At 37.2% G+C, this 144,179-nt stretch overlaps 6 protein-coding genes and 1 long non-coding RNA gene across 9 annotated transcripts; 4 read left to right on the top strand and 3 right to left on the bottom strand.

The window, feature by feature from the left end:
• Positions 1-48,573: 48,573 nt before the first annotated feature.
• LOC116714927 (shootin-1) lies at positions 48,574-62,872 on the bottom strand. Of its 3 annotated transcripts, none has more exons than XM_032555745.1 (8): positions 62,385-62,872; positions 61,562-61,716; positions 60,449-60,663; positions 57,740-57,827; positions 56,405-56,517; positions 54,386-54,538; positions 54,207-54,294; positions 48,574-49,119 (listed from the first exon to the last, which is right to left on the bottom strand). In XM_032555745.1, the coding sequence occupies exons 1-8, from the start codon at positions 62,473-62,475 to the stop codon at positions 49,081-49,083; spliced, it is 942 nt and encodes a 313-aa protein (XP_032411636.1). In that variant the 5' UTR covers positions 62,476-62,872; the 3' UTR covers positions 48,574-49,080. The 3 variants fall into 3 exon arrangements, with proteins under 3 accessions (XP_032411636.1, XP_032411635.1, XP_032411637.1); XM_032555744.1 differs by having other exon boundaries at positions 61,562-61,719; positions 62,385-62,871; XM_032555746.1 differs by having other exon boundaries at positions 60,449-60,651; positions 61,562-61,719; positions 62,385-62,865.
• Positions 62,873-88,576: 25,704 nt separating this feature from the next.
• LOC116714631 (leptin receptor overlapping transcript-like 1) lies at positions 88,577-95,402 on the bottom strand. The gene is made up of 4 exons (XM_032555299.1): positions 95,291-95,402; positions 94,754-94,829; positions 92,867-93,053; positions 88,577-91,758 (listed from the first exon to the last, which is right to left on the bottom strand). The coding sequence occupies exons 1-4, from the start codon at positions 95,304-95,306 to the stop codon at positions 91,642-91,644; spliced, it is 396 nt and encodes a 131-aa protein (XP_032411190.1). The 5' UTR covers positions 95,307-95,402; the 3' UTR covers positions 88,577-91,641.
• A 1,312-nt stretch (positions 95,403-96,714) lies between these two features.
• srp72 (signal recognition particle 72) lies at positions 96,715-107,846 on the top strand. Its single transcript, XM_032555347.1, has 19 exons — positions 96,715-96,855; positions 97,551-97,671; positions 98,465-98,585; positions 98,869-99,012; positions 99,926-100,037; positions 100,143-100,174; positions 101,209-101,333; positions 102,239-102,296; positions 102,378-102,509; positions 102,600-102,728; positions 103,327-103,399; positions 103,554-103,618; positions 103,733-103,828; positions 104,599-104,702; positions 104,791-104,868; positions 105,978-106,115; positions 106,192-106,229; positions 106,316-106,475; positions 106,936-107,846. The coding sequence occupies exons 1-19, from the start codon at positions 96,756-96,758 to the stop codon at positions 107,114-107,116; spliced, it is 2,007 nt and encodes a 668-aa protein (XP_032411238.1). The 5' UTR covers positions 96,715-96,755; the 3' UTR covers positions 107,117-107,846.
• A 1,033-nt stretch (positions 107,847-108,879) lies between these two features.
• LOC116714850 (snRNA-activating protein complex subunit 1-like) lies at positions 108,880-110,560 on the top strand. Its single transcript, XM_032555608.1, has one exon. It carries the CDS (start codon positions 109,015-109,017, stop codon positions 110,083-110,085), a length of 1,071 nt encoding a protein of 356 aa, XP_032411499.1. The 5' UTR covers positions 108,880-109,014; the 3' UTR covers positions 110,086-110,560.
• Positions 110,561-110,710: 150 nt separating this feature from the next.
• Positions 110,711-116,203, top strand: arl9 (ADP-ribosylation factor-like 9). Its single transcript, XM_032555609.1, has 4 exons — positions 110,711-111,108; positions 112,786-112,963; positions 114,160-114,335; positions 115,370-116,203. The coding sequence occupies exons 1-4, from the start codon at positions 110,884-110,886 to the stop codon at positions 115,544-115,546; spliced, it is 756 nt and encodes a 251-aa protein (XP_032411500.1). The 5' UTR covers positions 110,711-110,883; the 3' UTR covers positions 115,547-116,203.
• Positions 116,204-119,965: 3,762 nt separating this feature from the next.
• On the top strand, positions 119,966-125,251 carry LOC116714503 (uncharacterized). Its single transcript, XR_004338068.1, has 4 exons — positions 119,966-120,429; positions 123,433-123,574; positions 123,722-123,856; positions 124,166-125,251. It is a non-coding gene; the product is annotated as an uncharacterized LOC116714503 (long non-coding RNA).
• A 4,292-nt stretch (positions 125,252-129,543) lies between these two features.
• hopx (HOP homeobox) lies at positions 129,544-139,214 on the bottom strand. The gene is made up of 2 exons (XM_032555115.1): positions 138,897-139,214; positions 129,544-130,299 (listed from the first exon to the last, which is right to left on the bottom strand). Exons 1-2 carry the CDS (start codon positions 139,041-139,043, stop codon positions 130,222-130,224), a joined length of 225 nt encoding a protein of 74 aa, XP_032411006.1. The 5' UTR covers positions 139,044-139,214; the 3' UTR covers positions 129,544-130,221.
• Positions 139,215-144,179: the final 4,965 nt, after the last annotated feature.

A 144,179-nucleotide genomic window follows, 5' to 3' on the forward strand; every position in this document is an offset into this window, starting at 1 on the left:
AAATGGTTGTGTGTCAGAATTAGCACGTCGCAGCGTCCTGTTGGCGGCTTGGTGTGTTCGGGGAAATGTCAGAACATTAAGGGCCTCTGGGCAAAATCCTCAGCACGTCTGCAGGTACGCCATCGCTGTCCAAGTGCAGGTACGTGTGACTCAGAACGGCGATGAATCAAACTACCCAAAGGAGGATGTGTGACAATATGCTCAGTGATGAAAGCCAGAGAGTGAATGGTTCTGTGAGGGGAAGCAGAACAGCAACGAAATATATTACATGATTACATTGAGGTGAAGGAGACTGTTACAGTTAGAACTCTACTTCAGTTTTCTTGTCCAACAAACTTACTGCTAAAATATCACAGAACATTCCAACCAGATCCAGTGTTAGAATATTTCATAAATCAATATCTATATGAATAGTATCAACAGAAAGTGCATACATCAATAATAAAGTACAAATACAAGGAAAACTATATAGTATTGTATGTATTTGCACTCGCCTGAAACTAGATATAACTGCACAGCAGAGGCATGCAAAACATGTTCATTACATTTTAAAGATTTTAGAGCTTTTTTGGGGCTTCTTGTCACTTTACATTCAAATATGCTGCTGCTGGCCAACCTCCTCAATTCAGTGTTTACACTCGCATGTAAAAATGGCTGCAAACACATGCACAATTATACAACCGCCCATCTTTGAAAAGCAGAAGTAGAGGCTCCTGCACAACTAACAAGAATGCAGCAAGTGGTTTCTGGATGGAAAGTCACCACCAAACACTTATCTTTCCAGCTACCGATGTACAGTGCTCTGCTGTGGTTGCTGGGTAACAGGCCAGGGTTTGCTGGGGTTGCTACATGAGGAGCAGAGCCTACTGATTTGCGACGTTAGATTCCAAAGGTTTTAGAAATGGCTCATTTTCCAGACCCAAAGACCATTAACTTGTTGCCAAAAATATGGCAGAGTGTTTTAAGCACTTGGGATGGTTTTAATAGCAGTAAACCCAAATGGAAGTATAAAAACTTCCAATATGTGAATTTTGCATCTCGGTAAGCCCGGTAATCCTCACTTCGTAGCAAGGGATGGTTGTTTACAGCGCAGGCAATTTCTGGTATGCTTCATAGCTTCGAACTGGTTCATTACATACATCACAGCCAAACATTAGCGATTGGGTAAAATGTTAAACTTCATCAGAGTCCCCAACTCCAGCAAGTGATTGTTTCTCAATAGCCGAAAGTCCATACTGTCCGGATGAAGCAAAGCACAGAACAATGAGCTGGTTTTTACCTGGTTAAGATTACATCAAAGTCTTGCCAGTAGCAGCAGCTACATCATATTATAAGAGTAAACACCATCATTCTATGCTCTAAAACCTTCCTCCATCTTGTGAGTTCCACATATTCAGACAAGAATCTTAGGATTAAACTAGAGCAAATAAAATTACCATTTGTATCAACTAAGTTTTGTCAATCATAGTCATAAAACCATCAACACTGCAGTGTGTCATCTGTTGGAGACGATTCAATGAAGTTAGAACCATTTATGTCAAACTGTTAGCAGTGAAGGTAAATCCCCTGTAAAGTCATCCATGCATGTGGTTCAGTTTTAGATCTCCCAACAGTCTGTATGATTACAGAGCCAAAACATAAATGTCCTCTCGCAGACTGGAACCAGAATTTTATTTCTGAAAGGCAAAGCTGATGTCATCCAACAAGGATGCCAATTTCATCCAGTTCATCACTGGAGAATATAGCGGTCCTATTGGACTCACAAATCTTCTTGGTTTTTAGAACCTTTAAAAATTCAATTTTTGCTGTTAATTTAGATTTTTGAAAAATGTATCTTAATTGCTTGTATAATTTATTTCTTTCATATGCATAAATAAATAAATATCAGTTCTCCCCTTTAGACAAGCAGTGAGGTTTACTCTTCAGTAAAGCTGGAAGTGGATTAAATCACTTCAAGGGGGGCGTGCCGTGGTGACGTAGCGGTTAGCGCGACCCGTATTTGGAGGCCTTGAGTCCTCGACGCGGCCATCGCGGGTTCGACTCCCGGACCCGACGACATTTGCCGCATGTCTTCCCCCCTCTCCTGCCCTGTTTCCTGTCAGCCCACTATCATATAAGGGACACTAGAGCCCACAAAAAGACACCCTGGAGGGGTAAAAAAAAAGAAGACTAAAATATTTTCATTACACATAAATGTTAGCAATAGAAAGGGTGTTATTTTTATCTCATTATGAGGTAAAATCCTGACCATATCATCTCGAGGATGAAAATGTAATTTATTGATTATGTATTTATTATATTAAACATCTATTTAAAAAAATACATTTTTAAACCAATTAATGCATTGCCTTTAATGAGGCAATGCATCATTAAAGGTTCAGTGTATACGAGTCTCTGACATTCAACTCATTTCAGTTGACCACAGCTTTCTATTAATCTATACTTAGTAGTTCCACAATACTTCCTGTACAATTCCTTCCAGAAACATGTATAGTTCTATGTATTTTATTGGATTTTAAGTAAAAGACCAACACAAAGTAGTGCATAATTGTGATTCAGAGGAAACATGATTCATCTATGTCCGTTTATCCCAGCAGGGTCGTCTGGGGTTGGTGCCTGTCTCCAGCAGCCATTGAATGAGCCTGGACTGGTCTCCAGTCCATTACATGGCAACATGGAGACACACAGCCATTAAAACACCAATAAAAAAAATCCTAGATTTGTTTCACAGCCTTAATGTCAATGGGAAAAGTACTAGTTTAACTGGCAGATTCATTCACTTATAACAAGTGAGATAAACTGCCAGTAGAGCTAGTTTTTTTATCAATGTTAAGGAATAATTTACCTAAAACAAGCTCCTATATCTTTTAAAAGTTATTTGTAAGTTAATTGTGTTTTATTTCAAGTGTACTAAGATATTTTTGCACCAGAAACTAGACAAAAAACACTTGGTAAGATTTTGTGTTTTTGCATTGTATTCAACTTGTCTGTTCCGAACAAGATCATCAAAACAGCATGGGGTTGCTAAAAAAACACATTTTACAGTGTTTTTAAGTGGTAAGTGGGGATTAAGTGGTAAGGTTGGAGACAAGATTGTTTATATTTAATCTTATCCAAGCAGCACTTTTTTCACGTTTGCTTTTCCGCTCATTGGTTGTAGTAAACTGAAGATGGTTCCCACCTGAGCTACAAATCTCTGCTGCTCCTCAAGAGTTGCCATGGTTGATTCTCTGATCAATAATCTACTTGGCTACAGTCTGTCAGCTTAGGTGGAGAGCCATGTCTTTAAAGGGAACCTTTTGTGTAATGTTCATATTTGGTGCATCCATTTAAGTTTCTACTACTTCTAAAAAACAATCCAAGTGCTTAAAAAAACACTCAACCATTTTTTGGCAATAAGTTTATGTTTTTGGTGTCTGGAAAATGAGCTGTTTCAAAAACCTTCGGAATGTAACATCACAAATCAGCAGGCACTGCCCGTCACCTAGCAACCCCAGTAAAGAAGTCCAAGCCCAGCCCATCACGATAGCAACCCTAACCAAGCCCAGTCCTGTTACCTAGCAACCCATGGGAAGCTCCAGGCTATTTAATTTTTTTTCAAATGTTTTTTTTTTTTGTACATGTGAGAGTCAGGGGGCTCATCCTCAGGTCAGTCTGTGTGAACCGTGACGCAGCAGGACGGAAACGTCGGTGCAGACGTTTCGGGTTTTCTTCCGGAAGTCGGCGCTAACCCGCTCAGAGACAAGAGAACTACAGCAGCAGTTTTTTACTCCGTCTCCTCTTCCTTTTCCATCTGTGTTTCACAAACATAGTCATGGGAGAGGAGCCGTTCTTTATATCTGATTCCTTTTAATCCAAATAAGCAGCAGCTTATTTGGATTAATAAGCTGCTCCTTATTCCTGCTAAAGTGACAGAGATCCCTAAACAGCTCATCCCGAAAGGAGCTTAAAATAAATAAAACTTATCAGACTAAAATCTCATAATTTAAGAATGATTTTGTGCAAAGTTTGTAAAGAACATGTTTTGTACAGCATATAGACCTGTCCTGTTAAAGGTAGCATAAAGTCACTTTCAAGGATCTTTCAAATTCAGTTGATGGCTTGAGCAGAGATCTGTTAGATGTTTAAAGATTGGAATATTGTTTTACAACCGTAGTGGTGTCAGGGAACGAGGTGCTTTAGGGATATTTTTGTGTGCAGTCTCCAGGCAAAATATCCTCTGCTCAGGATATTCTGTTTCCTGGTTTAAGTCCCTCGACCATAAATCTAAGCGAAACTGTGATTTTGGTTGGACAGTAAACAATCATATTTTGATTGGTAGGCAGTGTCACCGCTCCAGGATGTGCTAGGTTAAAATATTTTACGTGGGAGACTGAGAAAATATCGTTTTGTCATCTCATTTGATGATCGATTTCTGACATAAAAGGTCGGATTATCTACTGGCTTACCCACTAGCGATGAGAGTAATTTTCAAGGGTTCAACTGGGAACTTGAAAGTCAAACATCTCAAAAACTGACTCCACTACAAAATTTGATTCACTTAACCACTGAAAACAAATACTTTCTTCGTGCCTGATGTTCTTTTACAAAGATTTTATGAGAGGTTCTACTCTCACGGGTTTAAATCACACATATCTGCAGCTAGGCCGAATCTTGACAACATACAGCAGTTTAAGTGTTGAAAGGTATTATACAAAGTCCTGCAGCAGTGAAGGGGGATTGAATGGATAAGAGAACAGGACCAAACATGTGCTGGCTCGCACATATGAGGTCCAGAGTGTGCAGAACCTCCTCCAGCACCGAGCTGACACAGACAGAGCTCTCCGGTCAGGAGCTCGCAGAGAGCAATAAATTGAACACAAACGGAACCAACTCAAAGGGGAAACTATTCATCCCAGCTCTATAACTCTTCCTGTTCCTTCCCCCCTATTATATTTTATGTCTGAGCTTTTTTTTGCACTGATTGCAATACCAGGCACTATAGAGTCCTTGGAAGAACAAAGCGCCATAGCTGGAAGCAGACTTGGCTCTGAAGACGTAGCGTTCAGGGGTATTGACAGAACCGAAAGCACACAGATTAATACCAACAAATTGTTTCAGTGTCATCTTATAGGCATGATTGTTGAGTGCACATTTTGAATAAGTCTGTGCTTGGGTTAGTAAGACTAGGTTCATCCTACAAGATCTTTCCAGCATGCATCGTGGGAACAGAAAGCTCGGCTGGAAAAGTAATTACTATCGATTTGCAGGAGCATTCACTGAGCAAGCAGCAGCAGTTTGAGCTGCAGCAGCATTTCACCAGCATGAGTGTTTGAGCTGCAGCAGCATTTCACCAGCATACGTGCTCTCCCAGAGGGGCACAGCCAGTTAACAGTTGGACAGAATGCAGTTTTAAGATGCATTTTGCTTGAATCATCAGAGGAAAATATGACTTGAACAAAATGCTCCAACCTTATTGGATACATTTTTGCAGGAGTCTTCAAATGAGGAGACTGCTGATATACCCCTGGGGTAGTAACATGGTGATTTAAAGAAGAAACCAACCATTTTCTGATTTTCTTTTTTAGTTTTTGAGCACACGGTCCTGTCTCAGCAGAGTTTGGAGAGTTGACACTTGACAATAAGACCAGTGCTAGGTTCGGCTGTGTGTGTAAGTGTATTAATGACCACAGACCAGAAAATAAGTTTAAACTGCCGGCTTATTATTTGTTGAAAATGAAAGAAACAACAATATTACAAACAGTTGGCGTACAATGACACAAAATTCAATCAAAAATAGTTTCCCTGTTTCCTTCAGAATATTTTATTTATTCCGTTTGAAATTTAAACCTAATGTTAGGTATTAAAAGATACTATTTATTTAAACCTAGATTTAAAACTAAATAAAAGGGGTGTGCCGTGGTGGCGTAGCGGTTAGAGCGACCCGTATTTGGAGGCCTTGAGTCCTCGACGCGGCCGTCGCGGGTTCGACTCCCGGACCCGACGATATTTGCCGCATGTCTTCCCCCTTCTCCTTCCCTGTTTCCTGTCAGCCTACTGTGATATAAGGGACACTAGAGCCCACAAAAAGACCCCCTGAAGGGGTAAAAAAATAAATAAATAAATAAATAAAACATCATAACATGAAATACAGCATTTATAATGTCTGTAATTATTATTTTTATATTTGTAACTATTTTAAGACCTATTTATTCTCTATTTATTTATTTATTTATTTCCTATTTATGCATTTTAAAGCTATTTTTATGAAAAGGCTTAGTGAGGGCTATGTAAACCTGGGTTACACAATGTTTTGCCTGTTTAATTGTTACTTTATCCACACACATAAAGATATCCCAGTACATCATGTCCATTACAAATGAAAAATGCACTTTTTAAGAATTAGTCAAATAATTTAATTATTTAGTTATAGAAGTTATAGTTATAGAAAGTTGTTAGGTGTACTTTGCCTTTATGTTTTAACAGATCAATAACTTCAAAGGTTTTTGAAATGCAATAAAGTTTGATCAGTTTTGGTTCTAGGTTGTTTTCTTTTTTGGCCATATAAGAATTTGTTTATTTCAAAAAACTAAAACTTAAACACTTTTTTGCATCACAAGAGTCACATGATCAACAACAAGATGTTGCCACTAGTGCAAATCACAAAGAGGAAGGTGACAGGAAGTAACTCGGATAATGACGCAGCATGTTTCTTTAATGACCTATCATGTGAACAAAGTTATTCACGTGTGATTTTAATTGCTTTTCTTATTTAATGGAAACACCACAATTGCAAAATTGTGTCTTTTTGACGTTTTGAATATTGACAAAGTTTTGCGCACATTTGTGGAAACGCAGCTACTATTCCTGATCGTGTCCCTGAACTTTTTTCTCCCTCCTGACCATCACCTCTCCTGACCATTGGGCCTTTCTCATTGTGGGCAGCTCAACACTATCTTGCATCATCCTCTTTTAATCTGTGTTAATAATAAACTCGCTTCTCTGTGAACAGTATCACTGGAGTAACAACATCTTCAACTTTGTCACAGTTGGGATGTTCAACTTGCCATTGATCTCAAGCTTTTCAAAAGCGATTTTGGATTAAGAAAAGCAGGCATTAAGCTTCAGGAGTAATCTTAGCATGCATTCAGTTCTGTTTAATCTGCTTTAATTGAACTCAAGTTTGTTTGCCAACAAAGTCCAGTTCGTTTGGGGAGGCAGTCAAAATCTGATGAAGACCAAAAAAGCTACCTCTGGTTCAAACCTATTTTGGTTCGGTTACAGTGAACTCCGGTGCGGTTGCATATACTGTCCCTTACTGCCTACTGTCCCTTGCCCTAGCCAAGGGACAGTAGGCTCCAAGAGCAGGACAGAGCATGGAATTCTGGGTAAATACAACCAAAACAAACAGACAAGTCTAGCGCTAGCAGTCTTTCGCAAAAGTCAAGAGACATCCAACTGTGACACCTTGATTACTCACTAATATTATGCACACATTATATTCACCACCCAGCTGTGGCGTCTCTTTGAAAGTTTGCGGCAGTGGAGAGAGAGAGAGACATCTGACAGCTTGTCCGGAATCATCTGAAAGCTCGTCTGGCACGTCCGGAACCTTCTCTTTGGATCAGGAGTCTCCAAAACCCTGGTGCCGTAAGTGGGGGGAAAAAAAGCTTATTTTGCTGCTACAGATTGCTGAATTTTGTATGCCGCCGAGCACAGTGTTTGTTGCGCCACTTTTCAGCGTTTGAAACTTAGTTGTGGATTGTCTGGAAAATGCGGAATGGATTCTTGTTTTTGCTGGATTGGAATATTTTTGTTTGGAACTGAAGTGAAGTAAACAAATATATATATTATTGTATAAAATATTTTTGTCTGTGTGTGTAAATACAGTTTACTGTTTGGGGGGGAAACTGTGGTTGTTGGGTTTGTTTAATTCAATGTTGAGGGTGACAAGCACTTTGTTTTACATCCTTTGTGCGAGTTTTGGGGTCACGGGTAAACAAATATAAGCCTCTTATATGACACTAGAGGGAAACCTTGACTGCACATAAGTCACACTGCAACCACAAAAATCTGACACTACACTATTTTTGTTTACATTTTGTGAAAAAAGAAGTCTTCTTCAGAGGTTTTTGTGTTGTTTCCTTCAGTGGTTCTTGGTGTTCCCCTCCAACAGAGGCAAGGAGGGGAACAGGTTTTTCAAAGGATTTGAAAAACTCTTTTACAGTGCAGTGTAAAATAACTGCAGCAGCTGAAAATGTAACAAATGTTGCAATTTTGGTCCCAATCCAACAGGTGTGAAAATACCCTTAAATTCAACCTTGTTGAAAATATATGAACTATTTCTTAAACTCAAGGCTGTGACAAAATAAATAGTTTTTTATATATAATAGAGTGATAAAGTGTCCGTCCAGAATTATGTCAGAAGTTTCCTGATGTGTATCAAATTATGTCCCAGTCTGACCATTCCTTCAGTGAGATTAACATGTTGCTTAACTGTTGTTTCATGACAGACTTAAAGAGGGGAACCTCAGTTCCACAAACAGTATTCCCACTTATCATGTGTAGGGATTTTCAAAAGTAAGATTTTGATGAACTGCAGCTATAATTGAGCATTTAGCCTGAACACATCCGCTTTATAAAATGTTTCCAGTGCCAAAGAAGCTGTTGGCTTTACCAGAACTTCTGTGGTGACTTGAGTTGGGTTGGGACTCTGAAGATTAGACCTTCAAAGTGTTGTGGGTCAGGATAGTCAAGGTCATGGCCTTTGCTGAGGTCTGCTTTAGGATTGTGGCCTTCCGTTTATGGGCTCAGCCATCTTTACTTCTCTTTGGAGTTAATGCTCTGTTTGTAATTCATTAAACCTCTGCATTCCTCTGCAACCCTCACTGTCGTCTTCTTTTAAACAGAGTTCATGGACGCTATCGGTATGCCAGGCTATGAATGAATCATGGAAATTGGTGTAATTAACTCCTAGCCAGATTCTCTTCATGTTTACAACTTTTAAGGCCATGTTTTTCTTTACTGAATCAATCCAGTGGAAAGGGAGAGGAAGCGGCAATATGGCTTCCATCAAACCAGAGAATAAATTATTCTTAATTACTTACAGAGAGCAGTAATGGTTCAGGGTTATCAGAAGGAGTGAGAGCAAGATGAATGTACATCTCAATCAAAATGCAGGCAGATTTTAAAGATGACCTGTTATTCTTCGTTAACCAGGATAGGGTTATGGATGTTAAAAAACATATTACAATTTTTGCACAAAATGACTCATAGATAATGAGATTTTAGTCTGATCAGTTCTGCATATTTTCAGCTTGTTTCAGAATGAGAAAGGAGCTCTATTAAATTAGCTTAATAGAAATTAAAAAAAAAGAAAAAACTCAAGTTTTTTAATAAAAAGGTTTTCTTTGGCCATATCAGAATTGGTATACTTTGCAAAACTGCAAAGGAAACACTTTATTTTGCCTCTTGTCACTTTAGATCCAAATAAGCTTCTGTTGGCCATGCCACTCAACTCAACGTTTACACTCACAGATGAAAATGACTTTAAATTATACAACCGTCTTTGAACATTACACAAACATCTTTTCTGCATGTTGTCAACAACCGAACTCTTGTCTTTTCGAGCAGCCATTTGGGTTTGCAGCAGTTTGGTTAGCAGGAGAACCAGCTCCACTTGGGTTGCTAGGTGATGGGCTGGGCTTTGCTGGTGTTGCTAGGTAACCGGCTGAATCTCCCTGGGGTTGCCAGGTGACGGGCAGTTCCTGTTGATTTGTGACGTTACATTCTGGAGGTTTTCCAAACTGGTCAAGCATCAAAAAATATTAACTTATTGACAAAAAATGCCTGGTGCTCTTGTTTTTGTTTTGTTTTTTAATTTTTAAGGAGCAGTAGAAAGCCAAATGCAAGTAGTAAAACTAGTAGATTGCATCTCTTCCAAAATTGTAATTACAGTAAAAGTGGAAATCTCTCATCCGACCTGAAGTAGATTAGATTCTGCGCTTCTTCCAGCCGTTTGTGGGACCTTAATTTTCAAATGAAAAGCAAAATTTGCATTTATCTGAAAGGAGGAAGCAGGTCACTGGGGAACAGCGATAAATCATTGGAAAACATACGGCGACATCATCCTCCCACCACTTCCTTTTGTCTTCTTCGTCTTTATCCATCAGTGGCAACATCCGGTTGTTGATCACAATTTGAGTGATGTGAAAAAAGTGTTTCCTTTGCATTTTTGCAAAAGACAACAATTTTCATTTAGCCGAAAAATAACCTCATCTTAAACTTTTAATCTAAAAACATGACTTTTCGTAATTTACATGTTTCCATTAAGCAAATTTATTTTTGGAATTTCAAATTGTGTAATTATATGGTCAATGGAAAAACAGCTACTGATCCTGCTTGTGCAACTTTTTCTATCACATTTTTCCTTCCACTTAACTTTCTTTTAAAAGGATGGATACAGCACTCAGTGAATACACCTTCCTCTTTAGCATGGGCCTTTTGTGACTTGGGTACTTTTTGTCTAAATACAGCATCTTTTGTTTTTTATATTATGCAATCTTCAAATTTTCTTAAACTGCATTGTTACTGCATTATCATCAAAATTAACAGAAATAGGCTGCCAAATGTTGTTGTGAGGGTCCAAACTCCAGCAATGATAGGAAACTTTTACTTCTACTGTATGTAAAATAAAGTAAATACACCAAAATCCCTGAAATACTCTTTTAAAGTTGTCAATTTAAGTAAAAATAATGAAAAATATTATCTAAAAAATCTAAACTATTTATGAATAGAGTGCCATAAGTGCAATAGCAAAAACAATTCTAGCAAAGTACACTATGCTCAAACTAAATTCACACAAAATAAACATTTGAACAACACAGCAAAATGTTTACAGAAAAGGGTTTTTAAAAACAGAAATGATTTTTCAGAAAACAAAATCTCAACCACATCAATCATACATAAGCTACCACAAAAACAGCAGCAAACCAACATCACCAGCCCAAAAATGTGATTTCTGTGGTTTTCCTGTGTTTTTGGACATCAAATTCAGTAAACTCTGTTTGACTTCTGCTTCTTCTGCTGCAGGCCTCAACAAACAAACACGGAGAAATCTAAAGTTTTAACCACAGTCGGGCGTTGATTAGAAAATGAACTCTGAATAACAGTGGAAATGTCCAGTAAAAACACAAAGCTCTCCCGTTCCTGGACAGCAGTTTGTGAAAATTCAGATCCGTGCTTACATTGAACAATTAGAGAGCATTTCTGCCAGAGAGAGAATTTCATGGTCTGATCCAAGTCACTGATTATTCCACATTCAGTGTCTGAAAGTCAGTTGTTTTTATAGAGTAATATTCTCCGAAGCTTGATATTTGCATGACATTGTTTTTGAAAGAGGCATAATTCAGCAATATCACATTTATCAGCTTGACGAAGCGGCAGCGGCTTGGTCATTTATCCATTCAGCGGTGGAACAAACCAAAAAACATGATATATGTTTGAATGGAGACCAAATGGAGCCACATTCCACAAGATGAGATCTATTATTTCAGCTATGTGTTGATGTGCTCAGATAATTGGACATGGAATACTGTGTTTTTCATCCAAACGGTAACCTGAGCCGTATTCCTGACAGACGAGGGGCTCCAATAGCAGGCTGGACTGTCTCACTCCACTGCTGCGTGGCACTGGAGGTGTCGGCACGTAATTGAATTTTCATTGCCTACTTGCCGTGTAATGGCAAGGCATCCTTTCTGGACTCGAAACTTGCCAATTCTGCAGAAAGTGGAGTTCTGGCCGCGACGGTTGGTGCCGCTCCAGGTTTCATGTTTATGTTTGGTCCCGGTGAGTTGAACTGTACCTGCAGCAGGGCGGCCATGTCGAAACAAATCACACAATTTGTTTTTCCACTTCTGTGAATATATACCTCCACATTTTTTGCCTTCTTTGACCTGTTACAACATCAGAATAAAGCATAATTCAATATAATTTGAAATTTTACATGGTTTTATGAGAAAGCTTTATTTATTTATTCACCAAAAGGAAAAACCTGAGAACCTCACACTGAAATGATCCAACTAACATTATTTATTTTACTTTTATTGTATTATGTTCTAATACATGATATACATCAAAGTTCTCTGATAATCTTTAAGCTATCTGAACGTGATCTGAAACCAGAAATTTATATGCAATTTCCAAAAAAAAAATACACATCACAATCAGATAGTAAATCAGACTAAACCCTTGCTAAATGCAAGAATAATGAGAAAACAGATTTGTTTTTTAAATTTGAAGTTTACATGCAGTAACATTGTTACACCTTTAAAAAATTTAGAGAAGCTCAAGTTATAATATGACTTTATAAGCTTCTGATCGGTTATTTCACAACAAAATTGTTATTTTAACTTTACAATGTGGGAAAATGTTTTCTTCCACTTGGCATCTTTATATCTTTAACCTGTTTGGCAATTTGTTTAAAGAAATTGACTGAAGGAGAATCAGCTGACTGATAAACGCCTTCTTACATAAAACAAATGTGCAAATATGTCAAGGAAACTACCGCGAGAAACTTGTAAGATTCCCAAAACATTTAAACCCAGCATTGAGTTTAAAAAGCAATCCTAGTATGGACATTTTTGTGCATATTTTACTTAGAGGAATATTTAAAAAAATTCTGAAATCTCAATGTTTTGCCATTTAGTAAATAAAAATAACAAGCAATAAGTAATCATCAAATGCTTTTTATTGAATTTTATCTAATAGTCATCATTTTCTTAATTATTTTGTGCTACTTTGTGTTGCTCTACCACATAAAATCCTAATAAAATGCAATAAAATGTGTTAGTTCAGCGAGTATAAATAGTTTTTTTTATTAAAACTAAATATACCATTGTGGAACTAGAAATAAAATAAATAGATGTGACAGTGCAACATATATTATAGAGTTAAAAGATCCTCAAAAATAATCAGTCATCTTAAATTTAACTGGTTTTTTTTTTGCAAAAGAAGGAGCATCGTTGTGTGCTGTAGCAGATTTACAACCTGAACTTTATGTATTTTAGAAAACCATACAGAAGACTAGTGATTATTTAAAGTTCTTGAGTATTGAAAGAAAACGTTTAAGTTTTAAGAGTTTACTTTATGTCAGCAAGAAGTGGAAATCAGGTGGGAAAATATCTGAGTGCTGAACTTGGGCCTGCATGAGTCTTTTACAAATTAATTTCACATTCAGAGGCTCAGCCAATACAAACTATCACAATATGCTGTAGGTGCCGGGATGTATGATGAGCTCATATTTTAGCTTGATCCCCAGAAACGGGATAATTGCTGCGCTCAACGTGACAGTTGAGGGACTGCAGTGGAGACGAGGCTCTTTGAATTACTCAATCATGGCTGAGATGTCCTGGCTGTGGACCCGGCTGCAAATAAATGCCAGATCACACGCTGCTGGACCTGGCTCTATGTGTGATTAGCTCTGGCGTTTAAAAAAGGCACTTTGGCTCTCAGAGGAGTCTGAAAACACATTTTTCTGAGTAGAGCATGTCTGCATGCCACACATGTGGATCTGAGATATGCGACACTCGTGACCTGATCTGTACTACTGAGTTTAGAATATCATAAAACAGTTACAATTCCTCTCCATACTTCTTAGTTGGCAGATAAAACGAACTGCAAAAACAAAATGGTCCAAAGGGGGCTTCATGTGACAGAACGTCTACTCATATCTCCAAATGGTAATGGGTTTAGTGAAAACATTTATAATCTAATTATGGATATCTCTAAAAGATTTTACTTGGACTTCAGAGAATATTTCAGTGGGATGTTAATGGTTTTATTCTTCAGCTTTCTTTAATATTTATGGACAGAATGTTTTAGGTTTGATGCCTCACACAAAACAAGTCAGAATACCGTTTAGTAAAAACAAAGGTTAAGTGTTATTCAAATATAAAGTTGGTTTATTTGGAGGTATCTAGTTATATCAACAGAAACAAAAGTTTGGCCAATTCAGATACAAAGGTGTGAAAAAAGTCTTATCATCTTGCCAGTCGTTCAAAGCAAAAATAGTTGTTTACTTTCAGTCCCACTTATTGCACTACTTATGAGAAACATTAACTACAATTATGTGTTGCTATTGTTATGTTTATGAGTGCCTGCCACACTATGGAGGACACTGACGCCACCCAGCTGATAGACAATAACAGGTTTCCCATGGCTTTAAATAAACGGCAGCCTCTTAAAACCTTGAGGGTGTCCTTTTCCAACAGAAGCCAGCTTTCATTTTGACCAAATTTATTTTTTCAGGTTCCCTGCATGTGAAAATGTTACACAGTATTCATTATTCCTGAATGAAACTGTGAATTTGCCCCCTAAATGCTCCCCAAATTATCCAAATATTTGTCCAGCGTGTTAGTAATCCTTTCATATATGCTGTAATGAGCCTCTCTGTGTAGACTGATTACGTATCTCTGGCTACTTCAAATGTGGTGCAAATGTTTGGCAATACATCAGTTCAAACTGTGAGAAATAATTAGCAAACGTTGGGATTCAAAGGCAGCAAGTCATATACATGGACACCATTATAAACGCTCACTGATGGTGATGTCAGTGTTATTGTGTCCATGTGTGAATGAGGTCATGAGGTAATACTTTACAGCTTACTTCATGTTTTTTGTTATACATATGCCCTTTTCACTGTGATGTTCCTTAAAATCCAGTGCAACAAATTGCACCTAATCAGAAAAGAGTACATTGTGTACTTAACATGAACACAGCTGCTTAAGATGAGGACAAAAGCCTGGGGGTAAAGCTTTGCAGAAGCTAACGAAAATGTAGGCTATAAAACAATATCCTAAGACTATAACACCATTCACTGCATCAGTAAACTCATAGAAGAAGGTTCAAAGGTCATATGTGGAAAAAAAAAGTCTAAAGAAGACACTCCCTTAAACCTGCACAAGCTAAATTATTTTATTCTATTTTTTTTGTCTCAGTTTTGATTTTATTGTTTTATGAGTTCAATAGTGTTGCTAATGTTTATTGTTTACTTTGAAAATGTCCTATATAACCTGCTATGTTATCATTGTATTGAAGAATTTGTTCTTAACAACTCACCTGGTTAAATAATACTGCACAGTGGTGGGAGCGTCATGCTGTGGGGAGCTAAAAATCCTGGGAGAAAACCTGTTAAAAGCTGGAGAAGAGTTCAGACTGAAGCAGAGATTTACCTTTGAAAATTAAAATTACCCAAACTTGAGAGCTGGAGACAAAATGGAATGGCTTAGGCTGAATCATGTTTATTAGTTAGAATGACCTAGTCAAAGTCCAGACCTAAGTAGAACTAGAAAGTGTAGCCAGATTTAATCTGAAATCTCACAAGGTGTGCAAAGCTGCTATTTACCAATCAGATATCTTCAGTAATCAATTAGTTTCTTTGGATTTTAGTGCTGAATATATTTCACAGTATTTACAGAACAATTAAAAAAAATGATCAACCTTTTTTGCTTCCATTTCAGTTCCACTTCTCTGTTGATTCATAAATCCCAATAAAACACAATGATGTTAAAATATTAACATCGATGAGACTGTTTTAAAGCGTTAAAATGCCAGTAGTTGAAAAAAACTGACACTCTGCTAAAGCTCATTTATTTACATTTTTACTTCCCATCCCACATTTAGCATCACTTCCTGTCTGAAACTACAGAAACCTAAAAGGTTGGCAGTTACTCAAAATTAAATTCTGATTAATAAGCAAACTTAAATAGAATCATATACTTCAAACTCATCAGATTTAAGTTATATTTTACTATAATCTAAGCTTACATATGCCATCTCTATACTTTTACAAGAGACAGAACATGTCCATAAAAACATGATAACATATCTCCAGCTGCATCTCATCAGAACCCCTCCTTGTTGGGATTTCTTTCTTTATTTTACAGAGAGAGATGAATATTGTGTCTGTTGGGGTTTAGCGGCACCTTAGTCACGAAGCAAACACAAGCATGAAGGCATCCTGCGGCCTGACAGCCCTGAATCTTTCCAGTTCTCTAAAGTTTACTGTACACACATTTCGTCTCAGTTTACATTTCATGGATGCGTGTTCAGCGTTTGGCTGCAGTTCTTCCGTAACGTAAGCGGGAAGAACATCGCTGCCTCACTAAAAGCCTCTCCAACTTGTCAGCAGATTAATTGGCTGTTTCTGAAAATGAAACAAAAGACCACAGTTTGAGCTTACAATATGAAATATGTTTTTAAATTAATTTATTATTTCAGTTATTTACCAAATGTATTTATTATTTAGGAGTATTTAAAGGACAAATTCAGAAATGTGACTGAACACTGTCTAATCTAAAAGATATATTTGATGCTAAATGTGTTGAAACTGCAGTTTGAACATCTATTCATGTAAAATGAGTGAATATAGCTAATTGTAACATATAAAATATGTAAATGTGATGAAGAAATAAAACAATAAATGTTAGCAACCCATATAATTCACTGTAAAATATTTCAAAATGATTTAACTTGAAAATGAAGATTCACCTGCTGCCTTTAAAAATGCAAGTCAAGTCAACAGAAAAAATTGTTTTGGTTTTAACTCAGAACTTAAAGTTCATAAAGTTAACTTAAGTAAAAAACTTCTGTTTTTCTGATACATCATTAATTTTGAAACGTCAGTTGTTATAACTTAATATTGTAATTTAAACCAAATGGTAATTTTAAATTATGAAAGAAAACGGTCCTTAGCTAGTGGAACAAGCCCGCATATCTGTACTATTTTTATCCACATTATCGAGTTAATGTAAGTGCTTTAATTTAGTTTATTACAGGCTTTGATACTGATGTTTTATATACTGTAAAGTGTTAAAGGAGTAAACTATAATTTGTCGGTTAACTCAAGCATAATTAGTGATGCAGATTTAAATATGTAATTTAGGTTTGTGTTGATTTGAATATTATATATTTAAGTATTGAAAGTTAGTTTTTACTTGTTTACAGTTTAACCGCATAAATATCAAGACCAACGACCAACTTCTGTTCTTTTTAACACTTTGTGTACAGAGGATTTCATGATCGACTCAGTGACTGAAAGTTGGAGGACCTATAACTCCAAAACAAGCCAAATCATCAATCAATCAAATTTATTTGTACACCACATTTCAGCAACAAGCCAGTTCAAAGTCATCATACATCATAAAAGCAGCATACAATCAACAAAACAAGTAAATACTACATTTTGATGAGTGCCATGTTTCATTTATTATGAATAAATTTGTAAGTTTATTATTCATTAATCATGATTTCTTCACTCCTGCTTTACTATGCATTAGGATTTTTCTACTTGCGTCCAATAAAGCCTAACATGCAGCTGTTGAGTGTTTTTGTGATTTCTGTTTGAATTCAAACATCAGCTTGTAAAAAGATTGGTAACTTGAATGTTTTCTGCTTGTGAATAATTTTTAGAATAATGGACTTTAATTACTTTCTCTGAGTCATTGCTGATGTTTGTCCAGCTTGGGTTTTTGCTACCAATCTGCCAAAAAAACATTTTTTGGTTTGTGGTTACATTGAAAATTATCAGTTAATGTAATAAATTTGCTCTGCAGCTACATTTGTTCTTGTTATGGGAGCCTTTCTATTTTGGAACCATACTTGTTTAATAAATAATGACATTGTGGTTTTTTGAACATTCAAGGTTAAGTTGAATCGTTATAGACCCTGTTGAAGGCCAAATCAATTTTGTTGTGTCCTTATATGTAGAACCTTATAATAATAGATGGTGTATTTTCTTTTAGCCTTGGCTGGAAATATTGACTTAAGCCTTGCCTTAAGTCAGCCTAAGGCACTAAAGAGTGAGGGAGAGCAGAGCAGATTAATCGAAGCAAATCTTCAGTTGTATTAGAGGATATACAACGCTGGAAACATTTCCAAAACGTTTGATTAAAAAAACAGATTTTCACTTTCAGAATGGAGGCATGTGTATCCGAGATCCACCCTCGCTCGGCTCATCACATCTTCCTCATATGGGACAAATTGAGTTGTGACCACAACGCTATGCTCCAGTCCTGAATCAAGGCTTCAGGTCTCCTTTCACGCTCTCCTGAGGCCACACAGCAAGCAGGGCAAGCGCTGACTCAGCGGATTCCCTCTCCGCAGCGCTCGGGTCGGATGTAAATCTCCCCAAGGTTGGAGGTCAAGTGTTTTCATCATCTGTGTGGCTATTATTTTCCGCGTCATTATCAGCTGCTTAATATCTCCGCTCCGACAGGAAACGGGGCGTAGATGCAAGTGAGGGGGAGAGACGTGGCTGTAGCATGGCTGGGTGCCCCGCAGCTGTAGTTTGACTCTTTTTTTCACCCTCAGAGGACTTCATGCAATCTAGTTCACATCCATCCTGTTAGTCCTAAACCAGAGAAAACAGCTGCAATTCATCCTCATAACCGCTGTTGGCAAGAACAGCATCGTAGGGCCCAATAGCACAACCTCCATGCTCTATTACAGCAGCTGTTATTGATGCTCTTATTGTCGGTTTAATAGATCCTGAACTTCAATTCCCACCAAAATCACACCATTTTTACCTAACAGAAGATCCAGAAAATATCCTCAGTATAATTCAGTCCAAGTGTTGCGAATCACAGCTGATAAAAAGCTGCAAAGTCAGGACACCACCAGTTTTTATTTATTAGTGAACAAGCAAGGATCAATGTTTATCTTAAGAAATCACTGGTGGATTTGTGTAGATAAAATATGAAATCCTGATTAACTTTATATTAATCATTATGTTATGACATTATTAACAGGGAAGATAGAAATATTTTGACAGAGATGATCAGTCTTATGCGGGGTGGCGTTTGTAAAATCAGTCAAAAATTTACAGAAATAATTTGTGTTATTTAGTCTGTCACAAGAAAAAAACACATGGTTCATCTATCAAAAGTCATGTTCACCTCATAATTCATTCATTTATAAAAGTCAGTTCAAACTAAATATTTAATTGGCAAGCAAAATAAACTAAATATTTACACCACCAAGCTATATATTTAGTTTGGAGCTAAATAAACTAAATATTAGCAATACTAGTAAGCTAAGTATTGCTGAGCTAAATACTTAATTTAGAGGTAAATAATTAGCCTTAAGCTAAATATTTACTTCACTAACTAAATATTTACTTATTTAGCTTGCTAATAAAATGTTTAGTTTAAAGCTAAATATTTAGATTCCTAACTAAATGTTTGTCTTATTGCTAAATATTTAGCTTGTATACTAAAACCTTAGCTTGGCGCTAAATATCTAACTTTTAAACTAAATATTTAGTTTTGAGCTAAATATATACTGTAGTTAGATTGAAACTGAGGCATTTATAAATAAAAATATGACTTTGAAAAATGAACACCCAGTTTTTTTTTTACTGTTATCAAAAGCTAAATAACCCAAAAAATTGCTGTTAACTTTTGACCGTTAACAAACGCCGACAGCTCACGGTCCTGATGCGGCGAAGAGCACAAAATCTGTTTCTGATCCATATTTTTTTAAAATAAGACAGTAAATTAAAAAGGGCTATTATTATTATTTCCAGAAAATGCAGGTTCAGTCATTGCGTTGAACAAGGAGGATACAGGTAAAATGATAAATGAGTGTCAGAACCGTCATTTGCAATTAGGGTGGGAATCTTTCTCCAGTTATCATCATTTAGAGGAGCAGAAGAGCACTAATATAATGAAAAAAGAGCAAAGTTTTTTGAAATCCATGCTTCACAAAAACATTTTTTCCCACCAGAAACAGTGAATCATGTGAGTGAGGAAAAACTTCAACAACTTTTTTTCAGTTAAAAAGAAATGTAATGCAATTGCCAAGTTCTGTGGGGTTAAAGAAAGAGCAAGCAAGAGGAGGACGGAATCATAGTAATGGTGATTTAATAAAAAGGCAACATAAACTCACACAAACTGGATGCATCACAGAGGAGAAAGCAAAATACTCTGCATACGTTTGAAGATATTCAACATCACTTTCCCTGAGGTGCTCCAAAGATGTGTTTCAAATAACGGTCAGGGTCTGCGCTTAAGTCACTGCTGGCAAAAAGCTAAAACCTATTAATCTGGTTTATGATATTTAATAACACACTTTCAGAAACATTTTTCCAAAGTGTATGAATTATGCTCTATAATGACACCTTTCTTTTGTAAAGTGGAAGCCAATAAAAATTTGGAAATGAGCTTGGGAAAGGAGGGAACAGAGCAGACTGTTCAGGTACGGTACAAGGTCTTCACAAGTCATCTGCACCTCTATGACTCTGTGGAGAATATTTCCTGCCAAATTATATTTCAGTATAGTCAGGCATCTTTAGATTGGCAACCAGGACATCATCGCAAAATCATCACCACTTACAGTGAAACAAAACCTCTAATTGAGAGTGATTGATGGTGAAGTTTCACCTGCCAATGTGATGTTTTCATATTTATATAGCATTAATAATGGCTATGTTATGGTATTAGTTATCCTTCTACTGAGTAAATGCAACCATTAAGTCTTTATTGAGGTATTATTGTTATTTCTTTTGAATGCACATTGTGGTTGACTGAAGAGACACAGAGAACTTGTAAAAATCAACAAACCAAAAGGTCAGTTTCCGAACTAGAAACACTGTTAACGATGGAAATGAGGGAAAAACAAGACCAAACAAGCTCTTAAAATATTTAGTTTAAAAAGTACTGAGGTGACCTATGAGGTTTAGGGTTGGGCCATAAGTTTATTGATTAGTAAAACTTTTGGCTTTTGAAGTTTTAATTTTGGCGTAAAAATCTGGGTTTCCATAGTTCAGAGAAATGTCAGCATGCGAATTTTTTCTGACAAACGTGTTTTACAACTTCTGTTTATTCAGACTTCAAGTCAACTTTACTATTCATTTTTAGGGCCAGACGTTTTTTAATTATGAGAACAAAGTCCTAATGTTACAAAAGTAAAGTAGTAATTTTATGAGAACTCCAACAGGATCTTAATAAAAAATGAAGATGAGGAATGTTGAGCATCTTGTGGTATAACTTTTACAGTTTATAATTCATCTTTTAACACATCAGCCTCAAATTATATCAACAACAGGACATTAAAACAACAACAGCGTCTATTTCAAAGAAAGAACAACACAAACTGAACTGGACACATCAGATCCTGATATCTTTTTTAAAACAATGTTTAAAGATGCTTTTCTGGTAAAATTAAGTTTTTATTCTTTAAGTATTATGATTATGTTCTCATAATTAAATAAAATGTTACGGAACCGGGCTCTAATACGCCATCGTACAACTCACAACTGACAAAATACATTTTATTGCCTAAAAAGCAATAAAATATAATTCCTTTAGTTTCCACTTGATCATTTGTAGCAAAGGACTCATCTGCAGAACATATTTACACACAAAGAAGATTTTTTGTGTCTTAAATGCAAAATGTAGAAATTTCTGTCCAATGTTTTCTTAATTACTGCTCTGAGGTTGGTCTTTCAGCCAATAGCCTTTTTAGAGGCTATTGGCCATTAATCAATTACTAAATTAATTGATTATTATTTCAAGAATTGATTAATCACAATTAATTGTTTCAGCTTGTTTTGTAACAATGATTGAATTATGGAAATAACTTTAAATTTGGCTACACAATCTTATTAAATGTATTCTATACTTCTGTATAGAAATTGTTTTGTTGTGTTGAGATAAAAATTGTTGTGAATGAACCAAACTGAAGTATATCTTCTTTCTTTGTCACCAATAAGTTTCACACACATGCACTGAGATGTAGCTAATAAAAAGTTGTTTTTGTTTTTGTTAAGGACTTGATCATTTTTGTCTGCGGTCAAAGAAGAGGACAGGCCACTGCAGATATGTAGTTACCTGAAAATATCTTTTTACTTGAAAACCTCATTTTGTTTGCAAAAATTACAACCCAGAGTTAAATGTTTTGAAAAGAAGAAAATGATTTTATGTCAGTGGCGACTTCTTAGAGACAGAAATTTGACTCTGGAGGTCGAAAGGCCACCAGAGATTTGAACGCAGTGGTTTAGAAAGCTTGACCCTTTTGTCTTGTTTAAGGAAGATGATAATCTGCCGCTGTTGTTTTTCACCTGTGGGGCCAATATACACGGTTTCTTGTTTCCCAGAAATAATCAAAACCACGCTGATCTAATTATCATGATGTCGGCTTACAGCTGATTCCTAGATAAACTATCACCCAAATACTTCGCTCACTGCAGACCTGTTTTTCTTTGCCAATCAATTTCCGAGGCAGCAGTTTGGGATTACCTCCGAGGCTGATCCAAACCTCCTGTGACAGGCTGCGAATGCTGTGCGTGTCTTGATTATTTTCCCTTCCTTCTGGATATTTAGATCTGTTTATTGATTTTGAGGCTGATTCCCCTTTAGAGTAGGATCTGGTTTTGTCTGCTTTGTCTGGCCAAGCTTTGACACCGGCTAGACTCGGGACTGCGCTGCGGCCTTGAACATACAAACGTCGTTGGTCAGCATGAGGCGGCACACAGCTGCCAATCCCATCGTTGTGGTCATTCCAGCTTCTTTCTGTTTAACTTTTTCCTCTCCAAATGGATTGAGGAATACAGGAAAACCCTTCGTGCTTCAGAGGTATTGCAAAACTCAGATTTTTCCAACCACAAGGTCCAGTTTAACCAAACAGATGCAAATGAAGGAGCTGCGTCATAAGAGAGGAAAGAAACGACTGTGGGTGATTTAATAGAAAAAAGGAATCCATTTATTTTGGTCTGCAGAGTAAAAATAGCTTTGTAGATTTGGGATAAATGGCTATTTATTGGGAGACATTAGTGAAAAACCTCAGCACAGGGGATTTCTGCCTTTTTAAAGCTAATAGTCAGTATTTTTTTACATTTTTATGAATGTTCTGCCTCATTGGAAGTGACTTTTTGGACACAGGACTGTACTTCAGTGCTTCAAAGCTGATCTGTGTGGAATTAGAGTAATAGCTCATATTTTCCTTCATTAAGTTTTCTTTTCTTTCTGTGATGCATTCACTGTCTTGTTATGGATATGTAACCAGCGGCGGCTGTTTGGAGAGAAACACAAGTGTAAAAGTTGATGGAAACCATGACCAGATCTGAAAATGGTCTCAGTGGGATCTGCTTGTAAAGGAAGATTTCTACAGCTATTTAAAATAAAACAGTCTTATATGGCTTTGTTCTTTGGCGCTGGAAGAACTTAGGTGTCAATAGTCAATAATTATTGTTTTGGTTGTTGAATTGTTTCCACACTGCCACATTGAATTATTTACTTGCACATTTCTGTAAACTTATTGCATTTGCTTACTCTCGTAAATGTATTTCTATTTTTAGGGTTGATTTCCCAAAGCTAAGAATACATTTGACGACATAATCACTTGATTCTATCAATTTCTTTATGGTACTAAGGAAACGTAACTTTTTGTACCCATTTTTATTTTATTGGTTCAATAACAAACTAAAACTACAAGACTTTTATTAAATGAATTTAATATTCTGTGATCCGTAAATGATTGTATTTACAAACATTGAAAGAGAAGCATACACATTTATCTGGGTTGGTAGTTTTTTGGTCTAGACGAATATTTTAGCAACAAGAAAAAGAAGTTGCTCTTTCTTCTGGTGTGTTTGTTGTATTAATCAGTGGGCAGTAAAACCTAATTCTGCTTATGAGCAAATGTTTATGCTTCTGTTTACTACAAAAGAAAGCGGAATGCATAAAACTGCAATAAATGAGAAATAAATTTTGTTGTACCACTAACTTTGTAACATGGAAGAAAATGTATTCTAATGGATGAATTAGACTGACTTGAAATGAAAACCAAATGTCCAATAAAAGCGAATTTATCTAGAATATCTAGAAATCCATCAGAATTTCATTCAATAATAAACTTGTTTGAATGTTGACTTGGTTACAAAGATGCAGATGTTTTTTCCTGCAGTTAAATGCATTGCTACCTAACATATTATGGAATAACATGGAATCTTACAAAGATTTTATGCATGTTATCTTTTAACTAGAGAACATACATTCATTGAAGTTACAGTGCATAATGTAGCAATCCTTCAGAGGTGCAGTGAAAGATGAATTCCTTTAAACACCTACATCTCACCGTAACGGAAACATTTAGCTCTGGTTATGAATGTGCTAATAGTGGTCGGAACAAGAGTTGGAATTACATCCACTTACAAGTATTTTCTGTCTTTTTTCATTCAGTCTATTCATTCATAGCCTGAACAAGAACACCAATTATCAGAGTGTGAAAATCCTCTGTAACCAAAATTTAATTTGAGCATCTATTAGAAAAGTTATTTACAAAACAGAAAACAGATTAGTGAGCAATCGGTGCCTACAGTTTTTATTTTTTAAATCAAACTTGTTGAAAGCTGGGGCTTTTTTTAATGTTCTCTTCGTTATGGCCTTTACTGCATGACTTCTTTATGGTTTGGAAGCTTTTACGCAGCAATTTAGTCAATAACAGTTGTGGAATTCATCTGCTTTCTTGTTCAGTTCCAGAGGTTATAAAATGTTTGGAAAGTTTTCTGCTGGTTTCACACATTGTCTCTGATGGAAACTGTTAAAGAGGGAAGAAAACGGCCACCCTGGATGAATTCTTCCTCTCTTTCTCCTGAATACATACCATAGCTTGCTTTATCCTGCATATAGCTTTGACACTTTCTCCCAGAAAAACAGTAGAGGTTATGTTCACCACAGCAATTACACTCACCAGCAGGTTTACAGCACAGCTGAGTAAGTCCCTGGGTTAGATACTGAGCTGCTTTTCTCATTAGGACGTTCTGGCTCTGTTCATTTCATTGTTTCATGACTTCGGCTTTTGCCCAGAGAATGTTCTGTAAGTAGTTTTGCATTTGTATCACCTACGTTTTTAATTGCACACCTTTGCAGAAACATTAAATATGTTAAATAGGTTAAGGTTTTTGCTAAAGCCTTGTCCATTTTTATTCAGTTTGAGCTAAAGTAGATGAATACACTTAGAATATAAGAACGCTTTCATAAGGGTTCCTTAATGTAACATGAAGGATCTAAAACATTATGTTGAAGAAATAATAATTGGTGTTGCAATGTTTTTGTATACGTATTGTATGTTTTCTTAGTATTTGGTAGAATTTATTTTTAAACTGAATACTTTGTTTACATTTTTTGTGCATCCATTTGCAAGTTTCTCACAGTAGTTTGCTGGAATCAGGAATTCACGCGACTGTAGCTACCTGACTTTGGTTTTAAAAATAAAAGATCTGGATGCAACTTGAACTTCGCTGAACATTTTAAAAACCTCTCAGCACCAGTTTCTGTTTATTTGAATCACCAAAAATGGAGACTTTGCCAAAAAAGACTGGTTTCATCATGCTAAGTCTCTAAAAGCTTCTTTCTTCATTTGATGGATGTGGAGCCATGAAGTTGAACAACCAGCAGAAAATAAGCTGTTGTGTGTAAAGTAGACTTCCCAAGCTGCATTTTCTTTAAAATATTTTGGCTGTGCTCTACAAAAACGTGGATAATTTGGAGTATTGTTTCACAGGAAAATCTGTTTAAATGCAAGCCTATTTTTCAGATTTATATTTTGAAAACTGATGATCATTTCCACTTCTTAGCAGCACATAAAAATGTGCTTTGCTACCACATAAAATACCAATAAAATATAACTTAAGATTATGACTGAAAACTACTCTGAAAATGATTAGATACAAATACTTTTATCAGGTCTTACTGCAGCTTCATTTCTTATAGTTTGGCTTTTTTATTTGCCAAAAATCTTACTGCCTTTTTCAGTATCTCTTTCCAATGTGAGTACACGGATATTTTCTCAGAAGATTTATTGATAAACTCTAACAACCTGCCTTTAAAAAATTTGTATATTGGTGTTTTAACTTTTCCTGCTGATCAGAAGATGGATGATGATCACAAACTCTTGTGTTGATTTTTTTTTAAAGCTATTTTTGGCTTTAGTGGCCTTTATTTGAAAGTGCTAGGACAGGAAAGTAGGTAATGAGAGAAAGGGAAAACATGCAGCAAAGGTCACAAGGCCGGGAATCAAACCTGTGACATCCACGGTAAGGACTAACTCCTGTGCTTAACCCCTGCACCATCACAGCACCCCAACTCTTGTGTTGATTTATAACTTGCGCTTTCTTTGTATTCATGCATCCTGCAGTGCAAACAGACTAGAAAATTAAAACTTGCTGTGTGTCAGCCAGTTTCCCATGAAAAATAAGTCACCAATTTGTGGTAAACAATCAAAAAATAGAGGGAAGTAAAATGCATTTCTGTTTATTTCAAAATGTCACATTATGTATAACATCCAGCTGAACTTCCCTGATTCCTCCCGTAACCCTATATCTGCTTTTGCATGTGTTCCCATATTTAAACGTACACATCCCACACACTTTCTGGCTCAGTCTTTAAAAGTTTGCATTTCAGCTCCTTTGTTGCAAAAAACTGTCTTCTGAAATTTGGAAGGCGATCTTTTTAAATATTTCTTCTGGTTCTGTGTTACTTTACAACTTTGGAACAATGTGCTCTATAGATCATTGTAAGTTGTTTTGGAGAAAAGAGGCTAAAAAAGTGACTGTGTTATAATACATCACTTAGGAGTCATGCTTATTGTCCATTATCATCTCACATGTTTTTACTTAGAAAACAAATATTAATCTTTTTCCTTTATTTATTTTTTTGTTGAGGTTTGACTTAATTACTTATTCAAAATTAGCAGATTTTATGCATTTCCTGTTAAAATACATGGGAGAAAAACCAGGTGAGGCAATGATGAGCGCTGTCACACACACTGATTGATGCAGGTGAGAATATACATGTTTGATTACTCCTGCGCTACTTATGTAGACATCCTGCTTAATACATTTAATGAATGTGTTTGACATATTTAGTCTTTCTGACCCTCCAAAAATGCGTGGTGAAAATACACAGGCTAAGGCAGAAAGTACTGTGAGATGTTTGTTTTTTTATCTTGCTATCGTATTGAACAGTATGGAACTGATTGACATAATTAAAGGCTTTTAAAACAATAAGTTTTAAAAACTTCAGTTTATGTCAAAATTGAAACATAAGTGTGCGATGCGGAAAACACAGAATTTAACAAAAACAAAATGGAATCGAGGACACAATGCAGAGTTTCACAGAATTTGCTGATGTAGCGATCAGGAAAAGCTAAATATTGGTTTCTGTAGTATTATGGCCACTACAGCTCCCGTACCTGTTGTTACCCGGTTAGGCAGCTAGCTGAACCAAAGCAGTAAATTTGGACCTCTTCGGCTATGCTATTAATCTCTTAAACTGTTTTCATTCACCCCATAATTATCCATTTTTTGGTTTAGTGAATGTGGTTAGAATGGAAGAAGTGAAATTCAGAAAAATAAAAGTTGAAAAGTGGAAGTTGGAGGGAAAGAAAATAAAACCAAATTTGGAGAATATGAAATGGATTGCAAAGGGTCCCCACAAGCTTTTATTTTCTGTTTTATATATTTGTACATGAATGAGTCGTGAACTTTTACACATATCACTGCTTTATACCTGCAACATGTTGACTTCAACTTTTCTAGCCGATTTATGTAGATCAAACTTTTGTCCTGTAAAAGGAAAATAAAAATGATCTCATGACTTTCCAGCTACTTATTTACCTTGACCTTGACATCCAAAAAGCTCTTCAAGCAGCTTCTGGTTGAAATACAGATCTAAGATTCCCTTTTCCTGGTGAAATAATCAGCATGGGGCGCACTAGTGAACCTCTCAGAGCAGATTAAAAACCGGTTTTGGACGAGTTCATTGTAGAGGTCACATCATAAGTTAGGCAGGCAGCCATGTTTCATCAAAGCAGCGTCCTCTACCCCTCACCAGTGTGCAGCATGAACTGGCATCTGTTCAAGCCTCTCCTTTTGCCCCACAGGCTCAGTTGTGACGGTCATTTGGTTCTCGGGTAACGATGCACATGACTATGTTTGGTGTGCCTCAAATAGCAACACATGCCCCCCAGACAGAGGAACAACTGGAGATTAGAGATGGCTAAAGAGATTGGGGAAATTACATTCTGTCCACATGGTTTTGCAATCTGATTTCCATTCATGTTTTCCCAGCAAAATATGTTTTTGAAGAGTTTTGGAAAGAGTTCAAAAATGGGGCATTTAGACGTTAGGGCTGAAACTGGATTCCCCTGCATTTAGCTTCATCGATCTGCCCTCTATCTTTGTCTCTACTGAAGAAAAACATTGCCACAGCATGATACTGCGACCGCCATGTTTTATCACTTAGATAAATGATAGATTTCTTCTATTTGACACTTTTAAATGTTCCAGATTATCAAAGAAATGTTAACATTAAAACAATATAACCTGATTAAATATGAAATCCTACAATGGAGTTGTACTAGTGTAACAATCCTCATTTACTGCCGTTATAAGACCATTGTGTTGGATTTTCAGAAACTTACAAATTTATTCAAGTAAATTTTTGTGACTTCATTCTTACAACTTTCTTCTTGTATTATTATGACGTTATTAATACTACAATATTCTCATAATATTATGAGTTTATTTTCATATTATTTTGACTTTATTCTTATAACATCATGATTTTATTCTTATGATGTTGCAATTTTATTTTCATGTGACTTACAAAACTAATATTATGATTCTTGTAATATTATAATTTTATTATTGTAATACTATGACTTTATTCTGGTAATATCTCTTCATTCCTGTATACATTTATTATCATAATATTATTACTTTATTCTCATATTATTTGACACTATTCTCATACTATTATGATTTTATTCTCCTGTGACTGTGTTCTTGATAAGTTTATTCACACACTATACAAACTTTTTCTCACAATATTAGGACTTTTTTCGTATATTTTTTTTTTCTCATCTTGGGCCTAGCACTCCGTTCTAAAATCCAGTTATCAAATAATGATTAAATTTATTAATGCTAAAAAGGAATCCAAAATATGTGTCACATGTTTTGAGCAATGGGAACGTTTGACTTCTTCTCTGGTTGATATTCTCTTTATTCAATGCTCCACAACTTTTCCCCGACCTGTTCATGAGTCTCCTACTTCATAATGTTAGTTTTAAACTCTGCGTATGTCTATGTCTGTTGTGTTTAAATGCAACCTGCTGCCCCCCATTAGATGAAAAACTGAAGAATAGAGATGGCTGAAGAGATTTGGGAAATTACCTTCTCTGCACCCGGCTTTGTAATCTGATTTCAGTTCATGTTTTCTCAACAAAAATTTCCTTGAAGAGTTTTGGGCAGAGTCCAACTGTACCACAGTTAGACATGAATTTCTTCTCTTGTACATTTCTCTCAGGAATTTAAGATAAAGAAAAGGTTTTAATGTTTGCATCTTGATGTTTTGTGTAACCCAACAAGCATCAAAGTGGAACCATTTGCGACAATTATGGGTAAACTGGTTTCCAAAACTACAGAAAAGAGGACAAAATCCTTTGATCTATTCTGTAAAAACCAACGTCATGCATGGTAAAGCTCAACCTCCAGATTTCCAGCTGCCACCTTCACACCCAGAAGCCTCTTCTTCTGTTTTCCAGCCAGGCGTTTTCCAACTTGTCTGGGGAACAGGAGTCAATTGCCACTAGTTGACACCAATCCATGAGGGTTAATCGACAATGGAAACACCTGGAGGAAAAATATCTACTTTTAAAAGTTGAGCCCATGTCGGATTAATGAAAAGGGAGGAAAAAAGCAGCGAGCGTGACACCAAAAATGTCTTGGCCTGCAGATGAATAGATATTCCTTCTCTCAGGGCTGTTTTTCTTCGAGGCGCTTGCGGTCCTGAAGTGCTTTGGACCAGAGCTTGAAGGCAATTTAATGGATACACAGCAACCGTGCTAAAAAATATTAAAATATGTTCCTTATGCTTGGAAATTCATGCTCCAGCCGTCAGCGGCCGATGACTTGCCTGCGGCAGGGATACATGGATTGACGTTTTCTGGCCACGGTGAAGGCGCGACTGCGTCCAAGCACTTGCAGTCGCTTAGGAACATCTTGTAGCCAGGAAACATTTCAACAGATTTATTATCATGTAGCCATGCTTGCTGCCTGGTTCTGAAAATGTTCTTCATTCCTGCTTTAACGTTTTGTGTCAAGCGTTACCACACTGAAGATTCATCTTATGGAATAAATTTACAGCCCGATTACAAAGCAAAGACACACACAGAGAATGTTGTTTACAAGATAGTTGGATGCTCAGATCTTCATCCAGGCCACTTATGGATAAATAAAATCTAAACATGCATCCTGGAGCTTATGATATGTAGCATTTAGCATTTTCTCTTCTTTTAGTCACCCAGAACTATGACGGAGTATTAGCACCACGCTAGAAAAATCTAAAACATAAAATTATAAATAGATAAAGTTGTAATAATACGATTTTCTTCTTATATTATTTGGACTTTATTCTAGTAATATTACAGCTTTGTTCTCATATTATTTTGAATTTATTCTCATATTATTTTGAATTTATTCTCATAATGCTATGACTTTAATTCTCTTATTATTATGACTTTTTTCACGTATTATTTCGACTTTATTCTTGTACGACTTCTCATAATATAATGACTTTATTCTCATATTATTCCCACTTCTTGTAAAACTTCTCCTAATATAATTACTATATTGTCATAATACTATTACTTTTATTCTCTTATTATTTCAACTTTATTCTCGTATGACTTCTCATAATATAATGACTTTATTCTCAAAACATTATGACTATATTCTCAGAATATTTCCACTTTTATCCTTGTATGACTTCTTGTAATATAATTACTTTATTGTCATAATGCTATGAATTTTATCTTGAAATATTACGATTTTATTCTCATATTATTTCAACTTTTTTCTTGTATTCTTTCAAGTTGTACATTTTTATTCTCATATTATGACTATTCTGGTAATATTATGACTTTATTCTTATTTTTTTTTTAGTATAGGCCTACTCTGTCATACAAACCAGCACTAAATGACTCATAGCTACCATATAATTATGATGAAGCATCATGAGAGTGTTTGGATATGAACTGTAATAGATGCTGTCCAGCACCGTGCAGATCTTTCTTACCATAACAATTCTTCATATATTCGTTTCTCGGTTGCTGTAATCGGGTTTACTCACAGCTGCTTGTTTGGACAGCCTTGCATCAACTGTTTTCACAGCATCTCCGCTTCCCTGAACTCCTCTGCTGTCCTGCTTTTCTTTTCCTGTGCTCTGTTCATCCAGCTGCAGTAGCTTGTGGGTCATTTATCATATTTTTGTGCCAATAATAAAAGATAAGTTCAGCATATTTAGAGGCTTCAGTGTTTAAAGTTGAAAAAAAACAACTGAAGACAGTTGCATTCTGAACTGCCAGCAGCACTTTCGCTCATTTCGTCACTTCGTTGTGTTTTAATGGGATTTTATGTGTTAAGTAGTGCACACTTTTGAAGAGGAAAGAAGAGGATACAGGGTTTAGGATGAATTTTTATTAAATCCTGCTGAGTCTAGAGCCACTCTCTGCTGGGGTTACAGCTTTCAGGCTTAGTCTCAATTAGCTTTGCACATCTAGCAACTTAAAGTTTTCTTATTCTGCAGAGATGAACGCACGAAAACTTAATTTCAATTAATTTAAAACGTCTCCCTGACCAGTCTACTGTGTCTCTGAATCTTTCTGAAGCTGTTTGTTCACTAATGTTCTCTAAAAAACTCTGAAGTATTCACAGAATATCTTTATACTTTATTTTACTAAATGCATGACTTAAAGAAATAAAAAGAAATCTCCTCCATGGGCTGCCACCTTATCGTGGTGGAGGGGTTTGAGTGTCCCAATGATCCTAGGAGCTATGCTGTCTGGGGCTTCATGCCCCTGGTAGGGTCACCCAAGGCAGACAGGTCCTAGGTGAGGGACCAGACAAAGAGCAGCCCAAAGACCCCAATGATGAAGGAAAACTTTGGACTTGGTGTTCCCTCGCCCGGACGCGGGTCACCGGGGCCCCACTCTGGAGCCAGGCCTGGAGGGGGGGCACGATGGCGAGCGTCTGGTGGCCGGGCTTTTACCCATGGAGCCCGGCCGGGCTCAGCCCGAAGAGGAAACATGGGCCCCCCCTCCCATGGGCCCACCACCCGTGGGAGGGGCCAAAGGGGTCGGGTGCAGTGTGGGATGGGTGGCAGCAGAGGGAGGGGACCCTGGCGGTCCGATCCTCGGTTGCAGAAACTGGCTCTTGGGACGTGGAATGTCACCTCTCTGGTGGGGAAGGAGCCGGAGCTAGTGCGTGAGGTCGAGAGGTTCCGGCTAGAAATAGTCGGTCTCACCTCGACGCACGGCTCTGGTTCTGGAACCAGTCTCCTTGAGAGGGGCTGGACATACTTCCACTCTGGAGTTGCCCAGGGTGAGAGGCGTCGGGCAGGAGTGGGCATACTTGTTGCTCCCCATCTCGGCGCCTGTACGTTGGGGTTTACCCCGGTGAACGAGAGGGTAGCATCCCTCCGCCTACGGGTGGGGGGACGGGTTCTGACTGTCGTTTGTGCTTACGGGCCGAACGACAGTTCAGATTACCCACCCTTTTTGGAGTCCTTAGAGGGGGTACTGGAGAGTGCTCCTCCTGGGGACTCCCTTGTTCTGCTGGGGGACTTCAACGCTCACGTGGGCAATGACAGTGAGACCTGGAGGGGCGTGGTTGGGAGGAACGGCCCGCCCGACCTGAACTCGAGCGGTGTTCTGTTGCTGGACTTCTGTGCTCGCCATGGATTGTCCATAACGAACACCATGTTCAAGCATAAGGGTGTCCATATGTGCACTTGGCACCAGGACACCCTAGGCCGCAGTTCGATGATCGACTTTGTCATCGTTTCATCGGATCTGCGGCCGTATGTCTTGGACACTCGGGTGAAGAGAGGTGCGGAGCTGTCCACTGACCACTACCTGGTGGTGAGTTGGCTCCGGTGGTGGGGGCGAAAGCCGGTCAGACCTGGCAGGCCCAAACGTGTTGTGAGGGTCTGCTGGGAACGTCTGGCGGAATCCCCTGTGAGACGGAGCTTTAACTCCCATCTCCGGCAAAACTTCGAACACGTCCCGGGGGAGGTGGGGGACATGGAGTCTGAGTGGACCGTGTTCCGTGCCTCCATTGTCGAGGCGGCCGATCGGAGCTGTGGCCGCAAGGTTGTCGGTGCCTGTCGCGGCGGCAACCCTCGAACCCGCTGGTGGACACCTTCGGTGAGGGATGCCGTCAGGCTGAAGAAGGAGTCCTATCGGGCCTTTTTGGCCTGTGGGACTCCGGAAGCAGCTGATGGGTACCGGCGGGCGAAGCGGCATGCGGCTCGGGCGGTTGCTGAGGCAAAAACCCGGGCGTGGGAGGAGTTTGGAGAGGCCATGGAGAAAGACTTCCGTACGGCTTCGAGGCGATTCTGGTCCACCATCCGGCGTCTCAGGGGGGGGAAGCGGTGCAGCACCAACACTGTTTATAGTGGGGATGGTGTGCTGCTGACCTCTACTCGGGACGTTGTGGGCCGGTGGGCAGAGTACTTCGAAGACCTCCTCAATCCCACCAACATGCCTTCCACTGAGGAAGCGGAGCCTGGGGACTCTGGGTTGGGCTCTCCAATCTCTGGGGACGAGGTCGCCGAGGTGGTTAAAAAGCTCCTCGGTGGCAGGGCCCCGGGGGTGGATGAGATCCGCCCGGAGTTCCTTAAGGCTCTGGATGTTGTAGGGTTGTGTTGGTTGACGCGACTCTGCAATGTCGCATGGACATCGGGGGCAGTTCCCCTGGATTGGCAGACTGGGGTGGTGGTCCCCCTGTTCAAAAAGGGGGACCGGAGGGTGTGCTCCAATTATAGAGGGGTCACACTCTTAAGCCTCCCTGGCAAGGTCTATTCAGGGGTCCTGGAGAGGAGGGTCCGTCGGATAGTCGAACCTCGGATTCAGGAAGAGCAGTGTGGTTTTCGTCCTGGTCGTGGAACGCTGGACCAGCTCTACACCCTCGGCAGGGTCCTGGAGGGTGCATGGGAGTTCGCCCAACCAGTCTACATGTGTTTTGTGGACCTGGAGAAGGCGTTCGACCGTGTCCCTCGGGGAGCCCTGTGGGGGGTTCTCCGGGAGTATGGGGTACCGGGCCCTTTGATACGGGCTGTCAGGTCCCTGTATGACCGGTGTCAGAGTCTGGTCCGCATTGCCGGCAGTAAGTCGGGCTCGTTTCCGGTGAGAGTTGGACTCCGCCAGGGCTGCCCTTTGTCACCGATTCTGTTCATCACTTTCATGGACAGAATTTCTAGGCGCAGCCAAGGTGTTGAGGGGATCCGATTTGGTGGCCTTAGGATCTCATCTCTGCTTTTTGCAGACGATGTGGTCCTTTTGGCTTCATCAGATCGTGATCTGCAGCTCTCGCTGGAGCGGTTCGCAGCCGAGTGTGACGCGGCCGGGATGAGGATCAGTGCCTCCAAATCCGAGGCCATGGTCTTGAGCCGGAAAAGGGTAGAGTGCCTTCTCCGGGTCAGGGGGGGTGTCCTGCCCCAAGTGGAGGAGTTTAAGTATCTCGGGATCTTGTTCACGAATGGGGGAAGAAGGGAGCGGGAGATCGACAGGCGGATTGGCGCAGCGTCTGCTGTCAAGCGGGCGCTGTACCGGTCCGTCGTGGTGAAGAGAGAGCTGAGCCAAAAAGCGAAGCTCTCGATTTACCGGTCGATCTACGTTCCCACCCTCATCTATGGTCATGAGCTTTGGGTCATGACCGAAAGAACGAGATCGCGGATACAAGCGGCCGAAATGGGTTTTCTCCGTAGGGTGGCTGGGCTCTCCCTTAGAGATAGGGTGAGAAGCTCAGTCATCCGGGAGGGACTCAGAGTAGAGCCGCTGCTCCTTCACATCGAGAGGAGCCAGTTGAGGTGGCTCGGGCATCTGGTCAGGATGCCTCCTAGACGCCTCCCTGGTGAGGTGTTCCGGGCACGTCCCACCGGGAGGAGGCCCCGGGGAAGACCCAGGACACGCTGGAGGGACTATGTCTCTCGGCTGGCCTGGGAACGCCTCGGGATTCCCCCGGAGGAGCTAGAAGAAGTGGCTGGGGAGAGGGAAGTCTGGGCCTCCCTTCTGAAGCTGCTACCCCCGCGACCCGACCTCGGATAAGCGGAAGAAGATGGATGGATGGATGGATGGATAAAGAAATAATTGTGTTGGATTTTGTTAAGGGGTTATCAAAGTTATAGGAGTTTAATCCAAATGCACACCACACTTTTCAGATTTTTATTTGTAAATGATTCAGAAAATCATACTTCACTGCTGCATACTAGTTTTTGTTGGAGCATCATATTAAATTTGCAATGAAAACCATTTAAATCTATAGTGCGAGGTGGAAAAGGTTTTTCCAATGACATCTAATGGAGAAATGTGTCAGTAAATATCACAAAAAGGACCAAAACCTGGATTATTACCTGGAATCAATATGTTTCAGGTCTATGATGAAGAGTTTCTGCTCTGCTGACAAAGAAAAGAATATTTTAATTTTCCAAATCCTTTTTGTCCCTCTCAGCTCATGCAAATCACTGCTGCTGAAACAATGACATGATTTTTCTCAATTTTATGGCCTTTATCTCATCTCACTCGCCATTTCTCCCACTTATTGCGAGCCTGCTGTGTTTCTGACAGTCGTGACATGGAGAACACAGGTCAGACCTGCCATTCAGCCCTTGGTGGAATTATGTTTACTCTGGTCAGCTCTTGCCAATTTGTGATTCACTGAAAGGAGGTTAAATGGGCAGCTAGGAGAAAGTCTTGCATCTGCCTCGTCTCATGTCACTCTTGTTTTTTTTCCGGGTCCTTCGTTCTTTTGTACTGCGGTTGCCATTCGTTTTGGAACGCCTCGGGATCTTCTTTTCCATTCCCAAGCAGCTGGAGCGAGTTACTGGCTGCTTGGCGATCGGTCCAGCAGGAGAAAAGAAGCAGATGGTTCAATTCCCATGTCACCCTGTCTGCTTGGCAGAGATGTCAGGGAGCAAGTGGAAAAGGATTTACTCACACACAATGAAAATATATTGTATATACATGCACATGCAAATGCACTCACAACTGGGATCCAGTGCACACACAGTCACTCATATAAACGCAGAGAGCTTCAACACAGATTTTTTCCATTTACATTGGAGGCCTTCAGATGACGCTCCTGTCCAGAAACACTTAATCTGAGTACAGCAGGAAAACAAGCTTCAGCGCAGCAACCCAAAATAAGGAATGAAGAAAACATTAGCCAGTGGGTCCTTGCAAAGGAACGTCTAGAGATGCACCAATCTATGTTTTTCACTTCCGATACCTATACCGATATCTTTAATGTTGGACGATACAGAAAAACAGTGCTGAATTGACTTAAAACGTTTCTGCTTTTAACCACACTCTGCAAAAATACAAAGTTTTACCAAGTCATTTTGGTCTAGTTTCTAGTGTACAAGTCTTAGTACACTTGAAATAAGACAAACCTACAAGTAACTTTTAAGTGAGATATATGCACTACTAAGGGCGACTGTGGCTCTATGGTAGTCGTCTTGCGATCGGAAGGTTGTAGGTTCAATTCCAGCTTCCTCCTGCCACATGTCGATGTGCCTCTGGGCAAGGCACTTAACCCCAAATTGCCTACTGGTCTGCGTATCGGTGTATAAATGTGTTTGTGAGTGCGACTGGGTGAATGTGACTCTAGTGTAAAGCACTTTGAGTGGTCAAAAATGACTGGAAAAGCGCTATATAAGTTCAGTCCATTTACTATTGGTGAAAAGTTTTTTTTCACTTGTAACAAGAAGTTTTTCTCATGTTACAAGTGAAATAACTTGCCAGTGTACTTCAGTGCAGACACACAAATGTATTAAATTACAAATGTATTTGATAACTCTGCACAAGTACAGCACACATAAATACAAGGGCTTCACAAGCTTGGTCAAACATGTAAAAACAACTTTAATTTGTTCAGTCATTGCAATCAGCCAATATAAAATAAATAATAAAGAACAATGGGCTGACTACCTTGGTCAAACGTCAAAAATAAACTGCAACAACCCTTCTCTCAAGTGGTTCAGAAAGTGCAATTAGGAATTCTAAATAACAAAGCATGACACTGCTTTACAGCACAAAGCATAGAATTAGACTGAATAAATCTTTCATTACCCAGAATGCTCGGTGCTATAGACAGCTTCGTGCTTTTGGAGTAGCATATGTGGATTTTTATGGGGAACTCCAAATTATTCGCAGAAAATTTGCATATTTTCAGATTTTTCATAGTACATATATCAAATAATCAAAAGAAAATTTAGCTTGGTAAGCTGAAATGCGACACTACACTGAAGGGAAATAAACTTACAATGGATGCAATTGTAGGATCATGCGTGTTTTAATCAGGCAGACCACAGGTTTTCACAAGTAGTTCAAACTTTAAGCTGGTATTGTTGCAAGACTCGCAATATGAGAAATTTTCACAGAACAAGAAAAGAACTGATTGGCTGCTTTTTGTGATACTTAAAGTTTGAATTGAAATTAGACCTACCTCATTTAAAATGAACATCTTTTGCATTTTTTTAAACATCTGTATAAAAAGTTTATGTTCACACTTTTTTTGTTCCCTGTAAAACTAATAAATCTGTTATATTTTTAAAAGATTTGTTGATGATAAATAGAGAAACAACAAGAATAATTACAGAAACAATAATGACAATAATAACATAAATATTATATTCAGTGCAATTAGCCTGCATCTTACTTAACGGGGGATGGTAAATAATTTGGCCCAAAAAAGGTTTAGAAACACTGATTTAGTCCATTAAAATAACAGAGAAGGGCTACTATTCTGCTGTTTTTACACTTGCTTAAAAATTTACTCCAGTTGTTTAATTGATCAATTTTCCGCTTGCATCAACATTTTCAGTGCCTCAGTGTTTTTAGTAATCTCTATTTTAGTCATTTAATTGTTTCAACCTTCATCCATTGTGGTAAATCCCATTTCAATTTTATTTTTCAAACCACAAAGATGTTTTGTGGCTGTAAAGTGTATTTAACACATATTTTCCCAGCCAGCTTGCATTATTATTTGCTGAAAGTCGTAAGGTTTGGCTGCTTTCCTGCGCTGCGTGACTTGGTCATCATGCTCCTAATCATGGAGGCCCCTGCTACTGTTGGCGTGGGTGTGTGTGTGTGTGTGTGTGTGTGGGTGTGTGTGTGCGCGCGCTAACAGAGGACACATGGTAGTGGGAGGTAGCCATAGTATGAACACCCTGCTGACAGCTGCAGACAGGTGGGAAACTTTACAATAACATTACATTCTACTGTAGTTCAAGAAAGAGGTGTGTAAGATGGGAAGAGTGTGTTCCTGTTGCTTGTGCATTTATAAGTTCAGTGTATCACAGCTGGAATACCATGTCGGTACAGATAATTATGTTTTCATAAAACAAACATAGTTGTGTGTTTTTGATTTTTTTGATGTACTCTCTGTTCTTTATTTTTGGCTAATAAATGCTTGTTTTGTTTCCTTTGTAGGCTGTGGTCAAATTTTTGTTGCTTAGCTTTTCATTTTGTTTCCCAGTGTTTTGCTACCTGGATTAAATTTTTTGATTAATCCTTTGACCTTTAACTGCATTTTGTTTAGTGTTGTTTTGTTTCTGGAACCCTGCTTTCCAAGCACTTCTTGTCTGATTTATTTGCTAAAGTAAAGTTTTTAAATCTTCCTGCTTGGCCGGCTCTGGAAATGCTAATACCAGAGCTCAGTTTGTTTAGGAAAGACGGCGATCAAAGTTACGTCACAGCTGAGTTGTGACTGAAAACAGTAGGATCTGCTAATAGTTGTGCAGGCAGCTAACTGCTATTAGCAATACAAGCTAATAATTACTGTATGTTTTTTCTTTTAATTTTATTTCAGTTTTTAAGTCTTCTGGTTGTTATTCTAATTTCAGTTGGTATTTTTTATAATGTTATTCACGCATCAAAAACATACCTGGATTGTTGCTTTGATTCTTTTATGCATTTTTATGTTTGAGAAATCCTTTAATCTCCATGGCAACCGTTCAACCTGGGTGGACCTAGCCCCGCCTTCGAGGCAAAGCTCCTCCTCTGAGCTGCATTTTACAAGTTTCCGAGCTTCCACCTCCCTGCGACTCCCCCTCTCAGCTCCTTCAGACTAGCCAGCAGCAATTAGCAAACACCTGGTGGAACTGCTCATCTGCTGAGTCGCTATAGTAGCTTCTTCTCAGTACATCACTGGTAAAAAAGATTATTAAAGGGTTAAAAGAGGAGCGATGTGATGATGGCTTAAAGAGACAGAGACCCAATGTCAAGGTGTTAAATTACAAAGTAAAATTTAATTTAATTCATATTTTACATATATTCATATATATGTTTAATAATTCCCCTTTAATGTCACTTCCAGTAGGAAGAAACCAAAAAAAGATTATACACTAAACCTAAATATGCCAGATGCATTGCATTTAACCTCTAAACTTCAAATTCTTGCAAATGTTACACTTTACATGGTGCTTAACTTCAGGATGCATTATGTAACTCTTTAATCCCAAACTGGTCAATCAGTGACACATTATTTGCTCCCTGCTGCTGTAAAATCTTCACCTGTCCACTTTCATCCAAGAAGGCTGCCTGTGTATTTACTGCAGCACTGAACCAAGAAACTTCCCCTGCAAAACAGCTCAATCAAACCCCAATGATTCACATCTGAACTGAAGTGAAAACTGAAAAGTATCTCTGAGAAGTGGCTTTTTTTGCTAACTCTGAATCTGCTCAGCAAATGTGAGAGGGACGCATGCAACCCTCCACTGTCGCTCACTGGGGTTTTTATGGCGAGATAAAAGAAAAACCAAGGAGGTTATCTTCCATTCAGCTGACATTCCAAGTCAGACGATGGTGTTGACTGCAGCCCACTAATTGAAGACACATTTGAAAGACGTACCACTGCGTGCCAAATGGGCTTTCACCGACCGCCAATCCTGGTGCAAGAGAGACCTCCAGTGGCAGGGTGCTCTTCAGGAATACAGGCAGGAAAGAGAAATAAAAGACACACGACTTAGCGGAAATGTTAGATTTGGACATTTTTCAGCCTAAACCTGAAAGTTTCAGGTTTATCATGCTAGCAAATCTGAAAGTTTCAAATAATTTTGGAGGATTGCAGAGTTATTGCATGTGTATATAAAGTTTTTTAGTAAATATTAGGAAAAAATTAAAGCACAAATTAACTTCCTTGGTTCAGTGAGGTTTAACTCTGAGACTATTAAACGTGGATTCACCTGGTGACATGATCACATATAGGCAGTTGCAGTTTAGCTGCTGCTTTAAAGATTAAACGGGGGAAAACTGAAGAAAGGTACTAATGATGTCTAACAAAAACCTCAGAGATTCTTCCTGGGATCTTTTGTGGCCTGTCTTCTCTTGCCTTTCAAGTTACCAAATAAAAAGCTGGATGCCTGACACAGAGGAAGTTAACATTAAAAAAAGAAGCAGAGATGGAAAATGGAGGAAAAAAAGCCTTGGCACAGAAAAGGCATTTCAGGTCTGAGAGAAAATAGATTGCAGCTGCTGCAGACAAAACCTGAAGAGGAAATGTTTACAACCCTGTGCACCCTGCATAGCTCAGCTGGTGCCAGCAGCACGACCTGAAATCTTATTGGTTCTAAATTTAGGGAAAATATAATTTTGACCATGACAAGTGCAATCAGAAACAAAGGCGGCTGTCATGATATCGGATCTGAATCTCCTCTGTCAATGTGAGAGGAATAGTCAGGAAATGTACTTTTAAGTAGCTAAAAAGGGACTGAGACCTGAGGAACTTGGTTCTGGAGAAACTTTAAAAATGCGCTGGAGCCTCAAAATTACAGACATTTGATATATTTATATACTTTTTTACCAACATCTTTTGAAACACTTTTCCGGGTCCTTGCAGAAGACGACAAACACTGAAATGACTTTTCTGATGAGAAATGTCATATTTTGGTGAGAGGGAAACATTGAGTTATGTTTTTCTAATTTTATATTTGTCTGTTTTAATTCACCAAATATCTGGAAGAAAATGAATATAAATAGGAAAAGTTGAAAGGATCTGGACTCGCTACGTCTGCTGTCAGAGAAGTTATAGATTTATATTGAAAAAAAGATATTTTGAATTGAAACTCAAACTGGATGTTAAATTGTTGCCTTCAACATTGCATGAATAACAGGTTTTCACAGAAATCTGAAACTGTTGCGGTTCCTCCGGGTTTGCACCTAATGGGAATCCTTCAATCGTCACCTGGACTGAAAAGCTGAACTTTTATCCTTGTTTTTATAATTTATGATATGGTTGAAAGAAGAAAAAAACTAATCTCAAAGACTCCTTTTAAAAGCTGAAACCAAATTATAGCTTTCACCCTCATCCGTCAGGTTAGCTATTTCTCAAAATTTAGCATGAAAACTGGCAAAGCTGAGTATGTAAAAAAAGGGAAATGTCCGCCTTGATGTCACTCAACATAGCCGTCCAGTGTAAACACTGAAGGTGGGAAGAATATTGCTCAGTGTAAAACACATCTGTCTTTCAGGCTGTTGGTATCAGGCTTCACACAGCAGTAAAAACAGGCTGTTTTCAGATGCACAAACGACCTGGGCTCTGCGCTTCACCTGTACGCTCGACGGTCCGAGCGGCTTCAGCAGCCGTCTGGGACTCATCCCTCCTACCACACACCATGAATCACCCCTCAGTGACCCCCGCGGGTTGTAAAATAAGCTGCCACCACATGCCAGGCAGGGGTCAGCCATGTGTCCGCGTCTTGCCTCCGTCAGGACTCAAATACACACTTGTTTGCATTTCTGAACCACTGTCAGACCAGTTTCCTTCCAGCTGAACCGCATCTTTTGCAGTGCCTGTCAAAATTATTCACACTCCTTGAACTTCTCTACATTTTTTCACCACAAAGTTTAATGTATTTCTTTTAGGATTTTAAGTGATACGGCAATACAAAGCAGTGCAAAACAGTATGATGGAAAGAAAATGGTTCTCAAATAATTTTAAAGGTGACCAATAATTCTTCCTTGAACAGGATAGGATAGGTTTATGTTCTAAATAAAACATGTTCATTACACTTTTTGCAGAAAATCAGACTTAAATATTTGCGTATATTGAGTTTCTTTCAGAATTAGCTGCTTTAGGGCCTCTTGTTACTTTAAATCCAAATAAGTTGCTGCTAGTCACACCCCTTAGCTCATTAGCAACATTTAAACTGATATGTAAAAATGGCTGTAGACAGATGTGCAATTATACAACCGTATAAAATCTTTGAATAGCAAAAGTGTAGTTTCCTGAACAACCAACAAGAATGCAGCAAATGGTTTTGGAATGGTAACCACTTGTCTTTTCCATCTGCCATTGTTCAGCATATAAAGCAGTAAAATTAACTGGCCAAATGTCCTGGAGCTCAGCTCTTCACATATTAAACATAAATCTTTATTGTCACTATAGAAAGAGCAAAGAGGAGATATTAAACCAGCAGCAAAAAAAATTGCAACTTTTTGAAAAAGGTGCCTCAAAATCAGTACTTTTAGGCCATAACAATAACAAAAAACCATTACAACATCCAGGAGGGAATGCTAGATGCTTTAAAAGAGTTGAGATATGATGGAGAAATTTAGGGAATGCCTTTACAAGGCCCTAAACCACATGAAGCTAAACCCAAGTCCAAAACCATAAAAGTCTCTTGAGGAGTCAAACGGAGGCTGGAGCTGCAGTTGTTATGAGTCTGCTGAGAGATACTACAAATAAGAAGCAAATATATCTACAAATTAGATATAGTTTGGAGTTTGACATGTTTTTATCATGATTATTTGTTAATAATGCTGGTAAGCTACTGATTAATTATTTAAAATCTGTCTTTGTTTAATGAACAAAGACTTAGTGAGTAAAAAATTGTGATTATTTTTCCAAAAAAAGACAGGAATATTTGTTTCCTTTCTAGCAAAATAAAACCGAATGAGAAATGATGTAAGATTTTAAAACAGCACTGTTAGAAACAACATAGAGAAATAGAAACACATTGCTTCAAAATATTTCTTATAATTTATTCAACAACTTTTCTCTGCAGCTGCCTTTTGCTTTGTTGATTATTTTTTATGCACATTACAAAACTGACTTTCACACTTCATATTAGAAACTTTGACTTTTACCCTTAGTTTGTGTTAAATAAATTTATATTTAAGAAACTCATTCATGGTGTGTGTGTGTGTGGGTGTGTAGCTGGGTTACATTAGCAACACCCAGTATAAAAACTCACTCCTATAATCCCTTTATGGTTTCAGTGAGGGAATTTCTACTCCCCATCCCAGTCACAATATTTTCAGTCATACACATGATTTCATTCAACAGTAATTGATGGCCACACCTAATAGCTTTATTTCTTGGAATTTTATTCTCCTACATATTTAACTAGGAAGGTCACAATGAGATATACAGTATATGATTTTTTTTTTCTTTCCAGTGAGTTTATTGAGTCAAGATGAGGACATGGATGCAGCTGGGAGAAAATTTTGATATTTGTTTTTAGTACATAAATCTGGTAAAATCTGCAATACATGATGAAGAATAAGCATTGCTGGTTTCTAACTGATGAAAACCATAAAACTTCTCAAAAAACAATTAAATCTGGCTTGATAGATGAGTCCTTGCCAAACAACAATAAAAAGCTAAAATTTGCTTCTTTTTTTCAGAATATTCTGGGCTAAAATGTGCATGTGGATAAAATGTAAACTAATCTCCACGAGATTACATCCAGTTTTATGTTCAATCAATCAATCAAATTTTATTTGTATAGCACATTTCAGCAGCAAGGCATTTCAAAGTGCTTTACATCATTACAAACACAGAAACACAATGCAACATAGAATCAACAATCAAAACATGACATTAAGTCAAGTTTCATCAATAAATTTGTAATTGATTACATTTCAAATACAATCCTAAACAGGTGGGTTTTTAGTCGAGATTTAAAAGAAGTCAGTGTTTCAGCTGTTTTACAGTTTTCTGGAAGTTTGTTCCAAATTTGTGGTGCATAGATCCTGAAAGCTGCTTCTCCTCGTTTGGTTCTGGTTCTGGGGATGCAGAGCAGACCAGAACCGTAAGACCTGAGAGGTCTGGAAGGTTGATACAACAACAGCAGATCTTTAATGTATTGTGGTGCTAAGCCGTTCAGTGATTTATAAACTAACAACAGTATTTTAAAGTCTATTCTTTGAGCTACAGGGAGCCAGTGGAGGGACTTTAAAACTGGTGTTATGTGCTGTTGTGAGGATGTTTGCAGGTTTTTTTTTTAGTGTCCACAGTTCAGAACCACTTCCTTCTAAACTTCAACACCTAACTCTTGTGTTTACTCACGACACTGTTAAACATTTGTACACCGATCCAAACAGTCTCAAAGGGAAAACTGAATCCTGTCCTGCTGTTTTCCAAAAGCATTTAACCAAGTAGTTTACCTTTTTGAGTAGCAAAGATTAAAGAAAATGATAAATCTGAATCAAACAGATGTACACAGAAATGACATGAAATAAGCACGTTTTAACTGAGCTGGATTGGTGTTTCATCTCTGTGAACATTTTGTCTGTTGATTCAAACTCCAAGCAAACAGCTTTTGTAAAGAGAGGAGAAGATTTTTTTTTCTAAATGTTCACACAAATGTTTCATAAACAGTTTTTATTTGCAGTAAGTGAAACCTTGACAAACTCATTTGGTGCTCTTACAGTTGGTATACAGTAATATCTGGAGTGCCTAAGCTGGCACCACATAATCCATGTTTATACAAGCAAGTGCACAGATGTGTCTGCTAGTCTCCACTTTAACAAGTCTCACTTTTTAATGGGTATATCCTGGTGTTAAATGTCGGTAACGTGTTTTCCCTGGCTGTGACGAAGCCGGGACATAAACATGCTATTCTGGCTGTACCTATAATCGTTCTATTAATAAAACCTATAACGTCTGAGTCTCGTTCTGCGGCAGAAGGGTGAAAGAGTATTTACTGTGTGCAAACACACACCGTTTCCAGCCACCATACGTTGTTAATCTCCCACTACACCTCAGACCTTCACAGCCCATTTGGGTCAGACTGTTTTAGCGCTTCGCAGTCAGAGGGCACGCTGCTGCCGGTGCCACCGGTGTCCCCTGTGGTCCGGGGCGCCACCACATATCCGGGGACACACCTTTCTGACCAGACGAGCTGTAAAGTCTGCCAACCATGAGCACCAATGTGCAGACTCCTGTTTTCTTTTCATCAGTGCTATCAAGCCCTCTAAAGCACATGTGTCAAACTCAAGGCCCGCGGGCCACATGTGGCCCGCTACGTCATTTTATGTGGCCCTCTCCCCCCACCACCGTTTTACATCCCCATTGATTGACTTAAAATAGGTTTTGAGCACGAATTGACTACAAACTACATCTCCCATAATGCCTTCCGATTGTTACCAGCCAACATTACGGCTTCTCGCCACTAGAGTGCAGCAGAGTCACCTCAAGCTGATTATTAATTTTCCCAGCGAGTAAAACTGAAACATCGACAAGCTAACAAGCTAAAGAGCGAAGTTCCGTGATGTTTCAATCGAGGACTTTTACCGTCTACTGCCCCCTGATTTGATGCCACAGCTTCGACTCCATGCAGCTCGTGTTTTGTCCATGTTTGGAAGCACCTATCTGTGCGAACAGATGTTTTCAATAATGAATTTAAACAAGACCAAGCACAGATCGCGCATTACTGACGAAAACCTACACGCCGTTTTGCGGATTGCCACAGAATAGAACTAAAACCAGACATCGACGAACTGACCAGGGGAAAACGGTGCCTGACATCCGGCCAGAAAACATTGGTAAGCACGAACAAACTAAATTTAAATAGAATGAATGTAAAACCAAAACTCAGTATACTGGAATATGCATATAGTTTATTGATTTTGCTTGTGTTTTGTTTTGTGTTTATTTACAGAACACAACGCAATGAGGATGTGTGTGAGTTGGTGACAGGGTGAAGAGGGATCAGCGTTGTGTTCAAGGACAGGCAACATCACCTCATTGTTTTGTTCTTATGTGAAATACATGTTCGTTGTGTAATAAATAACGAAAAAGTTTTGTGAATGAAGTTGAGAGTTAATATCAAAACTTGTTTTTATTCTTTGTCTGCTTATCTTTAACGCAGACAAAGAATAATTTTCCCAGCGACAAGCTAACAAGCTAAAGAGCGAAGTTTAGCTGAGCAGTTTAAAAATACTGAGCATATTTTTAAACTGCTCAGTTTAAAAATATTGTAATTTTTAAACTGAGCAGTAATTTTACATCCATGCAAACTCAAATGTAATATTTAAAACTTGAATACATAAAATCAGTTATTTAACAATATGAGGTGTTGTTTAATTTATTTTTAACATTGTATTTTCAGACATTTATGCTAGGGTTGCCCAAGTCTAGTTTTCCAGACCTATCACTCTGCAACTTTAGATGCGTTCCTTCTCTAACACACCTGGATCATTGACTCATTCATATGCCTCTACAGAACTTAGTTGCTGCTAATGAGGGAAGTCAACTTTTTGTCCGGGGTATGTTTTAGCAGGGACGCATCTAAAAGTTGCAGTCTGGAGGACTGCACTTGGGCAGTCCTGATTTTATACCGTCAATGTGGCCCGTTGAGGGTGGCCAATATGCTGAAGTGGCGCTTGGTGAAATTGAGTTTGACACCCCTGCTCTAAAGCATGCTGATGTTGATTTTTAGGGATATTTATGCTCCTGATGATGCACAATATGCTGCCAGATGTTGACAGTTACAGTAACTGCGATTCCATTAGCCATAAAATAGCGCAAATTGAAATTATGAAAAATAAATTTGCTCAATGGAAACACACCAATTTTGAAAAAAAACTCACGTTTTTTGATGAAATGTTGTTGCTGTTGCTTGAGATGGTTTTTCAGTCGTATCCTAATGGATGGATTTGGCAAAACTGCAATGGAAACACTTTTTGCGGCAAACAAGTCATGTGATCAACAACCGGATGTTGCTACTGGCGAAAACAACAGAATAAGACAGGAAGTGGTATGAGGACGATGGTTAGTTTTGGGGGGGTTTCGGATAACGTGCAGCTCACAACATCCCACAGTTCATAAAAAGTTGTGTGTCATTGGAAAGCTCTTCGGTAAAATCTCGACTACAATTTTCCCAAAACGTCGCATACATAGCCACTCCCACGTATTAGGGACTTGTTGCTCCAATGCCTGAATAAGACACAAACGTCTCTTCTGATGGCTGATAGACGAATATATCTCATGATGTGATTTTCATTTAATTTTTTATTTGACAAGTTTGACACCATTATAATATAAACATTTGCACACATTTGTTATGGAAACTTCTGATGACATTGAAAAAATTTTTTGCATATGTGGTGTTTCCATTAGATAAGGAATGAAATTAAAGTCGCATGTGAATGAGTCTGTCCACACAACAAGTCATTAAAAATAATGCTGCGCCTTGATCCTCTTACCATTTCCTGTCATCTTCTTCTTCATGGTTTGCGCCAGTGGAAACATCCAGTTGTGGATCATGTGACCCGTGTGATCAGATTTCGTGCCAAAACCTTTTATCAAAAAAACTCTTTTCAAAATTGACATGTTTCCATTAAGCAAATTTATTTTTGAAAATGTCAAATTATTATTTGATCAATGGAAAAGCAGCTAGTGACAGCTTTCTTTTTGAAAGAGAAAGTAGAAAAGGTTATTTTGTGTCCAAAGTCAGAGGTCTTGCTTAATGGAAATATCCAATGTGATGTTTAATATGGCCGATATTTGTGCTAAATGTAGCGTAGCAAGATTCCAAAAATTTGCAAATACAGAAGTTTCATTTCGCTCAATCTATTTTGATTGTGGTAATAAAATCAGTAAGTCTTAAAAATCTTCATAGAAACAGAAAACAATGTGAACTGTTTCTTCCAGACAGATTATATTTTCTTTATAATCCAGGTTTCAAAACGTCTTTCATATTTGACCTTCTCCACAGTATTTATTATTAAAAACTGTCTTACAGCCTTTATTACGCTAAAAGTTGTGAAATAAAATATATTTGATGGAGAATTAGGATACCAAAATAGATAGTCGGCTTTGTTTGCATAAATAGATTAGCTTTATTAATAGTAAATTAGTTTCTATTGGTATCTTCAGATTATTTTTTTCTCTAAGTTCTTGGGTAATGTATGATTAGATTGACCCCTGAGATTTTTAATATATAGCAAATTATAGATTAATGGGGAAAGAAAAGATATTTAGATTGTTGGCTCAACTATTTAAATATAAAGTAGACAATTATGCATTCACCTTTCTCAAAAACAGCAAAAAATAAATATTTGTTTAATTTGAGCTTCAATGATCTTAATTTTGTCAACCTCAGATGATGTTTTAGTTCATATTTATACAAAAATGTCAAAAATCAACCAACATTAAAGGAACCCTGCACATGTGAAGGACTTGATGACTTCCTCTGTGATGAATCAGACAATTTTTTTTTTTCTTGCACGGTTTTATTGTTCCTTTTTAACAACATGTGTGCATCAGATGGTTCACACATGAGCCGCTGCTGATCCGAACCAAATTACTTTACAGATTTTCTGATAATTGCTCACAAGAGAAAGCCGAGTGACAAGGAAACACAAAACCCATTGATGGCGCTTTGGTGCGGTAAAAAAAACGTGTTTGTTTGTGTCCTCTGTGCGCCAGCTGAGGATTTACGAGCCAAACAACAAAAGAAAACATTCTCAGGTGCTCCTATTAGCAGTGTTGATTACAAGGTCTTGAAAAATGGACAATTACTGGAAAAATGTGACCAGACAAATTTAAGCACATGTGATGCACATATGGGACAGCAGTAAGAAAATAAAGGGGGAGGGGGCCGGAGCTTAATCAATGGGTTTTAGTGAACAATACTAGAAGGAAAACAATGCAGATTTGGTTTCTTTAAAACAAAGACGGGAAGGCAATCCACAAACATCCAGTAGTTAAAACGACTGAGTTGAGGAAGGAGGGAGAAGATGGGATGGCGTTAGTCTTCAAGGAGGTTCCTGGTATCTGCTGATAGGACTCCCCGCCTACAGGCAGAAAAATAAACTCTGAGTTAGGATGAGAGCAGAAGAGGTTCCTCCACAGATAAAAGTCCTCCAGGAAAAATGTTTGGGCTAGATAAATCCAATAAATGATGTATGTAGTGTCAGTGTTTAAACTGTAAATTAAGACTAATTTAATTTGTTTTAATCTGGTGTTTAAAGTGATATCTCAGAAAAACAACATAGATGTAGATAAATGGAAGTGAAAGTGGTTGACATGAATGTTTTGGCTCATATGAACTGGTGATGCAACAGAAGTTCCCAATAAATAACTATTATTTAAGAAAACTGATTAATTGTGGGTAGGCCTGTCGCGATAAACGGTAAATCGATTAATCGTTCGATAAATTAAAACTATCGACGTCATTTTAATTATCGGCATTGTCGTCTCTTCCGGCCTTTTTCTCTTTCTGTTGATGACACCGAATGAAAAGAGGCTCAACTCCAGTGCTCTCCACTAACCCCTTCCCTTCCTCATTTTACTTAGTGTAAAGCCCAGCGCACACAAGCTGTCGCCGATTGCCGGCCCATTTTCAAAACCTGACAGACCACACATTACCCGACAGAAATCCTAGGTATAACGGTTCGATCATGCCGTGTGGTGTCCAACAATGGGCACAAAATAATGGCTACAAGTTCAGTGAACTAATTTTAAAACCAAGCATTAATCAATGCTGTACTACAATCTACCTGCAATGCATGTGGCTAGTGTCAGTCCTGCCTGAATGAAAATCATTAGAACCTATTTACGTCACCTTAACGAAGAACAGCTGAAAAGTTACCGGGTTTATCAACTGCGGTAGCAATTTCGCTCCAACTCCTCCCCTTGTCATTTCTATATTCTTTGCATGTTGAATAAACATTAATGTTGTTTCCACATATCATCTCCAATGTCCGCTTCGTGTTGCGTCGTGTCAGCTGTTTGGGATTCCCCGACGTAATTTCCCCTCAGAAAGCGCAGAGGAGAATCCCCACTTTCTGATTGGCTACCTGTCACATTTAACAGGCTGCGTTAAAGCTCCCAGTCGGGAAAACCCCTGATTTGGGGCCACGACAATCTACCGTAACAAACCACACAATCTTAGAAAGATCAACGTTCTAAGATTGTCTTAAGGGGAAAAATAGGAGCAAAAAATCGTGTAGTGTGAACTATTGCATCAGGTAGTCGATGTGCCCATCTTCTCTATTTAAATCTAATTATTACTGAAGGGCAAAATAATATACAGACTTCATAATCTGCACTCTTTTGGTTGAATGCAGTATTTATTTCCACTTTGGCTTTATGTTGTTTAGTTTTTTTTTTCCAAGTGAGTTTTTTGTTAATGGAGACTGAGAATCCATTTTATTTTTGTTTTTGGTTGTTTTGTTCATTTTGTTTATCAGTTCCAGTGTTTAGTGTTCTTTTGAAAATAAAGTGTATCTATCTTTGGCAAGAAATCGCATGGATTATTATGTCATTTCCATTAAATCAGTGTAAAAAGGTCTTCAAACAATATTATCGTTTATCGCAATAATTTTTGAGACAATTAATCGCTGAGCAAAATTTGCTATCGTGACAGGCCTAATTGTGGGTAATCCATTGAAAGCACCCCATAAAATTCACATTAAACAACAACGGCTTTCAAAATATTCTACATTTTGTCACATAACTACAAACTACAATGTATTTTATGGGGATTTTATGAGACCATCAATGTTATGCATAATTATGTAGAAGTAAGATGATACATTGTTTTCATTTTTCACTAATACAAATCTGGACAGTGTGGCATGCATTGTAGTCTCCTGATTCATTTGGCTGCAAACAGATGCACAATTATGCAATCGTATATTTTTGAAAAGCAGGAGTAGAGCCTCCTGCACAGGCAGCAACTGGTTTCTGGATGGTAAATCAACAACAAAAAAACTTCTCTTGTCCAGAAACCATTGTACAGCAGTAAAACAAGCTGGTCAAATGTGCTGGAGCTCAGCTTTGGTTGCTAGGCGATGGGCTGGGCTTCGCTTGGGTTGCTAGGTAACGGGGCTGGGCTCAGGTGAGGTTGCTAGGTAACGGGGCAGGGACGTAACAACTCTAGACACCAGAAAACATGAATGTATTGGCAAAAAATGGTTGGGTGTGTTTTTAAGTACCTGGGCTGCTTTTAGATGCAGTAAAAACCCAAATTGAAATGTAAAAATGTCCAAAATTTTCATTTTGCATAATAGGTCCCCTTTAAGGCTCTTCTAAAGGAGGAAGGGGGTCTGCAAATGAGTATGTGCTTTCAAAGAAAATGTCCCTACTGCACCTCTTAACCATAAAATATATATTTTAGGCTAAGTCTGAGGCTGTTCTTAGAAAAATGATTCGGTCTAATGACTTGGGTCTCGTCCTAATCCTAAAAACGTATCCAAACAGCTCTGTTAATACTTAAAACAAATCTATCTGCCTGACAATTCTCAGACACAGTTGAGCTCCATGCATGCCAGACCAGGACTTATTGTGACAGCAGACCTCAAAGATGGCATTGCACAATCTGGCACTGGTAACCAAAACCATCAGGGCTCACATAACTGTCACAGTCGGAGTCAGCAAAATTCTTTAGCCTGGTTGGAGTTTTTAAAAATATTCACTTTCAGGAGCCAAAGAAGTGTGATTGCATGTGGAGGACATCTTATGGAAAAGCACCAGGGGGTAATTCAAACATGACCCCAACAAGTTCAGTTTAATATAAAGCAGCAAATGTCTGAAAGGGGCTTCTGTCATGTCCAGACAATGTGAATCTGTGGTTTCCATAAATCATGTCGGAGCTGGTAATGTGTTTTATCGAGGCTGTTTCCTCCGTGTTTTTGACAGTCACTGCTCCTCCGGAGAAATTTCCGCCCTCGTTCAACTCTGCAGGAATTGAAAGGGGGGAAAAACAGTCTGCATCATCTGCTCTCAATCAGAATAATTATCCTAAGAAATGCAATGCAGAGCCTGAGCGAAGTGAGGGGAATGAAGCACAGAGGCTCTTGGCGAGCGCCTCCTCCAGTCATTATTAGTCATTTCTTTGCTGCTTTGGAAGCGGACTGGGAGGAGGCCCAGCGCATCCAGCAGACAGGCAGAGAAAAAGCACGAGACTCCGATGCTAAGAGAAGATCAGCCGTCTCTGACGTCTCTGGAAGCCATGAGCATTAGCATTATGTTCAGAATCGCAGGGTTTCTCTTATTCAGGATTTGGTAAAACACTGAAGAAATCATACAACCAAGAATAAAGTCATAGTATTATGGGAATAAACTAGTATAAGAATAAAGTAAATTCATGATGAAGTCGCAACATTATGAGGATAAACTCATATGACAATAAAGTGATAATATTACCAGAATAAAGTCGAAATAGTTAGAGAATAAGGTATAGTTTTACAAGAATATGCTTGCATGAGAACAGTTGTATATACAGGATAAAGTTGTATTATTATAAGAACATAGTTATAGTGGCACTAGAAAAAACTTGTTTGAGAATAACGTGTCGCGTTTTGTTATTTTGTTAATATTACTGTATTCTGGTAATATGTTTATTCTCTTATTATGACTTCATTCTTGATATATTGACTTTATTCCGTTATTATCATGACTTTATTCTCATATTATTGTAACTTTATTCCTCATTATTTTGTCTTTATTTAATTTCCTTTTGGATCACTACAGTATTTTTAAATTGGATTTTTGTAGGACTTTATTCTCGTATGATTTTATTTGTGTAAATTTTATGACTTTATTCTGTAATACGCCGTCATAAGGAAGATTTGAAGGCTTTTCCCAGAGTTGTCAGAAAACTCCTTTGAATATCAAACCCTGCAGGAGGATGAAGTGTTGAGATCCTGTCAGGATTTGTGAAAACTTCCTGCAAGAGTTTCTTGGACTTTATTTTTTCCGGCTTAATTGCAAAACAGCTTTTAAACTGAACCCTCAAATATTTTACAATGAACAAAAGACAAATAAAAAACTGAAACAATTATGGGCCTCTGTTGCTCATTAAGTTTTCATTTTAAGAGCATTTTGGCAGAAATACAAGTCCACTTGGGACTGGAAATCACCCTGAGTGAAAAATGATGTTCTGAATTTCTGGTTCAACCCTGAAACTTTAACCAGTCTGAAAGATCTGGAACGATTAGACTGGCCTGTTTTATAAGGACGAATAGCTGCTGAACGTTCTCCATAAACTATAAACATTGATAGTTGGAAATTAGGTGGAAATATGGTGTGTTTTAGTTTGTCTTTACATACAGGTCATCCAAGTTCTGTTTGCTCACATTTAGAATAATTAAAACGTCTATCAGAATGAACTCACTATTTTGATGGTCTTAGCTGTGCGAGTTGAGTTTATTGATTTGATTTAAATCATCATTATTCTAATTAGGTCCAGATATGACAAACTACCGTCAGTTCAAATTTAAATGAGGTCATAGGCTGATTTTTTATTTAAATTGAATTCAAACATGACAGCAACTGTTAACCAGAAATTAAGGAACCAAGTTGAAGCAACCACAGAAAAAAGGCTAATACTCAATTTATTACTTGATTATTACTCAATTTATTTACAGATACAATATGCTTTAGCTGTTTTATAAGCTCACAAAATGACTCAAATAAGTAAATTAGCTTCAACTTGTGTCTCTGTTAAGATAACCTTTAAGCTATAAAGAAAACATGTAATCTTTTCTAACGGTTTGTGATAAAAATAAACTAGTAAAATAAATATTATATTATGAATACTTCAGCTTTATTGCATTTGTTTCAGTGGTAAATATTACTTATTCCGTTTTATCAGTGAACTTCACTGGCTGTAACAGAGAGAAGAAAGGCACAACATTGTCTTTATAAACTGTTGTCAACTATTTCTTCCTCAAATTCTGCCTATTTGAAGATGATTTTACTCTAACTCTTAAAAAAGCCATCAAACTGCAGCAGAGTTCGGTTTTGTGTCATTTAAGAAAAATTGTTTTGCTTATGAAAAGATTAAAAATCTCTCCCAGAAAAATAACAGCACGTTAATCAAACAAGATCAGTCCCTGAAATGATATAAAGATACAGTGTATGATCTTCAGATTACCTGTGCAATGAGCTCCTCATACAACATGTTTGAGTTTTCCACCTGCGAACCCAGATCTGTCACCGTGTCTGCATCCAATGATGTTACACTGCATACAAAAACTGATTTTAGATGTGGCTAAAGGGAAAAAAATAATTGCATTTTTTTATTTACAGCTTAGTGGATTCATATCCACCCACCTGCCATGCCTCTCTGCTTCCTCTAGAGGGCGCAGAAGACTCTGTGTTGAACTGACGTCATGTGAGCTCTTCTTCTGTTCCCCAACCTTCTTCTCCAAAGTGCTGACCTGATGCAGCAGAGTTTGTCTCTCCTCCATCAGACAGTCTTTGAATCTGTGGAAGACAAAAAAAAAAATCCACCTATCTTTGGTCACTGACCAGATTAACTACTTTTACAATACTTTACAGAAAGTTAAAGGTCACTTTTCGCGAATGCATAGATAACTTTTTTTTTCTTTCCATGTAGATTTGCTTTTGGTGAAACAAGCAGTGACGTGCGGTCAGGGACGGCAGATGAGGCACCTGTAATCCTGATAAGTAAAAATAAGACCATGCAAAGTAATATAGATGCTAGCAATGATGAGAGTCCACTTGAATTGTCTATACCTACATTGTTTTTATTATTGGTAATTTCAACATTTTTATGGCCAAAATCACTGAATTTATGCACTGGCTGCTGAAATACAAGAAGGCCAGGTTGAAGCATTTATTGCATGTCCATTGCTGTCTGTCTTTAAACCGCCAAGGTACTTGTTTAATTACACATTTTCTACATATGTTGACGTTACACAGTCTGTTTGATATATTTAATAAATATGAACGACTTATTTAGTCTTTCTGATCGGCTATAAATGTGCAGTGAAATGCGCGGCTGAGACAGAAAGTACCATGCCTCCCTGATAGGGGGCAGTGTAGATACAACAAGTGCTCTTCTTCAATGCATTGAAAAGAATGAAAACAGTCGGGGATGAAAAATACAGACGGAGCAAAACCATTCTGGGTCGTCGCTCTCTTTGGCTGCCAGATTTTTGAAAATTAGAGGAAAATGAGAAACAACAGAATGACAGAGATATTTGTAGAGAAGGATGGGTGCATGAACATCATATGACATAAAGGTAAGATCACACACAATATTAAATTTTAATCAGAAAAGTGAGAAATCTGCCAAGGGAAACATTGAAATAAATTTTTAAAATGTGACCTTGTTAAATATTCTTTTATCTTTTCTTGCTGATATAATTAGTTATGGTTAAAATATAGCTTCTATATTACATTTTGGATTTGTACATCCGACTTTGGTGAAGTCTGTGCCTCACCAGTCATGCACTTCACCGTACATCACTGGAAACATGTCACTTAAAGGAGTACCAGTAAAGTAGGAGATTATAAATCAATTCATAATAAAGCCCAATCCTTCAGATTTTATCTGGAATTTTCTACAAAATTCTAGAAAAATGTTTTGTAAGTTCTGCAAAGTTCTATGTACCAGGAAAGATTTGAGAAGCAAAATTTGAAAGGGCGCTTTAAGGTTCTGTTCAGTCCCATGAAAGTTCTAGCATTCTTGTTTTTCTGCAACTTGCAATAAACCAAAGATTGTACCACATCACAGAAATTTATGTAAGCTCTTAATATTTATAAAAAATGTTTGACAAATTACATGTAAAGCTTTATCTTTATTTCACATATTCCAATTTTTTAACTGTGCCTTTAAAGCGCATGAACTCGCCTTTGTTTCCCTCCAGCTCCTTCATTGTTGTGGTTTACTCTCTCCACTGTCATTAATTTTGTTTACAGGCAGCAGGTTTCTGCTTTTATTAGCCAGGAGAGTGCTGCCCAACTCCCAGCTCAGAGGAATGGATTTATTTTCAGAGGTTTGGGAAAGTTAAGAAGGAACACAGTGAAATTAATAACAATCTGAAGGAAATAGAAGGATTTAGTCAGTAATGCTTCTCTAAATCTGCACATTGTTAGCATGTGTTTTTTCAGCATAATGTGTTGTCAAGACCTCTAGTCTTTAAACAAACTAAAGCATGTGTTTGCCCAACAGTTTTTTCTTACTTTAGATACAAATAATATAACATTTGTGAACTGATATTGGAAATAATCATGCTTTTGGCAGCAACCTTACATAAAATAATATGAGAATCGCAGGATTTAATTGTGTTGCCATGTTTGTTTTATTCATGTAAACAATCCCACCTTTTGACACAACGCATCCAGTACTTCTGTTGCTGACAGAGCCACTCGAACTGCTCTGCCGTCTCCTGCAACTTACTCAGGCTCCCTTTATTCTCCTGCTGCAGTTCCTTCACCTTTAAAATACATTTTAAATAAATAAATGAGATCATTTTTATTTCCCCCTGATACCAGGATGTGATCAAAACAATAAACTCAGGAAGCAGTGACTATTGCAAACTGCAAATATAGATTAGAATAACGACTTGTTATGCAGAAAGATGAGTGAGAGCGGCAGAGTCTGACATAATCTTCAATTCCCAGGGCTTTTGCAATATTTCCCTGGCTTGATCCCCTGCTAATAAATGATCTCATTAAGTTTTCACTGACTCTGCGGTCTGCTCCGCTGTTCTCCTGGCCATCTGCAGATGTCTCAAAGGAAAGTTAATTACATAACCGGATTGTTTGCTGCTTGATGGACTGGTTAAAGCCGAGGCCAACACGGGGGCCGGTCTTTGAAGCTCACAGTAAATAACAAAAACCATAAATCTTCATGCTTCACAAATATACAGATGCACTAAAGCAAACCCAACACCAGTAAAGTCTGGTAAGTTGACTTTTTTTTTTTTAAATATATGTCTGTGGTATAAATTTGAGTCCTGAGTATACAGGTTTCATTATAATTACTTCCTCCATAAAACAGTCTAAATTAACTGAAATATTGTTATTCTGCTAATTGCTGATTGTTTCATGTTGAATAACGTGTCCCTGTTCTGACATCTGCTGGGCAAGAATGGCATTGCAACTCCCACATTGATAATCCAAGATTTTCTTTTCATAAAACGTGGCTTTAAATATACAGTAAACTATTGAAACTCAATGCACTGCAAAAATACAAAATCTTAGTTTAGTTTAGTGTTTAGTTTCTAGAGAGAATATCAGTGCACTTGAAGACAAAACTAACTTACAAGTAACTTTTAAGATACATCAGGTGGTTTTAAGTTAATAATTCCTTAGTATTAATTTTGAAAAGTATTTGTTCCATTGACAGATTATTTCACTTATAACATGGGGAAAATCTTGTTATAAGTGAAATATCTGGCAGTGGGCCTAGTTCAGTTTTAAGAAATTATTAACTTTGTGTCACTTGTAAGCTAGTTTAGTCTTATTTCAAGTGTACTAAAATATCTGCACTAGAAATTAGATTAAAAATACTTGGTAGGGTTTCATGTTTTTGCAGTGTGTAAAGACTCATAGTCTTCCTCTAAGAATCATTTCTTTAGATTTTGTTTCCAAAGATAAAGACTTTTTTGGGGGGAAAACCTCACTGTTTAGAAAGACATACAGAAAGGATCTCACCTCCTCCAGATGAGTTTTGCGGAGGTCCTTCAGCTCTTCTGTCAGACCGTCGTTGGTTTTCTGCAGCTCCTTCAGCTGCACCAGCTTACTGCTCATAGCAACCACAAAACACAGATACATTTGTTTTTCAGCTATGGTACCGAAGCTTCTTGTTTTCAGTTAAATACAATGAAAAAATAAATTAAATTTAACATACACAATGCTAATGTTCAATTGCTAGGAGCTAGCAGAATTTGATGAAACATAGAAACAGTATTAAGTGAACTGAAGTTTATTAACAGTTGCAGGTTTTTATTACTATTTCATTTGAAGTCAATAAAAATCAATAAGAAAGGTGACAACAGAGAGTGTAAGAAGTCCAAAATGTTTTTCTTAGGGCTGGACAATACGTCTGCAAAACGTATTAGAATAAAATCGTTTCATAGCAGTCGACGTTGATAATTATTTATTTGTTTTTTGTTTTAAATATCTGAAATACTGGTGGCGTAACCTCTTCTGATTTATCCAGAGTTTTCACTCCACGCCATTGGTTTTTTTTTTAGTTTTTAAGCAGATATGAGGCAGTGGTGAACCTTTAAATTGCTACATGTTACTCAAAAGGTTGTTGCTAGGTAACCAGAGTGAGTGAGTTAGTTGATTCCACCAACCTTAGTTAGCTAGCCGTGAAAGGTTGAGCAGCTAAAGCCTGTCCTCTGCCTACATCTCCCAGAATGCTGTGCGGTTCTTGATCAGTGTTCATTGAAATAATTGAATATTGTATGAAATGTATTATCTTTGGATATCGATCACATATCTACTGTGACTTACTGTATGTAGTTATTGATTTATTTTCTAATCCTAGTTTTCTGAAGGTTTTTTTAAACCTGCAGTCTGGTTTTCGACTTGAATAAAGATGATCCAACCAAATCAGATAAAAGAACAAAACCACTGTGATCAGAAAGCAGTTCTTCAACTTTAAGTTAGGTGCTGTTGGATCCCCTATAGAGAAGAAAACAAAGAATTGAACATTTGTATCAAAACATGTGGTCTCTCCATTCCTGTTGGATATCATTACCAATCACATCAAAGGCATTTGAAAACCAGGGATGAACAGTTTGTTCTCAGAATTACGAATAAATGCTGAAAAGCTGCTGAATAAACTCTTACAGGAGCAGCATTAGAGTTCAACATGAGGCAGCAAAGAAGGCGTAAGCAAAGCAGCCTGAGGTTGAACTAAAAAAAAACTAAAAAAAACCTGAGGTCAAACTAAAGCCTCAACATCTTGACATCAAACAAGGTTTTTAATTAATGTTTGTTGTGTTTTTAATCAGATTACTTCTACATGAAATTCTTGACCAGAACTTCCTGGCAGGAGAGATACTGCACTGTATAGAGATACTGAGATACTGATTTCTGGTTAAATAAAATAAAAAAGGTAAGAAAGACAAGTCAGAAACTGCAAAGAGTTGCAAACACATTTCTGACAGTGTCTGAATGCCTATGACACCCACAGTCTGGGAATAACACGCTCCAGCTAGGGATTTAAGAATCACAATGCATCATTAAAAGCAAAAATAAATCTAAACATTAAACCTTTTGCAGATGATAGTGTCTCTTTCATCTGTATTCCCAAAAATATCATGCTATGAAAAAAATGTGACACAAATCAAACTGCAGGATTTAATTAGACAAAGCAAATGACAGCCATTTTATCTGACAATTTTACATTTTATAGTTTGTTTTAATTCATTTGAAAATTAAAGAGTGTTTTAAAGCCTGTAGTTTTTTAGGGTAGCTGATTTACAGCTTGATTCAGCTTTAGTTTTCACTAAATGGATGCGTTTTTCTCCAGCTGTTTGATCTTGTTTAGTTAAAACAGCTGGAGAGACACACAGGAATGTGCTGGAATCAAACTGTGAAAATTCAATATTTGGATGAACAGTAACGAAATGATGAAGTACTGGAGAATATATAAAAGAGAGCCAAATTTACTTTTCTAAAAACAAAATAGCAGCTTTATCTTCTCTTAGCTCTCCTGTAATAAACTCTGGTGTAAAAGTGATTATAGAGCAGATTAAAAGTGATTAAGGGTGTTTTCATCATCCCTGTTAGTACAGAAGTACTAACTGGGGACGTTTGAACCAGCTGCTGTGGTTCACTTTGACACTGCACTGTCAAACCAACCAAATTCTTTGAAAAACCTGTTCATCTCCTCGCCTGTGGCGGCACTGCACCAATAACCTCTGAAGGAAACAACACAAAAACGTCAGAAGAAGACTTGAGCGTAACTTCTTTCTTTGCAAAATGTAAACAAAAATGGAGTAGTGTCAGATTTTAGAGATTGTAGGATTTCTCTTTTGTCTTTGGCAGAAGACCACGAGTCATTACTCTCGATTTAGTTGTATTTACCCAGAATGCCCTGCGCTGTGTCCACTTCCTGCTTTTGGAGAGGTCTCCGGCCTGCTTGGTGTTCACATATGCATTTGAACTGCACCAGATTTCACTGTAACCGAACACAGACCTCGGTTTTTAGGCTGACCAAAGTTTGCTTTTTTGGTCCGCATCAGAGTTTGATTGTGCATTGACACTCCCCCAAACAAACTGGTATTTCTAGACAAACAAACCAGAGTTCGGTTAAAACAGACTAAACAAGGCTGGTGTGAATGCACCCTAAGCTTACCTGTGCTTACAACCAAATTTCAGAAGCAAACGGAGCTGAAATGCATCTACCTGCGCAGCTCTGCATGCAGTCTGTCTGACAGCGCTGCTCGACGCTGGGCCTCAGCATGCAGCTCCTCCACCAGGCCCTCCAGCTGCACCTCGGAGCTTTGCAGACACACCAACTCTAAGTTGACCTGCTGCAGCAGCTCCACGTCCCGACGACTCTCCTCTGCCTGCAGGACCATCCGTTGCTGCAGGACGTCCACCAAGATCTGCAGGAGACACTGAAGGACATGAGTAACACTCATTCCTGCAGCGTATTCAGCAGATTTAATTGAGATTCAGTGGAGACTTTGAGATTTCACTAAAATATCATCACAACTAATTAAACAAGTGGCATAGAAGAGCCTTAAAGTCTAACTGAATGGGACAAGCCTCAACATGATGTAGAGTTTGTTTAGAATGTTATAGTCACACTTTTCAAGGTACAAGATTTTGTTTTTTCTGCATGACTTCTTCACAAGAATCTTCTATGTATTTAGTGCAAACTTTGATGCTTGGTAGAATGTTACGGATATTTGAAATAATGAGACCAAAACTGTAAGATTTTACTGCATTAACATCCTAATCTACTGTGATAAAATGAAATAAAAATTTTATAAAATTCAAAGAAAGATTTATGCTTAAACAGTGAGAAAATTTCTTTATAAGGAACTTTTAATTAACGTTGTTGCTAATTTCATTGAAAAAAAAAGCTGATTTCTTCAGTTTCATCTTTTTTTGTCATACTTATATGTTTTAGATCATAAGATTAACTTTAATATTAGACACAGATAACCTAATTAAACTCAAAATGAAGTTTTCAGATGATCTGTTCACATATTCAAGAAAAAACAGCAACCTGGGTCTGTAATTTTTTACCAGAGATGCCAACAAGTGTGAAGGAGACTAAATATCTCTACAAATACAGGTAGAGTGAATGAATATTTTCTTCAATTAATAAGTTTTTCTTAAAGTTCATCTAGACTTTTATTGTAACTTGATCACAAGTTTGGGCTTCGATAAGAGCAAAGACCCCCCAAACAAACTTAAAAATCAGGGCAATATTTGGTATGAAGGTTTAAAATGAATGCTGCATCATCTGATAATGATTCTCCATCATGGAGAACTTCATGAGTCCACCTGCTGCTGACGGATCCTGCAGATGAGCCGGTCCTGGTTTATCCTGAGCTCAAGGTTCAGCTGCTCCTGCTGCAGGAGACGAGAGGTCACAGCTTCCAGTTCATTCTGCAGCTTCCTCTCCTTCTCTCTGGACACCAGAAATTCTCTTTCCAGCACTGCTGCAGCCAAAGAAAGACAACACCACAGTCAGTTTAACACAGCGAAAGATTCTGCAAGTAAGCAACTTTATTGTTCTTAAAAAGTAGCTCAAGACAAGACAAGGCAAGTTTGTTGCTTTTCAAGGCATTTTACAAAGAGACTGACATTTTATTATGATGAAATGTGAGATGTAGACGTAAATGTGAAAAAATAAGATGCTTGATTCAGTGTAATCCACAGTCGCCACATGCTTATTGAGGAAGAGGAATTTCCTGAAAAGTTAGCAACAAAAAATTTAAAACTGTTTTGTAATTTGTTTTAAACTTCTTAATTTGTGTTGTCGGATTGTAGTGTGTTGCAAATTTCTGAAAATGGGATCTGGATCTCAGTGGGGGGTTTACCTGCTTAAATAAAGGGGGGAAAAACAGCTTTTCAGCTATATATGTTTTAAAAATCTACAAGTGCTTTTCCACAAATATTAAGGAATTATTGAGTTAAAATAAGCTCCTATTGCTGAAAAGTTACTTGTAAGTTTGTGTGCTTCATTTCAAGTGTACTAAGATATTTGTAATAGAACTTCGACTAAAGATACGTGGTAAGATTTTGTATTTTTCCAGTCTACACTTTACATCCTGTAAACTAAGTAGGCAGTTTTCATCTGAAAGTCTTGACCTGCATGACTTACCCTTGTCATGAGCCAGGCGGGTGCATTTGGCGGTCAGGTACTGGATCTGACTGTAGTCCTCGTCCCTCTGGGCTCTGAAAAACCTCTTCATTGCTTGTCTGTCCGTTCCCGACTGCTCCAGATCTAAAACTCTCCCATCCTGATCCTTTCGGGTTGCGAGATGTGGGTGTGCCGCGTGGTCAGGAAGGACACGGTGTGCACATTTCCAGCAATGTTTAACTCACTCACAGGTCTTAAAAGAAGCTCGTACCTGCAGTGGGCGGGTTGCTGCAAACGCTGTGTTTTGTCTCCGTTAATGCTTGAATCATGAGAAAGCCACACCGTCACTTGTTTCAATCCTACAATTATAGACGTGATTTGATGCTACATGCAAATCTGTGGAGAAACTGTTGCCCCGGGCAGAGAAAGGGCTGAAAGAGTCGGGCAAGTTGTGTCTAGCAGCAGGTTTGAAAGCTGCAGCCTCAGGTCAGAGCTTCATGATATGGGATTTAACAAAAAAAAACTAAACATACACTGAAAAAAGATTAAAAATGTATTACAGGTAAACATTTGCAGCTTCCTGCAAATGTCGAGATTTGTTTCTTTTTTCACCATTTTAGCAGCAGATGTTTTGCTATAATTCAAGCCCTGATGTAAATATTTCATACCTTACTGCCACTAAAATATGTCTCTGTGACGTGAATCCTTGTTATCTGCAGTCGGGGAGAACATTTCTAGGAATGGTTTAACCTTCTGGCACTTATTCACTTCAACACCGGGTCATTATAGTGAGAAAATGTGGAGATTTTGGATTTTTCTGAGAAAACACAGAGAAAATCCTCATCAGTCCATTGAAAATAAGTTTTAAAAAAATAATGATATTTATAATGATAAATGTTTTATTTTTCTATACTTTTTTGTAGTCTGTGGACAAAAAATAAGTTTTTATTCAAGATTAATGGTCGTCATTTGAGGTTATTGTGGATTGCAGGCAGGCTGAATACTGAATCGCATAGAAAAGTATTTTTCTCAGTAATTAAGAGAAACTCATAAATCATAGTTAAATTCTTAAAGTGGTTATTTATGTTCATTTTGATGATTTATGGCTTAAAGATAAGAAAAACATAACATTTAAATTCCCTGAAAAATTTAATATAATATAAAAACAATAAATAAAACCTGTAGTAAAGTAATAACTGCATGCATAATTATTTAAAGGTGTATTATTTTTTATAAAACACATAATTTCGAGGGGCAAAATCTTGAGTCACAGAAAATATGAATAAAACAAATACTGAAATAATACATGATTTTAACATATAAAGATCACATATTACATACACTTTTTACATACATGTGTTTAAGAGGTTATGGACATTGTTTATTTTTTATTTATTAGAACATTTTAACATGAAATCTATAAATATTTATTAGACAACTTATTTATTTGCTGGAATGTGATGCTTTTGGTCCCTACATTTCTTAATTTTCTTTTGTGAAGTTCACAAACTTTGCAATATCTTTCTATTTATTGATAAAGCTGCATAACTGTGAATCTCTGCGTATAGGCTGTAGCATAAAACATTGTGAAACTAAATTTACCAGCACAAAAAGTTCATTATTTCAATTTACATGAGTAGTTAGGTTTTGGATTTGCAGTCATAATTTAGTTTTGGTTTGATGAAGTTTAACAAATTTATGAAATCACAATAACTTAAAATTTAAAGTGTCTGGAAAGGATGAAATATGTTGATTTAAGACACTGACTGCCTGATGTAATTCCTACTTCCTGCCGGTAGAGGGAGACAAAACTCATTCAATGAGAAACTTAACTTCATTGGGGCCTGCCATGCAAAGCAATGGCAGGAACCTATTACTCTACACCCAACAAGCGTCTCTTTATTATTGGGGCCTGCCCATAGCAATGCATAAGGAGAGCAGTACTGACTTGCGAAGCAAGTCAGTACTGCTCTCCATGCATTGCATGGCAGGCACCTATTATTCTACACCCAATAGAATGTCTCTTTATTGGGGCCTGCCCATAGCAATGCATAAGGAGAGCAGTACTGACTTGCGAAGCAAGTCAGTACTGCCTCCATGCATTGCATGGCAGGCACCTATTATTCTACACCCAATAGAATGTCTCTTTATTTATTTATTGGGGCCTGCCCATAGCAATGCATAAGGAGAGCAGTACTGACTTGCGAAGCAAGTCAGTACTGCCTCCATGCATTGCATGGCAGGCACCTATTATTCTACACTCGATAGAATGTCTCTTTATTGGGGCCTGCCCATAGCAATGCATAAGGAGAGCAGTACTGACTTGCGAAGCAAGTCAGTACTGCCTCCATGCATTGCATGGCAGGCACCTATTATTCTACACCCAATAGAATGTCTCTTTATTGGGGCCTGCCATGCAAAGCAATGGCAGGAACCTATTACTCTACACCCAACAAGCGTCTCTTTATTATAATTCTTTATTTTTCTTCCGTCACCGTTAATGCGGCTCATACCGCTGGGTGCACACCTACAAATGAGGTATCAAAACGTGCAGAAAATTCACGCCATTGGAGCTATTATTTTTGGTGGGATTTGGGGTTAACGTGGCGACATAATTCGCAAAAAACTACGAAAAAAACCCCATTATAAGTCAATGGGAAAAATCCTGGAAATACCCTATTTTTGAGGATTTTCTGTGTCATCACAAATTCACCTAGAAATGCCATTCAAATTTCATTTTGTAGATACGTCTGTGATCTCTTCGAAAGTGAAGACGGCTCGTCGATACCAGTTACGGTTTGTCCACAATTTGCCTCTAAGCGACCCAAAGTTTCTCATTTTTCCGAAAATTACAGTGCTTCTCTCGCTGATTAGAGTGAGAGATGAAGACAACTTTTTCAACCCAAATCATTTTTGAAATCGCCATCACGCCCACAAATATCGCACGATTAGTATCAAAATCGGTCCTGACATTGATACGCCTGTCTGCTCCGGTAAAATGTTTTCGAAATTTATCTAGACCGTACGGTTTTCTGTCACGGTGCTTCAGAGCAAAGTCATGCGACAGGATTTTCTGAGGCTGTCTGAGGCTCTCTCCCATGTATTTGAATAGAATTTCAGATCTGGGCACAACATTTCTTTCTCTCATCGCTGTAAATGTTCTGAGTGAGGTACAGATATGAATCTCGGGACTATCGCAGAAGACACATAGGCCTGTCATACGCTCCAAACGCTTTTCGAATATGTATTACGGTTCCCGAACAGGAAGGATTTGTTTCCAATGCTTCTTTTCAGTAAAATGTGTTTGCTCAAACACACAATTGTGTGTTTGACAGCTCAGAGCTCAGAGCTCACACCCTGCTGAGACCATTATTTGCCATAGCAACGGATCTCAAGAGGCTATTGGCTGCTGGTTTGGACTACAGATACGCATCATTGTAGTTCTATCTATAGTGGAACCCTCAGTTGAAACAGATCAGGACTGAACTGGCCTTTAGAACTATTTGCTGCTATGGGCTGTATATAACTGATTTAACTCAGGAACTGTTACACATGGTATTAGTTTGGAACTTTAAAATTAAGCATAATAATAATTTCAAAATAAAAGCCTTGCATATTTTTACATCAGGTAATTGCTGTTTTTGGCTTTATTTGACTTTTTCATCCAAAGCACTGTTACACATGGTATTAGTTTGGCCCTTTGAAATGAAGCTTAACAAAAATTTCAAAATAAAAGCTTTGAATATTTTTACATCATGTAATTGCTCTTTTTGGCTTTATATGACTTTTTCATCCAAAGCACTGTTACACATGGGATTAGTTCGGAACTTTAAAATGGAGCATAATAATAATTTCAAAATAAAAGCCTTGAATATTTTTACATCAGGTAATTGCGCTTTTTGGCTTTATGTGACTTTTTTATCCAAAGCACTGTTACACAATGGAATAGTTTGGCCCTCTGAAATGAAGCATGCTGAAAATTTCAAAATAAAAGCCTTGAATATTTTTACGTCATGTAATTGCTCTTTTTGGCCGTATATGACTTTTTCATCCAAAGCACTGTTACACATGGGATTTGTTAGGAACTTTAAAATGGAGCATAATAATAATTTCAAAATAAAAGCCTTGAATATTTTTACGTCATGTAATTGCTCTTTTTGGCCGTATATGACTTTTTCATCCAAAGCACTGTTACACATGGGATTAGTTCGGAACTTTAAAATGGAGCATAATAATAATTTCAAAATAAAAGCCTTGCATATTTTTACATCAGGTAATTGCGCTTTTTGGCTTTATGTGACTTTTTTATCCAAAGCACTGTTACACATGGGATTCGTTCAGAACTTTAAAATGGAGCATACTGAAAATTTCAAAATAAAAGCCTTGAGAATTCTTACATGAGATTATTGCTGTTTTGAGCACTATATAACTGATTTTATCCAATGACTGTTATTCATGGGATTAGGTTGGCCCTTTGAAATGAAGTTTAACAAAACTTCCAAAATAAAAGCCTTGACAAAAATTTTAAATCGTACCGAATGGTGCACGTCCGCCTCGCTTAACGTTCTTGCGGTTCTCCGCGTGCCACTGATTACGTCGCGGCGTCCTTTGGCGTCGACGCCGATTTGTGGCGCGACGACGCCGGGCCCAAGCCCGACGGGCGCGCCTTGGCAGGCCCCGGCTAAATTTCTTCAGAAATTTTGTTTTTCTAGGTTTCTTTATTTTTCTTCCGTCACCGTTAATGCGGCTCATACCGCTGGGTGCACACCTACAAATGAGGTATCAAAACGTGCAGAAAATTCACGCCATTGGAGCTATTACTTCTGGTGGGATTTGGGCTTAACGTGGCGACATAATTCGCAAAAAACTGCGAAAAAAAACCCATTATAAGTCAATGGGAAAAATCCTGGAAATACCCTATTTTTGAGGATTTTCTGTGTCGTCACAAATTCACCTAGAAATGCCATTCAAATTTCATTTTGTAGATACTTCTGTGATCTCTTCGAAAGTGAAGACGGCTCGTCGATACCAGTTACGGTTTGTCCACAATTTGTCTCTAAGCGACCCAAAGTTTCTCATTTTTCCTAAAGTTAGAGTGCGTCTCTGGCTGCTTAGAGTGAGAGATGAAGACAACTTTTTCAACCCAAATCATTTTTGAAATCGCCATCACGCCCACAAATATCGCACGATTAGTATCAAAATCGGTCCTGACATTGATACGCCTGTCTGCTCCGGTAAAATGTTTTCGAAATTTATCTAGACCGTACGGTTTTCTGTCACGGTGCTTCAGAGCAAAGTCATGCGACAGGATTTTCTGAGGCTCTCAGGCTGTTTCACTAACACTTCACACCTTGGTGTGAAACTTATTTAACATAGCAACGGATCTCAAGAGGCTATTGGCTGCTGATTTGGACTACAAATACGCATCATTGTAGTTCTATCTATCCTCAGTTGAAACAGATCAGGACTGAGAACTGGCCTTTACAACTACCTGCTGCTATGGGCTGTATATAACTGATTTAACTCAGTAACTGTTACACATGGGATTAGTTTGGAACTTTAAAATTAAGCATATTGAAAATTTCAAAATAAAAGCCGAAATGAAGCATACTGAAAATTTCAAAATAAAAGCCTTGAATATTTTTACATCATGTAATTGCTGTTTTTGGCTTTGTATGACTTTTTCATCCAAAGCACTGTTACACATGGGATTAGTTTTGAACTTTAAAATGAAGCTTAACAAAAATTTCACAATAAAAGCCTTGAATATTTTTACATCATGTAATTGCTCTTTTTGGCTTTATTTGACTTTTTCATCCAAAGCACTGTTACACATGGTATTAGTTTGGCCCTTTGAAATGAAGCTTAACAAAAATTTCAAAATAAAAGCCTTGAATATTTTTACATCAGAAAATTGCTCTTTTGAGCTTTATATAACTGATTTAACCCAGCAATTGTTACACATGGGATTAGTGTGGCAATTTAAAATTAAGCTTGATGAAAATTTCAAAATAAAAGCCTTGAATATTTTTACATCAGGTAATTGCTGTTTTTGGCTTTATTTCACTTTTTCATCCAAAGCACTGTTACACATGGGATTAGTTTGGCCCTTTGAAATGAAGCTTAACAAAAATTTCAAAATAATAGCCTTGAATATTTTTACATCATGTAATTGCTCTTTTTGGCTTTATTTGACTTTTTCATCCAAAGCACTGTTACACATGGGATTAGTTTGGCTCTTTGAAATGAAGCATACTGAAAATTTCAAAATAAAAGCCTTGAATATTTTTACATCAACTACTTGCGTTTTCAGCATTATATAACTGATTTAACCCAATGACTATTACACATGGGATTAAAATAGACTGTTTTGCATGAGCAGCAGATAGATCCTCTATTGCACATGTGTCAAACTCAAGGCCCGCGGGCCACATGTGGCCGGCTACGTCATTTTATGTGGCCCTCTCCCCCCTACCACCGTTTTACAGCCCCATTGATTGACTTAAAATAGGTTTTGAGCACGAATTGACTGCAAACTACATATCCCATAATGCCTTCCGATTCTTACCAACCAACATTACGGCTTCTCGCCACTAGAGTGCAGCAGAGTCACCTCAAGCTGATTATTAATTTTCCCAGCGAATAAAACTGAAACATCGACAAGCTAACAAGCTAAAGAGCGAAGTTTAGCTGAGCAGTTTAAAAATACTGAGCATATTTTTAAACTGCTCAGTTTAAAAATACTGTAATTTTTAAACTGAGCAGTAATTTTACATCCATGCAAACTCAAATGTAATATTTAAAACTTGAATACATAAAATCAGTTATTTAACAATATGAGGTGTTGTTTAAAAATAAAAAAGATAGCAATTTCTTTTTATTGCAGAGACATTAGATTCTTAAATTTATGGTATTCTTTAAATGTTGTAATTTTGGTTCATTGTAAACTTTACCTGTAAAAAGTTTGTAGAAATCTTTAACATAAGGTCAATATATATTTTTAAACTGTGATATGTTTTGTGTGTGTGCATTATTGAAAATTTATATTTGTGACAATCATTAGGTAAATGCTAATGAACTGCCTTCCTGCAGTTTATGAGCATTGAACTGTTACTAAACAGTTCAATGCAAGGTTCATTAGCGTTAGCATTTTAGCTGCAATAAGCTATTAGCTATTTATTTTACTTTTTAGCAATGTTTAGTATACTGAATGGAGTAAATCAATTACAGAAAATATCCTAGTGATTTCCCACATACTGATGAAAGCAATGACGCTAACATTAGCGTTTCTGCTGATTTTAGCTGATATACTTACTTTATAATACTGAATGGTGCACGTCCGCCTCACTTAACGTTCTTGCGATTCTCCGCGTGCCACTGATTACGTTGCGGCGTTCTTTAGCGTCGACGCCGATTTGTGGCGTGACGACGCCGGGCCCATGCCCGACGGGCGCGCCTCGGCAGGCCCCGGCTAAATTTCTTCCAAAATTTTCTAGTTTATAGCTTTATTTTTCTTCCATCACCGTTAATGCGGCTCGTACCGCTGCGAGCCCACCCACAAAAGTGGTATCAAAACGTGCGGCTCGGTGCCGAGAAGGGAGCTATTATTTTTATAAGGAATCGGACTTACGATGGCGACGTAAAAAGCGTCAAACGAGCCAAATTTCCAACTGCCGAAACGCAGAGCCTAACTGACACCAACTGCCGCTTTTTTAGAGTGAGAAATGAAGAGAATTTTTGACCCCAAATTAATTTTGAGATCGCCCTCACGCCCACAAATATCGCCCAATTGGTATCAAACTCGGTCATGACATCAATACGAATGCCTGCTCCGGTAAAATGTTTTCGAAATTTCTCTAGGGCTTACGGTTTTCTGTCAAGGTGCTTCAGAGCGAAATCATGCGCCAGGATAACTGACGCTCTCCCAGATTCACTTCCATGTATTTCTGAAAAATTTCTGAGCTCTGCATGCACCATTTTTGTCTCATCACTGCAATTACTGTGAGTGAGCTACAAATATGAATCGCGGTACTATGGGAGACGACAAATAGCTCTTTCATATGCTTCAAACGGTTTTACAATACGTCTCTCGGTTCCTGAACGGCAAGGAGTTGTTCAGGCTGCTTTTTCCATATAAACCAATGGGGTGTCTCACAAAGATAGAAATCTTTGTCCACCTCTCTGTGTCACACACACATGACAGTTAGCAGAGGATTGATAACCATAGCAACGGAACACAGGAGGGGATTGGCTGCTGGTTAGGACTACAAATACGCATCACTGTAGTTCTAATCAATACTCAGTTAAAACAGAGGGCTGAGCTGCCATTTAGAGCAATTGGCTGTTTTGGCCAGTAAATAACGGATTTAACCCAAACACTGTTAGACATTTTAATTAGTGTGATCATTTAATATGAAGCTTATGTATTTTTTCAAAATAAAAGTCTCAATATTCCCCTCAGGTTAATGCACCGCCGTAGGCGGTGCAATAATATTAGCATGCATTATATTTTTCTCTCAGGTTAGGGAACTGCCTTGCGCAGCAAGGCAGTTCATTAGCATTAGCCTTTTACCTTAAATAAGCTATTAGCTATTTTCTTACTTATTAGCCATGTTTAATATACTGAGTGCAATAAGTCAATTACAGACAACATTCTAATGATATCCCACATGCTATTGACAGCATTTAGAGAAAGATATGTTCAGCCTGCTTTGATCAGAAAAACTAACTGCTTCAAACAGTTAGAATTCTGTCTCTCCCTCTCTGTCTCACTCACATGACAGCTGATCTGCTCTTTAGAACTACAATGACTGAAGGTTAGAACTACAACATGGCTGACACTGAGTGCCTACAAAAGAGGTCTGAGCTGAATGTCAGAACTACAACATGGTGGAACTGTCAGTTACTACAGAGGAGGACTGAGCTGGCCTTTAGAACTACTTGTGTTTTGGGCTTTTTATAACTGATTTTATCCAACCATTGTTACACATGGGATTAGTTTAGCTCTTTGAAATGAAGCATACTGAAAATTTCAAAATAAAAGCCTTGAATATTTTTACATCAGATAATTGCTCTTTTTGGCTTTATGTGACTTTTTTATCCAAAGCACTGTTACACATGGGATTAGTGTGGCAATTTAAAATGAAGCTTACTGAAAATTTCAAAATAAAAGCCTTGAATATTTTTACATCATGTAGTTGCTCTTTTTGGCTTTATTTGACTTTTTCATCCAAAGCACTGTTATACATGGGATTAGTTTAGCTCTTTGAAATGAAGCATACTGAAAATTTCAAAATAAAAGCCTTGAATATTTTTACATCAGATAATTGCTCTTTTTGGCTTTATGTGACTTTTTTATCCAAAGCACTATTACACATGGGATTAGTGTGGCAATTTAAAATGAAGCTTACTGAAAATTTCAAAATAAAAGCCTTGAATATTTTTACATCATGTAGTTGCTCTTTTTGGCTTTATTTGACTTTTTCATCCAAAGCACTGTTACACATGATATTAGTTTAGCTCTTTGAAATGAAGCATACTGAAAATTTCAAAATAAAAGCCTTGAATATTTTTACATCAGATAATTGCTCGTTTTGGCTTTATGTGACTTTTTTATCCAAAGCACTGTTACACATGGGATTAGTGTGGCAATTTAAAATTAAGCTTAACAAAAATTTCAAAATAAAAGCCTTGACAATTTTTACATCAGATGATTGCTCTTTTGAGCATTATATAACTGATTTAACCCAGCAATTGTTACACATGGGAATAGTTTGGCACTTTGAAATGAAGCTTAACAAAAATTTCAAAATAAAAGCCTTGAGAAATTTTACATTACGTAATTGCTCTTGAGCATTATATAACTGATTTAACCCAATGACTATTAGACATGGGACTGGTTTGGACCTTTGAAATTAAGCTTAACAAAAATTTCAAAATAAAAGCCTCAACATGCCCCTGAGGTTAGTGCACCGCCGCAGGCGGTGCAATAATATTATTCTGCATTATCTTTTTCTCTGAGGTTAGGGAACTGCCTTGCGCAGCAAGGCAGTTCATTAGCATTAGCATTTTAGCTTATATAAGCTATTAGCTATTTATTTGACTTATTAGCCATGTTTAGTATACTGAATGGAGTAATACCATTATAGAAAACATCCTAGTGATGTCCCACATGCTAGTGACAGCAATCACGCTAACATTAGCATTTTTGCTAATTTTAGCTGATACACTTACTTTATCCTACTGAATGGTGCAAGTCCATGTTAGTAAACATTCTTGTCAATCTTCACATGCTATTGATTACGTTGCAGCTTTCTTTAGCATCGATGCTAATTTCTAGCATCAGAACGCTGGGTCCAAACCGACGGGCACACTTTGGCAGGCCCCGGTTAAATTTCTTCAGGAATTTTCTAGTTTATATCTTTATTTATTTATTTTTCTTCCATCACCGTTAATGCGGCTCGTACCGCTGCGTGCACCCCCACAAAAGTGGTATCAAAACGTGCGGCTCGGTGCCGAGAAGGGAGCTATTATTTTTATAAGGAATCGGACTTACGATGGCGACGTAAAAAGCGTCAAACGAGCCAAATTTCCAACTGCCGAAACGCAGAGCCTAACTGACACCAACTGCCGCTTTTTTAGAGTGAGAAATGAAGAGAATTTTTGACCCCAAAATAATTTTGAAATCGCCGTCACGCCCACAAATATCGCACGATTGGTATCAAACTCGGTCCTGACATTGATACGCATGCCTGCTCCGGTAAAATGTTTTCGAAATTTCTCTAGGGCTTACGGTTTTCTGTCACGGTGCTTCAGAGCAAAGTCATGCGACAGGATTTTCTGTCGCTCTCTCAGGCTCTCTCCCATGTATTTTCATATATTTCTCAAAAATTTCAGATCTGGGCACACCATTTCTTTCTCTTATCGCTGTTAATACTGTGAGTGACGTAGAGATATGAATCGCGGGACTATCGGAGACGACAAATAGCCCTCTCATACGCTTCAAACGCTTTTCGAATATGTATTACGGTTCCCGAACGGGAAGGAGTTGTTTCCAATGCTTTTTTTAGTTCAAACTGGCTGGCTCAAACAGAGAATTGTCTCCCCCTGCATGTCTCACTCACAGCTGACAGTTGGCAGAGAGAATTATTTACCATAGCAACGGAACTCAGGAGGCTATTGGCTGCTGGTTAGGACTACAAATACGCATCACTGTAGTTCTAACTATAGTGGAAGACTAGGAGGACTGAACTGGCCTTTACAACTACTTGCTGCTATGGGCTGTATTTAACTGATTTAACTCAGTCACCGTTACACATGGGATTAGTTTGGAACATTAAAATGAAGCATACTGAAAATTTCAAAATAAAAGCCTTGAATATTTTTACATCATGTAATTGCTCTTTTTGGCTTTATGTGACTTTTTTATCCAAAGCACTGATACACATGGGATTAGTTTGGCCTTTTGAAATGAAGCATAAAGAAAATTTCAAAATAAAAGCCTTGAATATTTTTACATCATGTAATTGCTCTTTTTGGCTTTATGTGACTTTTTTATCCAAAGCACTGATACACATGGGATTAGTTTGGCCTTTTGAAATGAAGCATAAAGAAAATTTCAAAATAAAAGCCTTGAATATTTTTACATCAACTACTTGTGTTTTGAGCATTATATAACTGATTTAACCCAATGACTATTACACATGGGATTAGTTTGGACCTTTGAAATTAAGCTTAACAAAAATTTCAAAATAAAAGCCTCAACATGCCCCTGAGGTTTGTGCACCGCCGCAGGCGGTGCAGTAATATTATTCTGCATTATCTTTTTCTCCCAGGTTTTGCTGCGCAAGGCAGTTCATTAGCATTAGCATTTTAGCTTAAATAAGCTATTAGCTATTTATTTGACTTATTAGCCATGTTTAGTATACTGAATGGAGTAAGTCCATTATAGAGAACATCCTAGTGATGTCCCACATGCTAGTGACAGCAATGATGCTAACATTAGCATTTTTGCTAATTTTAGCTGATACACTTACTTTATCATACTGAACAGTGCAAGTACATGTTAGTCAACATTCTTGTCATTGTCCTCATATGATTGCGGCTTTTTTTAGCATTGATGCTAATTTCTAGCATCAGAACGCTGGGTCCAAACCGACGGGCACACTTTGGCAGGCCCCGGTTAAATTTCTTCAGGAATTTTCTAGTTTCTTTATATCTTTATTTATTTTTCTTCCATCACCGTTAATGCGGCTCGTACCGCTGCGTGCACCCCCACAAAAGTGGTATCAAAACGTGCGGCTCGGTGCCGAGAAGGGAGCTATTATTTTTATAAGGAATCGGACTTACGATGGCGACGTAAAAAGCGTCAAACGAGCCAAATTTCCAACTGCCGAAACGCAGAGCCTAACTGACACCAACTGCCGCTTTTTTAGAGTGAGAAATGAAGAGAATTTTTGACCCCAAATTAATTTTGAAATCGCCCTCACGCCCACAAATATCGCCCAATTGGTATCAAACTCGGTCATGACATCGATACGCATGCCTGCTCCGGTAAAATGTTTTCGAAATTTCTCTAGGGCTTACGGTTTTCTGTCAAGGTGCTTCAGAGCGAAATCATGCGCCAGGATAACTGACGCTCTCCCAGGTTCACTTCCATGTATTTCTGAAAAATTTCTGAGCTCTGCATACACCATTTTTGTCTCATCACTGCAATTACTGTGAGTGAGCTACAAATATGAATCGCGGTACTATGGGAGACGACAAATAGTCCTCTCATATGCTTCAAACGGTTTTCCAATACGTCTCTCGGTTCCTGAACGGCAAGGAGTTGTTCGGACTGCTTTTTCCATATAAACCAATGGGGTGTCTCACAAAGATAGAAATCTTTTTCCACCTCTCTGTGTCACACACACATGACAGTTAGCAGAGGATTGATAACCATAGCAACGGAACACAGGAGGGGATTGGCTGCTGGTTAGGACTACAAATACGCATCACTGTAGTTCTAATCAATACTCAGTTAAAACAGAGGGCTGAGCTGCCATTTAGAGCTACAGGCTGTTTTGGCCAGTAAATAACGGATTTAACCCAAACACTGTTAGACATTTTAATTAGTGTGATCATTTAATATGAAGCTTATGTATTTTTTCAAAATAAAAGCCTCAATATCCCCCTCAGGTTAATGCACCGCCTATGGCTAAATAAGCTAATAGCTTATTTAACTTAAATAAGCTATTAGCTATTTTCTTACTTATTAGCCATGTTTAATATACTGAGTGGAGTAAGTCAATTACAGACAACATTCTAATGATATCCCACATGCTATTGACAGCATTTAGAGAAAGATATGTTCAGCCTGCTTTGATCAGAAAAACTAACTGCTTCAATCAGTTACAATTCTGTCTCTCCCTCTCTGTCTCACTCACATGACAGCTGAACTGCTCTTTAGAACTACAATGACTGAAGGTTAGAACTACAACATGGCGGACACTGAGTGCCTACAAAAGAGGTCTGAGCTGAATGTCAGAACTACAAACATGGTGGAACTGTCAGTTACTACAGAGGAGGACTGAGCTGGCCTTTAGAACTACTTGTGTTTTGGGCTTTTTATAACTGATTTTACCCAACCATTGTTACACATGGAATTAGTGTGGCAATTTAAAATTAAGCTTAATAAAAATTTCAAAATAAAAGCCTTGAATATTTTTACATCATGTAGTTGCTCTTTTTGGCTTTATTTGACTTTTTCATCCAAAGCACTGTTACACATGATATTAGTTTAGCTCTTTGAAATGAAGCATACTGAAAATTTCAAAATAAAAGCCTTGAATATTTTTACATCAGATAATTGCTCTTTTTGGCTTTATGGGACTTTTTTATCCAAAGCACTGTTACACATGGGATTAGTGTGGCAATTTAAAATTAAGCTTAACAAAAATTTCAAAATAAAAGCCTTGACAATTTTTACATCAGATAATTGCTCTTTTGAGCATTATATAACTGATTTAACCCAGCAATTGTTACACATGGGAATAGTTTGGCACTTTGAAATGAAGCTTAACAAAAATTTCAAAATAAAAGCCTTGAGAAATTTTACATTACGTAATTGCTCTTGAGCATTATATAACTGATTTAACCCAATGACTATTAGACATAGATTAGTTTGGACCTTTGAAATTAAGCTTAACAAAAATTTCAAAATAAAAGCCTCAATATGCCCCTCAGGTTAGTGCACCGCCGCAGGCGGTGCAATAATATTATTCTGCATTATCTTTTTCTCTCAGGTTAGGGAACTGCCTTGCGCAGCAAGGCAGTTCATTAGCATTAGCATTTTAGCTTTAATAAGCTATTAGCTATTTATTTTACTTTTTAGCCATGTTTAGTATACTGAATAGAGTAAGTCCATTATAGAAAACATCCTAGTGATGTCCCACATGCTACTGACAGCAATCATGCTAACATTAGCATTTTTGCTAATTTTAGCTGATACACTTACTTTATCATACTGAATGGTGCAAGTCCATGTTAGTAAACATTCTTGTCAATCTCCACATGCTATTGATTACGTTGCAGCTTTCTGTAGCATTGATGCTAATTTGTAGCATCAGAACGCTGGGTCCAAACCGACGGGCACACTTTGGCAGGCCCCGGTTAAATTTCTTCAGGAATTTTCTAGTTGGGGCCTGCCATGCAAAGCAATGGCAGGAACCTATTACTCTACACCCAACAAGCGTCTCTTTATTATTATAATTGGGGCCTGCCATGCAAAGCAATGGCAGGAACCTATTACTCTACACCCAACAAGCGTCTCTTTATTATTATAGTTCTTTATTTTTCTTCCGTAACCGTTAATGCGGCTCATACCGCTGGGTGCACACCTACAAATGAGGTATCAAAACGTGCAGAAAATTCACGCCATTGTTGCTATTACTTTTGGTGGGATTTGGGCTTAACGTGGCGACATAATTCGCAAAAAACTACGAAAAAAACCCCATTATAAGTCAATGGGAAAAATCCTGGAAATACCCTATTTTTGAGGATTTTCTGTGTCGTCACTAATTCACGTAGAAATGCCATTCAAATTTCATTTTGTAGATACGTCTGTGATCTCTTCGAAAGTGAAGACGGCTCGTCGATAACAGTTACGGTTTGTCCACAATTTGCCTCTAAGCGACCCAAAGTTTCTCATTTTTTCTAAAGTTAGAGTGCTTTTCTCGCTGATTAGAGTGAGAGATCAAGACAACTTTTTCAACCCAAATCATTTTTGAAATCGCCATCACGCCCACAAATATCGCACGATTAGTATCAAAATCGGTCCTGACATTGATACGCCTGTCTGCTCCGGTAAAATCTTTTCGAAATTTATCTAGATCGTACGGTTTTCTGTCACGGTGCTTCAGAGCAAAGTCATGCGACAGGATTTTCTGAGGCTGTCTGAGGCTCTCTCCCATGTATTTGAATAGAATTTCAGATCTGGGCACAACATTTCTTTCTCTCATCGCTGTAAATGTTCTGAGTGAGGTACAGATATGAATCTCGGGACTATCGCAGAAGACACATTGAACTGTCATACGCTTAAAACGCTTTTCGAATATGTATTACGGTTCCCGACCAGGAAGGATTTGTTTCCAATGCTTTTTGTCAGTAAAACGTGTTTGCTCAAACACACAATTGTGTGTTTGACAGCTCAGAGCTCAGAGCTCACACCCTGCTGAGACCATTATTTGCCATAGCAACGGATCTCAAGAGGCTATTGGCTGCTGGTTTGGACTACAGATACGCATCATTGTAGTTCTATCTATAGTGGAACCCTCAGTTGAAACAGATCAGGACTGAACTGGCCTTTAGAACTATTTGCTGCTATGGGCTGTATATAACTGATTTAACTCAGGAACTGTTACACATGGTATTAGTTTGGAACTTTAAAATGGAGCATAATAATAATTTCAAAATAAAAGCCTTGAATATTTTTACATCATGTAATTGCTGTTTTTGGCTTTGTATGACTTTTTCATCCAAAGCACTGTTACACATGGGATTAGTTCGGAACTTTAAAATGGAGCATAATAATAATTTCAAAATAAAAGCCTTGAAAATTTTTACATGACGTAATTGCTCTTTTTGGCTTTATTTGACTTTTTCATCCAAAGCACTCTTACACATGGTATTAGTTCAGAACTTTAAAATGAAGCATACTGAAAATTTCAAAATAAAAGCCTTGAATATTTTTACATCATGTAATTGCTCTTTTTGGCTTTATTTGACTTTTTCATCCAAAGCACTGTTACACATGGTATTAGTTTGGCCCTTTGAAATGAAGCATACTGAAAATTTCAAAATAAAAATATTGAATATTTTTACATCAACTACTTGCGTTTTCAGCATTATATAACTGATTTAACCCAATGACTATTACACATGGGATTAAAATAGACTGTTTTGCATGAGCAGCAGATAGATCCTCTATTGCACATGTGTCAAACTCAAGGCCCGCGGGCCACATGTGGCCCGCTACGTCATTTTATGTGGCCCTCTCCCCCCTACCACCGTTTTACAGCCCCATTGATTGACTTAAAATAGGTTTTGAGCACGAATTGACTACAAACTACATATCCCATAATGCCTTCCGATTCTTACCAACCAACATTACGGCTTCTCGCCACTAGAGTGCAGCAGAGTCACCTCAAGCTGATTATTAATTTTCCCAGCGAATAAAACTGAAACATCGACAAGCTAAGAAGCTAAAGACCGAAGTCCCGTGATGTTTCAATCGAGGACTTTTACCGTCTACTGCCCCTGATTTGATGCCACAGCTTCGACTCCACGCAGCTCGTGTTTTGTCCACGTTTGGAAGCACCTATCTGTGCGAACAGATGTTTTCAATAATGACTTTAAACAAGACCAAGCACAGATCGCGCATTACTGACGAAAACCTACACGCCGTTTTGCGGATTGCCACAGAATAGAACTAAAACCAGACATCGACGAACTGACCAGGGGAAAACGGTGCCTGACATCCGGCCAGAAAACATTGGTAAGCACAAACAAACTACATTTAAATAGAATGAATGTAAAACCAAAACTCAGTATACTGGAATATGCATATAGTTTATTGATTTTGCTTGTGTTTTGTTTATTTACAGAACACAACACAATGAGGATGTGTGTGAGTTGGTGACAGGGTGAAGAGGGATCAGCGTTGTGTTCAAGGACAGGCAACGTCACCTCATTGTTTTGTTCTTATGTGAAATGCATGTTCGTTGTGTAATAAATAACGAAAAAGTTTTGTGAATGAAGTTGAGAGTTAATATCAAAACTTGTTTTTTATTATTTGTCTGCTTATCTTCAAAGCAGACAAAGAATAATTTTCCCAGCGAATAAAACTGAAACATCGACAAGCTAACGAGCTAAAGAGCGAAGTTTAGCTGAGCAGTTTAAAAATACTGAGCATTTTTTTAAACTGCTCAGTTTAAAAATACTGTAATTTTTAAACTGAGCAGTAATTTTACATCCATGCAAACTCAAATGTAATATTTAAAACTTGAATACATAAAATCAGTTATTTAACAATATGAGGTGTTGTTTAAAAATAAAAAAGATAGCAATTTCTTTTTATTGCAGAGACATTAGATTCTTAAATTTATGGTATTCTTTAAATGTTGTAATTTTGGTTCATTGTAAACTTTACCTGTAAAACGTTTGTAGAAATCTTTAACATAAGGTCAATATATATTTTTAAACTGTAATATGTTGTGTGTGTGTGCGTTATTGAAAATTTATATTTGTGACAATCATTAGGTAAATGCTAATGAACTGCCTTCCTGCAGTTTATGAGGATTGAACTGTTACTAAACAGTTCAATGCAAGGTTCATTAGCGTTAGCATTTTAGCTTCAATAAGCTATTAGCTATTTATTTTACTTTTTAGCAATGTTTAGTATACTGAATGGAGTAAATCAATTACAGAAAATATCCTAGTGATTTCCCACATACTGATGAAAGCAATGACGCTAACATTAGCGTTTCTGCTGATTTTAGCTGATATACTTACTTTATAATACTGAACGGTGCACGTCCGCCTCGCTTAACGTTCTTGCGATTCTCCGCGTGCCACTGATTACGTCGCGGCGTTCTTTAGCGTCGACGCCGTTTTGTAGCGTGACAACGCCGGGCCCATGCCCGACGGGCGCGCCTTGGCAGGCCCCGGCTAAATTTCTTCCGAAATTTTCTAGTTCTTTATTTTTCTTCCGTCACCGTTAATGCGGCTCATACCGCTGGGTGCACACCTACAAATGAGGTATCAAAACGTGCAGAAAATTCACGCCATTGGAGCTATTATTTTTGGTGGGATTTGGGGTTAACGTGGCGACATAATTCGCAAAAAACTACGAAAAAAAACCCCATTATAAGTCAATGGGAAAAATCCTGGAAATACCCTATTTTTGAGGATTTTCTGTGTCGTCACAAATTCACCTAGAAATGCCATTCAAATTTCATTTTGTAGATACGTCTGTGATCTCTTCGAAAGTGAAGACGGCTCGTCGATACCAGTTACGGTTTGTCCACAATTTGCCTCTAAGCGACCCAAAGTTTCTCATTTTTCCGAAAATTACAGTGCTTCTCTCGCTGATTAGAGTGAGAGATGAAGACAACTTTTTCAACCCAAATCATTTTTGAAATCGCCATCACGCCCACAAATATCGCACGATTAGTATCAAAATCGGTCCTGACATTGATACGCCTGTCTGCTCCGGTAAAATGTTTTCGAAATTTATCTAGACCGTACGGTTTTCTGTCACGGTGCTTCAGAGCAAAGTCATGCGACAGGATTTTCTGAGGCTGTCTGAGGCTCTCTCCCATGTATTTGAATAGAATTTCAGATCTGGGCACAACATTTCTTTCTCTCATCGCTGTAAATGTTCTGAGTGAGGTACAGATATGAATCTCGGGACTATCGCAGAAGACACATAGGCCTGTCATACGCTCCAAACGCTTTTCGAATATGTATTACGGTTCCCGAACAGGAAGGATTTGTTTCCAATGCTTCTTTTCAGTAAAATGTGTTTGCTCAAACACACAATTGTGTGTTTGACAGCTCAGAGCTCAGAGCTCACACCCTGCTGAGACCATTATTTGCCATAGCAACGGATCTCAAGAGGCTATTGGCTGCTGGTTTGGACTACAGATACGCATCATTGTAGTTCTATCTATAGTGGAACCCTCAGTTGAAACAGATCAGGACTGAACTGGCCTTTAGAACTATTTGCTGCTATGGGCTGTATATAACTGATTTAACTCAGGAACTGTTACACATGGTATTAGTTTGGCCCTTTGAAATGAAGCTTAACAAAAATTTCAAAATAAAAGCTTTGAATATTTTTACATCATGTAATTGCTCTTTTTGGCTTTATATGACTTTTTCATCCAAAGCACTGTTACACATGGGATTAGTTCGGAACTTTAAAATGGAGCATAATAATAATTTCAAAATAAAAGCCTTGAATATTTTTACATCAGGTAATTGCGCTTTTTGGCTTTATGTGACTTTTTTATCCAAAGCACTGTTACACAATGGAATAGTTTGGCCCTCTGAAATGAAGCATACTGAAAATTTCAAAATAAAAGCCTTGAATATTTTACATGACGTAATTGCTCTTTTTGGCCGTATATGACTTTTTCATCCAAAGCAATGTTACACATGGGATTAGTTTGGAACTTTAAAATGGAGCATAATAATAATTTCAAAATAAAAGCCTTGAATATTTTTACGTCATGTAATTGCTCTTTTTGGCCGTATATGACTTTTTCATCCAAAGCACTGTTACACATGGGATTAGTTCGGAACTTTAAAATGGAGCATAATAATAATTTCAAAATAAAAGCCTTGCATATTTTTACATCAGGTAATTGCGCTTTTTGGCTTTATGTGACTTTTTTATCCAAAGCACTGTTACACATGGGATTCGTTCAGAACTTTAAAATGGAGCATACTGAAAATTTCAAAATAAAAGCCTTGAGAATTCTTACATGAGATTATTGCTGTTTTGAGCACTATATAACTGATTTTATCCAATGACTGTTATTCATGGGATTAGGTTGGCCCTTTGAAATGAAGTTTAACAAAACTTCCAAAATAAAAGCCTTGACAAAAATTTTAAATCGTACCGAATGGTGCACGTCCGCCTTGCTTAACGTTCTTGCGGTTCTCCGCGTGCCATTGATTATGTTGCGGCGTCCTTTGGCGTCGACGCCGATTTGTGGCGTGACGACGCCGGGCCCGAGCCCGACGGGCGCGCCTTGGCAGGCCCCGGCTAAATTTCTTCCGAAATTTTCTAGTTTATATCTTTATAGATTTATTTTTCTTCCATCACCGTTAATGCGGCTCGTACCGCTGCGTGCACCCCCACAAAAGTGGTATCAAAACGTGCGGCTCGGTGCCGAGAAGGGAGCTATTATTTTTATAAGGAATCGGACTTACGATGGCGACGTAAAAAGCGTCAAACGAGCCAAATTTCCAACTGCCGAAACGCAGAGCCTAACTGACACCAACTGCCGCTTTTTTAGAGTGAGAAATGAAGAGAATTTTTGACCCCAAATTAATTTTGAAATCGCCCTCACGCCCACAAATATCGCCCAATTGGTATCAAACTCGGTCATGACATCGATACGCCTGCCTGCTCCGGTAAAATGTTTTCGAAATTTCTCTAGGGCTTACGGTTTTCTGTCAAGGTGCTTCAGAGCGAAATCATGTGCCAGGATAACTGACGCTCTCCCAGATTCACTTCCATGTATTTCTGAAAAATTTCTGAGCTCTGCATACACCATTTTTGTCTCATCACTGCAATTACTGTGAGTGAGCTACAAATATGAATCGCGGTACTATGGGAGATGACAAATAGCCCTCTCATATGCTTCAAACGGTTTTCCAATACGTCTCTCGGTTCCTGAACGGCAAGGAGTTGTTCGGACTGCTTTTTCCATATAAACCAATGGGGTGTCTCACAAAGATAGAAATCTTTTTCCACCTCTCTGTGTCACACACACATGACAGTTAGCAGAGGATTGATAACCATAGCAATGGAACACAGGAGGGGATTGGCTGCTGGTTAGGACTACAAATACGCATCACTGTAGTTCTAATCAATACTCAGTTAAAACAGAGGGCTGAGCTGCCATTTAGAGCTACAGGCTGTTTTGGCCAGTAAATAACGAATTTAACCCAAACACTGTTAGACATTTTAATTAGTGTGATCATTTAATATGAAGCTTATGTATTTTTTCAAAATAAAAGCCTCAATATCCCCCTCAGGTTAATGCACCGCCGTAGGCGGTGCAATAATATTAGCATGCATTATATTTTTCTCTCAGGTTAGGGAACTGCCTTGCGCAGCAAGGCAGTTCATTAGCATTAGCCTTTTACCTTAAATAAGCTATTAGCTATTTTCTTACTTATTAGCCATGTTTAATATACTGAGTGGAGTAAGTCAATTACAGACAACATTCTAATGCCCTTCTAATGTCAGAACTACAACATGGTGGAACTGTCAGTTACTACAGAGGAGGACTGAGCTGGCCTTTAGAACTACTTGTGTTTTGGGCTTTTTATATAACTGATTTTATCCAACCATTGTTACACATGGGTTTAGTGTGGCAATTTAAAATTAAGCTTAATGAAAATTTCAAAATAAAAGCCTTGAAAATGTTTACATCAGGTACTTGCTCTTTTGAGCATTATATAACTGATTTAACCAAATGAGATTAGTTTGGCCCTTTGAAATGAAGCTTAACAAAAATTTCAAAATAAAAGCATTGAGAAGTTTTACATCATGTAATTAGTCTTTTGAGCATTATAAACTGATTTAATCCATTGAGTGTTATACATGGAATTTATCTGGCCCTTTGAAATGAAGTTTAACAAAAATTTCAAAATAAAAGCCTTTAATATTTTTACATCAACTACTTGTGTTTTGAGCATTCTATAACTGATTTAACCCCATGACTGTTATACATGGGATTAGTTTGCACCTTGGAAAATGAAGCTTAACAAAAATTTCAAAATAAAAGCCTTGAGAAATTTTACATTAGGTAATTGCTCTTTTGAGCAATAAATAACTGATTTAACCACCCAGTGACTATTAGACATGGGATTAGTTTGGACCTTTGAGATTAAGCTTAACAAAAATTTCAAAATAAAAGCCTCATCATGCCCCTGAGGTTAGTGCACCGCCGCAGGCGGTGCAATAATATTATTCTGCATTATCTTTTTCTCTCAGGTTAGGGAACTGCCTTGCGCAGCAAGGCAGTTCGTTAGCATTAGCATTTTAGCTTAAAAAAGCCATTAGCTATTTATTTGACTTATTAGCCATGTTTTTTCTACTGAATGGAGTAATACCACTATAGAAAACATCCTAGTGATGTCCCACATGCTAGTGACAGCAATAATGCTAACATTAGCATTTTTGCTAATTTTAGCTGATACACTTATTTTATCATACTGAATGGTGCAAGTGAATGTTAGTCAACAGTCTTGTCATTCTCCTCATATGATTGCAGCTTTCTTTAGCATTGATGCTAATTGCTAGCATCAGAACGCTGGGTCCAAACCGACGGGCACACTTTGGCAGGCCCCGGTTAAATTTCTTCAGGAATTGGGGCCTGCCATGCAAAGCAATGGCAGGAACCTATTGTTATTGTCGGAGAAAGTGTTTCTTTATTGGGGCCTGCCATGCAAAGCAATGGCAGGAACCTATTACTATTGTCGGAGAGAAGCGTCTCTTTAATCTTTATTTTTCTTCCGTAACCGTTAATGCGGCTCATACCGCTGGGTGCACACCTACAAATGAGGTATCAAAACGTGCAGAAAATTCACGCCATTGGAGCTATTACTTCTGGTGGGATTTGGGCTTAACGTGGCGACATAATTCGCAAAAAACTACGAAAAAAACCCCATTATAACTCAATGGGAAAAATCCTAGAAATACCCTATTTTTGAGGATTTGCTGTGTCGTCACAAATTCACCTAGAAATGCCATTCAAATTTCATTTTGTAGATACGTCTGTGATCTCTTCGAAAGTGAAGACGGCTCGTCGATACCAGTTATGGTTTGTCCACAATTTGCCTCTAAGCGACCCAAAGTTTCTCATTTTTTCTAAAATTAGAGTGACAGCCCATCTCGGCTAGAGTGAGAAATGAAGAGGTTTTTTGAGCCCAAAATAATTTTGAAATCGCCATCACGGCCACAAATATCGCACGATTTGTATCAAAATCGGTCCTGACATTGATACGCCTGTCTGCTCCGGTAAAATGTTTTCGAAATTTATCTAGACCGTACGGTTTTCTGTCACGGTGCTTCAGAGCAAAGTCATGCGACAGGATTTTCTGAGGCTCTCAGGCTCTTTCACTAACACTTCACACCTTGGTGTGAAACTTATTTAACATAGCAACGGATCTCAAGAGGCTATTGGCTGCTGATTAGGACTACAAATACGCATCACTGTAGTTCTATCTATCCTCAGTTGAAACAGATCAGGACTGAACTGGCCTTTAGAACTAATTGCTGCTATGGGCTGTATATAACTGATTTAACTCAGTAACTGTTACACATGGGATTAGTTTTGAACTTTAAAATGAAGCTTAACAAAAATTTCACAATAAAAGCCTTGAATATTTTTACATCATGTAATTGCTCTTTTTGGCTTTATTTGACTTTTTCATCCAAAGCACTGTTACACATGGTATTAGTTTGGCCCTTTGAAATGAAGCATACTGAAAATTTCAAAATAAAAGCCTTGAATATTTTTACATCAACTACTTGCGTTTTCAGCATTATATAACTGATTTAACCCAATGACTATTACACATGGGATTAAAATAGACTGTTTTGCATGAGCAGCAGATAGATCCTCTATTGCACATGTGTCAAACTCAAGGCCCGCGGGCCACATGTGGCCCGCTACGTCATTTTATGTGGCCCTCTCCCCCCTACCACCGTTATACAGCCCCATTGATTGACTTAAAATAGGTTTTGAGCACGAATTGACTACAAACTACATATCCCATAATGCCTTCCGATTCTTACCAACCAACATTACGGCTTCTCGCCACTAGAGTGCAGCAGAGTCACCTCAAGCTGATTATTAATTTTCCCAGCGAATAAAACTGAAACATCGACAAGCTAACAAGCTAAAGAGCGAAGTCCCGTGATGTTTCAATCGAGGACTTTTACCGTCTCCTGCCCCCTGATTTGATGCCACAGCTTCGACTCCATGCAGCTCGTGTTTTGTCCACGTTTGGAAGCACCTATCTGTGCGAACAGATGTTTTCAATAATGACTTTAAACAAGACCAAGCACAGATCGCGCATTACTGACGAAAACCTACACGCCGTTTTGCGGATTGCCACAGAATAGAACTCAAACCAGACATAGACGAACTGACCAGGGGAAAACGGTGCCAGACATCCGGCCAGAAAACATTGGTAAGCACAAACAAACTACATTTAAATAGAATGAATGTAAAACCAAAACTCAGTATACTGGAATATGCATATAGTTTATTGATTTTGCTTGTGTTTTGTTTATTTACAGAACACAACACAATGAGGATGTGTGTGAGTTGGTGACAGGGTGAAGAGGGATCAGCGTTGTGTTCAAGGACAGGCAAAGTCACCTCATTGTTTTGTTCTTATGTGAAATGCATGTTCGTTGTGTAATAAATAACGAAAAAGTTTTGTGAATGAAGTTGAGAGTTAATATCAAAACTTGTTTTTTATTATTTGTCTGCTTATCTTCAAAGCAGACAAAGAATAATTTTCCCAGCGAATAAAACTGAAACATCGACAAGCTAACAAGCTAAAGAGCGAAGTTTAGCTGAGCAGTTTAAAAATACTGAGCATATTTTTAAACTGCTCAGTTTAAAAATACTGTAATTTTTAAACTGAGCAGTAATTTTACATCCATGCAAACTCAAATGTAATATTTAAAACTTGAATACATAAAATCAGTTATTTAACAATATGAGGTGTTGTTTAAAAATAAAAAAGATAGCAATTTCTTTTTATTGCAGAGACATTAGATTCTTAAATTTATGGTATTCTTTAAATGTTGTAATTTTGGTTCATTGTAAACTTTACCTGTAAAAAGTTTGTAGAAATCTTTAACATAAGGTCAATATATATTTTTAAACTGTGATATGTTGTGTGTGTGCGTTATTGAAAATTTATATTTGTGACAATCATTAGGTAAATGCTAATGAACTGCCTTCCTGCAGTTTATGAGCATTGAACTGTTACTAAACAGTTCAATGCAAGGTTCATTAGCGTTAGCATTTTAGCTTCAATAAGCTATTAGCTATTTATTTTACTTTTTAGCAATGTTTAGTATACTGAATGGAGTAAATCAATTACAGAAAATATCCTAGTGATTTCCCACATACTGGTGAAAGCAATGACGCTAACATTAGCGTTTCTGCTGATTTTAGCTGATATACTTACTTTATAATACTGAATGGTGCACGTCCGCCTTACTTAACGTTCTTGCGATTCTCCGCGTGCCACTGATTACGTTGCGGCGTTCTTTAGCGTCGACGCCGATTTGTAGCGTGACGACGCCGGGCCCATGCCCGACGGGCGCGCCTTGGCAGGCCCCGGCTAAATTTCTTCCGAAATTTTCTAGTTATTACTTACGTTTCACTGTCATGTATCTTTTTGAGTGAAATTAATAGGCTTTTTAATATAATTGCCAATTTACTCTGTGAACGTGCAGCTTAATATCATTGATCTAATGGCTCCAACACACCTGTCTCAAATGCAACTGGCTGTCTCAGCTCTAAAGTGTCTGTAGCGATTTAGAAATTATTTCTGATGACATAAGAAGCTTTGAAACACTATGAAATCTCTAATCTATCCCTCTAAATAAAGTAATAAACTCTGGTAAGATATGGCAAGCAGTCTGTGGTTAGCAGAGCATGAAAACTAGCCAGCTATACAGTTTCTGTGTCTTTATCAGTAAAACTAATCACTTTTTCCTTTAAGATTCCATTAAATGCTGATCAAATCAGAACTTTTCCTCAAATGCTTATAGCTTGTAATGTCACAAAATGTGAGTGAATGTAGTGCATCTGAAATCTTGTGTGATGGTATATTTAGTCGGATTTTCAGACTTCTTAGTAATAAATGCTGCAAAGTTGGACGCATTATTAGTCATTCAACAGAGCGGATGTTCAAAAATGGCATTTATTAAAAATAAAAAAAGGAGAAAAAAAAAAGGAAATCACCATGCAGACCGTCGTTCTTTCAACACAAGTGTTGTAGATAAAAAAAAAAAGGAACTGAGCGTTCATTCGACAAAATAAATAAATACAATATCCTCTCATCATCATGAGCAACAGAAACAAACAGAAAAACACAGAAACCCATCCCAGAGCTTCACACCAGCCTCTGTCACATCAAAGGGCTTTCACAGCAGACTATGAAACAAAATAAACTTGAGAACATTTAACTTATTGAGCTTAAAACTGGAAACATACAGATGTTCACACCTCTGGAGGTCATCCTGCAGATGGACTTGCATACAACCAAACATTGTTATAGTCACATAAAAGTCAGTAGCAGCTTTTTTTATTCAATGTTTTTAACAGAAACTATTAAGATTGTGTGAAGTTAAGCTTTTAATATGATCAATGCCTTTGATCGGGTCGTGTAAAAAAACAGAGAAAAAAGCAATACATTTTAATTAGCAGTTCTGAAAATGGAGGCTAAATGTTTTTGGTCAATCATATTTTGATTTCTGTAAAAGCTAAATACCATGTGGCATCTAGTTTTGATTGAAACTGGTTGATTAGTCCTGGCCTTCACTGAATGAATCAAAAATCCCAATTTTACGGCTCTGTAAATGCATCAGTGAACATCTGGGTTGTTGATGCGCTTCGTTTTTAATTTAGTAAAAAGTTTATCAATGAAACTTTTTCATTATTAAATTCAAATTTACACATTTAAGTTTTTACAGTCCTTACAACAAAAATCTGAATTGGCAGTTCGGAACAAAAGAAAACAAAAAACTGGTATCAGTCAATAAAATCCGGATCAATGCATCTCTAGTAAAAAAAAAAAAACGACGTAAAACAAACTCATGTTCTTAATTTGATCTGAGCAAAGTGGATTGGTTGCTAAAATTTACTTTTAACTGAATGATTAAGGATTTAACCTCAAGAAAATATGTAACCCTGTCTTTTAAGAAAGCAAATAAAGCCCTGAAGAGAGAGACAGTGGAAAGATGCAGCTACAGTTTTTATATCTACTGACAAAATGAGGTGATCTAAAAACCAATACATTCTCTGCAAGAACAGAGGAATTAGTTATTATACTGGAGGCTGAAAGAACAGGAATAAAGGTATTTTATACTTCTGCAGCACATCCATCTCATATTTTTCAGACAGCATGCATAAAAAGCATTCTGCCCAGAATAAGAAACAAAAGCTATAATTTTATTCCCTCAGGATGAACACTGATATTTATCTTTACAGTTTTTAGATTTTGTGCTGTTTTAACTAGTTCTATATAAATCTCTGAGTCTGATAACTAATCCAGAATTTCTGATCAGTTTAGAATTTTTAGAAAGAATAATTAAAATCCGCTGACAGATCTATTATGTTGGTAACCATTAAAATCATTCAGCCATTTTTATAGCTTGTTTAATCTTCACTATATGAAGTGTCAAGTTGGGGTCAGAGGAATTAAAAATGTTATTATTTAACAGAAACTCCTCCATACATTGTCTGTCTTTTGTGGTAATTTGGTGATTTTGAGTTGCTACGAAGGACATTACAATAAATAATACAACAGCATTAAGTCTGAAGAACAAACTGTGATTGTGAGATAATATGTCTGGGAATCTGCCAGAGGAAGAGGCACCATCAGGGCTCGACACATAATGGAGAAAACGTAAATAAACGATGCAACCTGAAGATCTAAACCTTCCCCTCAGAGAAGAGCTGCATTCAGGCTGCAGCTTAACTCCACGTTTAGATCCTAAAGCAGTTTAACGGCCTCAAGCTGCATGCTAGAGCAAAATGTCGTAGACCTCAGAGACAACCTCCAGAGTTAAAGCAGTGAATGCGCTGGAGTTTTTACCCTGGAAACGGAGCAAATGTGCTTAATTAACACTTATGCAGGTTCATTGATACGATCAAGGAGTCAAATTGCAACGTTTAAAGGTTGTTAATGATAATTAGGCGCCTTTATGTGGTTTTTCTAACAGCGCTGCTGTCCTGAAGCTAAGCTAGTTGCTGAAAAAAGCAAGGTTTTTCTTGCTTTCTGGGCGTTACAGTGTAGATGTCTCACACAGGGTACAATCAGAGCAAATGGATGCTAAGTAAGATGGTAATAAAATCTGATGTCTGGGTGCGTGCCAGCCTGCTGTTCTTTCTCCTGGTGTTATTTGCTAATCAAAAAAAGGTTTAAATGTCATATGTAATCATATTTTACAGGCAGTATGAAACGTTAAGTTTCTGTTGACTTTCAAAGCAAATTTTAAAAGTAATGAGTGTGTTTGCGAGCATAACGTTTATCATGAGGGAAAATGCATTGTTAGTAGTTATTTTATCTTTTAATGCCAGTACTGAATATCTGCTGATGCCTGCATATTGCATTAAAACAATCCTCTGAAATGTTTTTCCATGACAATTAGATAAAAGAGTATTGTTTTTTTCCTTGGTGTCTGAGCCAAATGAAGGAGAGAACATCTGTTTGCAGAGATACAAGCCTGAACCCAAGTGAAAAGGAAAAGCCACATATGACTTCTTCAAAAGACGCTCATTATTGATTCCTGCCCTAGCAGTCAGGTTCTCACCAAGTGTCGAAGAGTAATGTAGGTCACTTTACATTTACAGAAGATGTCAAAATCTGCGCTATTTTAGCAAAATGTCACCCTTTAATACCAACGGCAACTTGCCATGTTGTTCTTTATGACTTAAGCAGTAGGTCAAATAACGACAAGAAATCTTGTCGTTATTTGAGAACAAAACCTAAAACAAAATTTAAAAAATAAAATCATAGTACAAGTCAGCATTTTCCATCTTTCTTGTCAGTTCAACATAAAGCAGGCGATTTAAAAATAAAACAAAATATTGCACTGGTCTGGTGTAAGTCTATGGATGGGTGGTCATCATATGAATAACAACAACAACCAAACAGTAATACTATAATAATAATTGTAATGCTAATAAAAACAGTTCAGACTAAGGTCCCCCCTTCCCCTGCCGCTCTCCTTCATTTGGCCGTTTTACCACTGCTGCCAACTGAAGTCGTCGTTGGAGCCGAAGACCAGGAAGAAGCCCAGGATGGTCCCGAAGATGACTACATTACCTGTTAACACGAGCGCGCACGCCCCCCAGGCGATCTGCAAAAAACCAGCGCATTCATAACTCAGGTCAGACCAGCAGAGCGAATAAACAGAAACATTTAAAGGGACCTATTATGCAAAATTCACCTTTTGCACATTTTTGTACTTCCATTTGGGTTACAAAAAAACCCGCAGGTATTTTTTGCCAATACTTTAATGAGAGGAGTGCCTACCTGAACTAAATGCAAAATGTACATTTCGGAGGGTTTTATGCTTCCATTTGGGTTTCTACTGCTTCTATAAACATTTCAAGCACGTAAATGACACGCAGATGGTTTTTGTTTTTTGGCAGGACGTTTATGTTTTTTGGTGTCTGGAAAATGAGCCGTTTCAAAAACCTTCAGAATGTAACGTCACAAATCAGCAGGTACTGCACAGTTATCTAGCAACCCCAGCAAAGCCCAGCCGGTTACCTAGAAACCCAAGCTGAGCTCCAGCACATTTGGTCAGCTGGTTTTACTGCTGTATGCTCCGTACAAACAAGTGATTTGTTGTTGACCTACCATGCAGAAACAACTTGTTACATTCTTATTGGTTGTGCAGGAGGCTCTACTTCTGCTTTTCAAAGATGCACGGTTGTATAATTGCGTATCTGTTTGGATCCATTTTTATGTGCAAGTGTAAATGTTGAGTTGGGGGCGTGGCCAGCAACAGTGTATTTGATTTTAAAGTGACAAGATGCCATTTATAGCTCATTCTGAAAGGAACTATAAATTTGTAGAACTGAACAGACTAAAATTATATTATCTAAGAATGATTTTGTGCAAAAAATTTAATGAACACGTTTTTATAGCCCATAGACTAATCCTAACCTGTTTAAGAAAGCATAATAGGTCACCTTTAAAATTATTCTGAGAACCATTTTCTTTCCACTTTACTGTTTTGCAGTACTTTGTACTGGTGTATCAAATAAAATCCTTAAGAAATAGACAGAGCTGAACAGACTGAAATCTCACTATCAAAGAGTGATTTTGTACAAAAAATGTAATGAACATGTTTTGTGTAGCCCATTATCAAAGAAGCACAATAGGTCACCGTTAAGGTTTATCTCTGGAAGAAAACCAACATGAAAAAATTTCCTAACGACCAAGTCTCCATGACTTACCAGTTCAGCTCTAGCAAAGACGATGGGCAGGCCAAAGGCTGAGATGACGATGCCCGTTGTGAGGAAGATGGCCAGCTCTTTGCAGGCGTTGCTAGCGGAGTCTGTGTCATCAACCACCCGCCGCGAGATGCAGTAAGGGATGGGCGAGAGGATGTAGAAGAAGAGGAGGAACAAAGGCCAGTATTTGCTGCATAAAAAAGGAAGCGGGACAAATGAAGGCGACATAAATACACACATGCTGTGGTGGTGTAGGTCAGGGATTGAATTACCAAATATTTTGCCCTTATTAGAATATTTTAACTTCCTCTGTTAAGAACTGGAGTGTTGTTAAGAGTTTCATCAGTACATGATTTGTGTACATGGTTTGCTATCCAGTTCATGTCAGGACAGTTTGTTGAAAATCCTCAAGTCCAACCTTCTACTACTGCTAGATGAAGAGAGAAAGGCTTTTTATTATTATTCTCTAGCAAACAGCAGACAGATTGAATTACTGGGATGTGAGTCTATTGATAATATTGCACAGATCTGCAGTAAATGCTTTATTGCAGGAACATATTTAAAAATGTGTTCTGTGATCTGTCCTTGGAACGGCAACCTCCAGGGTTTCTGCCCATTTGTCCTGTAAACTCAATTTTTGAGACTTTTTAGTCCTTTATGATCACTTTAAAATATAAAATATCAACATTCATAATTAGTTTGTGGCACATGTTTCCAGAGTGTGCAGACTTTACATATAGCACAGCAAAAACCAGAATGAAAGAAGAGATGATTAGCAAAAAAAGACAAAAGATAGGGAAGGACCGATGGACAGAAGGAAGGAAATAAAAAAGGACAGAAAGAAGGGAAGCAGAACAAGAAAGGAATAAAGGTAGAAACAATGGGAAAAATAAATAAAAGAAGAAAGAGAATCAAAAAGGAGACAGAAATGAAGGAGGACAAGTGATGAATAAAAGGACACAATGAAGGAAAGAATGAAGAATACAAGTAAGATATGGAAAAGACAAAAAAGAAACAACGACGGCAGACGGGACAGAAGAAAGATTGAAAGAATGCACAAAGGAAAGAAAGAAGACTAAAGGAAAAACAAAAGGAGGGACAGAAGTAAGGCCATGAGGAAGAGAGAAAGGAAAGAAGAAATGTTATAAGGGTGTAAAGAACGGAGACATGAGAAAGGAAGAATTAAGAGGACACAAAGAAGGAAGAAAAGTAGGACTATAGGAAGGAAACAAGAAAGGATTTAATGGAGGGAGAAATGTATAAAGGAAGGACAAAACTTTTAGACAATGGAATAGTGAATAGTCTGGACATAAATATATTTGTTCATTCAGACGTGGAAAATGTGAAATCAAAATTTGGAGACTAAATGTCCTCTTTTTGCATTCTGTCCGGGGCATCCGGAGGGCATTTACACACAAACTATAAAACGACTGAGTGAGAGTTCATCTTTTGAATTGATTGATTGACTTTGTGATATCATATTATTACAGATAAATAATTTTTTGTGAGTAATTTTTGTCGAGTATAACTGAAAAAGTTACCTATTGCTACGTATTACTTTTCTAATACATTATTTCTATCATCATTTATATCCGGATATCTTGAAGTGATTTTTGCACTTGGTGACTTATGACATGTAATGAACTATCCTTTCTAACCACATACAGAAGGAACACTTTAAATATGCAACAATCAAAAGTCTAATTAAGTAAACAGAGTATGATTGAAGTGTTTTCAGGACTGTTACTACTTTATTTGGAAATCAAAATCTGGTCACCCTAACAAAAACAATACTTTTCCAGGCTGAACCCTGACCCTCATTAAAGGCTGCACTGGGATCACACATTGATTCCCACACACAATAACACAGTGTGTGATGGTTGTACTCACTCATATACTGGTAGGGCACAGCCAAGCATGAGGAACATGAGGCCGATGGCCCCTCCGAAGGAGAGGCTGATGAGAGCTGTAAAAGAAACAGAGAATTTCAGACTCAGTTAGCATCATAGTGACACCACAGAACCGGCTGAGGACCGAGGCTTTTATCAAGTGATGGTCCGGCTGATTTCACGTGGAACCGCTTGTCGTGCTATTGGGAGCTGCTGGCTAACAACAGCCGTTAATCCGAGCAACGAAATTAGCAACAAGAGCAGCTCAGGGGAAAACACGGGCTAACAAGACAGACATTAACTGCGATGTTACACGTTATTTACTACATATCAATAACCGTGGAAGCTGGAAAACAGACGCTTAAAAACACTGCGGGTGATTCAGCTAGATTCAGTCAACGGCGGAACCGTTGCTAATATACACCCTCCGTTAGCTGGATGGGTGTTTTAAACGCATCACTCTTCTCCTGCGCATTTTAAAGCCGCTTCCACTTAAATAAAAAGGAATCGTCAAGGAGAGCTGAGATGTTTTTTATACCTTTGATCCCGGCCATTTCTCCTGGACAAAAGCTCGACACACTGCCCTGACGGATGATAACAGTACCCCCTCTTCTTCTCCTCCTCCTTCCTCCCTCCTCTACGGATGAGGAGTTCCGAATATGGGGCTTTCGCGTGTTACTGTTACAATCGGAATTTTACATTTTCACATAAAAACTAGCGGATCGACCTCTTTATTCTTAAACTTAACTACACTTTTTTAAAGAAATATTAAATCAAGCAAGGTTCATTAGCACACTTAAGTCCACGGTTACACATTTATCTTATGTATCTCACGCACCTTAAATTTAATATACAATAAATACAAATATATTATTACACATAGCTAGTGGGTAACTAGTTACATTTACGTGCCTAACTTTAGGGAGAAAATACTTTTAGCAGTAGTTTAACTGCACTGTACTTTTTATTTTTACTTGAGTAGCTTCACTGAATGACTGTAATTTTTTTAAAGCACTTTAAAAGTACAAACACCCGCATTTGACTGGAATTCACTAATTATACAATGTGTTGAAAAAGTATTTGTTTGTTCTTATTCATATTTTTTTCTACATTGTGACTACAAACTTTAATATGATATGATATGCCAGCTCTAAGTAGAGTTAGCTTTTGTGGTAACACTTTATTTGACGGGTTGTGAATAAGACTGTCATGACACCGTCATAAACATGACATAACAGCTGTCATAAATTGTCATTTGGTAAATCATGACACTTTTAATACAGAACTGACATTATTCAAAATGTCTTTGTTATGACAACTTGACATTAACCAAGAAACCATGATCTGATATAAATTTGTTATAAAAGTATTACTGATTAAACTTTAAAAATTATGTAGCTTTATGTTATTAAAGCTAAAGTTTAATCAGTAATACTTTTATAACAAATTAATGTCAGATCATGATTTCTTGGTTAATGTCAAGCTGTCTTAAAGAAGACATTTTGAATGACTACAGACACTTTATGACAACAGTTATAAATATTCATGAAGACTTACTCATGACAGGTGTTATGTCATGTTTATGACAGTGTCATGACAGTCTTATTCACAACCCGCCAAATAAGGTGTTACCGATTTTGTTGTTGTAAACAAGCCTTTGTGTTCTGCCTCTTGAGTCAAGAGCTGAACATTAAAAGTTCACATTTGGAGCTCCCTGTTTGAAAGACAGCTCGGCCTGCTGTCTGTTTTCACATTCTGAAATGTGTATTCCGATTTAAATCGGTGGCTATGAAGGCGTCATGTGACTGCGACAATTTCAAATGAAAAATGTTAAAGAAAAATGCTATTTGCTTCACCAAGATGAGCCTACATCAAATATCAAGGCCGTATTTTGTTCTCTCTTTAATGTGTAAATGTTGATTTTATTTTTTTTAAATATTTGGTTTCTAGCCCGGAAGTAACACATTCTACTTCCGCCTACCTTGTCGGTCCATTCAGCAAAGATGGCGAGTGGAGGGGTGGCCGTGGCTTCGCTGTGGACCGAAGTGAACCGCTGTGGACAGAATGGCGATTACACCCGAGCTCTGAAGGCGCTTTCTAAGAGTAAGAGTCGATTCTTGACAGGGCTGTCTTTAAAACCCGAGCCGCGGTCGCTGTTAGCGACATACTGTGCTGGGGATCATTGCTACTTATTAGCATGTTGCTAAGCTAAAACTGACAACTCTGTAAAGAGAGACACAGCTTTCCATTTTTTTGTGGTTTGATAACCTCAGTGTTTTTAGTTTATGAAACAGACGAGGAAGATGTGTTGTGTATCATGTTAGGTCACTATTGAGTTAAATTTTCTCTCTAGAAATTGCACCGGTGTATTCTGACCAATGACGTGTCCCTGACCTACTGTTGAGCTAAGAGGAGTTGATTACCACTTCAACTTTCATATTTTGATTTCAAGTCAAAATAGTCAGATCTGTAAAATCTAAAATAATAAATACACATACGCATATTCAACATTGACATTTCGTTGTTTTGCATAAGTAGCAAAAAACATGATACTGCATTGCATCCATTATATCTCGTAATAGTGAATAAAATAAATAAAAAAATTAGTGCACTTATAATTATTAATCAGGTCTTCAGAATATTAGGATATTATGTTGTTGTGATGTAGTGTTCATAGCTGTGCATCCCTAGTTGTTTACAAACTAAAACTGGGTTGATTATTCAGATGTCATTTGATCATTTTCTTGCTTTTATTATTTATTCAATAACTTGTTTACCTTTCTCTGCCTCTGCTATAGTACTGCATGAGAACAGGGACGATGTGACGGCCCTTCACTGTAAGATTGTTTGCCTTGTTCAGAATGGGAGCTTCAAGGAGGCGCTGAACGTCATGAACACTCACACCAAAGTGCTTGGGAGGTAGACAACTACCAAAATATTAAATTGTTTATGTTTCACATGGGCTACAACTAACGATGGTTTTAGTATTCTATTAATTTAAAAATTAATTGCCACATCTTGCAGATTTTTCATTTAAACACGTAAGCCCTTTTAATACAATATTAGAAATACAATAAAAGATGCAAATAAACATTTTATTAACTAAAATGGAATAAAAATGTGTTTTTTCCACACTTGATCTTTTGTAGCTCCAGTTAAAAAATACTTCAACATGAGAAACTCATCCCACTGTGCTTGACTTAACATCAGTACAGTTTAGGACTAATCTGTGGAATATATTTTCAATTAACTGATTAATAATTTGATAGCAAAAGGTACTTACTCTGAGATCCTTCTTATACATAATTTGAACCAGGTCAAGTTAAAACAATGTCACTTGAGGAGCATAACATATTTACAAACGGGGTTTTTTATATCTTAGGAGCAAAATGTATATATTTTGTACAGTTTTGACTTAATTACTGCTCTGATTATGTAATTTCAGCAAATTAACTTTTTTGAGTCTGGGTGCTCCATTTAACGATAAATTAATTACTACATTAGTTGCCGATTATTTCAATAATCGGTTCATAACGATTAATAAAATTAATTGTTTTGTGAATCTTTAAAAAATAAACATAATCACAAAAACCTTCAGTTTGTGGAACAAAAGAAGAAACAATTGATTAGAGTTTAAACTGAGATTTTGAAACTGTCTGAATCTGGGTAATTGTGTAATTGTCTCTTTTTTTTCTCTTTTTTTATATATTAGTGAGGTTGTATTTGAGAAGGCGTACTGTGAGTATCGGCTGAACAGAGTGGAAAGTGCTCTGAAGACCATTGAAAATGCTCCTGACCAGACAGACAAGCTGAAGGAACTTTATGGTCAAGTGGTGGGACTGTTTAAAGTTTCTACTGTTGTCTTTTCTTGGAGAAAATTGTACTTATTGTTGTTGTTCATGTAGTTTGTATTTCTTGTATGCATCATTTTTACATAATTACACCCACTAATGTCCTGGTATAACTTTCTACTAAATCTCAGTAATGGCGTCATGGAGACAGAGATTAAGCTTTTATTGTTCAGTGTAATGACTTTTCCTGGTACAATGTGGCTTCATTCTTCCTGTTCAGATGCTATTAGTGTGTCAGATGATCTGAACTCTTCTCTTTGTGTAGCTGTACAGACTGGAGCGCTACGATGAGTGCAAGACCGTCTACACAGACCTAATCAGGAACTCTCAGGATGAGTACGAGGAGGAGAGGAAGACCAACCTGGCTGCCGTAGTGGCTGCGATGAGTCAGTGGGAGAAGGCGCCGATGGTAATGCTCAAACACACACAAATATCACATTTCATCTTTTTTCCCTCTTTTCACTACAAAACATGTAAAATTAACAATTATCTACAATTTTGACGAGTTCAGTATTTTTAAAAACTTTTTTTCATATTGGATCGATTCAGCTTTCTTTTCTCAGTTTATATTTTTATTTATGTTTTATTTTGTTTGTGACACAAGACAAAGCTACGAGAATGCTATATAAAGTGAATAATAGAGAACATACTTATTGTTTATTCAATAAAATATCTTGAAACTAAGAGATTTGGTTAAAGTGATTGTTGCCAATTCATTTACAGAAGTTCTTTGTCTTAAACTCAAGTAACAGAAATAACAGACGGAAGTATAATTTCAAAAATAAAACTGTGTGTACTACTTTAAAACAATTGTGTATGGAGCGAAATTATGGAATAGTTTGAATGAGAAGTTGAAAAAATGCTCTACTATGAGCCAATTCAAAACACTTTATAAGAAAAAATAATTAAGCCTTATACACTTTAGAGTCAACAATGAAGGGAATGATATACGGTCTGCAACTTATATTGTTAACTTAATGTGAAATTTTATTTTGTAAATATTGAGAAAGGGCTTATGCAAGATTTTTCTTCTTCCTGCTCACTCGAGCATAGTTAGTGTTGTAAGATAGTGAAATGTAAATTACTGATGAAATTTGTAAAATTGAGTGAATAAACTCACTATTTGTTTTATATTCATTCATTTTTGAGAAAAGCTGAACACTAAACGTTCATCAATGGTCAGAACCGAATTAAACACCCAAAAATTCACAATAACTGAAATATTGTTGCTGACATCAGAACTTTAAGTTGCCTGAGCGTGATTTTATTATTGTTGTTCTTTTGTAAAAACTGACTTAGAGTCAATTTTTTTTCCTTTGTAGGAGGATCTGGGTCTTTCCAAGTCGACGTATGAGCTCTGTTACAACACTGCCTGCGCTCTGATTGGTCAAGGACAGCTGACGGAGGCCTTCAACACACTACGGCAAGCAGAAGGTCAGCATGTTTATCATTACTCACCTAGTCGAACTTTTACGTTTCCATTCATCTTTAAATCAAGTGTTTGATATTAACAGGTTATTATTTTTCTGTTTTTGGCAGAACTTTGTAGAGTCTCATTGGCAGAGGATTCTGTAAGTCATTGCTTTTATTTTGTTTATAAAAAAAAAATTCCCAGACTCTATCAATGGCTGTTGAGTTTGTAAAGTTGCGAATTATTGAGAAAATAATAGGTGTGAGAAGATTATGAGAGCTGTTACTCATTATTCTTGAAGAGTTTGTTATTATACTAAAAGTGCATGAGAGGGCATATCATGTATTGTAAATTTATAATGTTTGTTTTTGCAAATATATAAAGTATTTTTCAGATAATTGCACACAGAATCTATTTGCTCAAATAAAAGATTTCCAGGCTTTAATTTCTTATTGGAGAATTTTACCCAATTAATTCCTTTCAGTACAGATCATGTGATGAAACATTTGCTTTAGATATATTGATCAAAATAAAAGCAAATGTCAAATCATTTGCCATTTGCTTGGAAATGCAATGGAAACATTATTATTAGAGATCAATTGTCAATGTGGACAATTTTTAAATGAGATCTTTGCTTCAACCAGCTTTATTTCTTAATTTCTCTTATTAATCTATTGTTTGGTGTAATTTTAAATCAGATTCCTCCAAGGAAGCTCATTCATTTATATTTTTTATTACATTGAAGTTTTGTATTTATTTCACAATCACAAAATAAATTGCACACAAAGATTTGTTTTATCAAACTATGAATTGATTATATGCAAAATGTTTCACATCCAACAGGACAGAAATAAATAAAATAACATTAAGCTTTTTTTTTTTTTTACAGGTTTTTAGAATGTGAAATGCAAGTTTAAACTGGAAGTTAATAAATTAGACACCTCTCTAATCATTTTACACCCTCAAAATGTTATAACTGTTATAACTGAAACTTTTTGAGCTAACTTTGAAACCTTTGTTCTGTTTAATAACTGTACAATCAAGACTATTACAATATTTGGATTATTTATAAAATTTTGAATTCATTTGGTCATTCGCTTTCGAGGCATTTGACTTAAAACCAGCTATTGTTTTTGTGGTGTTTAGATCGTTTAATTTGCCACCAGACAGCTATCATTTGTCTGTCTGTTTCAGGACGTGACTGAGGAAGACATCGAGTCGGAGCTGGCGGTCATCCATTCTCAGATGGCCTACATCATGCAGCTGCAGGGCCGAACAGATGAGGCTTTGCAGCTCTACAACCAGGTCATCAAGCTCAAGTGAGTCCAGACTTTGCACAAGACGTGTTACGGAAATGATAATAGTGTTAAAAATATTTTAACTTGGGATGCGAACAATTAATTGACTTACGAGTGTTGATTAATGGTTTATTTGATTAAAATTAGTTCCAAACAATTAGACCTTATTTCGGTGTTGTAGTTTGGCCGCCATCCAGCAGAGGGCGCCGCTGGTCATCCTTAAGAGGCTAACCCTAACCCAGAAACAAGATGGCATCTGCACCAGAACGGGGAAGAGAATCGGAGTCCTGTGTGGGTTTAAAAACTCACTTTATGCGGTTCTGTTTAGAAATATAAAAGCTCAACAAGCTAATTAAGTTTTATCCTAATGGCTCTCATTCAGCCAACTTGAATCAGCAACTTGTCAATAAAAATGACTAATATGAAGATGAGGATGTGATAAAATAAAAGCTGAGGGTTTAGCGGAGAAAATTTGTATCATGATGGAAAAAACATGATTTTGATGGAGCAAAGTTTTAAAATTCCTTCAAGAGCTACAGACGGTACTCCTATATGAATATCTGTATGTTCAAGGGGAATTAAGTGTTTCATACTTTCATCGTTTAATCTTTTATTTTTCTATTCAGCAACCTGAGAGGTTCTTGTTTTGTTATATCTTTAATGTGTGATGAACAGAATTTTCTGCTTTTTCAGTATTTAACACAGCTGATACAAAATAATGTCAAAATAAAATGCTTTTTGTTTTTAACTCCACATATTATAAAACAATTAGCCCTTTATGTAATGGAAACGCAGATTTTTAAGAACATAGCCACTTCAGATCAGCTCATTTTAAACACAGTATTTCTCGTTTTAGGGTTAGGGTTAGAATGGCTAATGGCTAACAAATTGAATGACTGATCCAAGGTAATCTGATCTGGTTCCAGGCCTTCTGATGTCGGGCTTCTGGCTGTGACTGCCAACAACATCATCACAATCAATAAGGTAGGGCTAGAGCTATCCCTCCTAAAGTGAAACCTCCTCAACTAAAAACGCCTGATGATAATACCCTTTCTCTTCTTTTAGGACCAAAACGTGTTTGACTCTAAGAAAAAAGTGAAGCTGACAAACGCAGAAGGTGTGGAATACAAACTGGCAAAGAAGCAGCTGCAGGCCATCGAGTTCAACAAAGCGCTGCTGGCCATGTACACTAATCAGGTGAGAAAAATTCTCTGATTTCATCCACTTCTTCTGCATTTTATGGATCTGTTGTAATCCGGTTTGGCTTTGTGGTCTGGATGCAAACAGGCCGACCAGTGCAGGAAACTCTCGTCCAGTCTTCAGTCTCAGAACCCGGGTCACCCTCGACCCGTCCTCATCCAGGCGGCTCAGCTGTGCAGGGAGAAGCAGCACAGCAAGGCGGTGGAGCTCCTGCAGGTGAGCATCCTGATTCTGGATGAAATGCTGCAACATGAAATGCTGCAACATTCAGATCAGTAGTAGGCCTGATACGATTAAAGGTGATGAATCAGTTATTGAAATAATCGTAAACTAATTTAGTATATAGACTCAAAAAAGGGAGTTTGCTGAAAAAACACCACCATCAGAGCAGAAATTAAGTCAAAACAAGATAAAATATATATTTTTTACATCTAAGATAATGAGAAAAACATCTTTGTTTGTAAATATGTTTAACCCAGAACTCCTCAAATGGAAATTTTAGCTTCATCCCTTTCTAATTCTGTAAAAATCTCCTATTTAATACTTAATCAGTTTATCCGAAAAGTCAGATTACTGATAAATATACTGTTTATTTACACAGAGACGATGTACAATATTTCATTAACCTTTTAAAAAGAGACATGCATGGTACCAGATTATGGCATAAAAATGCTAATTTCCACCTGTTGTCTCTGGATGGGTTGATGCAACAAAGTATCATTTAACAGAATTATTTTTCTACTGTTCTTGGAAATATCTGCTTGTGTTTGAGGATCAATGATTTAAACCTTTTTTGTTTGTTTTTGTTTTTCAGCAATTCTCAGAGCAAAACCCAGAAAGTGCATCTGGCATTAAACTAACAATGGCACAACTGTATTTAGTACAAGGTACTGACCCGCTCCAGACAAAATTTCCTTTTATTTTACATTTATGTGTTAAACATACTGTAGGTATGGTAGTCATTCAGCTTTAATGTGTTTAACTCATAGCAAGAAGACAAACCGCAAAAATCAACCCGTTTTTAATGTTTTTACTGTTCAGGTCACGTTACAAAAGCCTGTGACGTCCTCCGATCCATTGAAGAGTTCAAGCACAAAGCAGGAATGGTGAGAATATTAAATATTTACTCTTTTTGGGACTGCTAGATTATTAAGGGTTTCTGTAAAATCAGAGTAATCTGGTAGTTTTGTATTTTACTTGAAATGTGTTTATTGTTGTAGGTTTCAGCTCTGGTAACCATGTACTCCCATGAAGAGGATATCGACAGCGCTATCGACGTTTTCAAGCAAGCTATAGAGTATTATCAAGCTGAACAGGTTAGTAGGTTTTTTGCTTTGTTTCCTTAATGTTGCCTCGAAAACAACAGCAAAAACACAATCTTACAAAGTATTTTTGTCTAGTTTCTAATACAGATACACTAGTACACTTGAAGTGGGAAAAATTTACATTTCAGCAACATACAGGAGCTTGTTTTAAGTAATTAATAATTCCTTAATATTGATTAAAAAGTATGATAAGAAGACATATCCCTCATGTTGTTAGTGGAAAAATTTCCCAGTGGAACTAATACTTTTTTTTAATCAAAACACTGTTAAGTATGAACAGTAGAAGTACCACTAATAATGATGTCTTTAATATTTATAAAACATTTATTCCATAAAATTGTAATTTATTCAATGTAAAAAAAATTAAAGGTTGAATTTCTGTCCAGTTTTCAGTGTAATTTTATGTCTCTGCGATATAAAATGAAATTGTTTAAGGCTTTTCCATCTTTACCACTATTTCTTTATTTTTTTCCCTTAATATCCCAGTTGTTTCTGTGTGTTACCACTATACTTTTTATATTTATTGAGATATATGTATTTATAATTATTTTATTCAATTATTTAACTTGCCTTCGAGAGTTTCTGTTTTTTAAATTTCACGATGCTTTCCTTCGTGCCCAATGTAATAAAATAAATTCTGATTCTGAGCCGATAACGTTGAAGGAGGCTGTAGATATTTGATGTCAGGATCATGTTTGAGTTGGTTTACGATAAAGTGGTTTTATAAAAGTCTCAGCAGACTTTCTTCTTCTTCTTCACAGCCCGGATCTGCTGCACATCTGGCTCTGGTGCGAGAAGCTGCTAACTTCAAACTGAAGCACGGACGTAAAAAAGAAGCCATCAGTGACCTGGAGCAACTGTGGAAGTGAGTCCTGCAGAAACACTTCCAGATTTTGTTCCAGATGTAAGTTTTTTACAGCAGCAAAACTTACATTTTCTTCTTTTCAACACAGACAAAACACAAACGACGTTCACACGCTGGCACAACTGATCTCTGCTTATTCTCTGGTGGACACGGATAAAGCCAAATCGTATCCTTTGAAAGTTATTTCACTCATGTTTACTTGATGTTGTAAACAAAAATCAAGCACTCTTGGGTTTTTGCTGCTTAAAATCATTTTTACTGTTTTTTCTGACAGGAATATTTTTTTTAGCTGTAGAGTAGTATAATGAAACAAGTTATTAAAACATTTGAATGATGATTATAGAACAAGATTTGTACAGGTGTTTGAAATCCTTGAAATTAAACTCGCCGTTTTCAAGTTTTGGAAAGTGCTTGGTTTCTGGATAAAGTCCTTGAAAGTGCTTGATATTTAAACTGCACAGTTTTGTAATTAAAAGCCCAAATTTGGAAAACGCTAACAGTTTAAACCAGATATTTTTTAACTGTTAAAAAATATCAGTTATTTTTTTGAACTCTTATTAAAAATAAAATAACTGTGTGTTGATTCACAGTTGAGTAACTTTTTTGAGAAAATTTACGAGTAATTTTATTATGAAGTATTTCTACTTTTACTTGAGGAAAATTTCTGGATTTTCTACCCACTGAGTGAAAAACAAACATGTTTTAACTAAAGATTCACTCAGACACACACCTGCAGTTTTTGTTAAAGTTTCATAAGTTTTTTAGTGAAAGAAACTGATTTAAAAATTTTACTTTCGCCTGATTTTATTTTTTGTTACTTATATGAATTATTGACATTTTTGTCAATAATTTCCTCGTAACTTTACATTGTAGATCATCTGATGATGTAATTTTTAAGTAACAGATGAATGATAATTTAACCAGTTACCCAGTACTTGACCAGACCTTTTACCAATTATGTTTTTACTCTTAAGTAATTTCTCGAATGGATGCTTTTTACCTTTATGAGTAAAAATATGTTGAAGTAATGCTACTCTTGAGTAGATTTTTTGGGAACTCTGCCCACCTCTGATTATAGTGAATTGAAACTGTCTTTTTTTTAGTTCATTTGTATTGTTTTTATTTCAAGTGTAGTGCTGGAAAAATTTTAAAACGTGCCTGGAAAGTGCTTGAATTTTACTGGTTGCAGGTCAAACAAGCTGAAGGTTTTTGTTGAGGTTTGCAGTGAGGCACTGCAGCACAGGTTTGTTGAGCGTCTTTAACGTTTGTCTCCAGTCTGAGCAAACACCTGCCGTCTGCAGACACCATGTCCTTCAACGTGGACGTGGACGAACTGGAGAACTCTCACGGCGCCACTTATGTCAGGAAAAAAGCCGGCAAAGTGGTCGGAGAAAACCTTCCCAAGGAAATTGGGTAAAATTTTTACATCAAAGAGTAATGCTTGATTTGTAATAATCAGTAAATACTGATCTTTTTTTTTTTTTTTCAGCCAAGGCGAGGTCAAAAAGAAGAGGAAAAAGAAGAAAGGTATGCCGATGTTCATATTTCCTACTTCTTTTGAAGACAGAACCGATCCCACGTCATTTCTTCTTTGTTTTATTTTTTTTTTTAAGGTAAACTTCCTAAAAATTGCGATCCCAAAGCGACGCCGGACCTGGAGAGGTGGCTTCCAATGAAGGAGCGCTCCTACTACAGAGGCAAGAAGAAGGGGAAGAAGAAGGAGGCGATAGGAAAAGGCACACAGGGAGCAACGGCAGCAGCTTCAGCCGAGTTGTGAGTGAATGAACCTGCATACAGTTTTATAAAACATCAAAACAGAAACAGAACTGCTGGAGGTTCTGCCTGCTGTTTAGTCCTTTTATAATGTAGATCTGGTCTGAGTCTTCTTACACTAAATAAGAAATTAGCATTAAATAAAACATTTCAGGTAAGTTATTGTAGAAGTTCCCCAGGCCTTAAAAAATTATATAAACAAAAAAATTTGAAAATATTTTTACTTTTACCCCTCCAGTCCTCATGTTCAGTGTCTTTTTGATTTGCTTTGTTTTGGAACATTTAATGGCTTTTGGTCCTTTTTATTAAAAAGGTTACCTAAAACAGAACTAATCTGAGGTGCTGAACCTTAGATTACAGTGCAAAGCCACCAATCCTGTTGTCAGAATGCCGTCTGGAGGTCAGACCTTTCAGTCTGTGTGACCTCTGTCTGACTACAGTGCGGCTTTTTTCTTTCCAGTGACGCCAGTAAAACCGCCACTAGCCCCCCGACATCTCCCAGACCCGGGTCGGCGACCGGCTCATCCACAATCCCCAGCGGCAGCGGCGTCGTCCCTCCGCGACAGCAGAAGCCTTCATCTGGAGCCACACGCAAAAAGGCACCACAGAAGAAGAAGAAGGGCGGCAAAGGAGGCTGGTAGTGTTGTTTGTGAACAACAGAGAGACGTCTGGAGGTTTTCATTTCAAGTTATTTAGTTATTCCCCCCCCCCCCCCCCCCCCTCTTTTCTGGTAATTTATCCAGATGTGCAACCAAAACTTGCTCTTTGCTCTCCTGCAGCTGTATCTTATTTTGATGATAGATGATGAAATTACAATGAGTAATTAAAGGACACTCAATAAAAATGCTTTTTATTGTTTAGAAACAGTGTTTATGCTTTTGTTTAGCTCAGAACAAGAAAACTACCAACACAGCTGAACTGTATATTTGCATCGACTGTGCAATGAATGGTATTTTTCTAACCCTGTAAGAAAGATGAACTGTATTTTACAGCTTCAGAAAAAGTCAGAATGGACCTTTACTGTCACTTTGATAACCTTAAAATTGTCTTTGCTGTTTAATTTTTTTTTTTACTATTACTAAGAGCCATTTTATGACCTGCGCTGTCTGGAAGCTCAAAGAAAGATTTATTTCCACACAATAAGTTGTGGTTTTTATTTCACTGTTATCTTTAGGGATTTCACACACACCCACACACAATTTGTTTCTTCATATATCTCTTCAATTTTAGTCTGCTGCAGGGAAGCATGTTTTTTTTTTTTAAAGTGTTGCAGTGGATAATAACTTATGATTCACTTGCATGCTAAAATACGACTATTTTGGCCCAACAGGCGTCCATTTTGTTAAGTCTTAATAAATCTCTGAACAACGAGTCTGTTTGCTTTTGTTTTAAACATTTTTGTTTTCCTCTAGAAACACATTTATATACAACTACATATTTTTAAAAAACCATGAAAAAAGTTTTTAAAAAATTCACTTTAAAAAGTGAAACTAAATTTATTTTACATAGTGAAATACTTTTATGACTATGGCTTACAAAGAATGAAAACCCCGAACTCTGTCTCGGAATGTACATATTACATAAAATTGATTTTAAATAACTTTCACTTCTCAATAGTAGATTCACTTCAATTTTTAAGATACGTGTGTATGATTTGTACCAAATCATACACACGTATTTATTCCAAATCCAAATGTCTTATCCTGGGTTCCAATTATTCGTTTAAATCCAAGAATTTGTTTTGAAAACTGTACAATATCTTGTGGCCCAAATTCTTTTTGACAATGATTTAAAGTAATTTTCTATTTTAAATTTTTCTGTTAGGAATTTATGTCACTCCGATGAATATTCTCTACCTAAAGGAACTCGATCAGAGAAAATGTTTTTATAGTTGTGTTTTATAATTGTTGACTCTCCCAAAGGGCGCACATATTCAATTCATTTAAAAAGTAAGATTCGAGCACTTCAATGGCTATCTTAATAATTAATACAAATATTTAACTACAAGCGAGAGCGATGTGATGGAAATCATAGTAACTTGTGCTTTAATTAAAATCAGATAACTGCAATTGGGAGCTGAGTTTGACGTCAGACCGAGGTGGCGATGCCTATAAGCATTTTGTGCAATACATAATTTTAAGCTTTACTTTCCATAAGCAAACCAATTTTAACTTGTTCAGTCAGTTTAAAGTAGCAGACGTCTTATAAAATATACACCTTAGAACCGTTGATGCGAGGAGCGGCCATATTGAAGCGGGAAGTCCACCTTACTGTGGGTCATATGAATTGCTCCCAGTTTCCCAGTGGAAAATATGACTTAGAACGGCGTTGATTTTTCCAACTGGGAAGTTGAAATTTCCCAGTTCCGACTACAACTGGAACGCATAATTAGTGGGTATGAAACGGAAGTAAAAGGTAACAAAATAGTTATTTTAGCCACTAGAGGGCGGTGTTGTTCGATAATTAGTCACTAATAAGAAACACCTGTCTTAAAGCAGGTAACTGCTTTGACGTTTGCCGTGGAGTTTCTCTGGACACTATGCCATCTTCCTACACGGATTTCTTCCACGAACCGCTGACTGAGGACGTGGAGGAGCTGCTGTCCCGCTTCCAGAACACGGACTCGGTCAGGTATGGCGTTTTCTCGGCCATCTGGAGGGAAATGAAGTTTTCTGACATCTTCCTCGGTACCACCAACAACTCTGAAATGAAGAGGTTCTGCCGGGTCGCTCTGGCCACAGCGGTGAAGTACTTCTTACCTCCGCACAGCTACCATATCCGGGTGGGAGGTTTGTATCTGATGTTCGCCTTCTATCACACGCAGCCGGCCTCCACACCCGTCCGCATCAGGCTAGCGCTGAAGGACTGGCGCTATATTCAGAGGTTTCTCACGGAGTCTAAGGAGGCAGAGCACCATGATGTTCTTTACATCTATCACAAGCTTGCTGCGACCAAAGTTTTCCACTACACAGCCATGCCGCATTTTCTGACCTTCCAGAAGCAGAAAGCAAAACCGGAAGTTCAATGCAAGCAGTTCCTAAGCAAGGCGTCGTCACTTCAGGAGCTCCAATCGACAGAGATCTTGGAAGAAATGGCCGACATCCAGAGCCACTATGAGAAGCTGAAGGAGGCCACGCAAGTCCGTGTTCATGTCAATATGACTCATCCAGACTTCACTTCCCGCCTAAAACAGTGTATGAATGAGTTCTTCTCATGGCAGCAGCAGAGTGTTTTACCCAAAGAGAAAAATGTTGGAGGTGAAGTCTATGATCCGGAGGAAGATTGCAGCAGCAGAGCCAGACTTCTCTCCTCTATCAAGCAGAAGAGCTACAGCAATGTCCACACGACATCCAAATCCCGGAGACACAGAGAGGTGGAGAAGGCGGAGTCCTCCAGCTCAGATGGGGAGCAGGTCCAGAAACCTCCAAGAAGGAAGACGCATACCTCTCTGCGGGCCCGGACCTGGAAGAACCTGGGGAAGACAGACGAGAAAAGCAACACCAAGATCTGGCTGCTGAGCACCCCTGAGCAGCGGCATGCAGTTCCTCTGAGGAAGATGAGCCAGGCTGCAACACACACAGACTACAAAGTGATGAAGGAGGCGGGATAACCCTGAACTCTAAAAAGGTTCTGTTAGTTTTCAAGGAAGTACTTTAAGAAGTTCGTAGCACTTTGAATTTTTTTTTTGTTTTTTGGCTAAAGGCTATTAAGAATTGTTGATGAAACGTTGATGACAAGTTAAAGGCTTTTTGTTTGTTGTTATAAGCAAATAAAACAAGGTTAATAAAGTTGCAAAAAATATGTGATAAAAGTTGTTTATTTACTATTCAATTGAGCAAAATTGGCTGCAAGAAAAATTGATCAATGGGGAAAATAATTGTAAGTCAACTTTAAACGTTTAAGAACTTGATGGCTAGATGTTAAGCTCAAAAATTCTGAGGCACATCATTATGAAGCTTACCTGGAATTTTAAAACATTTGCACACAACATAATGCAAATTCTTGAATATGTCACAATATTGAATTTATGCTAATATTCATGTTTTTTTAACAGCAGAAGTGTATCAAAGGATTTATAACAAGCTCATGCACTGTTTCAACATAATTGTATCTGAAATCAGGAACAGCAGCGACCTCCGCTGGTCAGACTTCACTTTATCATCTGCAAACAGATTTGCTCCATCTGGCGGCCACTTCTTGAAACTGCATCAACAGAATCTGTTTCACCCGGATATATGGCATGGAGAAGTTCATCCGGAGCTTCCTGTGACTTAATCCACTTTTTGAAGAGAAGTGTTGCATGGAGTAGCATAGACAAACTCCGTTTTTTTGTTATAATTTAGATAATGTCTTCTTCATACGCTAACCGGCGCCCACTACGCAGCAGTTAAGCTGACAGTTGAGCACCATGCTCGGTCTGAGGAATGCGGGAGTCCTCGGCGCCTCCGCCGTTCTTGCAGGCGGAGTCGCTTATCTTATTTGGAGCTACGGTTCATCCCGCAAGGAGAAGAAGCTCGAAACTCGACCGGGAGAGGATGGCAGAAACGGCAGGGAGGAGGTGGAGGTGGGAAAGGAGAAGGAAGCTCCGGTTGAAGAAACTGTTGTTCCCGCTAAGGCTGCGACAACAGCAGCGGTAAGTGAGTTTTTCTAACTGTTCAGGATTTAGAAATATTCACTCCAGATAACTCCAGGAATATTTTTATTTGTTTAAACGACCTCCAAGATGATAGCGCACTTTTAGTTTTTAATTTTAAACCTCCATATTGTATGTTGGAGCACGTACTCTGGAAGTTACTGAGAGTTGTATTCTGGGAAATGTATTTCATTTTTTTTCCATGGTTTGTTAACTAGTTACTAAATGCACATCTATCTATTAAAATGTAATATTTATCGGGTCATGGTGGCAGCCTGTTGGAGTAATTAGTTTTTGTAGCCTTTGTTCAGATTTATTTTATTTGTTTTTATTACTTGGAGCAGCTATTTAGCATCCCAAACTCTGAAATAATATCTGAACTATGACCCCAAATTCCAAAGAAGTTGTTAAAAAAAAGTTTTATGGATGCTGAGATAGGTAGAAGTTCAAATCATCTCTTCCATTTCTCATTGTTTATATCCCCTACTCCAACATCTCTCTGCCCAACCTTCTAACAACCAGGGAGAGATTTAATGGAGCGGCAAAAGCAAATGAGTTGGATTAGCAGAGATTGTCAACAACTGATACCCTGTTCCCTGCTGAAATTCACTACATGACCCACATGAATTTAAATAGCTAGAGGGAGGAGTAAATACTTTTGTGAACATGGTTCAGAAGAAGTAAAAAAATCATGGTAAAAAGCCTTTTTTCACTTTCAAAAATAAAATAAAGACTTTGTATATCTGTCTGCAAGTACCGTAGAATACGAAGTGCAGGTTTGTTGTGTAAATGTAAAAAAAAAAAAAAATCAGTGAAACCTATTTTTTGTGTTTTAAAGAATGAACAATTTTGCCTTTGTTGGGACTGGGATGCTTGCCATTTCATTTTACTTTATTATACATGTTTTTGAAACAGTTTAAAAGCTTTTTCAAATGAGAGTTCATTCAAAAATGTGAAAAGGAAGGCAGTAAAAATAATTAAGCATGAAAAGAAAAAAGGTCTGAGAGGTCCTGGATTGGGGGGTCCGTCGGATAGTCGAACCTCGGGTTCAGGAAGAGCAGTGTGGTTTTCGTCCTGGTCGTGGAACACTGGACCAGCTCTACACCCTCAGCAGGGTCCTGGAGGGTGCAGGGGAGTTCGCCCAACCGGTCTATATGTGTTTTGTGGACTTGGAGAAGGCGTTCAACCGTGTCCCTTGGAGAGCCCTGTCCTGCCCCAAGTGGAGGAGTTCAAGTATCTCGGGATCTTGTTCACGAATGAGGGAAGAAGGGAGCTGGAGATCGACAGGCGGATTGGCACAGCGTCTGGAACAAGTGGCTGGGGAGAGAGAAGTCTGGGCCTCCCTTCTGAAGCTGCCACCCCCGCAACCCGACCCTGGATAAAGCGGAAGAAAATGGATGGATGAAAAGAAAAAAAGGATGACACATTTTGTTAGTGTTTACTAAAAAATGTCAGCCAAAATGTAACAAATAAGAATAAAAATAATTATTCTGATTCCTGATTCTAATTATAAGATCCATAACTCTGTAATTAACAATTGTTGAAAGTCTTAAACATCTATTTTAATTTTTTCTGCCACACATCCTCCATCTTTCAGCTCATTTTCTCTCCCCACTTGTGCAGATTTGATTTCATTAATAATGCAGGACTCAGCTACAGCTGTGTTTTGTGTTCCAGGCCCGTCCTGTGGAGTCAGAGGGAACCCAGGTTCTGGTCCTGGGTCTGGACGGAGCCGGGAAAACGAGCCTGCTGCACTGTTTTTCCAGCGGCAGTCTGGAGCAGGACGTGGAGCCGACGCAGGGCCTTAACGCCATCTCCATCAGCAAAGATGACATGGACGTCGAGTTTCTAGAAAGTGAGTCAGAACTTGTTCTCAGCTTTGCCTCGACGCAGAGATTTAAAATGCCCCGAGACGTTTTCACTGATTTATTGTTCTTGTCTTGGTTCTGTAGAGAGTTTATGGCTGAAGTTATTAATAGTTTAAACATGAAACAACAATAACAGTACAGCAGAATTTTACTCTACATCTTCAAAACATGGTTTTTAAATCTTTTAGGGTTACAACAAATTATTATTTTAGTTATTGATTAATCGGATAAAACAAAATGGCACATCTGGCAGAAATTTCATTTAAACCTTTTTTATACAGTATTAGAAATACATTAAAATATTAAAGTAAACAAATAGTCCAACCCCTTTTTTAACATTTTATTGCCTAAAACAACGTAGTATTTTAGTATTTTTTTTCTAGCTTCTACTGCAAATATCTTGTTGAGATCAATTTAAAAAGTAACTTTTCAGTAAGAAATATGAGCTTGTTTAAGTCAATAATTTAATATTGATGAAAAGTACTAGTTCCATTAGCTTATTGTCATTTATTATGTGAAATAATTTGTTACTATAACAAGCACTGTTTCTTGTATTTCTTTTTGTAATGTTACTTCTAAGTTAGTTTTTCAAGTGTACCAAGATATTTGAACTAGAAACTAGAACAAAAATACTTGCAAGATTTTGTATTTTTGCAGTGTAACATCTGTTTCCTTGATTATTTTTTGGATTGAAATGTTTATCTATTTTGTGCAGCATTTGCTTAATTACTGCTAAGAGTGTATTATCTTTCAGAAAATAGCTTTTTCTTGAGTCTGTTTGCTCTGTGCACTTTCCTGAATGAAAACCCTTCATTTTGTGTTTAAAACGAAGAAATCAGTATGAGGGCAAATAGGTTTTTGCAGCACAGTACACTTTATCTCACACATGACCAATGAAACACTGTAAACCAAAACTCATTACCAAAAATGTTGGTTTGTTTGTCTGTCTGTTTTAAAGTGGAATTGGTCAAAATAAAACAATTTCTCTGTCTTAATTTATTGCTTCATTTTAATTAGTTGTAGTCTCATTATTGCATTAAATTATATATTTTCATTCCAGTGCCAAGTAGGTGACTTTGTACTTTTATATTTTGAGTCTCTTTTATTTTACTTTAAATGTAAATAATTCAAGACATTTAGATGTTGAAACATTTGAACTAAGGTCGGTTTGTGTCTGTTTCAGTCGGCGGTGGGGAGAATCTGCGGCCGTACTGGCAGAAGTACACGCCCAAAGCTCTGCTGCTGGTGTTTGTGGTCGACTCCGCCAACCCAGAGCTTTTTCCAGTCACCAAGAAACATTTACACGATCTGCTGGTCCTTCACCCCCACCTGCCTTTAATGGTGCTGGCCAACAAACAGGTGAGAAGAAAAAGGATGTCACGGATTTTAAAGTTGCTTGCTTGAACAGGTTAGAATAGATCAATGGGCGAAACAAAACATGTTCATTACATTTTCTGCACAAAATTATTAAATGATCAGATTTTAGTTACGTCAGTTCTGCCTATTTTGAACTCCTGCTTTAGTATGTCTGCATATCAGGGCCATTGTAAATGGATAAAGGGAGTAAATTTCTGCCAAAAAAACATAGAAATTTTGAGATTAATCTCAGATTTTTTTTTTGAAAAAAACTTGAAAATTTCTGAGTTCTAATAGTCAAACATTTGCAAGAAAAAAACTCAAATTTAAAATTTTTGACTTTAACAAGCTCAGAAAATGTCCAAGTATTTTTGAGAAGATTTCTCATATTAATCTCAATTTATACAATTTTTGGCGGCAATTTACAATGGTCCTAATACGACGTTGTAGTTTTAAGGCCTCTTTAAATCCAAATAAGCTGCTTCTGGACACGCCCCCTAACACGTGCATGTGAAAATGGCTGCAAACAGTTGCATTATTATACAACCGTACATCTTTGAATAGCAGAAGTAGAGCCTCCTGTACAACCAATAAGAATGCTACAAGTGGTTTCTGGATTGTAAGTCAACAACAAAACTGTTGGCTTTTCCAGCAGCCATTGCACAGCTCATACGCATACAGCCAGATGAACAAACGTGCTGGAGCTCAGCTTGAGTTACTAGGTAACTTGCTGGACTTAGCTGGGGTTGCTAGGTAACGGACAGTGACTGCTGATTTGTTACATTCCGAATGTTTCTGAAACAAGTCGTTTTCAACTTGTCAAAAAGCGGCTAGGTGGTTTTGTTTTTTCAGTGCTTGGGCTGTTTTTAGGAGCTGTAGAAACCCAAATGGTAGTACAAACATGTGGAAACTTTGCGTAGAAAGTCCTCTTTTAATAAAAATTAAAAGCTAACTATGAGTTTTACTTCTAATGAAGTCAAAAGAGTTGCTTTATTTATGTGGAGCCAGGTGTCGTCATGATTATTTTCTGATTTCAGGATCTTCCCACATCCTGTAACATCACTGACCTCCATGACGCTCTGTCCCTGTCTGAAGCCGGGGACCGCCGGCTGTTCCTCATCGGTACCCATGTGAGGAAGGGCGACTCGGAGCTCTGCTCAGGGGTCCAGGATGCTCGGGACCTGATCTTCCAGATGGTTTCTGGAGACAGATAAATTATGGAGGTTTAGAAATGATGCAGTGTTGCTGAGCCAATGCAACAAATCCTTTATTTTTTTCATTTGCATTCTTATTTAAAGAAATGGGAGGACATCAAAGGTTTTAAGTTCATGGCGATTTTGTTACAAGCTTTAGGTGTTTTAAAGCTTTAAAACATTTATTGTTAATTAATGTGCTTTAAGAAAAGAATAAATAACAGACAGAAAAATAAACCCATTAAAGTCTCTTGGAGGGAAATAGTAAGTCTGCACTTTTCATGTGAGTAACAAAATTATATTTGGTTATTGGTCAAGTTTAGAGCAGTTACGTTTTTCAGCCACTTGGAGCCGCCAATGAGCTGATTCATTTATATTTAAACTTTTCTGTTAATTTCAAATTAAAAACCTGCAGCAGAAACACTACACACTGTTTTATTTTACTGTGCAAAAACAGTTTTCTGTTCTAAATGTTTATTTTGATCGTAAGTTGACAGGATTTCTTTTTTTTAAGCTGTTAAGCAGGTGGATGTTTTTATTTTACCCATTTCATTTTCTGTTTCTTTTCCTTTCTTTATTAAATCTGTGGAAATCTGTTTAGTTCACTTGGCTTACAAATGTTTCATAAAGCTGAGCAAAACTAAAAGTCTCAATAAAAAAAGACAATTATTTGTTCAATACTCTTCTTTTTTGCACTAAAAATAAATTTTTTACAAAACTTTCTGGTTGATTTTTGGATGACTATATGTCATTTGGATGACAGATCGGTGACATAAAAATTCCCCACATTATAATGGAAAATAAAGCTGAATAATTCCTAACTTCTACCTCCAGTGTGAAAAAACCTTTAAGAAAATAACTAACTTTAACCTTTCAGGGAAAAACTAAGTGTTCACATCCTTTATTACCTTTAGATTTCATCATGGGGAATATCGTGGCCTCATTTTGTGATGATTTGAGAGCACATTTTTATTTTCAACTTACAAAGAGATGCAAATATTTTGGATTTATGGTCAAAAAGTTTCACCCAAGATAACACATTTTATTGTTCATTACATAAAATGGAAATGTTCAGCAGGTAGCAAGAAAAGATGAAACACAAGAGAAAGTCTGTTGTCCCCAAATAGCTTCACTTCTTGAACTTTTATTGGTTTAAAACTGACCTTTTGTACAATCTAATAACCACCTTCTATAGAACATAGCACATGTTTGATATTGCTCTAAAAATGCTCAGTTTCTGAAATTATTTACCTCAGATTTAACAAGTCACAATTTTTAGAAAGTTTCACTTTCATCTTGTCAATCAGGAGAATGTTTTGCCAAAAGTCGTCAGGATCATCAAGGTGTTCCTTATAAATAACTTTGTAGACTGAAAAATGCTAAAGACTTTCTCATCTGTTTTTTTATTTATTTGAATCTTTTACCTGACTTCATGCTTAAGAGATTTCTTAATTCTGCTGTTCTGGTAAAATCAGATCTGGATGTGACTTGTGCAGGCTTCTGGTAAATCAATGTGAGTTTTTCATGATTTTTTTTTTCCCATTACAACCAGGTTGATTTGGCTAGCTTTTTTTCTTTCAGTAAATTAAATCATTTAAAAACTACATTTTGTATTTATTCAAAGTTATCAGACCAGGTGCAGAAAGTATTTATTTTTTATTTGGCATCTTAGTATGGATGCAAACTTTAGGTCCAGATGTTCAGACATGTTAAAATGAAGTCTTGAATCGGTAACAGAAGATCATCCTTCTTTGCTCGCTGACCCATTTGTATCACTTTCAACATCCTGAGACGGTAACAAAGCAGACTCCAGTTTCAAGGACTCATCAGCTGGTTGCTAGGGACTCATGGCTCCATAGCAACAGCAGCAGATTATTGTGACATGTCCAGCGGAGACGGTGAAGATGGTGTCTGGAAAACAAGGTAAGTTTACGGATTCCTTGTTGCATCATCAAATCAATTCAGTTTGATAATTCTGATGCATTTAAACCTGCAGGTGTCCGACCGAGATTTGATCCCTCAAAGAGGTGCTGCTGTTCTATCGTTCATGTATCTATGAGTTTGTTATGAGTTATAATATCGGCTGTAGTTATGGTGGTGATTGCATGTTGAATCTGATCCCAGATTTCCTTAAATTCCCCTCATATTTAACGTGGATGCATGTCTTGTGGATTGTGTGTGATTTGGCAGAATCTTGGAGCTGGCGCAGCATAAAACCTCAAAAACAGTCTGGGAGACGACTCCTTGGTGAGCAGCTCGAGCTTTTCTTTCCTGAAACCACAGAAAGCCCCACAGTGACCTCTGCAGATCTGGTTAAGAGCTTAAAAATGTTCGACTTTGAGACATTCAGTCACTGATCCAACCTGAAACTGAATCCAAAATAAAGCTAAACTCAGTCTGGTTATTGATACAACTGTTTAACTATTCTTTTAGGTTTAAAATGTAAAATTTCTTCCTCCTGTTGTGTGTTTATTTTAACTTCACAGATGTGTTTCATTGCAAAAACTCAAAATCGTAAGTATTTTTGGTCTACTTTTGAGAGTACTCTTGAAATAAGACAAAACTAACTTTTCAACTTGTCATCAACATATAAGAGTTTGTTTTAAGTCAATAACTCAAGTACTCATTGTACTGGCAGATTATTTTATGACTTTTTTCCCATAAGTGAAATAATCTGCCAGTGGAACTAATACTTTTTCATTCATTTTAAAGGTGACCTATTATGCCTCTTTCCTTGAACAGGTTAAAATGGATTTATGGTCATGAGTTCAACAGAAGATCTCTAGCAAATACCTAAAAATCACATTTGATATGCTGTAATCTAAACCACCAACAAAGTAGTTAGTGATTTAGAACTACTAAACCTGTTTATTGCAGTTTTTTGCACAAAATTATTCTTAGATAGTGAGATTTTAGTCTCCTCAGTTCTGCTTATTTTGAGCTCCGTTCTTAACGAGCTGTTTTAGGGCCTCTGTTGCTTTAAATCCAAATAATCAGCTGATGACCACAAACCTCTGACTCAACATTTACATTCACATGTGAAAATGGCTGCAAACAGGTACGCATTTTACAACTACACATCTTTGAAAAGCAGGAATGTAGCCTCCTGCACAACCAACAAAAGTTCAGCAAGTGGTTTCTGGATGTTAAGTCAACAACAAAACACCTACACTGGTAAAACCAGTTAAAAAAATGTGCTGGATCTCCGCTTGGGTTGCTAGGTAATAGGCTGGGCTTTGCGGGGGTTGCTAGGTAACAGCACTCTGTGACTCAACAATCAGGAGGATTTTGAAAATTGTTTTCAAGACACCAAAAAACATTAACGCATTGCCAAAACTCAACAGTGATTTTTTTTTAAGCACTTAGACTGTTTTTAGGAACAGAAATGGAAGTATAAAAATGTATAAAATGTGATTTTCCATTATAGGTCCCTTTAACTATTTAGGTTTATTGATTTACTTACAAGCTAATATATCTTACTTGCAAGTTAGTTTTATCTAATTCCAAGTATACTAATATATTTGCACTAGAAACTAGAACAAAAGTACTTTGTAAGATTTTGTGTTTTTGCAGTGTAAAAGTAGTTTTCAATTTCAAATGTCAATTTTCTTCCCCCTTTAGTGAATTTTTGAAACTTTATAGCTGTGTTGGAAACTTTTTGTCCCTTTATTGATCAGTGAGAAGGTGAGCTGGGGCAACCAGGAGCCGATATGGCCCATCTCCACCGCTGCTCTCAGAGCTACTCCGACTGCAAGAATCCAATACCTGGCTCAACACAAAAGAGACTTCTCAGCAAGGGAGGACCCCCGGAGGCAAGAAAAGCACCTGCAGACCTCCAGACAGTCATTATTGATGACTGTCTGGAAAACGATAGAAAGGAAGGACTGCTTGTGATTTGCTGACAGGCTTTCAGTGTCGCGGTAAATCAACATATTTGTGTGGGGAGTTTTTCACAAAGTGGATGTAAGAGGCTGCAAAGTGATGTTCAGGACCGACGCCAGGTCGGAGGCGATCTCCCCGGAGAGCTGTCAGGCTCAACCCGATGGTGATAAGTGAGGATTGTAGGTAGAGTTTGTTGTTCCTCTGCCTCAGCGATATTCAGGGTAATTTAATCAGAGGCCCACACAGGAAGGACCCCTGATAATGATAATTACACTGGAGCAGAAGATAATAGGAGTCATCAGCTGGTTTGGCTTCAAGTGTGGAGATGAAAACATTTAGAGGTTTTTTTCTGTTGAGACTTATTTATAAAACTCTGTTTGCTAAAGGTCGGAGATAAATCCACATTTTCCCCATGTTATAAGTGAAATAATTACTTTTTCATTAATATTAACAAAATATTTACCGAAAACAAGCATATGTTTCTTGCTGAAAGTTTATTTGTAAGTTATTTTTCTCTTATTTTAAATGTACTGATATTTACAAGCTAGAAAAAAATTACTTGGTATAATTTATGTCTTTGCAGAGTTGTAGCTATTTTATGCAGATACTGCATAAAAACATACATAACAATTGTTTAAACCACCCTTTTTATAAAGTCTTTATGATTAAAATAAGTTCTTTTTTGAGTTAAAGAGAATTTTCACATCATGTGTCATGATATAGTCCTTGGTGTTTATGAAAATGTAAATATTTCCTGCCTTCAGGTGGTTTTCCACTCATGCATCCAACATCCAGGAGTTACATTCCACCATTGTTCTGTCTGCCTCCACCTTCTTCCTTCTCGCTCTTTTGTCTGAGATGTGCAACATATAATGGCTTCCATTTTCCTGCAGGAAACATGAGGAGGAAGAGGCGAGCGTCTTCAGGAAGACCAGGCATCCTTCCTCCAAGACGTCTCAGTACGAAAACACTCTGCGATTGTCAGCGCCCAGAACGAGGAGCCGCGGCCCTCAGGAGCCGGGGTAAAAACTCAAACACAAACATAAAGGAATGTTTTTACGATTCGAGGTCATGTGAATGTCACTGATCTGGTTTACATGATGAGATTTGAGGAGCTTTAAAGTGACGGAGAGAGTAAATGAAATAATTGATTTTATATCTTTATTAAAATATAACACATTGACTTTAAAAACCATCAAACTTTGACATATGAGAGTTTTTTTACAGAATTAATAACATATTAGAGGATCAGCAGAAATGTTGTTGATGTTTTGAGACACCCATAGTAAGGAAATAAGGAAGCATGGACCCTTACAAAAAGAGAATATATTTACCAATGAGTTACTGGAAATATAATGGAATATACTGTATTCTAATATATTATTTTCTCTATACATTTTTAACATACAAAATATGTATTAAAAATATATGTATCTATATAATCAAGTCATATATTGAAATAAGGAGAAAAATAAACTGCTGCTTTCCATACATTGCAATATGTAATATAATAAATCCCAAAACATATGTACTTTTATTTTTATCAATATCCACTATCATGTATAAAAATTATATGGGAAAATGTATTGGTAATGATTAATAATTTTAAGTTTATCAAATAAACTTGATAAATACAATTAATATATGCAAAGATGTAGTGTTATTCAATTTATGATAAATGTATTTTACTTAAAAATGATTTAGAAACGTATTTGTTTATGTTTTCCTAAATCTATCTAGCATTAATTTACAACAAATGTAATTTCATGGCACTTTACAAGAAAATAATTTCAGTTCAATCACACAGTAAAAACACAAAATAACAAGTATAGCAACTGTAAATATCTTAATACACCTGAAATAAACACAACTTTTTTTCAAGTAACTTTTCTGCAGAATACAGGAGCCTGTTTTAAGTCAATAATTCCTTATTATTGATAAAATTGTTCCTTTTCCATGCTGTTTCATTCATTCAGTCAATCAAGTTTATTGTATTTTAGTCCTGTGTTTAGGCTGTGTTTGTTCTTTGTTATCTTTCTTCCTTTATTAATTATACTGTATTTTAATTGGGTTTTGCAATCAGTAGTTTTGATTTGTAGTTATTGGTGTGTTGCTGCTTACCCAGGTCTTTCTCGAATATGAGATTTTTAATCTCAACGAGACATTCCTGGTTAAATAAATGTTACATAGATAATCTTAACAGCACATTTAAGCAAAGAGGCAGTTCAAAGTACTTTACATCATAAAAACACAAAAATAAAAAGTTATAAAAACATAATACAGTCTCCAATTGAGAGACCAGGATCTAAATATTATAAAAATATTGCATGTTTAATTTTTAAAAAATTAAGATTTACAATAAAATTGCAAAAGAATATGGAATATAGAATATGCTTACAAAAAAAGTTTGGATTAGGTCGTATTGAGGTCATTTTGAAGGGAGCTGTAGAAAATAAACTGTAATCTATAGGTGAAAGGTCAAATTAGCATTTTCTGACGATTAAAGAGCAACGCAGCAGGACATATTTATGACATTTCCTGTTTCATCTTTATATCATGTTCCCAACAGAGTTCATGTGTGTCCAAATCGTGGCGGCCACAATCCAAACCAAAGTCTTGATTTTAATCACGGTCAAACGCAGCATATCATATTGTTTAAACATATAAAGATGAAGAAAAGGCTCAGGTCCGACACAAGCGTTCGGACATCTGTTATTTCAGTGTCAGGCTGTGGGAGACGAGACAATGGAGCTTATTGTACACGGTTCAGACCCCCGGGATGTTCGTGGAACAACCACGGAAATCTTTTTATAAATCATGAACTCGGTGTTGCTGGATTTGGAGGCTGCGTTCATATTTTCAGTTACAGAAACTTCAGAGGCTCAACTTTAAATGTGATGGGAATGAAAACCCTTAGTTATAATTTAGTCATCCCCAGCGGGGAGATAAATAAAGTGGAAAAATAACTTTGTGGAGAACGGAAATATATACTACAGCCTTAAAGGGAAGTATGACTGGAAAAAAGCATATATAGCTTAAATTGGAATAAATAAACTGGATATCATAAACTGCCAGGAGAAATGTCACCGACACTGTAGAGTAGTATGTCATACACAAATTTATGAGAATGGGGGGAAAAAATCCATTTGAGAAATTACTCAAGAAAGAGTAAAAAGTATTTGGTAAAAAAATAAAATTTTAAGTACTGAGTCATTTCAGATTTAATGTTTTCAAAATATGTAATCAGACAGACTAAAACATAAAGTTAGGTTTTAGGTATTTAAAAGTCCATAATGAAAGTAATTATGCAAACAAATAACATAATTACAAAATACAATTCAAGAAGAAGAAACCCTTCTTAAATGCAGCTTTTGTCACTCCATGTAAACAGGCCCTGTACTTTCAAATTAAAAGTTCCCAGAAACGGACCGAGGCTAAAAAGTATCATTTCAAATTAAAAGAAAAATCACTGCAGTAAAAACAAATTAAGTGCTTTCTTTTTGAACTTAATTTCAAATTATGGTATTTTAATTTGGAATTTCTCAAATTATCCATTGGTCAAAGAGGAAGATTACAAACAGCTTATGCTGCAAAAACAGAAAATCTTACCAAGTAATTTTGGTTGAGTTTCTAGTGAAAATATCTCAGTATATTTCAAATAACACAAGTAACTTTTCAGTAAGACACAGGAAGTAAATAATTCCTTAATATTAATTAAAAAAATATTAGTTCCATTGGCAGATTATTTCACTTATAACAAGATATTTTTCCCATAAGTGGAACAAATCTGCCAGCAGAACTAATACTTTTTAATTAATATTATGAAAGTTTTGACTTGAAACAATCTCCCATATCTTTTTGAAAAGTTACTTATAAATTAGTCTTGTTTTATTTCAAGTGTAATGCAATATTTGCACTAAAAACTAAACCAAAATTACTTGGTAAGATTTTGTGTTTTTGCAGTGTAGATGATCCCCGGTCTATTCCAGGTAAGATGTTAAAAGTGTCCCTTCATTGTCCCACAGGTCCCTTCACACACCTCTGTGTGAGAACAACTGTCCCATTTGGCACGTGGATCCCCGAGTGAGAAACGTCATCATCACCGCTCGATTGCTGCAGCTCTCACAGCCCAAACAAACCCGTCCTGACTACTGCAGCAACAGGGAGGTACGACACTGGAAAACCTCACATTCAGTTTGGAGAAACTTTACTGGAACAATTGCTAAGCTAAAGCTGCTTAAACTTTGTTCTGTTGTATCATTTGGCTCTGTTAACATAAAGAAAAACAGAGCTTTCTCCATTTTTGTCCCACAGAGTGCTGCTTCCATCGTCTCCTTAGCGTCCAGAACAGCTCGGATATCTCAGCGACTCGCCCAGTTGTCGCTGCCCAAACTGAAGCAGAGCAACATCTGCTACCAGCTGGGGCGCTTCGAGGAACCAATCTGGATTGTAAGAAAGCAAAATCCATCTATAAAGTGTCATCTCATTAAGCTTTTTAAATATTAAGTGGCTGCTTAGGGCCCCCAAGAGCACCAACATATAGGTATGGGAGACCCAAAATGAAAATCTGCTTAGGGCCCCAAAAAGGTTTGGGCCGGCCCTGCTCCAAAGCCTCAAAGCTATTTGCTAATTATAACAGAAGTTTTATCTCAACTTACTCAGCTGTCTAATTTCAGGTAAATTGTTTTTATTAATCATCAGCTAGAGGTATATTTTTTTATGTTCTTTTTTTTTTGTCTCATGCTAAATTTTAAACAGGTCTCAAGAGCAGCAAAAAAGGGTTCAGCAAGTGTTCGAGTTGAGACGCTGGCAGCACCAAAGCAGCTTCATAAAGACTACATTCCTCCACAAGAGCCAGAGTGGAGCCTGAGAGATGCTAAGACCAATAAGCTTCTGTGGAAATACTAAGAAAATTCTCTATTTCTGAAAATTGTTCCCAAATAGTTTGTTTCTTCAGAGTTTTACCTTTATTTCTGATTATATAGCACTGTGAAAGTGTTTACCTGATGACAGCCATCTTCTGTTCTTTCTGCTTTTTTGTCACACTTAAATGTTTCACATCATCAAACAAATTGTTGTATTGGATAAAGTTAAATACAAGTAAATACAAAAATGTGAAAAAGTAATGCCCCTTTTTTAAAGTCCTAAATTAACTGTGGATAAAGAGGACTTATTATGCAAAATTCCCATTTTTCATGTTTTATACTTGGATTTGGATCTCTGCTGCTTCTAAAAACAACCCAAGCACTTAAAAAAAATAAAACACCCTCCAATTTTTTGGCAATAAGTTAATATTTTTTGGTGACTGGAAACTGAGCCGTTTCAAAAACCTGCCAACTGTTCAGTCACATTCAACAAACACTGCACTGTTACCTAGCAACCCCAGAAAATTCCAGCATGTTACCTAGCAACCCAAGCTGAGTTCTACCCCACTTGTTCAGCTGGTTTTCAAAATTCAAATTCCAAACTACTTTATTAATCCCAAAGGGAAATTAAATACCACTGAATGAGGTGTACAAAGGCTGCTGGAAAAGACAAGTATTTTATTATTAATGTACCATTCAGAAATCATAGTTTGTACAGTTAAAAGGTCACCTGTAGTTTTAGAGTTTTACAGCGATCCCCACACAATAAATCTCATGCATCCATTTCTGGGAATGAAACTTTGAATTGCTGTAATTTCATGATTGAAAAATATTGCCGCTTTAAATTTCTGAGCTTCTTGCAGAGAAATCAAACCCCTCAGAAATAAAACATGTCTCTCACTGCAAGCTGGAAGCAGGGATCCACGTGGTTTTCTCTCCGCTGCTGAGTTTTTATTAAAACCATGTGTTTCAGACTTTGCACAATGTTGTGGTTCTTTCTGAGTATGTGATTTAGTCTAGATTGAATGCACAACAGTTTGTGTCACTTTACATTTTGTTTTTCCTTTCAGTTCCTTTTTTTAGCTGTAAAAGTGAGGCTGCACAATTTGAAAAAAAAAATCCAGTCTGATTTCATCTAGATCTATATTTGTTAATCTATTATACTCATACTACTGAAATTAGTTGCAATTTACACCACATCTAGTTTTTTTAGAGAGTTGTTTATGAATGAACTCTGTTTTTATCCTTCCTTATAATTCAGCAAACCTTGTAAGTTACTATTTCAACAACAAACCCAGAACATTTTCACTATCCAGGCCAAACAAAATAAAATCAATACCACCAGGTTGTTGTTGTAGCTGCAGTCACCACAAAGCTGGAAACTTGACTAAGACTCTTAACTTCTTGAGTTATTTAGATTTTGTTCCTTAAAGCTGTGTGTGTGGGCTGCTAGAGATGTTTTCTGGTCATTTCTTAATTACATTTTTAAATGTCTAAAATTAATTTTATTGAAAAGTGTTTTAGCAGTCTTTCTTTCATTGCCATCTTGCGTAAGCCAGACAGTATCTGGGTTTAAATTTAATAATAATAAAATTATTATTCATTTTATTATTATTACATTTGCATATGCAAATATGCATTTGCATATTTTTGTGCAAACACATTTGCAACTTGTTGGAAGAAATAAGAAAACGCTTTTTTTTGCTGTGCACAAGTGACAATGATTAGAAGATTGAACAAGCAGTTTTGATCTTTCTAATTGTGAGAAAGGAGAAAATATATGACACAGAATGACATAGATGTGCACCAGAAAGCAGAGCTTTTGAGAAAATAAGTCCCTACATTTGAGGGCATATCAAATGTATCCGTTAGGGTGGAGAAACAGGAACTTTCTCCCAACAAAAGGGCCTTCAGTAAATTTTCCCAGAGCGCTGAGAAACTGGCAGCAGCAGCTCCACATGATGCTGCTGCTGTGAGTTTGGACTAATAAATCTGCCGGGTTTCACCTTCTAAACTCGAGTGAGTTTTTTCAATCAGCCACTGTTTGTGTTGTAAATTAAGGAAGAGTAATTGGATGTAATGGATGTTATGGGAAGATTTCTGAACACAGTAGGTGGGGGATTGCTGCTGATAAAATAAAGCAGGAAAAGTGCCAACTGAGTTGTTAGCAGCTTATTCATCCATTCATTCTCTTCCTGATATCTTGGATGATTTCTTTCGACCTTCCCATTGTGTCAAACAAGAAAGCAGTGAGTATTTCAGGTGTGGCCTTAAAGTACACCCACAAGTGTGACTCAAATTAACTCAAATGTTTTATTTAACCTATCAGGCGTTTGTAAAAGGAAACCCAAAAGGTTTGACGTGTGTTTAAAAGTCAGTTATCTCTGTTTCTAAAGAAAATTCTCACTAAGTTTTCTGGCATTTCGTAAATAGAAATTAGAAGGAGAATTTGGTCTGATTTAATGTCAATTTTCTGTCTTTTTTTTCAGTGTATGTGAATATCTGGTTTAGCCATTAGCATAAACATACAAACCAGTCATATTATTGTTTTACAGCCTGTGTTTGTTGAGTTTCTGGTTATCTGATCATAATCAAACTCTGCTCAGCGAAAACAGAACAGTAGCTTTGTTGAGGTCTGAAACCCAACCAGCTGCAGAAAATAACTCGATGAGAAATCAGGAAATTCACAGATTAAATTTAGTCTGTGTACAAAGCGGTCTTTTCTGTGAAGTCAGGCGGAAAGAGGGTGATGCAGGCTGAATTCAGTAGATTCCTTGCTGCTCTGCAGAAATCTCTTAGCAGCAGACAAAAACAATCCATTCCTATTCTGTTCACACTCATCTCATCACATCTTAGTCAAGTTGCATGGACATTTTAACATGTTGGACCAAATCTGTCTCAGCTTTATGACCTCTGGTGTTTAGACATTTAAAAAGGGGTTGTCAAAACACAATTACTTTTCATTCATGATACAATTTTAAGTGACTCTGCTCTAAAAATTCCCACTTTAAACAACCCATCACATCTACGTCTTTTACTTTTGGGTAAATTTGTCTTTGAGAGTAAATCTGGAAATTAGTTTCACGTTGTGCCCTGTTTGCTAACTGCATTATAATCTTCACAGGGACATTTGCCTGCTAAATCAATATTCTATTTACAGCGACTTTCTTGAACATTTCAAGTTTGTCATATTACAACTACAAATTTTGTGTATTTTATTACCATTTAAATAACTCATGCTCAGCCAGGTTGAACCGTGAGCATCTATAAACATGTTCAAGTTCTGCCACAGATTTTCTATTGGATTTAGGTCTGAATGGATCTTTCTAATACATAAATACACTTTATTCTGCCAGATGTTAATGTGTCAGAGGAAAAGGTGAAAGGAGGAGAAGGGAAAGTTTAGAGAAGTGCGATGATGAATGTTTTGGAAACAGTGGCGCTACAAAAACAGAACATGCTCAGAATTAGACATGAGAACACCAGAGGGACGGATAGTGTTGACTCATTTAAAAAATACTCAAGAGAGGCTGAAACAGATTGTGTAGAGGATGGAAATATGTTGTAAAGGAGAAAATAGAAAAGGAGGAAAATCCTTTAAAGATAAGGTGAAATTAATGCATTCAACTCCACAACAGCAAAATATGTTTGCTGTTGTGGAGAAATGCAGCTGCAGTTTTTATCTGCAGGGCATAATGTGTGTTCACTGCTTTGATTACATGCAGTACACCAAACCTGCAGGATGCTACTGATATATTGTATTGGGCTCTTCTTTATTTCTTCTTAAATTTAAGTGTCAAGGTGAAGCCTAACAGATTTACCTTCACAAGTGGAGCATTACAGCTTTCTCTATAATGTTCCACTTGATATATATAATTCTACAATAAATTTATTTTGGTTTATTTCAAATGAAACTGAAAAAAGAGAAAAAAGCAACCTAAAAAGGAAAGAAAGGAAAGGGAACCACAATGACACATAACATACATATAGCATCAACTAAGTCACTGAAAAGCACAAGGTATTAATAAATACAAGATGTATTTAGCGGCAACCGCAGAAGAAAAATATTCCATTTAACCCTGAAAGCTTTTAGTGATGTTAAGCAATCTAAACTGTGAGATTAAATCTATGATTTATGAGAGAGCAGAGGGGTGTGGGGGGTCTTCAGATAAATAATGTGTGTTTTCAGCAGGGAATATAAAAATGTGCTTGTTCTTCAGTGGGTGTGACTTTTCTACACTTGGTTGAAAAGGAAGAATCCCCTGGGCTCACTAAACATCACACTGTGTGTTCTGCATGAGCAAAGAGGGGCTGTAGTCAAAATGAGGAGTAAAAGCCTATATAATATGAGAGCGGATGAGTGTAAATAAGCTCATAACACCTTTGAAAAAGCTGCTCTGTGAACAGATCTGTTACACGTTGGTCGTTTGTTTTATTCAAGCAGTTTCCCACGATCAGCGAGTGCGTGTTTGTTTTTCTGTTTTACTCCAGGCTTGTTCGCTGGAAAGATCATTCTCTCTTACATCACCGCCTGGTTCTTGAGAAAACAGTCGAGGCTTTATAGTGGATTGTCTGCGTTGAAACCTCTAATTTTCTCTTTAAAGTGGACCTATTATGCCAAATTTTACATTTTGCACATTTTTGTACTTACATTTTGGTTTCTTCCGCTTCTAAAAGCAGCTAAAGAGCTTTAAAAACACCCAGCTGTTTTTGCCAATAAGTTAATGTTTTTCCTTTTGGTATCTGGAAAATTAATTGTTTCAAAATTCTCTGGAATGTAATGTCACAAAGCAAAGCCCAGCCCGTTGCCTAGAACCCAAACTGATCTCCAGAACATTTGGTCAGCTAGTTTTACCTTTGTATTCACTGTACAATGGCTGCTGGAAAACAGTGTTTTGGCTGCATTCTTGTTGATTGTGCAGGAGACTCTACTTCTGTTTTTCAAAGCTGTGTTATTGTATAATTGATCATCTGTTTGCAGTTATTTTCACATGTGATAGTAAATCTTGAGTTGGGGTGGCGTGACCAGCAGCAGCTTATTGGGACTTAAAGTGATATAATGTACATATTTTATTGTATTTTGATTGATATGTACAGTATTTTCATGTATAGAAATGTTCAACCAAGGACTGGAGTTGTGAATCAGCTGCAGCTACATGCTCTTGGTGGAATGCATCAGTTACAGATTTGTTCTGTCCTGTTTGTGTGCATTGTCCCAGTTAAATAAATGAGTAAATAAAATTAAATGAAACAGCTCAAAATAGGCAGAACTGACCTAAGAATGATAAAAAAATATTTAATAAACATTTCCATATCCTTTTTTACAGTATTCAGACTTTTCCATACTTTATTTCTAAAGCACTTAAAATACAACATAGCAATAACATTTACAGCTGACCAAAGAGCTGTACAAAAATAAAAACAAAAAACAGCAATAAAAAAGGAATCAAAACATAACAAATATGAGGAAGGAGTGCAACATTAAGACACAGATGCTAGCTTTAGGGAATAAAGGGAACAAATTACATCACCTGCACTGGTTTAACCCATTGTTTCCCTCACTGTCTCCATGGTAACATTCCAGATTAAACCACATATGTTTCATATCTATTGTAAAGTAGAGATTCTCTGACGTCTTTTTACTGCTGAGACCAACTAAAAAACAAAAGCAAGCACTTCATCCACCCTCCATTGTATAATCTTGCTACATCCTGTCAAATGTAAAAGCAAATTCCTTCCACTTACAATAACATCATGTTTATTTATGTAAACAAGGCAGTTACAATGGCACACCAACAACTTCATATTCTGCAAAGACAAAGGAGCTTCGTAGATACAAAAAGGAGGGATGGACATATGGTGAGGCGAAGAGAAAAGGTTGGTCAGCCCGTTGAGGAGGAAGAAGGTCAGCTAAGAAGAGTTTGTGCATCAGAAGGAGGTCAGAAAATCTCAGTCCAACACTGATCCAATTGTTGGTGGTAGACCCTGCTCTTTCCTCCACTTTGCCATGCGCAGCCTGAACCATTTCTGTGGGAGAGAAACAGAGTGAGGAAGTTGTTAAAGCAGGTTGCAGTTTTTTTCCAAGGGCGCTAAGGCTGCAGGGCCTGAACAGCCAGAACGAGGACGTAACTCTTCACACTGAAATCTATAGCAATGATATGAGGGGCCGTTTAGGACAAAATTTACGTTTTGTCTCTCACACACTACCAAAAAGTCTCGCATACTCCAAAAAAGTAGCCACACACACTCCAAAAAAATTACGTTTTGTCTCTCACACACTACCAAAAACTCTCGCATACTCCAAAAAAGTAGCCACGCACACTCCAAAAAATTACGTTTTGTCTCTCACACACTACCAAAAAGTCTCGCATACTCCAAAAAAGTAGCCACGCACACTCCAAAAAATTACGTTTTGTCTCTCACACACTACCAAAAACTCTCGCATACTCCAAAAAAGTAGCCTCGCATACTCAAAAAAATTACGTTTTGTCTCTCACACACTACCAAAAACTCTCGCATACTCCAAAAAAGTAGCCTCGCATACTCAAAAAAATTACGTTTTGTCCCTCACACACTACCAAAAACTCTCGCATACTCCAAAAAAGTAGCCACGCACACTCCAAAAAATTACGTTTTGTCTCTCACACTCTACCAAAAACTCTCGCATACTCCAAAAAAGTAGCCACGCACACTCCAAAAAATTACGTTTTGTCCCTCACACACTACCAAAAACTCACGCATACTCCAAAAAAATAGCCTCGCATACTCAAAAAAATTACGTTTTGTCTCTCACACACTACCAAAAACTCTCGCATACTCAAAAAAATTACATTTTGTCTCTCACACACTACCAAAAACTCACGCATACTCAAAAAAATAGCCACGCACACTCAAAAATTACTCACGCACATTCAAAAAATACTCAAATTGCGTATACACACACTACTAAAATGTCACACACACACACAAACGTTAACTTTCTCGCTCACATACACTACTACCAGCTCGCTCACATACACTGTACTAACAGCTCGCACATTCACAGACGTTAACTTTCTCGCTCACATACACTACTACCAGCTCGCGCACATACACACAAACGTTAACTTTCTCGCTCACATACACTGCTAACAGCTCGCGCACACACAGACGTTTATCTCTCACATACACAAGACTAAAGTTGAACACACACACAGTACTAAGACTCGTTTTATGTATGTGTGAGAGCGAGACTTTTTATGAATGTGTGAGAGCGACACTCTTTTTGAATGTGTGAGAGTTGTCACGGAAGAGGCGGGGCATAATTTTTGGATCAAACTGCGCATGCGTAGATCCTAAACTATAAGTTTCGATTGTTGACTCACTGTATGTTCTATTACTTAGTATATTTGTGCTTTTAAATATATATAGAACGTTTAACTTTCTTGTAGATTAAATGTGCTATAGAAATAAATGAATCTGATTGATTGATTAAAAATAGCAAAATTGCTGTAGTACAATCTGTCCACTGGGTGCCAGTATTACAGGAATTATTAACCGGCGCCAACTAGTGCCGAAGAAGAAAGAGTTTGCTATACCGAACATGGCTAACTCTAATTCGAAACGAGAGAGAATTGGTCAGGCAGCTGCCATTTTAAACACCATTCTATCTTCTCCGGAGGCAACCAGCACTTTGACAGGCGCATTAAACGATTCAACGACTGCCCGCAGTGCTACAATCTGGCACCCAGTGGACAGATTGTACTACAGCAATTTTGCTATTTTTAATCAATCAATCAGATTCATTTATTTCTATAGCACATTTAATCTACAAGAAAGTTAAACGTTCTATATATATTTAAAAGCACAAATATACTAAGTAATAGAACATACAGTGAGTCAACAATCGAAACTTATAGTTTAGGATCTACGCATGCGCAGTTTGATCCAAAAATTATGCCCCGCCTCTTCCGTGACAACTCTCACACATTCAAAAAGAGTCTCGCTCTCACACATACATAAAACGAGTCTTAGTACTGTGTGTGTGTTCAACTTTAGTCTTGTGTATGTGAGAGATAAACGTCTGTGTGTGTGCGAGCTGTTAGCAGTGTATGTGAGCGAGAAAGTTAACGTTTGTGTGTATGTGCGCGAGCTGGTAGTAGTGTATGTGCGCGAGCTGGTAGTAGTGTATGTGAGCGAGCTGATAGTAGTGTATGTGAGCGAGAAAGTTAACGTTTGTGTGTGTGTGTGACATTTTAGTAGTGTGTGTATACGCAATTTGAGTATTTTTTGAATGTGCGTGAGTAATTTTTGAGTGTGCGTGGCTATTTTTTTGAGTATGCGTGAGTTTTTGGTAGTGTGTGAGAGACAAAATGTAATTTTTTTGAGTATGCGAGAGTTTTTGGTAGTGTGTGAGAGACAAAACGTAATTTTTTTGAGTATGCGAGGCTATTTTTTTGGAGTATGCGTGAGTTTTTGGTAGTGTGTGAGGGACAAAACGTAATTTTTTGGAGTGTGCGAGGCTATTTTTTTGGAGTATGCGAGAGTTTTTGGTAGAGTGTGAGAGACAAAACGTAATTTTTTGGAGTGTGCGAGGCTATTTTTTTGGAGTATGCGAGAGTTTTTGGTAGTGTGTGAGAGACAAAACGTAATTTTTTGGAGTGTGCGTGGCTACTTTTTTGGAGTATGCGAGAGTTTTTGGTAGTGTGTGAGAGACAAAACGTAATTTTTTGGAGTGTGCGTGGCTACTTTTTTGGAGTATGCGAGACTTTTTGGTAGTGTGTGAGAGACAAAACGTAAATTTTGTCCTAAACGGCCCCTCATACAATGACATGATAGTTACACGATTGGACTTGATGTGCTGCCAACTAATGAATTTAGGTTTTTTCTAAACTGATTTTTATCCAGAGGCCTCATGCTGCTTTTGAATGCAAACATCTTCATCTTAGTCATTGCATTTTACACTCACTTTAAAATATTGTTTGTTGAAAATTGCCATTAGGCTAATGCTAAAAATAGCCTCTTTTTAGTATGCTAATGTTAGCATAGTTTATTTGATAGTAAGCAGTTAGATTTTTTTGATGCTAGTTATACCAAATTGTCATTAATCTTTTGACAAAATTCATTATTTATGGTTTAACTTCATTTTGTTGAGTAAAATTAAGAAATTAAGAAATTAACATTAGCCCAGTAATACATTTGATGTAGAAAGTCTGTACAGATTAACATGCTAATGTTAGCATAGTAACATTCATGTTATGGAAAGGTTTTAATTAGCACTTAGGTTTTAGCATGTTAGCACTGTAGAAATAGTCATATTTATGGGGAGCAGGTACATCCTGTGCATGTTAGCTTGATAACATTTAGATTTATGTTATGGAAATGCGACAGTTAGCGGTAAAAGTTTGGTATGGTAACATTTGCATTTAATTTGTGGTCAATTTGTTCAAAGATGTCATTAAACATTTACATTTTTACATAACTTAGCATTAACAATTATCACATTTATGTTACAACAATGTAACTTTTTTCTTTTGCATTTTATTTTCCATTTGCTTTAGCTTACAGTACGTTTTGTGTTTTTTATGTGTTAGTTTACTAAACTCAAACTGACATCTGCAAAATTTACAGTATTATTTATGTTTTGTTTTTCTTTTTTACTGAATATTTAACATGGTATGTTCATCAGCATGGCATTAATATTCACAAATGTACACAAATGTAATAGTCGCTTGTACTGAACTCAGAAAACTGGTGTTCTATTTGTTGAATCTAAAATGCGTTGTAAACTGCAGATTGTGAGCTTTAGTCCAACAGTTGTTGCACTCTGACCACTCAGCCAGTAAGTGCCCCATTAAACTCTGACCAGAGGATGATTGTGCAGAGCCTCAACATACACCCTTGACCTACTGCATTGCTTTTCTGCAGTTCACGTTGTCAAGGGATTCAAAGCACCGCTGACGTAATCGTGATAACGCCAAGAGGAAAGGAGGGATACAGCTCTCTGACAGAAGACTGGTTGTTTGAGCTGTGCGTCTCACAGGCGGGACATTTTCCACGTTTTGTACTGAAAACACACAAAGTTCTCTTTTGAAAGTCACTTGGGAATAACACTAACGCAAGCCCCCAAAGCAATTCACGAATAGTCTCCAACTGTGCAGTCCTGCTCTTTCAAGTGCAAATAGTTGCCTTCGCACTTTACTTTACTTTTTATAAACTCCAGCAGCAAACTTTAGCCTTGAAGTAGTGCTTTTGGATTTTTATTTTTTATTTTTTTATTTTTTTTTTGCTACATGGTTTGCACTGAATTACATAAGTCAACTCTAATGCTGCAGCAAACAAGAAGATTTGTGCCAGAGTTTAAACATTGCACCACAGAGGCCAGAACACGTAAATATAATTAATGTGAAATGGGAGTGGTGGTTGGGTTGGGTTCCTTTAGCTAAACCTTCCCCAAATGCTTGCTTTGTTAACAAACACAAAACCCTGTACAGGAGGGGTGGCAGGAGGAAAAGAGGAGTTAAGTCGGGTCTTTTGATGAGGGGCCAGACCTTTACCTCATCCTGCCTGGACCGGGCTTCCCCGTCAGCTCAGCCTCCCACCTTTGTGTACAGTGAATGGAAACACAGAAAGGGTTGGATTACAAGCCTCCCTGGCCACATAATTAAATGTTTCTGATGTAATAGGCTGAAGATTAGGCCTGGTAGTATTAGTGGTTTTAAGTTTTCCGTGTTATGTTTTTTTAAATTTTCTAAGCTTTTCCTTTCTTACATTTATCTTTTTTTAAAAGGATCACAGCTAATCAATACCAGACTTTTCATTTATGCAACAGTGATACTGTATTGTAATTGGATAATGGAATTATCCTTCCTGACCTAAATTTATTGATTCATTAGAGAAAAGAGAAAACTGCAACAAAACAAACCTTTATATTTACATGTTTGTGCCAATCCTGCAGCAGTTTTCTTATTAGTGTTTTCCCTAGTGGCTCAAAAATAAAACTAAATGTGTCACAGAGCTGTATTTTTTTCTTAAATTACTTATTTTTACGACTTTAGAAAAATATTCTAGAACACATCATAGGGCATGCTCGTGTAAAAAGGAAGTCAGCTGCTGCAATAAAATGTCACAACGATGACCAAACCAGCTCTTGATTGCAAAAACACAAAATCTCACCAAGTATTTTTGGTCTAGTTTCTAGTGAAAATGTCTTAGTACAATAGAAATAAGACAAAACTAACTTACAAGTATTCAGTGAGACATAGCAGTTTGTTTTAAGTCAATAATTCCTTAATATTGAGGAAAAAGTATTAGTTCCATTGGCAGATTATTTCACTTACAACATGGGATAAATGTTTTGTTACAGGAGAAATAATCTGCCAGGGGAAGTAAGAAACTGTTTACTTAAAACAAGCCTATATCTTGCTGAAAAGCTACTTTTAATTTAGTTTTGTCTTATTTCAAGCATACTAAGATACAGTAGTTGCACTAAAAAAATAGAAAAAAAAAACTTGCTAAGTGACGTGGAAAAATTACATTGATTGAGTGATTTTACCTGAACAGTGCTTGGAAATAGTTTTTTTCCACGACACTAAGATTTTGTGTTTTTTTAACTTCATCATATAAATACTTCACAGATGCACAACAGCAAAAGACTAAATTAAGATTATTTAGAGCCGAGAAAACGTATTTTTTACTCTCTCAACCGATCTAGTAGGTTTCCTCGGCAACACATAACTGATTAAATCAGTGTTTTTTCAACTCATTTATGCAAATTGAGTCACTGCAGCTGACTTCCTTCAAGGCGTCAGGAAGTGCATTATTTATGCAGGTTTCCAGGATCTCCCTCTGTGGGTCACAGTTTACATTTTATGACTACAGGTGAGGTAAAATATGAATAAAATAAGAAAAAAACAAGTGATGTCAGGAATAATGTCTGTATAAGCAATAAATCAATTAACTACATAATAGATTAAAATGAGCTTGATAATCCCAAAAGTCCTCACTGGAATTTTTGCCTAATCATTCATATTTTTTTGAAGAACCTATGAAGCAAATGCTTCATAATCAAACATATTTATGGTTTCATTTGTGTTTGGTTTTGGTTTTTATTTTATTTATTGCTTTTTTAAATTATTATTATTTTATTTTGGATATTACCGCCTTCCTAAAATGACAACTTATGTCATTTTTTGGCAAATTTGATTTTTTCTTTGGCAAAAAAGAGATGGTGATTTTATTTCTGTTAGAGCTCTGCTTGGTTGCTAGGTGACGGGCTGGGCTTAACTGGGGTTGCTAGGTAACAATGCAGTTTCCGTTGATTGTGACTTAAAAATCATGAGGTTTTTAAAACGGCACCAAAAAACGCTCACTTATTATAGAAAGAACAGCTGGATGTTTTTTAAGGCTTTTTTTGGGGGGCTGTTTTTACAACTTGTTGAGATTCAAATGGATGTTAAAACAGTGAAAAATGTGAATTTGAATTTAAGCTGTTGGCTGATATTTGATCTTAGGGGCGCACTGTGACCAAACCAAATCTAGACCAAACCAGATGTGGAAAAACAAGCTGTAGCTCCTCCACTATAAAGCCTTTCCAGAACTTTGAATGAACAGAAAAATAACAACATGCTGAAATATGCTTGTTTGTCTTTCTGCTTATATAAACCACACCATAACTAAAGCTGGTGCAACTGGTTTGTTGGGTTGACGTACAAAGACATCACACCTGAAGTATGCAAGTGATTGTTTGGTGAAACATTTAGTTGCCATGTCAGAGTTGTGTCTCTTCAACTGCAGGCAGAAATTTGCCTGAAACACACCTGAACCTGGGTCAGCTCAATCAGACGGATTCCCAATAGTTATTCTATGATTCATCTGAGGTTTTCTTTACTGTGCTCTAACTGAGGCTCTGAAACTTCACATCTGGGAGCTGATAAGACAGATGCAAAGGCTTGACAGAAAGCTGAAGGAATTTCTCGGATGGGTGGGAGATGGGAGGGTTTGCATGTTGGAGAAGGAGGTAATAAAGTGACATGTTATTTCTGATAATCACTTTGTGCCTAACAAACTATTTAGAAAATGTTTCATTCTTTGAATCATCATTTATTCTTTGAATAAATTGCTCTGTTTTTAAAAGTATATCTAGAGATGAATTTGACACTGCTGATTTTTTATTATGCTTCTCTGTTGAACAGAAAAATCTATGCCTGCTTATGTATTTTGCGTCAGAGTATATCAGGGTTTAAACTGTTCAAAACCCTGAAAATGTTACTATTCTTATCATGAATGGACTTTGATCTGGCTGTAGGGAGCATTAAGTGACATCACAGCTACGTTACTGTGTGTGTGATTAATGTACGTCAGCACAGCAGTGGCCTGTGACTGAAAGTCATAATGCAGTCAACCAAAACAATGTAGACACACCCTCAGTGACAGCTAACTCTGTTTGACCAGTTTCTTAAACCCGAATCCACCCTACAAATTAATATGCTTTAGCAGGATATTCAAATGGCAAACAAATCAGCTTGACAAGTGTAGTAGTCTCATTTTATACAAGAAAAACAAAAGTCAAAACTTCTCACGTGAAGCTTTTATATCCAGTTATGCTTATGCTTGTCTCAGAATGCTCATCGACTTCACTTCAAAGGTTCAACAACATGACATAGTGACATTAACTCCTTTAAACATTTCAGCTCATATTTAATTTGAAGATCAAATACCAAAAAATGTGATATTAACATCCAGAAATTCTGCCTTTATTTACTCAGTTTTGCAGATTTTTTTTCATGTACTGTATATGTGTGCTAAACTGGTTCAGGTTCTATTTGATAATAATACTTTTTGTCATTATGTTGTAATTTTAACTTAGGGAGAACATTAATCAGTTGTGGAGTTCCTCAAGGGTATGTTCTCGGGTCACTTTGTATTTAGCATATCCACTTAATAAAACAAGTTGACTACATACACTGTATATGCCGATGATACAACTTTATACTACAACAGTCATAGTATCTGCAAAAGGTCAGAATTTCCTCCAGCTTAATCCCAAAAAGTAGAAGTTGTTGCTTCTGTTCCCAACTAGAATCAGGTAGAATTGGAAATCTTGCTATATTGGTCTAAACGTACGGATCTTAGTTTAAAATATATTTCAGAAGTGCTTGGGAAGTGTAAGCCTCGGGATTTAGCATCTAGATCATCAGAGACCTGCTTACTCTCTTTTCTCAGAACCAGAAACAAGGTGTGGCAGCATTTAGTTTCTGTGTTTCTCAGCTCTGAAAGCCTGAGATGTGCAGACACTTTCAGGTTATTTAATTCAGCGCTAAACCAGCTGTTTACTGCAGCTTTCAATCACAGACTTTCCACAAATGAACAACTGGAAGGTGAAGTTAAAGATTACATTTGCATCTTAATATTTGCGTCACATAAATGTTTCATATGTTTGTCTGCATTTTTAAGGAAAGCTTAAAACTTCCTTAAAAATGAATCTATCAGTCTGAAAACTCTTAGTGCCAACAAAAAAGTACTTAAAAGATACCCTATGAATCAGTAGCACTTTTTTTTATTCTGTTGTTATAAAATGGAGATATACACGGTTTAAACAAATAGATTATAATATATTTGCATTGAAGTTGAAACGTAAGTCTCACCTCTACGTCCTCCTCTGACACTCCGACCTCTGCAGCGATCAGCATGAGGCTCGTCCCCTCTGGATGTCTGTTGGTTCTGAAATTTTCCTCCAGTATTCGGAGTTGGTCATCGGACAGTACAGAGCTCTCTTTATGTTCAGAAGCCATGTTTCTCTCTTTTTCTCCCCGGTTCGTGGTCCCCGGTCAGTTCTGTACCGGCTTTTAAAGGCTCCGGTCCCGGATCAGATGTGAGCGCAGCTGGACGCGCAGCGTGGAGCGGCGTTTCCAGTGACAGCTCAGCGGGAAGCAGCGTGTGGATGTGGGAGTGGATGGTGAGTGTGTGGAGACTTTATTTACAACAGAGGAGGCGAGTCATAAAGCCAATCCCACCAACCAACCAACCCGCCCACAGAAGAGGAGGAGGAGGAGGATGAAGGGTACACAACATTGGAGGGACAAAAAAAGCAACCCAGCATAATACTTAAATACGTAAATAACTTTTTTTACATATTATAAAAAATAAAATAACAAAGTTATGCAAATATTTTTAATAATCTACAAAATATTTATGCAAAAAAGTCATAAAAAGCATATAATTAAAATAAGAAATGGTTTCAACATAAGTGCAATTTAGTAATTATTTTATAACCCTTTGTTGCAGCACAACAATAAGTTATTTTATTTATTCATCCCATTTAGATGACACAGCCTCACATCTTATTCCTAGTAAACAATTGTTTGCTGTTTATTTGCATGTTTATTATATTTCTGAATAGCTAGCTTTATGGAAGCTGAAGAATATATATAAATAGTAAAATAGTACAGGAATATATATTGTGTTTTACTATGTAAGAGGGGTGGAGATTAAAAAAAAGTGTAAACTTCTCACTTCTTTCTCAAGAAATACAGCAGCTAAAATGACTGATTCTTATGTTGCAAAATATTTTTCAAAATTAATTTTAATTTGTACATGTACGTATGTATTCTCGTTTTTGTTTTCTTTGTTTTGTTCTAAATAAAGAGAGCATATAATGTTTAATTAACTCTAACAATTATCCCATTTGCAGGTTAACCTTCATTCTGTGATTTAAGCTTTTTAATGGATCCTTGTTCATAGGGTTGACCCAAAAGATTTCTTAATAAAGTCACAATCATCAGCTTTGCTCTGCCAACACGATGCATCCAGAACAATAATTACATCTCATCACAGTCTATAAAAAGAGCAAGAAAAGACAAAGGTCTAGGCCATCAAATCTGTGGATAGTCAATGTATCCATTTAAATAAATTTATTTGACATACGTAGGTCAAGAACAGTAATTTTTAAGAATATATTTAGTTCTGCTGTAAAGACGTTAATCAGGAAATGTTTCCGTTTATGATCAAGAACAATGCTGATATTGTTCTTCTTTGTCTTGCAGGTAAATATTTATTAAACTAGCATGTGATAAACTTCTCTGGTTTCATAACTGTGAACTTCTGTTAAATTTGGTCACATTTTATTTAAAAATATCAGTTTTTCAGGGTTAAAATTTGATGAGAAGCAATAAAAAATGACAAAAGGCATTGCAGCAACATATGCAGCAACAGAACAACCTCGGCGAGTTTGTTAGATTTTGCATTTTAGACTCGGCAAATGCAGCCATGAGCACACATGCAGCTTCATGTGATGCTATCTTTGGACTTTGATTAGACCTGTAATTATGGGTACTCTCACTGCAAATGCTTGACTTTAGGCAACTGTAAAGCCATGCTGTCTGATTTTCCTCTTTAGGGCACTAATTCATGTCTCTCTTTATTCTGATTCGAGCTGCAAACCAAGACACGCCTGAACAAATTCAGCTGTAAGACTTTTTGAAATCTTTCTCAATAGCCACATTTTAATTTTGAGGGTTTAAGGTGGAAGGTACACCTAAACTTTAACTTTACTCAGTCCTTTGAAGGGAGGGATTTTGATAGAATTAGGAAAGGGTGGATGCAACGAGTTTTCATTTTTTGTAAGATTTTGCAAATATTTGTTCATCAGACATGATGCCATACACATAACGAGGCTTGGAAATATGAGGAAAAAAGCCAGAAAACAGTAGAAATATTGGATTAAATTAGATAAATAGAATCCTAAAACACTGCAGTAGAAATAAAATGGGTGACTTTATTTTAAAATCCACTATGAAAGACAACATCCTGCTGCTGCATCTGTTGGGAGAGCAGATAAGCTGCTGGTTTATGGTCTGTAAATACAGCATAACGTTCTCTGGAAACTCCAGCTTACATGATTGCTTTACAGCTGACTGGCTGCTGCTGAGCAGTCAGAGTGATAAAAGAGTAAAATTTAATATGATCCAAAGTTCACTCTGTGAATGGTGATATTTACTGTGTGCTGTTGTTAATAACCCAAAGAAAGAACATTTTTGTCTTCACAATATGCACAAGTTAGCAAATTCTATATTCAAACAGCACAGGGCAGGGGTGTCCAAAGTGTGGCCCGGGGGCCATTTGTGTCCTTTGAAAGGATTTTGTTCGGCCCCTGGTTACAAGTCAGGAATAGTAAAAACCGTGCCAACAAAACCGAAAACAATTTGAAATTGTTTGTTTTTCTAACATGACATACAGGACAGACCAAAAGTTTGGACACACAGTCGTGTCCAAACTTTTGGTCTGTACTGTACATATTTCATAAATAAAAAAAAGTTTATTGTTGAGCAGAAAATCACAGTAAACAAATTTTAGCATTTTTTATTTACTGAATTTTGTGGCCCTCCAGAAGCTTATATGTGCCAGTTTTGGCCCCAGAGGCAAAATGTTTGGATACCACTGGCATCATGCAAATCTTTGATTATTCTTTAATATTTTGAGGTCTTCCAGGCAGCATAGAAACTTTTAATTAGTTATCTGTAACTTAATGTTTCCCAGGCGTATAAATGTGACACGATTCTTCTTTTGTTTGATTTTATTTTAAGTTTATTTTCTGTGTACATAACGTTTTTTTGATTTTAGTCATATCACAGTCAATAAAGTCAGACTAAATCTTATTGGTCTAAAATTAATTTAGACATCATTTAAGCTTCTTCTTTAACCCATCAGATTGGGATTAAATGTCTTTTGCCCCCTTATGAGCCAACTTTACTTCTGACTCTGTCTGAATCATGATGACCCTCTGCAACATTCCTGCTGCAGGACATCAGATCACTGCTGCTGCATACAAGTGAGACAGGTAATTTTAACACAGCAGCTCGTAAAACAGTTGTTTTTCAGCCTAATGACAGACAGAAGTGCCAAGGTCTCGACATGAGCGCCGGTCGTTTCTCACCATCTGAGTGACTCTTGAACACACAGCTGTTTACTGCTGAGTCATGATAAAACCTTCATTAATGCACAATTACAGCATGATGTCACAGTGAAAAAGTGTCCGTAAGAGCAGGAAACACTTTGCAAAGACATGTAAAACTTGTATTTTGCATTTAATATACCTGCTTAACTTTCAGATTTGCTGCAGTTTCAGTGCCACAGTGCAAAAATCTTATGAACAAACTTTTTGTTTTAGAAACAATATTAATATTTTCAAATTTATTTAATCAAATTGAGTAATCTCCACTATGTATTTGCTAAAATTGAATGTTTAGTTTATAGTTTTTTTAATTGGTTGACAGAGGTGATGTTTTCTGATAACTGCTGATAGAAGTTACTGTAAATAAAAAAGACAAATTATTTAAGAAATACAGCCTTTCTTATTTTACAGTAAGAAAGGTTTGAAAACATTAGTTTGTGTGTAATTAAACTATATAATGTGTTTCACAATTGAGTTACTGAAAAACATTTTAAATATTCCAATTGATTGAATGTGACTATATGTAGTGAGACTTTATTACAGGTGTACCCCAAGGACTGGTTCTTCTCCCACTTCTGTTCAGTTTATATGAATAAACAATTTGACACATTTATGTCCAAATGCAGGTTTTCAGACGTATGTTGATGACTCTGTTTTATATGTAGCTGGTAAGATATCAGATATTTTCCAGCACAAGCATTCTGGTATTTGGAGTCTGTTGCAGCATAGTTTTCATAAAAACATTTTTAAAAGGGTTAATTTGGTTTCCCTCTTTTATTGGATATTTGCTAGACAGGAATGATTTAAATATTTAAAAGGCAACTTATTAAAACTATCCAGCATTATCTTTTGATATCTCACATTTGTTCCTGTACAAACAAAATTCAACTTTCTGAAAGTCTTCAAATGTTTATCATTGGGGAGCTTTTGGGATGCTGTTTCACTGTTTCTGTGTGCTCCATATCAGGATATTATGTGTTTAACAAAATAAAGAAAGTAGAGGTGAAAAGAAGAAGTATTAGGCCTAAAAAAACTTTCTCTGACACATTATCAGTATTGGAAAGTCATGTCTTTATGAAACATAAAAAAAATCCCATAAAGACCTAAAACAGAACCTTAGTTGAGAAAAACAGCAAGGGAAAACTTGGAAAGACAATCGGAGAGGAAGGAAATCTTTAATCAAGACCAGCTTAAAAGAATACAGGAAAGTTTAGCTGTGACGAAAGAAAATGTACAGAAATAAGGGTGTGACTCGAGAAATTTGCACAATGGTGATTCATGGAGGAATGAAATCAGGGTATAGAGTATCGGCCTATTTACAGTCTTCCTGTCAACATCAAGCTGCTATTCAAAAGGAGGATGTTTAGGCAACAACCTACTAAAAAGGAAGGAGAAAACCTGGAATCGTACCAAAGCAATCACTGAGTTCAACATCCAGAAAGGAGCCTGCTCCTCCTCTTGAGATAACAAATCTGAGAAAAATCAGATACATATAGTAGCTTTCTATTAATAACTCTCTGCTGGAAGCAAGAAAAACAGATCTGTGGTCTCCTGTAAATCAAAGCGGCTCGTTTTCATCACAGACAGGCTGCAGGTCGTTACTGACGCCTGGAGGAGGCAGTTTGCTGCTGGCCAAGGTTAGCGCTCAACACGTGGCCCTTACATAAGGGAGCCACTCCTTCATCAAACAAAAACATCTGGGGATGAAGAATCTAATTCAAAGTGATCCGGGAGAGGCAGAGACGTGTCTGCTGACTTCCTGGCCGCATATGATCAATCACTGCATGGATATTAGGTTGTTAGTTGTGAACAATGCATAGATTAGACTATTTCAAACAGCAAATTAGTGAAATATTAAAGCTACAGCATCCAGTCCGAAGCAGTAAGAATTTATTTTGGTATATTTGACTGGATTCAATTCTCTAGAAGTCTGTCTGAAGAATGTGTGGAGGATTAGATTCAGACTTACACAGACTGA

The sequence above is a fragment of the Xiphophorus hellerii genome, chromosome 23 (genome assembly GCF_003331165.1).
Source record: "Xiphophorus hellerii strain 12219 chromosome 23, Xiphophorus_hellerii-4.1, whole genome shotgun sequence".
In the NCBI taxonomy this organism is placed as follows: domain Eukaryota; kingdom Metazoa; phylum Chordata; class Actinopteri; order Cyprinodontiformes; family Poeciliidae; genus Xiphophorus; species Xiphophorus hellerii.

Coding starts and splice junctions, on each gene's coding strand:
- LOC116714927 (XM_032555744.1), bottom strand. CDS start 62,475: ATGAAGAGGTTTTTCAGAGCCCAGAGGGACGAGGACTACAGTCAGATC. Junction 56,518..57,739: donor GCAAAACTCATCTGGAGGAG/GTGAGATCCTTT, acceptor TGTATTTTAAAG/GTGAAGGAACTGCAGCAGGA. Junction 49,120..54,206: donor ATGAGGAGCTCATTGCACAG/GTAATCTGAAGA, acceptor TTCTGCCTGTAG/GCGGGGAGTCCTATCAGCAG.
- LOC116714850 (XM_032555608.1), top strand. CDS start 109,015: ATGCCATCTTCCTACACGGATTTCTTCCACGAACCGCTGACTGAGGAC.
- srp72 (XM_032555347.1), top strand. CDS start 96,756: ATGGCGAGTGGAGGGGTGGCCGTGGCTTCGCTGTGGACCGAAGTGAAC. Junction 101,334..102,238: donor AACCAGGTCATCAAGCTCAA/GTGAGTCCAGAC, acceptor ATCTGGTTCCAG/GCCTTCTGATGTCGGGCTTC. Junction 106,116..106,191: donor AACCTTCCCAAGGAAATTGG/GTAAAATTTTTA, acceptor TTTTTTTTTCAG/CCAAGGCGAGGTCAAAAAGA.
- hopx (XM_032555115.1), bottom strand. CDS start 139,043: ATGGCTTCTGAACATAAAGAGAGCTCTGTACTGTCCGATGACCAACTC. Junction 130,300..138,896: donor TGTCAGAGGAGGACGTAGAG/GTGAGACTTACG, acceptor TCTCTCCCACAG/AAATGGTTCAGGCTGCGCAT.
- arl9 (XM_032555609.1), top strand. CDS start 110,884: ATGCTCGGTCTGAGGAATGCGGGAGTCCTCGGCGCCTCCGCCGTTCTT. Junction 111,109..112,785: donor AGGCTGCGACAACAGCAGCG/GTAAGTGAGTTT, acceptor TTTGTGTTCCAG/GCCCGTCCTGTGGAGTCAGA. Junction 112,964..114,159: donor GGACGTCGAGTTTCTAGAAA/GTGAGTCAGAAC, acceptor TGTCTGTTTCAG/TCGGCGGTGGGGAGAATCTG.
- LOC116714631 (XM_032555299.1), bottom strand. Junction 93,054..94,753: donor TGTGCCCTACCAGTATATGA/GTGAGTACAACC, acceptor TTTTTTATGCAG/CAAATACTGGCCTTTGTTCC. Junction 91,759..92,866: donor TCTTTGCTAGAGCTGAACTG/GTAAGTCATGGA, acceptor GGTTTTTTGCAG/ATCGCCTGGGGGGCGTGCGC.